A 124,430-nucleotide genomic window follows, 5' to 3' on the forward strand; every position below is an offset into this window, starting at 1 on the left:
GGAATTATTTACTCAAAATATTCATTGGAATTACTCAATTGCTCATTGGCTTTTCTATTAATATATTACATTGGATATTTGTGAACTTATTCAAAGGCATACTGCATTGCATCCTTGTGTTATATCAGGACATTAAAGGCTTGGAATTTAAACATAACATTGTACATCTAGGATTATATGGAATTTAATTCACAATATTGGAAGTGTCTTTGGAATTTTCGTTTTGTGTCTAGGGAAATAAATATGTTACATATTTTCAGATCTAGAGTCGTAACTGAAAATGGGAGCTCATCCGGGATATGAATTTCTTTAGAACATATCAGATATATTAAAAATTGCTTTTAAAATTTAAATTTACTTTGTTTCGCTATTTTCACTGTCCCTGGTAACAAATTTAACACATTTTAGAAATCTTTAATGAAACCAGCAAGCATTCAAAATGCCATATAATGAGGTCAACTTTGTTTCAAATTTTACCTAGGAAGGGCTAGAGCCTAAGTAAGAGTTGCATTAGTTTGACAGTATTATCTTTCTGAAGTGAAAGAATATATAAGATGGGAAGAGATAAAGGATATTTTGATTCAATATGTGTTGGAAGGGAATTTTTGGATAATAGTATTTTTGGATTGATCGGTAAGTCTATATCTGGCTTTGATAGACAATTAAAGAAGTTACAGCTAAGACACCACATGGAATTAGAATTAAGACAGCTTTAATTTCAAAAGGAAACGATATAAGTCCAAATTCAAAGGGAGAAGAGAAAGAAATGCAAATTTAGAGAGAGGGAAAGGAGGGGTAAATCCAGAGAGAGAGAGAGAGAGATGGTGCAGCACTCCTTCACCTATATTTAAACACAAGCTCGAGTTTTGATGTTAACATCAAAATTTGGTTATTGCCCCCTTTTCAGGAAAAATAAGTAGATAAATGCTTTCCTCAGTTTGAAAAGAAATGCTGAAAGCTTGAAATGGCCAATAGAGCATCTGACTATGTTAATACAAAGTGTACTTATTGGCAAAGCTTGTGAAGTATACGCTTCATTGTCTTTACAACATAATCCTGATTATGACGTTGTTAAAGAATATATTTTGAAGGGTATGAGTTGGTACCTGAGGCATATGGACATAGATTTAGGACTTATTTAGAATAAACTGGACAAGTCCATGTCGAATTAACAAGGAATAAAGAACAATTATTTGATAGGTGGTGCTCAGCTAAGAAGGTTGATCAAGATTACGATAACTCCAAACAGCTTGTACTAATTGAAGAGTTAAAATCCAAGAAGTACATCCATATTGATGTCAATACCTATCTTGATAAGCAAACAGAGAACGCTTTGGAAAATGCTTCTCTTACAGCTGATGATTATTCCTTGATTCACAAAGTTTCTTTTATCGATAAGTCTTCATCTCTGCTACGGATTAAAAAGTAAGCAACCAAATAAAGGCAGAGCTATTCCAAATGGTCTTATTTCAAAGAAGGCAATATAATTGGTGATTTTGCCAGGCCTCTCCTTATAACAAATATTACGGGACACAGGAGCTTCTCGGAATATTTTGTTGTCAGGTACGTTGCCTTTGTCTGAGAAGTCTTCTAATGAAAGTGTTCTTATTCAGGGAGTATAGTGCGACTTTGTCAATGTTCCTCTTCACTGTTTCAATTTGGCATCATACTTTGTTTCCGGACCTGTGACTGTCGGAAAAGTGTTTTCTTTACCTACACAAGTTATTCATTTATTACGAGGCAATGGCCTAGCCTGAGATAAGGTTGTGGTTAATCCACTAGTAACTGACAAGACTTGTTTGGATCAAAAGGTTGATCTTGTTGAAAATTAAATATTTGATTTATATCCTGCTTATGCGGTTACCAGAACTAACGCAAAAGAGCTCTTGAGAATGGTATTGATCGGGAAATTGTTCCTTTAGCTGACACATGTATTTGATGAGGTCATCTTAGCTCCAAGTACAACCACTCGTTGTCAAAGAGAAATGAGATCACGAGAGCTCCTGATTGTTTCAGAGGGCTATTAGTGAAACTGTAACCAAACAAGTCTCAGTCTGTTACTTCTTTAAAAATGGGCCCTTATGAGAAGTGGAGACTACCTTAGGTACCCGCTGGTGACGAATGGTAAGTGAGGTATCAAGTTCCCGTTCCGATGTCATATCGACAGGAAATTCTTATTTTAACCCATAACACTCCATTGGCTTATCATTACGAGGGTTTAGCAAAATAATGATAGACTGTATCGGTCCATTACCTAAGACCAAGTCAGTCAACCATTACTTTTTGACCATAATATGTGTACACAAGATTCCCAAAGGTAATTCCTTTCAGAAATATTAAAACTAAAACCATTGTAAAAGCTTTGGTTAAGTTGTTGTGTTTTTTTGAGGTGTTGGTGGTGCTTTTTTAAAACGTGTTGGCCTTTCCAAATCTGTCCAATCTGAAAAATGGTCAAAGATGGTTGCCATCTTGTCAAGTCTGTTTTCACTAATTCTGAAAAGATGGTCATATTGACACGGGGCTTTCACTTTTTGACTGCTTATGATGTTTAGTTGGTTCTAAATGAAAACAATGCCGATCTGAATCCAATATGGCCACAACGGTTGCCATCTTTAAAATCTTGTTATCGCTAATCTTCTAGAACAGATGGTAGTATTGGCATCACTTACTACTAAAGTAGTTAATATGAAATATCGTTAGCCTAAATGAAAACTGTGCCTGTGAGACATACAATATGTCTGCCACGGTGTCATCTTGAAAATCTTGTTATCGGTACTTCTGAATGGATGTTCATAGCTACATGTTTTTTTCTCTAAAATACTTGCAAGGATATCTAGTATGTCTTAAGTAAAAATGGTGCAAATCTGACATCCGATATGGTGACCCATGGCATTCGTCTTTAAAAACGCCTTATCGCTGCTCCTCTTGAGCGGATGGTCGTATCATCATGAGATTTTCACTAAAATACGTCTTGTGACGCATAGTTAATCCTAAATTAAAATTGTGCCCGTCGGATATGCCCTCAGACAATCGAATATGGTGGCCATCTTGGAATTCTTTTTATTACTATTCATCACGAATGGGTGGTCGTATTGACATGGAGTTTTCGCTAGAAGGCTTCATATCATGTCTAGCTAATAAAAATGTAGCAGTATCTGTCTGACATCTAATATGCATGGCCATCTTGAAAATCTTCTTGTTGCTGCTACTTATTATCAATGATCGTAAATAGATTGGGTTTTCACTAAAAGGCTTCTAATGATATCTAGTTTGGTCTAACTGATAAATCAGAAATCCAGTATTGCTGCAGTATCGTGCATCTTCAAAATCTCGTTATCACTACTCCTGCAAGGATGGCGGTATGTACAATTTTATATACTAAAAGAGTTTATGTCTAAGTGGTGAAAATGGTCAGGACCAGACCCCCAACATGGCCGCCAAAATCTTGTTTCGCTATTCTCCTAAACAGACGACCATAGCTGAATGGAGTTTCACCAAAATACTAGTTTTTATCAATATGGTTAAGATTGTGCCCATATCAAAATTTATTTTTGTATATACTTCTACTAAACTGATTGTCGTAGCAACATGGGGTTTTCACAAAAAGACATCATATGATGTGTCATTGCTCCTGAATGAAAAAGATGTTGATCTGATGTCATATGGCCCCTATTGTTACCATCTTGAAAATCTTGTTATAGCTACTTCTGACTGATGTCATATGGCCCCTATTGTTACCATCTTGTTATAGCTACTTCTGACTGATGTCAAATGGTCCCTATTGTTACCATCTTGAAAATCTTGTTATAGCTACTTCTGACTGATGTCATATGGCCCCTATTGGTACCATCTTGAAAATCTTGTTACAGCTACTTCTGACTAATGTCATATGGCCCCTATTGTAACCATCTTGAAAATCTTGTTATAGCTACTTCTGACTGATGTCATATGGCCCCTATTGTTGCCATCAAGAAAATCTTGTTACAGCTACTTCTGACTGATGTCATATGGCCCCTATTGTAACCATCTTGAAAATCTTGTTATAGCTACTTCTGACTGATGTCATATGGCCCCTATTGTTACCATCATGAAAATCTTGTTATAGCTACTTCTGACTGATGTCATATGGCCCCTATTGTAACCATCTTGAAAATCTTGTTATAGCTACTTCTGACTGATGTTATATGGCCCCTATTGTTACCATCTTGAAAATCTTGTTATAGCTACTTCTGACTGATGTCAAATGGCTACTATTGTAACCATCTTGAAAATCTTGTTATAGCTACTTCTGACTGATGTCATATGGCTCCTATTGTTACCATCTTGTTATAGCTACTTCTGACTGATGTCATATGGCCCCTATTGTAACCATCTTGAAAATCTTGTTATAGCTACTTCTGACTGATGTCATATGGCCCCTATTGTTACCATCTTGAAAATCTTGTTATATCTACTTCTGACTGATAGCAGTAGACAAATGGGATTTTCTCTAACATATTTCTTAAGATTTATACGTGACCCTAAATAATAATGGCGTCGAATTAGCAACAGGAGCATGGTAGCCGTGGTAAAAATCTTGTTACCAGTTCTTGTCTTTAAGGGCTGTTCTTATTGAAATGTGGTTATAACTCAACACTTTTCACTATATGTGCATGGTAGTGATGAAGACGATGTCAATGTGATGGTTTAAACTTAGCAAATCTTGCTGCTCCAAGGCCAATGTCATTAACGACATAATTCTTTATGTTAAAAATACTGTATTGCAATTTATAGCTGTTTTTGTGTTATAATTATATTGATACAACCTCCAAAAATGACGACAACCCTGATGACCATCCTGAAAATAGTCATTATGTGACTTCTTCTCAGGATGCACGGTCGTATCAATATGGAGTTTTCACTAAAACTTATAGTAATATATAGCCAGTACTATTAATTTTTCTTGCATGCCACGGGAATTTCGTTAAAACTAATCTTGCAATATTTAATTGATTCTGAAAAAGAATGGCCAGTCTCTGACCACTAATATATCTTCACTTTATTGGAGTAGTTTTGAAAATCAGACCTAATTGATCTTGTGGCAAGCTGAAGGTCATTGCCTGCACTTTGTATTTCGTTGAGTTTATGAATACAATCGCGTGTACATGTACAAATTTAAGGGGCATAACTGAATCATTTTTCATGAAATCTTTATTAAATGTTAACTATATACTTAATATTCATACTAGATCGTATTGGTACAATAGTCAAAGATCTAACAAATTTGATTTTGTACAAAGTGGTATTGCAGATGAGTAGGGGTAGTTACATCTGCTCTGGCGACTGGTTAATTCGTGTGAAAATATGCCTGTTCCAGTCAATAGGCATTGAGGAATGAGATCGTGGTTGCCAAGGAAACCATGGAAGACGTAAGAGAGTGAAGCACGGTTGTAATCGTTTGATTCCCCTTTAATTGCAAGAAACTAACGACCATTGAGCTGATGGTTCTTTTTCTAAATGTCTGAATGCTGTTAAGATATAATCTACGAGACTGCACATTTCCGCAATGGAGAGGGCGGAAGAGATCAAAACCGATGTCTGCATGCCACGTGTAACTAAAAATATAATATTAAGGGATCTGCGCTCCCTCCCACGCCACTTTTAAGATTCAGTTTCTGTTCTTAATTTATAATATGGATGAATGTATGTTAATAATTGTCTGTATATATTCACGAGTCTATCATTTTGTAGTGATGACTTTTAAGCGTATAATCAACAAAAATAAATGCTATTCGCATTTCAAAGAAATCATTGATGGCAATACGGCTTGTATGAATAAGAATTTAAAAAAAGAAGAACAGGAGTATACACAAATACGTTTATCATTATTACCTCCTGGCCTTTTTATTCCCTCTCCTGTCATACCACCTCACCCCTTCCCACACTACCCGCAATGATCTCCTCACTCACTAGATCAGGGGTGGGCAAACTCCGTGTATGCTTTCCTGGCATGGAATCTGATCCTTCTTGCAGGATACATTGAATGGCAATATAGGCTGCAGAAGAATTTCAGTTTGCCTTGAACATCAAAACAGGAGTAGTTTCTAAGTCCTCTACTGCAGAAGAGTATCCGTTTTCCACGAACATCAAAACAGAAGTAGTTTCTAAGTCATTTGCTACCATACATGACCATTAGGACTGTACTTTTCTATAAAATGTACCATATTAGGTGATGTGGAATGAAGATAAACGTCAGAGCCACTTATTGCATTGCAAGGGTTGGATCTAGTCTCCAAAAAATATGTTGGTACGTTTATAAACACGATGGGTTCTGAAAGGTATCTTTGTGAAGAAGCAGATGGTGAGATAGAATTTATAGTATATGTTTGGCGAGAAACCAGTTTAGGTGATGTGCTAAAAGAGATTGATTGGCTCTCTTCTTCAAGTTGTAGGTTAAGGACAGAGACAGGGATATGAAATTGGTCAGAAACTGATGAAGAAGAAGCTGTGCACGAAGGCAAATTCAGGGTGTTTTCCCGCTCGTACACTGTGGATGGGTGATACGCACTCTCTGGTATGGCAGACATATCCTATGGGCATATTCCAGTAGCCTGAAACCCTTTTCTGAAGACCGCTCCGGTGGCCTAGTGGTTAGAGCGTCCACCTCGGATGCGGGAGGTCGTGGGTTCGATCCCCGGCCGAGTCATACCAAAGACTTACAAAAATGGTACTAACAGCTGCCTCGTTTGGCGCTCAGCATTAAGAGGTTGGTGTTAGGACTGGTCAACCTGGTGTCAGGATAATGTGACTGGGTGGGACATGATGCTACGTGTCTGCGGCATGATGCCACAGTGCTAGACATCACTATAAACTGTCACACTGCAGACATCGTAGCGATATGACTGAAAAATTGTTAAAGCTACGTTAAAAATCCAAAGCACACACACACACACACACACACACACACACACACCCTTTTCTGATACTTTGCTTGGTAAATGCTGCTGACCAAGCATACTTAAATAGCCGCAGCCATGAACACTTTTTTATTGTCAGGCCTGGATTTTCAGCTAAAATCTCGGTGCAGGTGTGATTGTATGCTTCGCTGAAAGGACACAACACTATCCGATCAAGAGACTGCAAAAAAAAAAAATAATTGTGTATGTGGCGGTAGAGGCAGAATGTGAATGTTTCACTTTTTGGCCTCATCTAGAATGGTTATCAAGAATCAGCAACTGAGGATTATCTGGGCCACAGTGTTTTAGAAATAATCCCTGGAACCACTCAACCACCAGCACATCACACATCCATGATTTCTTTTGACAGGTCCAAATTGTACCCGGTGGAGCTTCAAGACAGTTGAAGGCAGGGATGGACCTTGGTGTTTTTCCTTTTACAATGCACATTGGTGGTATAGAACATCCTGCAGCATTAATACACGCAAGAATTGTGACGTTTTCTCTCCTGTCTGATGTCCTGCCTAAGATATTTCTTGCTCCCCTCATAGCACACACTGAGACTGGTCTGTGTTCCGTTTATTTACCAGTTTCATCACAGTTCCAAATGGCATGCGGTTTGTCGTGCAAGTTGAGTGCAGAAATTATTTTGCCCAAATCATCGAAAAATTTCTGCACCACCGTTTTTATAATCAATCTTACGCGAGAGATTTTAAGTTTTTACAGTTTTCATACTACCAGCTCAGGGATGTCTTGATTTAACACCCCTCCACCAATCGTCGCCAGGGATACCATGTTTGAAAGGGGTCTTGAAATGTGATGACTTACACAGACAAGCTGTTTTCAGAAGAAATTGGCCCTTGCTAGTGCCGAATCTTTTCGTGGAGGCCTCAACGACCCGGTCAACAACAGATCTTTCCATTGACCGTATGACGTCCTGGCTTTGAAGCAGGGGCATAACGCCCTTAAAAATGGTCAATAATTGTCGTCTTAGGAACGCCAAATTGTTGACTTACAGTCCGGTAACTCATTGCGCCTCTTTTAACCGAATCTACTGCTTTCTCAAGGGACTTTTCTTCGTACTGCATATGCCTTGGTTTTGATTTTTCATGGCATTCTGGAAAAAATGTAGCAATAAATGCTAACCATATGATTTGAGAGAGAAAAAAACTTAAGAAAGCACAAGAATTTTATTTAAAGATCATCAAAATTAAACTATTTCAAAAAAGAATCCAGAGAGCAATTCTTTAATTGTATCTATATCTTTTCCGCACATTTGAAACCTATATAACATCTTTGACGAGGACCAGTCCCTTTTTTCAGGATTCTAAGCACCTTTTGCTGTTAAATATATATTTTCTTGTGCTAGATTTTGTGAGCAAAGTTTTGCAATTTTTGCAGCATATTCCCTCTGCAAGTAGGCGGCACGTCTTCTACATTCTTTATCTTGGACGACACACACATAATTTTAATCATAAGGATTGACTTCTTCGCTTTTCCAACAATAGAGATTCCCAATCTCAAGTTGTCGTGGACCCCAATGGTGCATTCCAACTACTTATATGGACAGTACATACACAAATTTCATCTGTAAAATACAATTGTTTTACTGTTACAGATTTAAAAGCACTTCTTAATGGTTTTCATATTTTTTTTCCCACATAGATAAATAGCTGATTAAAAGCGATGTTGTTATCTACATACTTGTGGAGAGCTGGCTTTAAGTCTTCTTTTTTTATATGCATACCTTTATTTTTCTATTTATTTATTTTTATCTACATATTTATTCCTTTTATTTTCTTCCCCCAAAATCCCGTAGACCCCGATCATAAGTCTATAATGTCTTTTAGCATGTGATCTAGGTCGGAATTGTTTTCTCGTGTAAAAACAAAAAAAATCTAGAGTAAATCCGACCACCATATAGAACACTATATTATTCTGTCATAAAAATGTCGTAGTTTGTACTTTTTTTTAAAGAGAGAGAAAGCATTAGGTTGAAGCTTGATAACATAATAGTTATATTATTAAAAGCTATACAAACCTTGGATAACTGATGCCCGACTTGGTTTCTGAAAAACAAGTTTCGTAAATGCCACTTCTCAACTCGAGCGGAAGAGAGACCTACGAGGCGACTACTTTCATTTGCTCACGCGATGCCCACGCCGCCTGGGAACATCATTACAGGGTTGAATACGCATGTGCACAAAGAAAAGGAGAATACAGCAAGTGATTTGCCAATCTTTATTGTAAACAGCAGGAAGTACATATATGGTCGGAATTACCCTATTTGTCGGAATATGACCATAATATAATATTTTTTCATAATAGTATATTAGCAGCAGAGGGGGCGAATCCGACATTTTGTCCAATCGTCATTTGGCTTAATTAATACTTTCTGCACTCAGCGGATCCGGTGTCGTCAGCGCCTGGTAAAAAAAAAACGACGTCGTCGTCGGGGGATCGTCCAATCGTCATTTGGTTTAATTAACACCTTCTGCGCGTCGATCCCCAGCGTCGTCAGCGTCCGGTAAATACATCGACGACCGCGTCGATGTCATCGCTCCCTCTGCTGCTATGATCTTACAAACAGAGTGATCACTAACTCCTCCTCCTGTAGATCAATTAGGTTATTTGACTGATCGGTAAGTCTAAAATTAATTCTCGTTAAAAACCGATCATGGCATCGCATATAGACCGGATTAATCGGACTCTCAACGATTAAAAATCCCGGAGGGGCTGTTGGTGAAAATGAATAAAGGATATACCCCTGTTGAGCCTGATTTGATTGCTTGGTATTCACCTGGTAACTCCCTTCGATAGCATCGCACACTAGATTGATTGCTATCACCGATGCGATATTTACGTTGTATGGAGCAATATGCCTACCATCATCTCCGTTATCGTGTCTGAGGATATAAGTTGATGGACTAAGAAAGTCTCTTAATGATTTTCTTAGTTCTGGCGCGTTGTATCCTGGAAGCCTGAAATCGGGTAAATTGGCTTCTGCGATATTATACTCGGTTAGGAATTCTTGTTTATCACCAGCTCCGCTAACGGATATTATCTCCACGATTCGTTTGTTGATATATTCCATGTCTGATATAAGTTGATTTAACACCTCAACGTGTTTTTGTGCTTTTGTTTTCTGTAGTTGTTCTAGTTGCAATCGGTAATTACGATTAATCTCGGCAAACGCATCAGTGATATCATTTAAATTAAATATGGACTCGATGAGCGATTCAGGAGTTTCCCTATGCGTAAAATACCATTCAATGGTATTTCTGTCCTGAAATAAAAACCTGCCGTATTTGTAGCGCTTTTTTCATAATGGACAAACTATCTCGATAACTGGGATTAATCTCATGATACGATTGTTCATTCGTGTACAAGTCTGCGGCGATTCCATGAGGTGGATTCTCAGGCCATCCTAGTATGGTTCTTATTGAACTGTTATAGATATCAACCATATACCCCGGTGTGCTTATTTAAATCGTCGACGATAACGTAGGTTCATGAACCGTAATAGCGATTTTTGATTCCTTTCCTGTGATCGATTTTATCCTGCGTTGAAATTCTTTATTGATTTGTTCTATTTGGTATGACCCAGTTGGTATTGTAACCTCCTCCCAGTTTGGGGTCCCATTGGGTTTATTTGTCCGTGCAAAAACCAGCGAGTTATTAGGTTGTTGTCCGTTAAATGCGTCCGCTCGGATATTAGGCCAACTGTGATATATTCGCAATTTTGCCAGCGCTATTTCCTTCACTGGAACCGGCGATGGGAAGTTCACACTGAATTCGGGTTTCGTTGACGTTATCGATATCATATTTGTTTGTACCGGAGTGGTATTCTCCGCGATCCGCTGAAGTAATTGAAACCCTTCGGGGTTCAGCGACATTATTATTATTCGTTGTCTTTAGTGTCTAATTTCAACAACCAGAGTCCATTAAAGTGGTTCCGGCTTCCAGTTGAAAATCCTCGATTTTTGACATCGCGGAGCTATACAACTGGACCATCGTGGAGAATTCAACATCGGATATGAACAAATTATCAATCGACAACGAGATCAACCCGGATAATTTCGAGTACGCGTCGGATACTATTTGATGTTTTACTGTATACTCGTTAAGTTTTTTCTGAAAACACGATGATATCTTCCTAGTGATTGCGTTGGCAACTCCAGCAACTGTTGTCATTGCGGAGATAGCGATTGGAACAGCGATCGGGGCTATCGTGGTCACCGTGGATAAAATAACACCTGTACCGGCTACTATACCCGACACCGAGTACACGACCGCGTCGATGGCGGTTATTTTTCGGCGGTATTTTTTTATTTTTGCACGGTATTGTTCGGAAAGCGTTTTCAAATTCGCGGAGAATTCTTTTTGCGGTATCGAATCGATATTGATGTGACGTCGGTGATACCTCTGATTCAATTACCCCGGTGGTCATTTTTATTTTAAAAGAGCTAGTGTTTTTAATTACTTAGATTCGCTACAAATTCCACATACCATGTAATGTTTGCCCCGGCTAGATTTCTATCAACGGCATAAATTGTAAACAGTTCAGTTGCGTTCCTGTCTATAATTGTTGATATTGTATTGTTAAACCCGGATGAACTCGACGATAATATATTAAACTGCATCATTGAAACCAGTGTCAATCGATAAATACCCTTAACAGTTGCGGTGATATTTACTGTATTCTGTGTAGGAGTCCAATCGAATGATCCATGCCGAATCGTGTATACTGTGTTGATGGTGTTCTCATGAGGGATTTTTATTTTTATCATTTCCGGTATTCTGTCTTTGATATTTGCAACATCAACTATGATTGTTTCTATTTCCCGTGTATGCACGTATAAACCCCTTTTGATCGAGCTTTCAATATCAGTTTTGATTGTTTCTATTTCCCGTGTATTCTCGGTCATACTTTTTTTGTTCGCCGCAACATCAAGTTTGATTGTTCCTATTTCATATGTATGCACGTCTATACCTTTTTTGTTCGCTGCAACATCAGTTTTGATTATTCCTATTCCCCGCCAATACGCGTCTACATTTTTTTTGTTCGCTTCAACATCAGTTTTGATTGTTCCTATTTCCTGTGTATGCGCGTCTACACCCTTTTTGTTCGCTTCAATATCAGTTTTGATTGTTCCTATTTCCTGTGTATGCGCGTCCATATTATTTATGATCGTTGTAACATCAGTTTTGATTGTTTCTATTTTCCGTCCATGCGAGTCTACATTATTTATGATCGTTGCAACATTAGCGCCGATTATTTCTATTTCCCGTTCATGCGCGTCTACACTCCTTTTGTTCGTTGCAACATCAGTTTTGATTGTTTCTATTTTCTGTCCATACGCAGTGATATCATTTATAGTTGTTGTAATCTCATCCAGCTTGGTATTTTTTTTACCAAAGAATTTATCAAAGTTGTCATCGATCCTGTTAACATTTTTTCGTAACGTGTAAAATTGGCCCGACAGCGTTGTAAACTCCGAAATAGTAGTTTTTATCCCCGCAAGATTCGGTTCGGTTACCGTCGGGGTTCCAAAAAAACTAGCAGTAGTGAGTTGTATATCGGTGACAGATTTTTTCACCTCGGTGACAGATTTTTTCACCTGCGTGTCGAGTTCGATCATCAATCCATTCAACCTTGTAAAACCGTCTTGGACTAATGTTACCCTATCCGTCACCGTCGATAGATGTTCACCCGGTTTGAGTCGTCCGTCGCCGGTACACAACGCGATAGCGCCCTCGGCGGCACCACGCTGTCGTATTAAAACGTCATTCAGCGACACATTACCGGATTTCAATTTACCCTGGCGGTCTTGAAATACAACTATTTCGCCCGGGTCAACACTTGTTAGATTCAACGTATCAGCGATTTCATCCTCGATTAGTTTTTTTATGTCGGCGGCGGCCGTTTCCGTGGATTCTTTCAGCGCCGAAATAGGTCGTCCCCAAATATCAATCATCGTTATTGTAAAAAAAAAACGGTGTTTTTAATTAACCCGCCGGGCCTCTACGACCCCACTAGTGTATTCGTTTACAACCACATGAGGTGGTTTTCGCGATGATGAAATCGCCGCAAGTACGTTCAATACCTCACGGCCACATATCGGTGGGTCACTTAACTGCTGTGTTGGCAGAGTGGAACAAAAAACCCGGGCTGAACACGCCCGGGCTGAACACGCCCGGATATACCGCATGAACTCGTTCGGCGGGGCTAACCCGTATGAATCAAAATAGACGATCGCACGCGGATCAATCGCGTATGCGACCCAATGAGTTCCCGCTCCGGAGGACCCATCGAGGTTAATTATGCCGGTTTCAATATTCCTTGGTGCCGCCGGTAATTGATCCCTCATAAAAACACCTCTGAAGTTTTTTATCGCTAACGCGTTTGCGGCGTCTATTAAATCAAAATTAGACATGGGAGTCATTAAACGGTTCCCGGTAGTCTTAGACCCTTTCCCGAGTACCATGAATACGGGGTCCCCGGTAGTCTTAGACCCTTTCCGGCTACGGGTTGTTTTTTTTTGTAGCCTTTCCCGGTTGCCTTCTTCAATGCCATTCCCGCCGCGGTACCAACGGCTCCTAACGCCGCCGCCTTAGCCACTGCTGGTGCGGCCGCGGCAATCAACGCTGGAATCGCAGCTAACAGCGGAAATATCCCACCGGTCTTTTCCATGTTTTTAATTGCCGCGGCCGAAAAATCTATTTGAACGCCCTTTTTATTCTTCATCGCATCATTGAAATGTTTTATTTGACGCGCCGTCAACGATATCTGATGATTACCACCTGCCATCTGTGACGGCTTCAGCGTTATTGTGGTCCCGCATTGTTTAGCCGACTTTGATCGTAATTTCTTGACTTGACCATCAGTTAGTGTAACGCCGACAACACTATACGACATTTTATTGTAAACGCGTTTGTGCTTTCAATTACATGTTTTCCACTGGCGCATCAACGATTCTCATTCGTCCACCAACGCCTTCTAGCAGCATTGATTTATCGCTGAGAATGACAGCAACCGCTCTATAATTAACACCACCCGGGGCTATACGAGCTCTAAAGTGTATATCAACGACGGATTGTCTCGTTAAATCAAGATGTTCCAACGAAAAGTAATAAATCGGATACAGGTTTTTAAAATCAAGTTGTGATATTTGCAAACCAGTGTCGACGTTTTGATCACGACCCATATATGACAGCAATCGATGGTACACACGTGCGATATGGTTGTCGCCGTAATTAAGCTGTATATCCTCGGATGGTTCCTGTTGTCCGTTTATTCTCAGCGAAACATCCCTGACTCCTAATTGATCAAATATCATATGGCTGCGTTCTTGATTACCCAATCGTTCCCTATTCTGTAGCGCTATAAAAATATGACGCGGGGCTGAAACACCCTGTTTTGATGCCAAGTGCCATGTAAACGTATCGGCGACGTTATCCTCTTTAGCATCAGTTGTTACCGCTAGCCAACTCAACAACGATTTTCCTCCCTGTTCCATAAATGATAACAATCGTGCTTCCGTGGTAACTGATGGAGTCAGCACCGGCATCCACAATGCTATTTTAGTTAAAACAACCTTACCGGCAGCGACGCCAGCAGCCCGCCATATTGCATTGTTATCATCGCCCCTTCGCGTTAGCGCGATTGTATGCTTAGCCCCATAGATAACCTTCCTGACATTTCTGCAGAATCCAAATATGTGATGGAGTGGAATCGCGCATGAAAACTGTCGGCGTGGTCTTTGCAACATTCCTACTCGTGCTGCGAATCCCATATTGTAATCATTGTTGATACTCTTTATAATATTGAAATTAGCGCCTGGTCTTGCTCTGCGGTCTGGATTAGCTGCTTCAGCCTGTGGGTCAACTGCGGTATCTCTTTCCGCCAGCACGTTGATGTACTGAAGATGATCAGCGTTATTAGTGGCGTCCTTCGCAAACATCATAGATGGGCCCGCCGATCTTGTATAATCATCCGAGTATCTCGCTAACCCAATTATCGTCGTTGCAACATCAACCTCGCGTTCTATTGATTCAATTTCTCGCCCGTCAATAAGATATCTGGCGCTCTCAAATAACGCCATGATACCGTTGTTAACGAAGCCAACTCGAACACGATCGTCATCTGCGTATGGTGCATTATCGGCAGCATTTGTCACGAGTTCTCCCTCAATTTCGATAAACGCTTCACACGGCAAAAAATATTTACTGGTATCTTGGACTTGAAGTTCAATTCGCGATCGTAGGTCAGGTTGCGCTGCATAATAAGAATAAAATTGATAATCAAGGACAGAATCATCCCTGCGCACTGGGGCATCCATATCAAACGCGGGATCAGCGGTTCGCGCAAACATTTTATTATTATTCATGTCGGTGTTTTCAATTGAAATCCATCAACGTCGTTTTCGTCGTAGACCACTTCCCGCTATCGCGTTCATGAGCGCGTTGGTTGCCGCATCGTCGGGTGGCGAAGTCGCCATTGGCGGAGTCGTCGCCGCCAACGACTCTAGTTTTTCTTCCACGGCGTTATTTATTACTTTACTGACATTTGCAGGCATCACTGTCGTTGATGGCATCTGTTTTCGTTTTCTCACCAACGACATTAGTTTGTCCCGCGCGGCTGAAAGCGCCTTTCCGGCAACATCTCCAATAGCGTTGATTCCCTTATCACGAATAACATCAATAGCCTTCATTCCTAATTGTTTGGCTAACGGCGCTACTTTTGGAGCCATTCTTGTAAATAACCCCGCAATGGTGCTACCGAGACCATCTCCATAGTACGCGCGGTAAACAGGCAATCGCGAGTTTACCACGTAGACGAGTACTGGTTTATCATGGTTGTAGTGTATGATCATCCTTATTATAAAAACACCAGTTTTCCAATTAATCATCCACTAACTCGTCTATGAGCGTTCGATATGCATTAATGTCCATGATACCGCCTGCAAATAAACGCTTGCAAATATCAGCGGCCTCATTGATTATTTCCGGAGAGTTATTTCCGGCTCGTTTTCCTCCGATTAGTATTTCTAGCCGTGATATATCACTGAGAACACTACCAGGACAGGTAACGCCGTAGGATTCTTTACCAACAGAGTATCCTTTTCCTTTTTTTGGTGTTCTAATCTTAACTTCCTTGTGGAATGTGTCGTAATCGGAATCACCACGATGTGGTAATGCATCTCTGTGTTTACTTGCTAAATACACTATTCTTGCCCAATCCTTTAACGTCTTTATATTTTTCTCGTAACCGCTATTGATATGCTCCTTATCTCGTATGCTCTTAGCAAAATTGTTGGCAGTAAAATTAATTAATTCTTCCCTGCTGCTGAAGCCTCTAATTTGATCTATTGTGCTCTTCTTGAGTACAATACGGGGTATATTCCCCTCTTTCTCTTTTTCTTCCAGTATTTCTTCCGGTATTTCTTCCGGTATTTCTTCTTCTGGTTCTCCTGCGGTGGCGCCTAGTTCTTCTTCGTCGGCCATTGTAACATAAGGTTCTTGTGGTTCGGTTATAGCGAGTGGTGGTGGCCTCCGTGTTGTAGCAGCCGCTATTTTTGCAGGGAGTGTTTCTAAAGACCTTTTTGTTTGTTTTGTCTCTGCCGCTATCTTTTCAAGCGCACCAAGAACGGGTACAGTTGCCGCCGTAACATCCTTAGTCGCTTTAGTTACCGGGGCAAATAACTGTTCGCTTCCAACAGCAAAATCAGTTTGCATTTGTTGCCGCGTTTGAAGTTGTTCTCGGACCCTGTCTCGTAACGGTATGAACTTTTTAAGCGCTGCTGGCCGCTCTCTGGCTAGCCGAGTAGTAGGTGATTCGCCTACCATTATTGCAATTGCTCCGCAATTTCTAATTTCCCGCCCAGTGTGTCATCGGAGGCTCCGTCTATAATCCTTCTAATGTTTTTGATCTTACTAGAAATCTCCCGGCGTCGTTCATAAACACGTCCAAGTTTTTTTCGTATTATTTCAACGGCAGTAAATAGTCCAATGAATGCATTTGCGTCATTGTGGTACAAGTTTTCATTAATCGTATGTTGTAATCGTTTTATAAAAAAGTACTCGCGGGCCAGGGTAAAACGCCCCCGTTTCGATTGTTCGTTAATAATCTCATAATCGGATAATATTTTTTCGCTGTCGAGACCATCAGATAATTCAATTCCTTGATTTTTTAATTTTGAAATCTCGGCTAATATATTATTGATGTCTTCGATATTCATTATTCTTATAGAACATCTTGTTTTTAAATTAAAAAAAATTATTTTACAAAATGAACCCCGCGCAGTGTGTTATTTTACAGACAATTCGTCAGCGCCATAGGCGCCGGTGACCTTGTCACTCGCTGATATTTATATACGAAAATCGAATCCTGTGACCCGTCTTCTTTGAGATCGCTGTTTTAGTTATATTTTCTGCAACAAATCGTACTGCGGGCATACAAATATCAAAATATCTACTGGCTTCATTCATCGACTGAAAAGTTTTTTCTTCGTGCGTTGTTGTATCAAATGATTTTACACTCTTTGCTTTCTTTGAGTATTTACCAGTTCCGCCTTTTTTGGTATTCTGACTTTGCGATATAGCTTGCAGATTACACAGTCTGTTATTTTGAGGACATCCATCAATGTGATCAATCACAAGCCCATTCTCGATTAATCCGTTGAATACTTCAAATACCACCCTATGAACATAATACTTCGTCTTTCCCGCAGTAAACATCAAATACCCCTGATTATTTACGGTACCAACCGGCTTCTTCAGTCTACAATTTCTAACAACGCCGTCGCGAGATGCCTCGTAATTGACGAGCAAGGGATGCGGCTGAAATTCTTGGTCCATTTATATAATAATACTATTTGTCTAATTTATTATTTGGTTTAATTATAAATCTTTCAACATAGTCCTGAGGGGTTTTGATGACGGAGTCAGCGGTGGGGTCAATGACGGCGTTTTTAATTCGCTTGTCGTAATAACGTTTTAACTCTCTGTATCGCTTTCCGCCACAATTAATACACAACTGCGATTTTCCTCTTACACCAACGTGGCAAACCAAGCACGGGAGGGGGCCAAGAGAACCGTTACGAACGCTTTGTAAATGATACCCGCAGAATTCACCTCTACATGATTTATTGCACGGGGTTGTCGACCCAATCATCAACCATTTGCAGTGATTCATTATACTATATTCTTTTATTTAAATACTTGTTTTAATTATATGGATGAGTTTGAGAGATTAGCAGCAATTAAGCCCTGGAAAAATATTAAATTCAATCTCGATAGAGTCCTCAAGGACGTACCAAAATCGTTAATAAACGATAAAACCCTGTTGAGTAAAATACGCGATTGTATCAATGAATTCAAGCGTGATGGTGCATCTCATAGTTGGTCAACATTTCGAATTGATGGCGTTGTTGATGCTACCATGAACGACAACCGCGCAGCAACGATAATATCACAACTTGGCTCCAGCAAGTATTTCTTTAGAGTAAAATTCATTGTCCGGGTGGAATCAGGTGATTGGATCATACGTGATAAATTTGAACCAGTTCTCAGCGACAAGAAAACAGTCATTGTCAGCCGCGACTCCAAGCCGGGGTTGTTAACCGGAATTGACAGACCATACTATGAACGAGCGTATCCTGAAACAGCAGTTGTTTATGGAATATACCCGCTAAATAAGAAACCTGATATCCGAAAACTGAAACCGATGAAACAGTCAACTGGGATAAATTGTGTAGCAGAACGAGTAATAGAGCATTTTACAAATGCGTGTCGAGGAAACAAATTGACTGATTTACGACGTAGCAAAATCAACCAGTGGGAACTAACCGTAAAAGAGCGTGGAGCAACCATCAGCGACATAGCGAGATTAGAAACATCGCTGAGATTTCCAATAACCGTTACAACGATAACCGGTGAAGTATTATACGAATCGAAGTATAAATCAAATGGGGCCCCAATCAAAATTATTGATCATAACGAACACGCATGGACGCCCGCGATCACAGTGTTTCCACGGGATAGAACAGTAAAGTATATACCTGAAAAATTTATACAAGATGGTTTTCTCGCGGAGAGGAAACTATTTGATGCTATTGCCTACTTGTGTAAAAACGACCCTGTATCAGTGTGGTTACTTCGCAGCGCTGAAAACGATGCGGATACCTTTGATCAGTTTGTAAGACCAAACGGTGAATTATATCGCACTGAAGCGTTTCACAACAAGATGAAAAAAACCGCCATGGAATTTGAGGAGCATGATGAACAACTGCTAACAAATTGTTTCACGATTCCATCGGTTGCGGCTCATGTTGCAGCAAGGAAAAATGCGTGGAGACCAACGCGCAGGGAATTTCTACCGGATGTACAATCCAGTTGTTTGGAATACTATCACGATGGACTATGGAACACTGAATACAACCGCGACGCTATGATCTCGGTTGATATGGTTGCCTGTTATCCAGCGAGTTTTCTCGGGTATGGATCCGCCGCTAAGTATTTCAAACGATTTGGACACCCCAGACATGAAATGACTCGTGTTGCTATTAATGGACCACTGCCTGATTTTGATTTAACCGGATTCGCTCGCATAGTATCATTTGAATTCGCGGCGGGACTTCATCGCTGTTGCTATATTTGGATTGGTAGACACATGTCTGAAAAGAAGTGGCTGCCAATAGCGCTGCTACGGTATATGATTGATTGTAGCATGCTAGTTTCGTTGATTGTCAGTGACGCGATTATATCATACCGGGCGCAGACTGAAGTCTGGTTACCAGAACCGGAGCGTCTAGATAGCATAATTGACGAGTCCAGAAAACACATCGATGCCGACGAGGAATATATCATCGAATGGTCCAGGAGGATATTCAACCAACGAAACCGCGAGGCAAAAGATCTCGGTAGAAGAATAATCGGTAAATTCACACAAGGTGGAAAAAACTGCGACTACAAACGATATTGCTCACGGCTGATTATAGATGACGCAGAATATGATTTCATAATCAAGGACGCAGTGGCGAAAAATAGATACGTGAACTGCGAAACAGCTTTCTTGTCCAATGGAACAAGGTTGGGTACAGTTGTTACCTACAGCGATGGAGACAGCCCGGCATACCCGCATTTGAGGGCGTCTATGCTGGGTTACGCCGCTATCAATTTATTCTCGATGATAAATAGATTTCCCGACACCGCGGTTAGAGTAGCCGTTGATTCATTTTATATAGACGTAAAGTATAAGGGAAACGTAGCCGAGTTTACTAGTCCGGACGAGAGTTGGGGTACATGGAGAATTAAAAATGAAATACGACGCGATTATTCCTCGTCAGCAGATGTCACCGTTGAAAACAATTACTTACGCGGTGATAAATTATCAGAATGGTCTAATGCACCACCGTGTTCTGATCCAATTTGTAGACACAAAACAGTTTATTTAAGCGGCTGTGGCGGGTCAGGAAAGACGACTCGGGCAATTGAATTATTTCGAACGCGGGCAAGTATAATCGTGCTTACACCGACCCATAGACTAGCGCGAGAGATAAAACAACGAAATGTTGACGCCGTTACTTATCACAGCTTTTTTCGATACAGCGGCGGTGAGTGGACTCCTGATCGAATGGGCGAAAAATTTATTCCTGAGGTTATCATCTGGGATGAAATATGTACTGCTTCGTTAGATGTTTTACAAATGTTTCTTGATTGGTTGCTGCTCGCGAATACAGCGGTAATCATGTGTGGGGATCATGGCCAACCACCACCATTTGTCGGCGAGGGTCCACATGATTGGTTGAGCGGGTTTGTGGACTATTATGAAGAAACCGATACTGATTACCGGGCACTTGATGAACAACTGCGCGAGGTTAAAAAATTAATCAGATTACAGCCGGATAGAATTCAATGTGAAATAATCCGCGAGGTGATTCCGGAAACGCCGTTAAATGAATTCTGGGAAACATGGAGACCAAACGATTTAATTGTAGGGAGTAGAAAGATAGTCAGGGACACACTTCAGCGGAAGTTGTTTACGTTGCATAAGGAAAAGTTTCCAACGCGTCCAGTGCCGTTATGTTATAGACCCGCGGATACACGGCGGCAGAACATTGAAGTTGAAATCCCGGGCCCGACGGCGTCAGGGACAAAAAAACAAATTCTCGTGCTGAATGATATCGTGCTCGTTGATATCAGCGTCGTCGAGGACGCGCTACGTGCTGATAAATCCCCGTGGACGCTAGGATACGCAACAACAATACATTCCTCGCAGGGACTAACCATCACGGACACAATTGTTTGGATGGTTGATAATCGCATCGAATGGTCAAATCTAGTCTATCTTGCAGTGTCCAGAGTACGGAGGATAAATCAGCTTCGAAGAATTGTTATTGACGGAGTCAGTGACGAAGCCAGTGACGGAGTCATCGATGCAAGCGTCATTGATAGAAAACTCTCGGGTTACCGCCAACAGGATAAAAAAAACAGCGGCGTTTTGATATTGATGCCGAGTTAATAATTGCGTTACGACAACAACAGAATAATCACTGCGCGAGTTGCAATTGTGTAATGCGCTGGCGTTATTCGGATAAAGACGCTCGCCAATTTACCGTGGACAGAATCGATAACAGTCTCGGTCATGTCAAAAACAATGTGAGGTTGACCTGTCTTGAGTGTAATAGACGCAACGGCGCTAGTTAAGACCACGCGGGGGTAATTGAGTATCGTCAGGTATCACTTGTAGTTGCTCGCGTGTAAATCCGCGCTGAGGAGCAGTTGAATCCAGTCTATAGATCGGTGGTCTACCAGTTGATCGTGTTATCGTTGATATGTTATGTGTGGTAACACTCCAAATAGGATCAGTAGCTCTTTTTTTACCGCCTTCAAGCTCTCCTGGTTCATATAGATATCTAACAGTGACATCGCCGAGAATCGGCTTGGAAACGCTATTTATTTTTGATCTTTTGGGTATATACTCGTATTTAATCGCGTCGCTGGGCTTCATGTTGATTGCTCGGGTAATCTCGTTATTTAACGCGGCAATTACGCCTGGCAACCTTTTGACCCATTCACGAGATCGTTTTTCTTGGATGAATTCCTTCGCGTATTGATATCCAAATAACCGTTCAGCAACAGTCCGATTGAATCGTTCAACAATTGCCTGATCACGATGTAGCGCAGTATGACCTCGTCGTACCGCGACGCTATGATGTTTCAGCGTTGATAAAACAGCGCCGCGAAATTCACTACCAGGATCAACTTGTAATAGATTTGGCCAGCGCAGAGGACCTCTTCGATAAATCCGCTCAAACGCAGCGGCTACTTCAGTTGCTGACTTTGTTTTTAACGGCTCCGCTTGTTTATATCGACTCGCAACATCAACTACGGTTAGCGCGTATTTGTAACCGTTGTCATGCGGCAAAAATAGTATATCAGCCTGATGAACTTCATTAGGTACGCTGACATCAAAGCGCGAGAAGTTGATTTGTTTAGGCGGTGGTAGATAGATTTGCCATATAGCCTGTTTGGATAACCAATTAGCCGCAGTGGCCTTTGTTACCTTTGCAGCGCTTGCAAGCTTACCAATTGCGGCCTTCCCCTTCCAGTATCCTCTCGGAGAATAATAGATGGATTCCATATTGTTATTAATTACCAGCACCCATCATTAATTTACCTTTCATAGCCGATTTTACCAACCATGAGGCCAATTTTTCTTTGACGGATTTATCAGGAATAGCATTTAACGCGTGAATTAATTTTACGTCCGCGATATGGCGCTGTTGCAGATCGCTACTTTTGTAAGCAACATCATGAGCATGACACGCCTTATCGATAGCGTTTATTGGATACTCACCGGGTTTGGGCTGATTTTGATCATCGAGTCTGATATCTAATCGTGTTCCGGGGCCACAGTAGCTATATCCTGGGAGGTGCTTTTCTCCTGGATACTTTGCCCACGGGGTTCCGGGGAGTTTTGATAACCTGGCTGCAATATCACCTCCTCGCTTTTTTTTAAAACATCCCCGGGTTTAATAGAAATAAATCTAAATTTCTTCGTACCGCATTGTACACACTTACCAGTAAGGGCCGATCTGTTATTTCTTGTTGTAGCGGTTGTCATATCATTTGTGCCAGTACGTACTCTACACTTCACACAATATAGATCCATAATTTATGTATAGAGATATGAATATAATTGATTTTTCGGCGACTAAAACAAGAGAACCAGTTAAGCATGTTGCAGCGTTACCAAACTCGATCCGGATGATTATCATCGGACCATCTGGATCGGGCAAGACGCAATTGTTACTCAATTTAATAATGAGATGGATGAAGTGGGATAAGTTGTATTTGGTTGCTCCTAGCGTAGATGATCAACGATGCTACGAGGTGTTGAAAGATTTCAACGAGAATGCATCAGCGATCGCTAAAAAAAATGTTATTGAGTTTATTACAGATATCAATGATGCACCAGGTATTGATGATATTGATGGCGACGTTAACAATCTAGTCGTGTACGATGATGTTATGTTAGACAATCAAAAAAACCCAGCTAGGATATTTTCCAGAGGCAGGCATAAAAACACTGACGTGATATATGTCACTCAACGATACACTCAGATTCCAAAAGTAATCAGAGACAACTGCAATATTCTTGCTGTATTCAACGGCGTTGATACACACACGCTACGAAATATTTGGCAGACATGGTGCGGCGGTGACATGGACTTTAATGTTTTTCGAAACTTTTTTAGTCATGCTCAGTCGACCCCACATGGATTCGTAACGATAAATTTACATGATTCTCGGACACGATATCGTATCGGACTTGACCAAATATTCGGTTAGTTGTAGATAATTTTCATTGTAAATAACCACTTAGCAGCAGAGGGGGCGATGACATCGACGCGGTCGTCGATGTGTTTACCGGACGCTGACGACGCTGGGGATCGGCGCGCAGAAGGTGTTAATTAAACCAAATGACGATTGGACGATCCCCCGACGACGACGTCGTTTTTTTTTTACCAGGCGCTGACGACACCGGATCCGCTGAGTGCAGAAAGTATTAATTAAGCCAAATGACGATTGGACAAAATGTCGGATTCGCCCCCTCTGCTGCTATATTTCATTTGAAAGATGCGAAGCTTCTTGTAATTGTCTTATAACTGACTTTCAAGGATGAGAAAAACAAGTTCTAATAACACATTTACAAAGATGATCATCAGTTTGACTATCGACGCGAGCTTGATGTTGTGAAGAAAATAATAATAATAATCTAAGGGATAAAATCATACAGAGTGACAAAAGCACCTTAGATTACCACCATGACCCGTTCTGACATAGGACCCTCTCTGTAGAGAAGGTATGTAACTTCCAAATACTTCGCTCCACCCATGACCCTCGATTTCCTTCTGCTATTTCCGTCTTTAAAGGCACACGTCCATAAAATACGGCTTGTTTCACTCCTGAGATATTTTTCTATCCATCAAGCCATCATTGACTTTTCTGTGTTACATGTGTTTGACTATCTGATCTACAATTAATGCATAACTGGTCAAAATTGGTGATATAAATTATATTTAACACAAACCGATCATCCTTGTCAAACATGAAACCACCGACAATCTGCTTGATCAAAGCAGATTTAAGCAGCATTGATGAGAAGGAATCTAAAGCTTGAGTCTACCTCTTCTTTATCACAAACTAAATACTACATCATACAACAACATTTATCACACTTAGGACAAAATTGTTTGATACCTATACTACAAGACAGATGTTTGATACTTATACTACAAGACAGTTATCTGATACTTATACCACAAGACAGTTGTTTGATCCCTATACCACAAGACAGTTGTTTGATCCCTATACCACAAGACTTTGATACTTATACCACAAGACAGTTATCTGATACTTATACCACAAGACAGTTGTTTGATCCCTATACCACAAGACAGTTGTTTGATCCCTATACCACAAGACTTTGATACCTATACCACAAGACAGTTGTTTGATACTTATACTACAAGACAGTTATTTGATACCTGTACCACAAGACAGTTGTTTGATCCCTATACCACAAGACTTTGATACTTATACCACAAGACAGTTATTTGATACTTATACCACAAGACAGTTGTTTGATGCTTATACTACAAGACAGTTGTTTGATACTTATACCACAAGACAGTTGTTTGAGACTTATACCACAAGACAGTTGTTTGATCCCTATACCACAAGACAGTTGTTTGATACCTATACCACAAGACAGTTGTTTGATACTTATACTACAAGACAGTTATTTGATACCTATACCACAAGACAGTTGTTTGATCCCTATACCACAAGACTTTGATACTTATACCACAAGACAGTTATTTGATACTTATACCACAAGACAGTTGTTTGATGCTTATACTACAAGACAGATGTTTGATACTTATACCACAAGACAGTTATTTGATACCTATACTACAAGACAGATGTTTGATACTTATACCACAAGACAGTTGTTTGATCTCCATACCACAAGACAGTTATTTGATACTTATACCACAAGACAGTTATTTGATACTTATACCACAAGACAGTTGTTTGAGACTTATACCACAAGACAGTTGTTTGATCCCTATACCACAAGACAGTTGTTTGATACTTATACCACAAGACAGTTGTTTGATACTTATACTACAAGACAGATGTTTGATACTTACACCACAAGACAGTTATTTGATACTTATACCACAAGACAGTTGTTTGATCCCTATACCACAAGACTTTGATACTTATACCACAAGACAGTTATTTGATACTTATACCACAAGACAGTTGTTTGATCCCTTCACCACAAAACAGTTGTTTGATACTTATACTACAAGACAGATGTTTCATACTTATACCACAAGACAGCTATTTGATACTTATACCACAAGACAGTTGTTTGATTCCTATACCACAAGACACTTGTTTGATACTTACACCACAAGACAGTTGTTTGATCCCTATACCACAAGACAGTTGTTTGATCCCTATACCACAAGACAGTTGTTTGATACTTATACCACAAGATAGTTATTTGATCCCTATACCACAAGACAGTTGTTTGATACTTATACTACAAGACAGTTATTTGATACCTATACCACAAGACAGTTGTTTGATGCTTATACTACAAGACAGATGTTTGATACTTATACCACAAGACAGTTATTTGATACCTATACTACAAGACAGATGTTTGATACTTATACCACAAGACAGTTGTTTGATCTCCATACCACAAGACAGTTATTTGATACTTATACCACAAGACAGTTATTTGATACTTATACCACAAGACAGTTGTTTGAGACTTATACCACAAGACAGTTGTTTGATCCCTATACCACAAGACAGTTGTTTGATCCCTATACCACAAGACTTTGATACTTATAGCACAAGACAGTTGTTTGATACTTACACCACAAGACAGTTGTTTGATACTTATACCACAAGATAGTTGTTTGATCCCTATACCACAAGACAGTTGTTTGATACTTATACCACAAAACAGTTGTTTGATACTTATACTACAAGACAGATGTTTCATACTTATACCACAAGACAGCTATTTGATACTTATACCACAAGACAGTTGTTTGATTCCTATACCACAAGACACTTGTTTGATACTTACACCACAAGACAGTTGTTTGATCCCTATACCACAAGACAGTTGTTTGATCCCTATACCACAAGACAGTTGTTTGATACTTATACCACAAGATAGTTATTTGATCCCTATACCACAAGACAGTTGTTTGATACTTATACCACAAGACAGTTGTTTGATACTTATACCACATGACAGTTATTTGATACTTATACCACAAGAGTTATTTGATACTTATACCACAAGACAGTTTGATAGTTATACCACAAGACAGTTGTTTGATACTTATACCACAAGACAGTTGTTTGATACTGATACCACAAGAGTTATTTGATACTTATACCACAAGACAGTTGTTTGATACTTATACCACAAGACAGTCGTTTGATCCCTATACCACAAGACCTTGATACTTATATCACAAGACAGTTATATGATACTTATACCACAAGACAGTTGTTTGATCTCTATACCACAAGACCTTGATACTTATACCACAAGACAGTTGTTTGATCCCTAAACCACAAGACAGTTGTTTGATACTTATACCACAAGACAGTTGTTTGATACTTATATTACAAGACCTAAAACAACGTTTTTCTAAAATTCTATAATCATTAGCATCATCAAAAGTTTTTTTTAGCTGAATCATTCATTGGTTTGGAAACTGAAAAGGCATGCCATTAATAGTGTCTGTTTTTGTGTTCCGTTCATATTTTGTTGTGCTGATTTGATGTTGTTATTCATTTCAGCAACTTCCTTAGAATTAATGTTATTGACCAAAATTAATCTTTGCTCTTTCTATTTTGGCTTACTCGGTTGATATTTTATCTTTCTGTGGATACAGTTTCAGATTGTCAGTACACGAGTCAAGTTATGCAATACTAAAATTATCAACGTAAAGTAAAGCAGGAAATGTGAAGGAAGAAACAGCTGACACACTACATAACTTCTGAACAAGTTGTTCCCTAAACAAAGCTTGTTAATGGTAATGATAAAGGAATGTTAATGGCAATGATTAAGGAAAGACAACCTTTCATCCAAAGGTCACTGGTTTGATACCTAGATCAGCTGTGCTGGCTGCCTTGGTATATCATTGGAAAAAGTTACTTAACTCCTATTTCTGCAGCATGACATTGTAAATATTTTTAAAAGTACCATTCAAATCAACAATCACTTTGATAACTGCAAAATCAATGGTCATGACCTGACAATATGAACCACTGAACCATCCAAAGGGAGGCAAAGCAGTTGTGTACATAACTTCCTTTTCTCACTAAAGTGGACGAACTAAAGCAATTCACATCCCTGCTATAAACGTCACAAATTCTTGTAGTCTCAGCTTTATTCAACGGCAGATTTCACCTTGGTAAATTCGTTTTGGATGTAGTAGGTTCAGTCTTCCTACCTATAATTATAGTACAAATAAAGGTATTCAGCAATTCAAGTCTGGAACTAGTCTATCTAATTTGACATCATTACACTTTTAGGGCAATGATTGTAATATTTAGAGTTTTAGTGTCATGATTGCTTCAAGTAATGTGGAAGGAAAAAATGGATCATCATTAGAGGAAAGATAATATAAAGCAATACATTCTCTTATCAGTCTTTGTTTTGAACAATATCCATATTAGGATTCCAGGAAAAAAGCCAAATAGGGCAGAAGACCCCTTACTGGGGTAGGACAAACTCCCACTAGGACAAAAGCTACCTTGGGATAGGAAAAAAGCCCTTTGATCTTTGATATTTGCAGTTTTTCATCTTTATAAAACTGTTTATGTATTTGACTTAGATTTTATTTATTTATTTTTTTATCATAACTATATTTACTATGTTATACAATGGTCTCCCTTTATAAATTTTCATAGTGTATAATGTAATGTGTATCTTGTATAATGACTACAAAACATTTCCATACAATACAATCATATTTTAATAAATTTCAAACGAAATAATCAAATTTATTAAACACATTTATGTATCTCACAGTAGGCTACAAATCATTACTAAACAGAATAATCCAGACTCCAATCTGATAGCAGAATAATCCAGACTCCAATCTGATAGCAGACTAATCCAGACTCTAATCTGATAGCAGACCAATCCACACTCTCATTTGATAGTGGACTAATCCACACTCTCATCTGATAGTGGACTAATCCACACTCCAATCTGACGGCTGCCTTTTCTGATAACTTCTTGGTGTATAGGTATCCCTGACAGAATAGCTTAACTCCACCCTTGTTATTAGTAATGAACTCCATGATTGCAAAATCTGGAATGGTTTTGAGCAGATTCCACATCATTTTATTTGGAAAAATAAGTTCTCATTGTTGTGATTGTTGCATTCTTTGATATAAAAACAGCTGGTTTCAACAAATGTAAATGACAGGTGTAATTGGAACATTTATTTACAGCCGATTGTGCAGTTCTGGTTCTTTACACCTTTTTCTCAAATAAAGACAATTGTCCACTAAAGCTTGGATAACTGCAGTTGTAATAAACAGATAACTGTTTAAACATGTCTTGGGGTGGAATTATATTATTGAAAATATCAGGCATGTAATAAAAGATTCTGTTGAAACAATTATATTACTTTTAATATATAAATATTTTCTTATTTTAAATGAAACACTCACAGTGATTGTGTGTTAAAATTGCTGTGATTCATAGTAAATAACAAAACAATGAAAACCATAATACAATTATTTTTCTTTCAAGAAATGTAAACTCAGGGGTGGGGGGTGGGGTGCTTTTGTCCTTCCCCTGAGTGGTTATTTTGTCCTACTCCTTGTCAGGAGGCTTTTGTCCTAGGGGATTTTTGAATTGGGTCAAATTCGTAAACAATTTTCTAACCTGATTTATCACCAATGTCAGACAGTGCTGGATTAAGGCCTTGCAGGACCCTAAGCACTGAAAATATTATGATGCCCCCCCCATGTGAAACTAAAAAAAACGCCATTAGAAGCTAAAAAGGTTGGAAAATGCTAGTGCTGCCATCATTCCAAATCAAAATACTCATAAATGCAGATCGAAATGGTCATATATAATTCATTCAATTTTATCACCAACAATTAATTTGAATTTTGTTTGGTGTCCTGTTGCGTTGTTGCCCCAAGCACGTGCTTAGTGGGTAATCTAGTACTGATGGCATTACATGTCAATGATGAACAGACCTTCATTATTTTATGAAACAGAAAGGAAAATAAAACAACAGAAATGCATCCTGAATTCTTTATTTGTTAAGAAGACTGAAACATGACCATACAAATGTTCTTTATTGGCAAGCTAGGTTATAATACAACCTAGTTTACCTACCTAGACACTGACCTTGCTTGGTGCATCAATACAAATTCAAGACAATCAAGATATATATTAATTTTCTGCACAATATTTGGGGAAATCGATAATTTTAATTAGCACACAAATTATCTTAAGAGAGAAGGATCTCATTATTTTTAGTGTCTAGATAATTTAGTCAGTGATGGTATGTATATTTTGTACCACTCTCAAAAGCATTGTCCACACAGAAAAATACTTGAACAAGTGCTCAGAATGCAAAAATTTTAAAGTTAAAAATTAAAAAATAACGTTTTATAAACAACTATCACCATATGGAGCACTTGAGTCTCAATTTATGATAAAATATTACAATGAAATAATAAGCACAATAGAACACATTATCATTCAAATAAACAACTACTTTCAAGGTTTCTTCTTGAGGCTGTTACTCTATACAAATTCAAGACGTTTTATCTGAGGGCCCCAAGTGGCCGAGTGGTCTAAAGCGCTCTCCGTCACGGTTCACTGCCATCTCACCTCTGTCTGCGTGGGTTCGAGTCTTGGGCTCGGCCAATGTGGATATGTAAGAAAGCTTGCCGGTAGCTTCTCATGGGTCGGTGGTTCTTTCTGGGGTTTTCCCGGGTTCTTCCTCCACCATTAATACTGGCCGCCATGTATAGCCTATCTTGTGCTGAAAAATGGCGTTAAACCCTATATCAACAAAAACGTTTTATCTAGTGACGATTAGAGGTGCATGATATTACTGGTATACCAGTTTATCATGGTATTTTCTTTTGGTGGTACCTACCATGGTACTTTTTCACTGTACCAGTACATCAGTAGTTTCCATCAGTATGGAATGTATGGAAATTCCTGAGGAATCTTTGTATGACTTAAATGATATTAATCAACAATCATGTTCTCATTATTCATAATAAAATAGGTCAACAAATTAACGTTCTTTGTATAAAAAAAAAAGGTTGTATCTGTCACAAATTAATGGTGAATATTGCAAATATAATGGCATATATATCCATTTAATCTTACATGGCTGATCTAGTTCTTGATATATGTGTTCAGTCTGTGATTCTGTATTGCACAACTAAAATTTCACACCTAGCATGGAACTACGTTTACAAGTTCAAATACTACAGCCCAGGAATTTGATCTAGTTTAGGTCCACAAGAATATTTTGTACAAAATGCTTGACATTGATTTCTTATATGAAGCTGATGCTTCAATTTTACACCAAGCATGACAGAGAGGGAGAGACCAAGTACTTTGTCGTTGAAATCTTGAAAAGAATGTTTAAAAATTCAGACAAAGTAAGAAAGACTTATGGAGTCAGGTCAAGATTCAAGGCAAGGTTAGAAATGCCTTCACATTCAGAGAAAACTTTGCCCCTGTTTAATTAGACACTTGGTGCCTAACTGGTGACTTTAATGAAACTGGATGGTTTGTACCATGAACCAGATACCCAGTACCTCTACTGACTGATAATTAATGGACACTGCATTTGAACTTCAAATGGGTTTGCTAACTGCCACAAAGTGCTGAATTATGTGCACAATGACTTAACCATATTTGCCGGTCTATAAGACGATTCTTTTTGACTACAAAATTTTAGCTTCGTCTTATACTCCGAATCAACTTATATATGGATTTTTTCATCCGAACTGCTTTATCATAAGTCACATAAATTTTTGTTTGGAAAACAAATCTCAAAAAGTATGATAAATAATGTGAAAAATAATATTTCAATTTGATATATGTGCATTAGAATTTACAAGTTAAAAGATGAATAACCATTACAAAGACAGATAATCCATCACAATTTTCTTACTGCACCTCATGATCAAATAAAAATTAGACCCCATTATGAGAGAGAGAGAGAGAGAGAGAGAGAGAGAGACTGTACAGTAATCTGTATTGTTCACTTGATATCTTCTTTCTTACTCATCTACAAAAGTGCAGTACCATATTCCATTATCAATTAATACCACTAGGTAAGCAATTCCTTTTAGCTTTAGTTATCATTTTCATTGTCCAAGAATGATGTGGCCTGTAGTGGTATTTACATGCTAATTAAATATGCTAAGGCTGTATTCAGTCATTCCAAGATAATACCTGTTTGAGGTCAAGACTCAGCAGACCTCATCAGATTAGTGAGGCTCTCAATTGGGAAATGAGACTACCCATGGCTATTATGAATATGGTACTATATAATGAAAGGAAATGCCTGGTGGTTATTCGTATAAATTTCTCGAACTGTAACATCTTCTGAACTTGCCAATGGGACTGACAACAAAATCAAACACTGACAAATAAGAGAGCATGACACTATGATTTCAAGAGCTCATATAGGGCTATTTGTTCAGCAGAGTGATGTAAGCTTATTAATGACTGCATCATCCATGACTTGTAGGAAAAACATGATGCAATTCACATCATGTATGATGAAAAACCAGCTTCAGATTGCATCATTCATTGTTTTGCCTAAGAAGCAAGTACTGTCCAAACCCAGTCACAGATTTAGTCATAGATCCAGTCAAAGATGTATTTTAGTCATTTCTGGTTTAAATTGAGATCCCTTCCCTTTATAACTCATTTATCCTATGCCATTCCCAAGTCAAGGGTCATATATACTGACCCAGTATTATATCTTTAAAACTAGAGCCAATCAACAATTTTAAGCACCATATTTTCGTTCTCAGTGACCCAGGATGTGTCAAGTTTGACAAAATTATTTCGGAAGCATTTTGGCTGTACACCAGTGTAATATAATGCATAGTTTGTACTGAAATGGACAGTGAGCAGTCTGTCTACTTGATTACATTAAGAGTGACCAGTCTGTCTGCTTGATTACAGTAAGAATGAGCAGTCTGTCTGCTTGATTACATTAAGAGTGAGCAAGCAGTCTGTCTGCTTGATTACATTATGAGTGAGTAGTCTGTCTGCTTGATTACATTAAGAGTGAGTAGTCTGTCTGCTTGATTACATTAAGATTGAGCAGAATGTCTGCTTGTTTACATTAAGAGTGAGCAGAATGTCTGCTTGTTTACATTAAGAGTGAGCAGTCTGTCTGCTTGTTTACATTAAGAGCTTAAATTTAGTTTGAAATGTGAATATGTTGACAATGCTAAGGACTCCTTGGCAACAATCAAGTTAGAACTTATAAACTGATGAATGGAATGACTAACTTATGTCAATTTTTTGAATATTCTGGATTTTTTCATTTAAAAATCAAGAGAGTGTTCAAACACTACAGTAATTGTTGTCTTCAGTATCAACACTTTTGATTTTTATCAACAGGCTTTTAAATGTCAGCACTGTTTTTTCAATAGTATCAGCTATAGTGTAAGTTTACTCATCCCTGTTTAGTTTCAGCGCAAAGGCTGCAAATAATACAACAATTAACATAACAATTAATAACACATATCAAATTCATCAGCTATAAGGTACTGGCCATTTACCTGGTTGGGGGGGGGGGAGGAGGGAGCTATTAATTACTTTTCATGTGACATATTTTTTTCTTTAGTCTCATGTTAATTAATATTTTTTCAAATAATATCATGAATATAATCTGGTTTTATTTTGCAATAAATCAAAAATATGAATTAAACAATTCACATACGGAAATTCAACAAAAAAGTGTTAGGCCACTGTCCCAGAATATTGAATTGTTGACCCCTAAAATAATTGCAGTATACCATGGTATTATCATGGTACATTTAGAAATACCATGGTATACAATTTTTCATGGCACCCAGCTCTAGTGACAATCATGTTTTTCAAGATAACTGTCCTACAGATAAGTCACATTTAATACCAACATACCAACCATTTAAATGTATGGCACACTTGGTTTACAACTCTTATAAGTCACATTTAATACCAACATACCAACCATTTAACTGTATGGCACACTTGGTTTACAACTCTTATAAGTCATATTTAATACCAACATACCAACCATTTAAATGTATGGCACACTTGGTTTACAACTCTTATAAGTCACATTTAATACCAACATACCAACCATTTAACTGTATGGCACACTTGGTTTACAACTCTTATAAGTCAAATTTAATACCAACATACAAACCATTTCACTGTATGGCACACTTGGTTTACAAATCCTATCAGTTAGAATGGATCCTTCTAAAACTGGTTAGCTCTGAAATGTAATTTCAACAGAATTTATTATTGTTTTTATTCCATCTGACTTAAGGTTTTTAAAGAAAATATAGTGTATGCATTGTTTTGGAGCCTTACAAGGTCCAAGAGACAAATAATTTCAAAAAAGAAACCCAAACCCTGCTTATTTTTATGGACCTTTTCACTGATCAAATCCTTTCCTGTATTTAAGGGTATATTGTCTGGTTTCCTTGTACATTATTCAAATCCCTTCCTGTATTAGGAACATATTGTCTAGTTTCCTTGTACACAGTTCAAATCCCTTCCTGTATTATGGGTATGTTGTCTAGTTTCCTTGTACACAATTAAAATCCATTCCTGTATTATGGGTATGTTGTCTAGTTTCCTTGTACACAATAACAATGGAATGATGCAGTTACACCAGAATCATGTCTCATGCAGTCACTTAATTGGCAGCCTAATTTAGAATATCACATACTGATTAATTTTCCACTACTATCATCCTGTTTGAACATCAAGAATTCATGTATCTGGGATCCCACCAGTGCAGGATTTTCAAGTTTACCACAGGATCAAGAATAACTTCTATTGATTGAGACTGATCTTTTGAGACCAATTTCACTACTGAGTCAAACACCATCTTCAGTCGATGATGTCTCATATCCCTGCTTACACTAAGGAATATCTTATTTAACACAAGTCCCATCACTATAGGAATAGACTGATACTCTTTGGAAGTTACTTGTAGAATGCAGCAATTATTCTCTGGATTATAAAACAAGTCCTTGTGCCAGCTGTCAAAACCACTGGAGCAAATGCCCCGAGGAATGTTACTAGATGAGACAGTCGTCCTTGATCTTTTAGTAAATCTGAAGTTCCAGGAATGTTTATCATGCCAAATACGAAGGCAGGTCTGTCCTATGAGCTGATCTGGTTCACTCTGAAATGGAATGACTGACTTCAAATGGTCAGCAAATGGTTGGTACATGTAGAAGAGGGACCGAATGACACGTGCTTGTAGTCCATGCACACAGTCTAGATTGTCTGGCTGTAGAGAAACTGGTAGATCTGACTGCTTATTATACCATCTGAAAAACAAGATGTTCAGAATAAAAAAGTTCAGACTTTTATCTATAAAGTTAACATGAAACATAATATATTGAAATGTCTTTGATGCTTGTACTGTCCAATTTTCAATACATTCAGGTGCTAAAATGTTATCTTTTCGTATATAGGACCTGGACATATTCAAATAAATAAAACTTGAACTTAAATGAGCCCAAGTACCAGTCAAAATATTGAAACTTTCTTAGTGGCAATACAGTACACACATCATGGATTACAGATTACCTATACAATCTGGTGGATTTTCCCATGTCTAGTGGAAATCCACTCAATTTAGCGTAAGTCCATTATGGATTTTACTGCAGTCTTAGTGAATTTTATGGCAACCCTCCATGATTCTATTGTATTTGATTTGTTGAGTTGACACACTAAAGAAATAGATGGGAGAAAAGAAGATGCACAAGCCTGACCATGACCTTTAACTGTACAAATTATACAGTGATAACATTTCTTGTGGTATTTATCAATAGCCTAGCTATAAAGATGAACATGTGTAATGCAGAAAATAAACAACAAGGTTTTAAATTTTCTTGGATATCTTACTAACTCTGTCTATGACAGTGTATATAAAAATCTGCCTATCTATGATGTACACCTCTGTTTATTTATTACATGTGTATGTACCCATCAGCATATGTGGAAGTGGAAATTTGCATACTGTACTGCAACAAGCATTCATTTCGATGTTTTAACCCAATAAATGATATTTCATAAAAATGCTTCTTGTTCCAGTTATTAATTTGTCATAGTTTTCCTTTGTTAATTAATTTATTTATTGTTTGTTGACTTTTCTTAACAAATATATGTTATGTATACTGTATTATGTATATGTATTTTGTACTTGACCTTCGAACTTGTCCAAAATCAAGTTCTTGGTGTACCTGACCAGTAACATTTAGTTTGGAAACAACATAATACATAGCTAAATATTTATCTATGATTGTGGATTAAATATTCAGATGAATATCAATGGTAAACATGCTTATAGTCTTGATTGTGACCTTAGAAACTTCTAGAATGGAAAATTCCATCAAGTTGACAGAGTATTTCTAGGAAATGGTAACCGTGACCTTGGTCAAGTAGAGGGGAATATTATACATGTATTGTTTACTTGAAAAATTGCTCGTTCTTGCCTTAACATCTAAAATAGAATCAGTCTTATTTTGTGTTCAGTTTTTAGTTTGGGTGGATTTATTTATTCATATTAATGACAAAGTGCTCAATAACATTCTTGGACTGGAACATTGATTTGGAATAATAGTTCAGACAAGGACATTTTTGGATTGTATTATTGTGTTACATCAAAAGACTGTTAGTACATCAAAACTCCAGGCCATCGGCACATTGGCATATTCATGACATCAGGCACATCAACACATTCAATATCAGAACTTATTTGGAATACCACTGGAATTCAACTTTAACCTCATACTTCTCACAGAACTTTAAGGACTGTTTGGGATTTAATTCACAATACTGTAAGTTCATTTTAAACTGTCACTTTTGTATTCTAGGGAAATAAATTATTTGTTGAACTGTTTAACACTTGTTGGTTTTTGCTCTTTTCTGCTACTTTGTTTAAGACCACAGAGTCATAACATAATGTCCCTCCTATTTCCAAATATTCTTTAAAGAAATTAATGAAAAATTTATACAAATAGCTTCATTTGTTGAGTTAGAAATGACTGATTATTTGAATGTTAATTTTTAAATGCACTGAATTCAACTACATGGTTTTCACATATGCTGTGAACATGTTTCTTTCTTTGTAACATTTCTTGTGAATCTATTTTCAAGCACCAGCGAATGAATGAAATTTTTACTTTGATGTCAGCTGCAACACTTGATAACAATGGCCAGTCAGGAAGGTGATGAGCTTTGATGGATTGATGTTTCAAAAGAAACATAACTTTTGATTAAAAATGTTTTTGTTGTTTGTGGAAAACACAATTTTGGGCATGTATTATGCATGAGAAACACAGTGACATTAAGATAATAGTTTTGCATAAAATTGGTTTCATGTGGTATATAAAATTGAACCATATACAATTTGTATTCTAAAAAATTAATCTTTCAATGCAGTGCATAGAAGTCTGCTGAAGCAGCATAAAACAATATTACAATTAAAGCTTTTTTAAATTAAAAAAATGCATCTTCCTTTGTAATAAAATGTGTTTTTTTACATGCAGAGAGGAGAGAGATTATTCACCGTAAGTTTTGATTGATGTTACCCACAGCTTTGACCATTAACTCAGAAACAGGCATTGATAATTAGAGTATGCAATTTGTAAATGTGTTGCAATTGTCTTCATTTTGGCATTTATTTACTGACAAAATTTAGAAATAAAATCTTGTGTCAGATTTTTATTTAGAATAGGTAAATGGTGGCTTAGCAATTAATTTTGTATTCAGTGAGAATTTATATAACTACCTGCACCATTCACCTGTTATTAGTATACTTTTCTTATTTTCTTTTGCTGAATCCGGTCATAATTAATGTGTTTGAACTTAAAGCTTCAGAAATTTAATAGACTGAAAGCTGAATGAGTTAGCATCACTGCAATAATCAAAGTGAACACAATGACAATATTCATAACGACCTAAGAATTAATGAACAGCTCAAAATAAACAGGATATAATTATGACTTACAACCTCTGAAGCCAAAACATCTTCCACCTCCAGTTCTGAGTAGTTAAAGAATGGCATGGATACCCATTTAAAGCCATGAAATATATGAAGCCACAAATTAACAGCAATGCAATTAGAAATTGATTTTATAGCCTTAGTAAACATGTGGCTCAGCAATCAATGCAATTAGAGACTGATTTTATAGCCGCTCAGCAATCAATGCAATTAGAGACTGATTTTATAGCCGCTCAGCAATCAACGCAATTTGAGATTGATTTTGTAGCCTTAGCAAACATCTGGCAATATACAGCACACTACTGACAGATATGATGTGTTGAGCTTATGCATAATACAACTGACATTAAACAGGCAGAAAGAAAAATGTACAAACAAAAAGAAATTGTACTTAAATAAAACTGATACCTGATTCACAAATAGGTTTGTGTAATAGCAGGCATTTCAGTTGAATTGTCAAAGATGATGGATCTCCGAAGCAACTGCTATTAACATATGAAGAAGGTAAAACTTCCCCCATCCACACATTCTAACTGGCCCTTCCAATTTTGTCAATGCTCTGAACATTCCTATCTTCTGGCAGCTAACTTTTGATTATATTTCACTGTGTGTAAACATGTTCAGCAAACAATTTAAAGGGGGAATGAAAAAATACAGCATTTCTTACATTTAAAAAAATAATAATGAAATGAATCCACTCATACTGACTATGATTTCTTTTCCTCTTTTCCTTTTGTTTGTCTGAAATCTCTCTCTCTCTCTCTCTCTCTCTCTCTCTATATATATATATATATATATATATATATATATATATATATATATATATCTGAGTTCAAAGAGTCATTGCTTGGAAAGTTATCTTTCATCTCTTGCAATACATGTAAATGAATGCATTTTAGTGTGGAAGTCTTTGAATACTAAGTGTCCAACTGAAAAAGTGCATTCTGTGCTGTGAACTGGAGTTGAGTCAACAGGTAAGTTCCATGTGATGTAGTGGACATCTACTATTACATAATTAAATTGCTGTGACTTATAATAAAAACATAATCGGACAATTATGACAATTCATGATGACCATTAAGTCCAGTCCATGTCAGGAAGAATGAGAAAGGAACAAGGTCCATTATGTGAACATGGATTTTCATGAATGAATGATGTGTGATTAAGTCTGATTTAGCTTAATTTTCATCTAGCTGACCATAATATTTGATTTCTCATAACTTTACAATACTATGATACTTTAATAATGTAATACCTAGCTGTAGACATCAAATGATTTAAACTAATTACTCTGAAAATGATACACTCTCAAACCAGTTATGATGACTCAAGGGCATTGGACTTGAAGAATTTTTAACTTATACACCATCAATCAAGAGACCTCTCTTTTTTTCAATATTCAACAGAGGGGTTCAAATTATTATGATGACTATAAAACTGATGCTGGACAAGTAATATTTTCAACAAACTTATGCTGCAGAAGAAGTGGACAAAAGAAAATTTAAAAAAAGAACAAACAACTTTTAATATACAGATGACATTAGAAAAAAGCCTAGAAAACACAAAAACTGGTTCTTTACTTATAAATATATAAGACAATACAGTGCAGAAAAAAGCTTTAAAAAACTTATGAACAAATTATCCTACCGCAGATAGAGATGCTTCCAAAACTGAACACAGCGTACAATAGAGTTAGCTCCCTTGCATAAACAAGCAAAGCTCTGAATGTCTTCAGGATAGATGTATCTTGCTAAATGAAACCAGATATCAACTGGGTACACAACTCCTGCAGAGGCTTGTCTCTCTACTTTGGGCTTTTTCTCCTTTTTGGTATGACCTGAAAAATGAAAAAGGAAAAAGGTAAATATAATTATTCCAAAAACCGTTTATTAAATTCACTGCAGAAAATATTCATAATCAAACATAGGTCAATCAAGTCAATTACCAGGGCTTTAAAATTTTCAATTGGCTACTTTTCCTGGAGGGTGACTTGGAATTTTTGCTTGTCAAGCATAAATATTATTCTTCTTACTCTCTTCATAATGCTGAACCAACTTAAAATGTCACATGTCTAATCGGACAATTATCTTGAAAAGAGAGAGTCACCACTCATAATTTACAAGCAGAATGTTTAGCCCTGCTAAAGTTAATTTAATCTTTTATCTTGCCAACATCCTTTCTGGTATGAACTGAAAAATTATAGTGGAAAAATGACAATATAATTGTAAGTAAATAACAGAAAACAGTTTATTTGATTTGCTCTAGCAAGCATATAAATGTCACTAAATATATCAACAGTGTTATGTATATGTATATTGTGTGTTTAATTTTTGTACATGATTGTAGAATGTAAGAGTTATTTACAAAAAAATATTTACTTGGATTTAAGTTTAGGATCTTGTTTTTTTTTCCTTGGAAATTCTATTGTCTACCTGATTTTGTCTTGTTTGTAAGTTCTAAAAAAAGTTCTTTACTCAAATTTGCAAACAAGGTATAGCCTTATTTACAAAATTTAGAATGTTCTAGAAGCAAATTTTTGACCCACATCTTGGTTATCTTATTGTGTCTTTGGTTTCTAGGTATGGTTCTAATAAACAAAATTATTCATTCTTATTTTAAAATCAGTCTTTGTGTTATAATTTTTAGTTATGTTCAGATATAATTTGTTGTTGTGGGGTTTAATGCCATATTTCAGCACACTATAGGCTGTGCATGGCGGCCAGTATTAATGGTGGAGTTAGAACCCTGGAAAACCCCTGCAAGAACCACCGACCCATGAAAAGCTACTGGCGAGCTTTCTCATATACCCACATTAGCTGATTCCTAGACTCGAACGCACGCAGACTGAGGTGAGATGGCAGTGATCAGTAACAGAGAGCGCTTTAGACCACTTGGCCACTCTGGGCCCCCAGGTATAATTTGAAAGGAATCATTAATTTAAATTACTTAAATCATTCATTGGATAATTAAAGTGCTCATTGAATGGATTAGCAATATTTTAGGATTATTGTGAATTCAAAAACATTCTAGGTTACATCATTGTGGCACATTAGGATATTCAATACTAAAGGAATTCATTCCAAACACTGTATATTTTTAGAATAGAATTATCTGGGATTTAATTCACAATACTTTAAGTTCTTTTTAAATTTTGTTTTGTGTGTGTGTGTGTGTGTGTTTTGGATTTTTAACATAGCTTTTATGATGTCTGCAATGTGCGAGTTTATAGTGATGTCTAGCAATAGGGCATCATGTCACAGACATGTATCATCATGTCCCACCTAGTCACATTATCCTGCCACCATGCTGACCAGTTCTAAAACTAACTTCTTAATGCTGAGTGCCAAATGAGCCAGCTGCAAGTACCATTTTTAAAAGTCTTTGGTATGACTTGGCTGGGCTTTGAACCTGTGACCTCCTGCATCTGAGGTGGATGCGCTAACCATTAGGCCACTGAAGCAGTCTAAATTTTTGCTTTGTAACTTAGAGAATTAAATTATCTGTTGATTTTACTCAACTTGCTGTTTTGCTACTTTCTGTTACTTAGTTTAAGACCATAAAGTCCTAACAGAACTGGGGGCTCTACCAGTCCTAACACTAATGTCCTAACACTGAGTGCCAAGCAAGGAGCTGCTAGTACCATTTTTGTAAGTCTTTGGTATGACTTGGCTGGGGTTTGATCCTGTGACCTCACACATCCAAGATGGACAATCTAACCACACGACCACCAGAGTGGTCTTAAATAATATTCTTGGTCTAAAACATTAATACTGAAGTACTGAATTCAGACAAGGACATTTTGCATGGCATTATTGTGATACATCAAAAGACTGTTAACACATATCACACTCAAGGCCACTGGCATATCAACACATTCGAGACTTTGGGCATATCAACAAATTCAATAACAGAATTTATCTGGAATATCACTAGAATTCAATTGGAACTTTATACATTTGGACTTGTGATAAAACTTTTATGACCGTTTGGAATCTCATTCACAATACTGTAAGCTCTTTTTAAATTTTCACATGTATGGCGTTTCCATTAATTGTGATTTCCATGACAGGCAGATGGGTGATAAATAAAAATTATCTATTGAAAGTCAAAAAGTGAAATTAAATTTTAAGAAAGGCAGGATGAAAGATTCAGAGCTGAAACAGAATGAGCAAAATAATATAAAATTTAGATATAATTAAATGAAACTCAAAGAAGCATTTACAGTTAACATTTAATTTATATGTGCTGTTAAAAAATTAGCTTTCTATAACACTACATAGATTTTCAAAAATCAAGCCCATTTTTCCAAAAACTGATTTTGTTATTAAGTTAGATACAAAATGTGTGATTGGATTTTTCAGTCATATCGCTACAATGTCTTCAGTGTGGCAGTTTATAATGATGTCTAGCACTGGGGCAAAATGTCACAGACATGCAGCATCATGTCCCACACAGTCACATTATCCTGACACCAGGTTGACCAAGGCAGACATTCTAACCATTTAGGTGGTCAGATACAAAATGGGATTAAAGATATTAGTTCAACTGCTGGAATCTTACATCATGCAATAATTAGCAACAATGTTTTTTGTTTACATGTACTGTGTTTATTTTTAATCTATTCATACTTTCTTTATTATGTGCAAATCTGAGTTTATTATGATGGCTTAGATAATATTATTTCACATTAAAAGGATTTGTTACTTTCATCAATTTCTGAAACCTAATTTTTATGTTACTTAAAGCATTAATTAGCAATATTTTCTGCTATTCATACCAATGTTTTCACATTCATTATACAGTCAACCCTCAATTTAACCCTTCTAGGAAGTCATACAAGTGAATAGTGTTATATGTGAGATCGCTGTGAACCATAGCTGCCAACCTTCCAGGCTCACAATTTGTGAAAATAGGGATAAAAAGTCATGAATTTGGACATGAATTAGTGAAAAATACCATGACAATAACTCCATCCACTCTGACCATCAATACTACACTATATCAAGATCGCAATATAAAACTAAAACACTACATATATGTAGAAATATTTATTTATCAAGACATGATACTGTGGCAGACTTGAACTTCCTCAACTGCTTGATTGTAAATTTGTTTTCTAAACAGTTCAGATTTCTTGCCTGCTGGATGATCTTGGTGACTAAAGTTGCTGACAAATTTTCTGCAGCTAAGGAGGCCCTAAAGTCTGTCATATTTTTCCTCACTAGAGAAAATACTCTTTTGCTGTCACTGTTGCTGTGAGGAATGCACAGGAGCTGCAGCACTTTTGGTTCTTCCACAGGAAAATCTGGAAGCAATTTTCAAGTTCGGGAACATTTGTCAGAACAAATGTTTAGCATGGTCTCCAGCTGATAAAGGTAGATTGTGTTCGACAAGGAAACTCACAAAAAATGCTTCAGCGTTAGTAGCCTGCAGGTCTTCCACCGATGGCTTAAAATATTCCAGAGCTGAAATCTGTGAATTCCTTATTTTCCCAACTTCTACGTGTTTTTTGCAACCAATGTGCTTTCTCACATCATCTCTGCGACCATGCCCAATACTACAATTTGTGGCACACTGAGTGCAAAAAGCATGATGAATATCAATGTTTAATGGCAGAATGCACTGACAATTTTTGATATATATTCCAAATTAAACTTCACTTTTTGAGCAATACATTTCTTTTTCCTTGGTGGTGTAGACATTTTCAAGATCTTACATGCGATGCTGAACAGTAACTCAAATCAGTGTTGGTGACGCATGCACGGAGCAAAATTCCGGTTAGGCCCCAGTTTCTCTCAAAAGCATTTGTAAAACTACTCTTATACATATAGAATAAAATAGGCTAAAATGCTTGCTACCAGGCCAACTGTACTAATCGGCTGTAATTCTATTAATATCGCGACCAGCAGTACCAGACCGTTTCGGCAACTGCGAATATCACGACTAGCGCTTGACGGGAAATCGGTTATTTTATTAAAGATTTAAAATAATTGAGAATTGGAGAATTTGAGAATTTTTGGCGTGTGGCATGAATCCTTGAATCGCTGAAAAATTCGTGAAATTCACGCCCAAATTAGTGAGGTTTGGCAGCTTTGAGTGAACCCTCCATATCACTGTACAAGTAAGCCATAAAAGTGTACCATGTAATAATGAGATCACCAAAAAACAAATGCTAACAATGACTGAGGTAAGCATTTACAAAATTGATCACAAAATCCAAGATGCTTACATTTGTGAGAATTTCCATCATCATTTGGTTCATTATCACTAAGGTCCGCCTCATCAGGAACAATGTCAAAGTCTTCCAGATCCTTTTCATACCACTGAAGTTCATCCATGTTCTTCTTCAGTACATGAGTTTTAACTGAAATATTGAAGTATTAAATAATCTGAAGTGAAGCTGTACCATACGCCCACTTTTCTCAAATATTAAGTTGCTCCCTTCCCCAACCCTTCTGATTTATCACATGGTGATGTGTAAAAATTCTGCAAGCACTGCATGTGTACATATAAAAAAAACGTTCAATTATATTCTGGGTGTAAGATCTCTACCTCAAAACTGTGTATTGGAGGAGCTGTTTGACCTTGAGCATCCATTAATGTGTATATACACATGTGGATAGCTGGTTACACTATATCCATTGTTAAGTATATCTATTGTGTATTAATTTCTTTTTAAGATTGTGGACTATAAGGATCATTTTGTAAACAAATATTAAATAGCTCATTTTTGTCTTTGATTGTAATATTTTAAGAAAATTATCACTGTAGGTAAACAAGTTTCTTTGGGTCTGAATTTCAGACATTGGTTTCCCATAGGAAACAAATTTTTATTAAATAATGTGACCTTATTTTAAAACTTAGAATGTTCTGGAAATGAACATTTGACCCTCATCTTGGTCCTCTTTTTGTGCCTTAGGTTTTTATATAAGGGCTGTTTACATAAAAAATTATTTATTTCTAACTTAACATCTGAAGTGGAGTCAGTCTTTTAGTTGTGTTCTGTTAAAATTTAAGGATTTATTTGTTAAATTATTCATTGGAATCACAGTGCTCATTGATACCTTTGGACTAAATCACTATTTTGGGATTATTGTGAATTCATTCAAGGACATCTGGATTACATTATGTGATACATCAAGACTGTTAGCACATCAAACTATTCCAAGCTATTGATACATCAACACATTCATTACTGGAATTCATTCAGAACACCTCTGGAATTCATTTGGAGTACTCAATACTTTTGGACTTGTGATATAACTTTTAAGACTTTTTTGGATTTAATTAACAATACTATAAGTTCTTTTTAAATTTTTACTTTATGCTCTAATGAAATAAATTATTTGTTGAATTTTTTTCTAAACTTGTTAGTTTCACTCTTTTCTGTTACTTAGTTATGACCATAAGCGTTAAACACCATATTCTCTTATAACAGCAAAGCGAACCCCCAAAATCATGTTTATACTTCTTGTGAATTGTTGCTTTGAGGAAACATGCTAATTCCAAAGACACTGTTTGAGCATAGGTTGCTGTGCAGTAATGTCTTCCAATTCTTTGCAAACTTCATGATCATTTTCAAAGTTACACTACTTTGAAAGCTGAACATAAATAAATACAACTTTAATATTAAAATTCTAACACAAAGAGGCTAAAAGTCTGAGTCATTCTTAAACTTTTAAATCAAAATGGTATTATGTACCATTAGTTTCTCATACAAGAAAATATTCAATATGTATGTATATATATACACACACACACACACACACACATATATATATATATATATATATATATATATATATATATATATATAGAGAGAGAGAGAGAGAGAGAGAGAGAGAGAGAGAGAGTGAGAGAGAGAGTTAGAGTTAATATTGACCATTCCCAGCAAAAGATTTATAAAAGGGATAAAAAAATCAAATACAAACCTTCTTTCTTAAAAGTAATTGTTGAACCTTTCTTTACTCGAGCTGTTAAAGGTTTGTTACTGGGTAAGGCATCTGCATAATCATGGACAGTTACATCTGAAGTAAATTTGACAAAAAAACAATACAGCAAAATTTATTCTTGTCTTAACACTCACTTAGTGGGGTTTTTAAAAACAAAAATTTTGTACTCAAATATATTTATGCGGCTGAATTGTTTGGCAGTGCCTATGAACTTGCTAGCTGCTCCACCATAACAGTGAGTCCACATTAAAGTGTTTCAGTAGAAATTTAACAAGAAGGCAGAATCATCTCCACCTCAGCCCTTGTAATATGAATCTTAATGTTCCAGAGATCTGTATTAATTTATAATATAATTTTATTTCAGCCATTTTGGTTTATGACATTTATATTTTAATTCTTTAACATCAGAGGGTAGCTTGAGTAATAGTAAAAGTACATGTACAATATATGTAGAATTTCATTCATAAGACAAGGCATTTTAATCAGGTCAAGGTAACAACTAATTTGGTCAAGTACGCCATGCATTCATTTGAATGGAGGTTACATAAACATCACATGAAACTAGAAGTGCATTTATCCTGTAGAGATATCAGGATTCTTCTGTTCATATGTAGCTTTATTGAGTCATAAGAGAAACTCGTGACTTACTTATACGTTCATTGGACTTACAGACTGGAAAATATTATTCTAAAACAGAGTACTTTGAGGACTTGACCATTTAAATAATTCATTATTTAAATAATTATGTGAAACTTTCAAGGACTTTAGTGATATTCTAATTTCACAGGATAACCTGAAAATAAAATCTTTTTGGACTTAGAACTGTGATTCTTCGGTGGTGCTTAGCACATTATCACAACCTTCAATCGGAATACTTTGGGATAGTTTCTGGACTGACATGAAATTGTAGTATAATTTAGGATAATACCCTAGGAATTCATAAAATGTAAGTTATTGTTAATTCTTTCACTTAGTTTGATTTTATATTTTAATGAAATAGTTATATATTTTTAACACTTAGGAAAAAGGATTTGTTGATGATTCTGCAACCATCACTTCAGCAACTGCATTTCTGCAAATAAAACTTGTTGCTATAAATAGAAGACTGCTAAGTGCAAAATGAAATTATTGCTAATTAACACATAAGGTAAACATAAAACAAGCTTAGGCAATTGAACACAGTAAAAAATCCATAAACTGTGCAATGATTATTATCAAAGTCATCATAATGAAACTCATATTTGTACATAGAAATGAAGGTACAAGTATACAGAAAACATTGTCGCTAATTATTGCATGAAGTAAGATTCCAGCAGTTGAGCAAACTAAACTAATCCTTTTAATGTGCAATAATTATTATCAATATGATCATGATAACAACTGTCATCTTTGTACATAACACTGGGAGATACAAGTTAGATAGTGCAAAAGTGTACAGTGCAAATGACCAAAATACTGCTACCAAATCTATCTTACTGCCCTTCTTATTACCTGTCTTCTTATTTAACTTCACTTTTTGATTTGTAATAGATTTTTTTAATTTATCGCCCATCTGCTCATCAAAAAAAAGACAATTAGCCAAAATGCTAATGCCAAAATGCATGTCACGGAAATGTCTGATGTGGAAATGCCAGTCACGGAAATGCCAGTCACAGAAAAGCAGACATACTTTGATAGAGATCAAACAGTTTGTTGCAGAAATAAAGTTCTAAGTGTTGGGTAGATTATAGATAAATAAAGAAATGGGTGAAAATGTAAAAAAAATTAAAATGATGAAATATGAATAGCAAAAGGCACATCTACACCACTAGTTTAACAGCTATGCCTGTTTTTCTGCGACTGTATTTCCACATCAGGAATTTCCATTACCTGCATTTATTCAATTGCGAAAATATTGTTTTATTTTAACTTAATGCATTAATTAGCAATATTTTCATTTCACATTTGTGGGTAGCACTCTTCTATTTATACCAATATTTTCATTCAATTAATCATTGATTTGGTGGTCCCTGAAAAACACTGGTGCCAAATTTCATTTCCAGAAAGGCAGTTGCTAAAGTGATGAGTGCAGAAATGCCTGTTGTGGAAAAACTAGTAAACCATTAAAATATGTACCAAATTTCGCAGAAATATCTTAAAATGGTTTTGGATTTTTGCTCCACAAATGAAAGTGTGAATGATGGATGAAAGAACTGACAAATGGACAAAACCTTTAAAATACTGAAACAAAAGAAATGAATAGCAAAAGATGAACCTATATGACCAGTCCAACATTATGTTCTGTATTTTGAAGAAATACCTTAAATGATTTTGGAGTTTCATCCAGTGTGTGCATTGCTTTCACTCTCAATCTCTTTCTCCCTCTTCTGCTTTCACTCATGAACACAAACACAGAATTACTTCAAAAGAATGGCACAAACGGTAGACTATTTATACAAAACAGTCTGAATTTGAATGTGTATAAATGAAGATTAATTATACAAAAACAATATACAGAAATAAAACAGTACATCAAATCAATGAGTGTGATGCAAAACTATGCTGCATACTACACAAGTGCACACAGAAATTATAGACCTTTCTATATTTGTTTCCATGAGTTCTAACTGTTTTATCTTCTTCATAATTGAATATTAGGTATGTTCCAAAATACTGCTCCAAAGATGATGTCTAGTAAAATGATAAAAAAACCTGGGTCATGATAATGAAAAATTGTATAGTTCAAATGTAAGAAAACTGAGTTTAAAAAAATTAGATGTATTATCTCTTCTATTTTTTCCATCACATCTTCTTATATCCCCAAAAATGAATTCAAATACAATACTCAGTAAGAATGATTTTGTGGGAACTTAAATTTATGACAAACATAAAATTATCATTATTTTTTGTAATTCATTACTCAAATATATGCATTATCATAGCCATAATTTTATCAAACATTGTCTGCAATCTTGTGTAGGGGTTATTACATGTTCTAATTATGTGTTCATTGACAAGACTCATATCCAGTGCTCAAAAATCTGATAACCCAATGCCCAGGGCTGCTCTAATTGCAGATCAGCCCTGTCCTGTAGTCTAAAATAGTTACCCGTCAGGATAGTAAAAAATAGTCAGAATTGTCAAAGAAAACTTCATGCTGATGAAATACATTTTCAAGATGTTGATATACCTGTCATAACACAGACAGTGCTATTTGATTAAAATCAGATCGCCACTGTCCTGAATGAAGTTTAGATCTGATTTTAAAATCAAATTGTAATATGGCATGTCATACTAAAAGCACAATTTGTACTCCCAAACCCCCTGATATGGTTGTGTTTCAAGAAAACAATTTTCAGTAATCTCCAAAAATAGAAGAAGAAAAAAACACCACTGTAAGTATATGCCTGTAACATGTAGCATATATAAACAGAAAACAGTCATGATTGGAGATGATGTAAAGTTATCCTTTGGGCAGTTTAAACGGCAGTAATTAAAAGGTAAAGAGGTATAACCCACCATTTCACATATTACTTAACTGGCTGACAATAGCTAGTGAGATGTGTTTGAAGACTGCATGAGCGAGCCCATTGTGCTAATGAAGTTTTTGGATTTATATTTCTGCCTTTCTAAATGATTTATGTATTTTGCTGAAAGGGAAAATTCAGTGAATGTGAGGGGTGAAAGTTTTTGCATCATTCAGCACTGTTCATGATAAAGATGCCATCGGGTACCCGGGTATATGCCCATTAATAATAACTGGGGTAATAAAATGAACAACCGGGTATCTGTTTTAAAAAAAAAGTATTCCATGTTCAGACTGAGACAGAATAACGATTACAGTTCGAGGCTTGTGTCATGTGCACATTTATTCATCATCACAGGGGCTGGTATGTCTGCTTACAATTTACTTGTCATACACGTACTATATAATACAAGGGAGGACCTCTCCTTTCTCATGCGACCTATTTAAGAATCAATACTGATATTTAAAGCTTAACCATCCTAACTTTGTGCATGTCCATGGTTCATAAACAATTTTTCTTGTGACTTAAAACACGCCCTGATGATATTAAATAGGTCAGTACCTTTTGTTGATAGCAACAGTAAGTACTGATTAAGAAATGTTTGATGAAATAAACTTTAAGTATATACTAAAATTCAAATATAAGAAAGTATAATATAAATTTCCAGTTTAACTAATGCCATTTTTGTCTCAAGTTTGTGGCCTTGGAGCGAGTATTAGCTGTTCAAGTCAGGGCTGCAGTTCACAAGTTTGTTTACTGGACTCTGACATGTTTTTGACAGGGCAAAAGCAACACAAAAACTTGGTTACTGTAACATGCACTTCTTATACTATGTTAGTTAAGAATGAACGAAATGGACAACTATACAGAATAAAATTTGTCATATGGTGATTTTTGCATTGATTTTACTTGAAAAAGTTCCAAGAAAACAGACAGGATTGTTGAAAGTGAAACCACTTGTCCTAGATTCATTCTATCTTGATATTACATACATTGCAGACCAGTCTAATAAATGGTTCCAAATATCATTTAAAAAATGGGCTATATCAATGTGACTTTTGGATATTATATGACTAAAAAATGTTGGAGGAGACGGATTTTGTTAGACTTAAAGACATGTTGCACCAGACCATCATTAAGGGATGCACCATGGTAGGTCCAGGATACTACAACAGTTATCTTTTGTGGACTTTACGACTATTCATGGAAGTTACTGCAGACATGAAGACTAGTTAAAGCAAGTGTTATGCAAAAGTAATTTATCCATTGCTTTTGTGTCTTTACTCATGTATTAACTATTAACCCACATTGATTTAGCCGATTTTTGAAAACAATTTAACTGTAGATCCAAGTAAGTAGCAAAAATAAATGTACGTTAAATAAAATATGTAAGTTTTTCAAACAGCTTTCTGTAATTATGGCATGTAATATATAGATTACACTTTTTTCGAATTATATTAATAATGCATCACGCTAATACCTCTCTTGGGGGTTGGCATGTGTGAACCTATGACAATGAACCTATGACAAAGCAGTTATGGTTCACATTTAATACAAGTTCTCTTTGATCAGGTACCAGGGTAACTGATCATTAGGACTGTCAGTTACCCAGTAGAAACTTCCGAATATTTTGACATATCTAGTTCAGGAACGGTGTGTCCGGTCACCAATGTCGACTTTATTTTGTAAATTGTTACAAAACTTCAAGTCAGCTGGCAAAATTGGCGGATACTGGTTCCTGAGCACAGGAACTTGAATCCGGGGTAAATAAATGTGTACATCCACCAATCGACTGGTTAATTGGTGGGTGTACACATTAATTTACCCCGGAATCAAGTGCCCGTGTTACTGAGATCGGGAACGTACAGAAAATAATATTTTTTGAGAAGCGCTGTCCGAACAAAAGTTAGTCCTACAGGTAAGACCTTGACGCTGATATCTATGTTTTGGCGTCAGGCACTTAAACAAAACCAACATGTGCTATGTCTTACGTTGTAGGACTAAACAAAGTCTGATCTAGTTTACCTCCAAAGTCAAAAGCTTGCTGTTTCACTCTCCGATGATCTCTGGGCATTCTATTGACCATAAACTAATTTAAGAGATATTATTACGGTCGACTTAATGAATAAATGACGACTTATAAGCTCCTATGCTTTTTTGATTATAATTTTCATGATTTCTCAGTCTTCTGCCGAAAATTGGTTGTACAAGACTGAAGTCCTCCTTACAGAAATGTTTCAAATCAAAATGAAACTATCACAAGCATTTTATAATCTAGATCACTTGTGTAAACGTAGACTAATAAAAGTTGTAAAAAAAGAAGACCCGCCCCCACAATACACTCGATTCCGGCAACATACTAACGCGGCTTAAAACCCGGAAACAGAATTCAAAAATCAAAAAGAGGGAAAAAATACTGGCTTTAATTGTACCATGACAAAATCATTCCACAGATCTATTCCGCACAAAAGTATGTTATATTTGAAGTCTCTAAGCAATAATTGGGAGAAATATTTGGATTATCCTTACCTTCTTTTTTACATTAACGATTGTTCCTTTTTTGTGTTTTGAATGTTATCGACGTTGTTGTTTGTCCTTCAAGTTCGAAGATGGCCATGACGTCACCAACTGCTTGGATTTCTTTGTGTACGTGATTGTCTGATTAGGCCAATTTGTGCTCTAAACTGTATATGGCACACTGCACAGAAGATGAAACTTGGGGTTGCTTGATTTTTGATAGATGACGCTGCAGTTCTGAGATTTACGATGCTCACGCTTTTGTACTGTCTCTGCTATTCTACTCAGTTCAAAATACTGTAGCTCCAGCATGAAGAGAGTGTGCCCGGTTATTACACGCGGAGCGATTCTGTGAAAGATCTTTCCAAGTCTTAGGGTCAACGTTGAAATGTTTTAAGCACAAATTGATGGAATCTTTAAAACGTTTCTTCTGATCACTCTGAGATCGTCTTCCATCCCTCACCACTTCCGTAGTCGCTCTTCTGAAATCCTGGTAACGTGGCCTGCCCATCTCATCTGCGACTTCATCAGCAGGATGTGCATGTTTGGATTGCATGCTTTTGTGAGAAACTCTGAGTCTGGGACACTGTCCTGCCATCTTACCCTCATCAATTTCATCAGGCAGCCAATGTGAAAATGGTTCATCTTCTTGACATGGCATATTACACCGTCCAGGTTTCCCATTCATACAGGAGCGTCGGTAAAACAGTGCATGCCTGTATTCCTTTAGTATAGTTCCACATTGACTGGAAGAGTTTAGTCAGTTTCTATATAACGCGTGAGCCTCTGGCTTTGTAGACTTCTGCTTGTATAACATCCGTTCCAGGTGCTTTGCCATTTGACAGCAGGTTTATTGCTTTCTCTTTCAGTCAGCTCTGGCAGATCAGCAGATGATGTGTTGATTTCCACTTGGGGCAATCGGTCATTTTACTCCTCGCTGATGGATGATTGTAAAAATGTTCTGCCCATCTTTATAGCATATATTTTTTTGTCATTAAGCAGTGTGGTGTTCGCATCACTCAGTATTGGAAATATTCGTGATGACTATGGCCTGTAGATTGTCATCAAAGCATCACAGAAGTTCTTTATATCATTCCTGTCTGCATAGGACTGAATCTCGTCTGCCTTACTACTCTCAGTCTTGAGTATTACAGCTGACTTTGCATTAGACAGTCATTTGATATTATTCAAGGCTGCCTTCTTACATAATAAGGTGCCTTCTTAGATGATGTAGCTGATTTTTCATTCACAATTCTCTGTATGGCAGCATCGTTCTCATCGAACCAATCTGATGTTTACGTGTGTTGGGACAAAGGGTTTTAGATGCAGCCGAGTACACAGTCTCTGAAAAATGTCAAATTTTCCCCTACATTCTCGGAATTCTCATCAATTATTTCGAGTTGGCTGCACAATTTTCTTTCTCGATATTTGCATGTTTCACATTCCCCTGTTCAATCTGAAGACATCGCGTTTTTATGGCAAATTTCTTGTTGCTTTGTAGTCGTCTGCTAGTCTGAATCTGTCCAGCATTCTGACCTTCTCATGGCCTTCGTTATTCGGACATCCTGCCTGTCTCTTCTCCTGACGCTGACGTAGTAAATAAAATTCCAGGGCTTGGAGCGTGGGTGCATCAACGAAACCTTGTTGTGGTTTAGCAGGCGAAGATTATATTGGTGCTAGATCTTCTCAAAATAGAAAGAATTTTTCCCATTAATACCGGACCATGTATGCTGGCCTGTGCTAGCTTTAGCACTGATGAGCTTGTCTGCTTTAGGTACATTTGCGATAAGAGATTCCAGGTTTTCATAAAATTTGTTCTTGATCTCATATCATGGTGGGTACGTAAGAACCGATGATAGTTGCATGTCTTTTTCCAGACAGTGGAGTCTCATGCATTAATCTTTCATTCACGCTATTTGGGAAATTTGCTAGCTTGACGACTAGCTGTGATTTGATGGCAGATCCAACAGTAGGTTATTTACTTCGGCTGCCCAGAAGAAGGTGTAGCCGGCTTATTCTTCGCTTAATTGCCAATCCTCAGCTAGGCGAGTTTCAGCCAGGGTTGCTATCTGAATATAGAATCTGCCCAGTTCTCTCCCAACTAGAACTGTTCATTTCTCTAGTTTATCTGCTGATTTACTATCCATTAGTTTGCATATGTTCCAGACACGGATGGAGAGTCGCGTTACAGCTGTCTTGTTAGGTTTTCGATAAGACGGCATTCTTGTCAGCCGTGGTATGCTGATCAGGCTTGAAGTAAAGCAAGTAATGCTTAAGGCACCTTTTCTAGCCCCTTTCTTCTCTTGCTACAAAGGTGAGCAGTGTTCCCTATCTATGACTGCTCAGTCGTCCAGGTGGCTTCCGAGTTCCACTGGTGCTTCGGTCCATTGACAAGCAACCTTGTGCCCCGAGCCTCCTGTGTTTTGGTCAGCAGCTACAGCTCCCAGTGTATCCACACCCGCCGCTTTGCCGCTCGCCTATCGCCACAGGACGTGAAGGTATCCGGTTGGAGGATGATGCCATGATTTACCTGGAGACGAGTCCGAATGTAGCGGATGGCCATCAGGTACTACTGCACCCTGAGCTGATTCCCTACGCTGTTCACGCAGCTCTTGCCATCTACCTTCACAGCCATGAAGTTAAGCATATCTGCTAGGCCACCTGAACCTTATAAAGGGAGTCAGGTGTAGCTGTCCAGTAAAGTCATTTTGCTCTTTTAACCAGAACACACAGGTAGATATTATGTTTTTTTAATTGTTTTTTTTTTTTTTAAAGATGACCCCTACATTAAATTGACTTGCATTAACCTGAAAATATGCGGACTCGTTATTACCGAAATAAGGACATCCGATTTCAACTTAATTGCATCGTTTGTATGTATCATAATGAATTAAAGTTTGTACGATATGTAAAAGAAAAGTATTAAGCAACGTTTTCAGTCATTTTGTTTCAGACGCCCGTTGTCTGCAAACTTCATCGTTAAGATGATACTACAATGTCTGCTTGGAGCATAGCCAATTATATTCCTCAACTGAATCATTCGAACATAATAAATATCCCGAATCTCCACTTATGTAACCACACACTCTAAGCACTAGATTCCCTCTGTTGCTAATAGTGTTTGGTCCTACATGTGAAAGATACGCGTAGATCTTAACATCATTCGCATAAACATTTTAATTTATTTGATATTCAAGTTTTCAGCAGCACCTCTCTGGTTATATTGGGAAGGGAGACAGTTGTGCGGCTTCTCCGAACAACTGTTAGCTGGGGTGGGTGGGGGACGTTGTTAGCCGGTGAAAAACGTCTGATTATTAGGCTGAAAACAAATTCGTCTGACAGTCCTATATTTATGCACGGGCTGCTCTCTTGTTGATGCCTTAATGTCTTTCGTCACGCAGATTGTGGCATTCTTATTTGTAGTTGGGATTGGAATTGATGTATCAAATCAGGTATTTGTTCCAATAAATGTTGACCGTGTCATTAGTAGTTTTCAACTTTCTAACGCGTATGTGCAGGTAATATAAGGTTAGTGCGATGGCAACAACAAAAACATATGCCAATTTGGAAAAATATTTTTAGTCCGACTGTTTCTGAAGAAAAAAAACCCACATAGTATTATAAAGGTGCGCTGGCATTAGGCCTCCAGTAAAATTTGGAATGAACTTAAAAACGATACATTATAACAGCACCCCTCCCAAAAAAAAAAAAACTACAAACGAAACCCCCATAAAGTAAAATAAAATTATTTAAAAAAAAATCAAAAATTCCCTGAACAAATGACTGAAGTATATGCGATTTAAAGCTGGGGCTAAAAATTACAACCGAAATTGATCTTATATAAACTATGCACCCTATTCAATAACATCATCTTCGGCAGACATTCCTTATACGTCTTCACGTTATCACTAGGAGGAAGTTTTCTGTTGGGACAGAACGCATCCTCGTCCAATCGGTGTCAAAACGAAAGTAAGGGTATCTGTTTTCTTCTTGGAACGTGCGATATGTGGTTAGCAAACTTCCTTATATACTCGCTTATCAGTCTGTTCCAACTGCAAACAACATTATATGGTCTGCTGTCGCATGATACACCGACAGATCACGATCAGTGTTGTTTGTTCAACTGATTAGTCATAAACTTCAAATAACCAAATCAACCGTTGCATCTATGCAGTTTGCAATTGGATCGTATTTATATGCAAGTACATACGGTAACAGATAAACGCCACGTGTAAGGTAAACTTTAACCGATAAGTTTTCTTTCTTCAGTTACTATTAAAGAGAGATTTACGGCCCAGTGTTTGTGAAAAGTTGAAAATCGTGCTTCTCGGGTAAGTAAAACGATATGTTTTCTGGTGAAATGAACATACCATTGAGAAGACCGGAAAAGGGATGCGTGCGTGCACGAATTGGTACTTGGTAGTTCAATTTCAAACACACACGTAAATCACTATGGCTGTTATTCAAAGCGACATCAGAGAATGCTGTATACAGTAAAGATGAGGTAAATATTGCATGATGACCTATTGTATATAACAACAACTACTAATACTACCACAGGAATCTGACGTTTTATTAATAAAGTAACACGAAATCACCTTATTGATACTCCATCAGGCGGAAGTAGTCGATTCTGTCACGGGTTGAATAACACTGCAAAAATAATTTTACAAAATAAAATGTTTAACTTTACTTTTATTTCAGATTGTATCATATGATAATTTTATATAAATTTCCTGAAGAGAAATTTCTAGTTAAAGTTAGGATAGTGGAAATGATGGTTGATGATGTCATCACGCTTCCAATATTAGAGGCGAGACGGATGCTCGATTCGGAAGTATTTTAAGATGACACAGACTCTGCTCCGTGATCGGTAGGAGTATTAGACCCTAAAGCTTATTTACTGCAGGGTAGAATATGGTGAAATATGCTTCTTCCGCCTGATGGTCTCAGTTAGAAAGACTCTGTGACCGTAATGGAGAAAATAAAGGATAATTCGCCGGATTAGATTCATACGATGGTCGTCCGAGAGTGATGCGTTGGTACGCTGCTGTATTTTGAATGGATATGTGTAGCTTTTCAGTCTTTTGGTGATTCTGAAGCAATAAAAGACGCGTGACAAAAGTCGAATCGAGCGGAGGCTGGGGTCACGCTTGCACTCCTTATGTTAGTTTATAGTACCGATAAGGTGATTTCGTATTGTCAGAGATTTCATCGTACTTTATTGATAAAACACCAGACTCCTGTGATACTACTCAGTAGCATAGCAACCGCCCAAGCAATCACCGCAACTTTGAGGGTGTGTGGGTGGGGAGGCGGCCCTAAAATCAGTGGCGTCACTCGGGTTGGTGTCACCCAGTGCGGTAGCTCATGGTGTCACCCCCATGGTCCTCCTTCCGTAACAGACCATACAAAATCCTTAGTAGTGTCATTTTGGTGTCACCCCCTCTGATGGTATCACCCGGTGCAGTCCGCACCCCCCGCATCCCCCTAGCGACGCCACTGCTGTGCCTGCTAGTCATGTATTTAACTATGATCGGTTATCCGTTTATGAAATCCGACTAGACCGAGCAGTGTGTGCTCCGTAAAATTTGCAATTTTTCATTTTGGTGTCACCCCTCTGAGATGGTGTCACCCGGTGCGGTCCGCACCCCCCGCACCCCCCTAACGACGCCACTGCCTAAAATGAAATACTGCGCGGAAGGGGGCGAAATTTCATACAAATGCACTGGTACTACTCGGGGCTCAAAAAATATTTTCCAAGCTCTCGTCCATATGACGAGCGAGCTGCGACAGTTACTCATCCCTGACCCCCTTCATGCGCAACAGAGTACACTTCTTCATTTGACATACATACACTTTTACTAAAGTGCCACTGGTTGCGTGATAACAATATCTGTTAAAAATAATAAACATATTATGTTTTAACACATGGGTCCTTAGACAAATACGTGTAATAAGAAACAAGTTTTGTAACAAGAGAAATCGCAGTTGCGCGCAAAACATTGTTCTTAACGTAATTTAGATTTACAGACACTCATCTTCGCTAGCCAAGGTTCCGATGTGATAACCCTGTCTACACCTTGGCGTATCGAGCAGATATTTCTGTGGTTCGGGTCTGTGAATTTCATTGGATGCGGCGGCAAGCCACCACATTCAGTCAAATTAAGTTGTTTAAATCTGAACACTGTTCCTTCATGATCGAAACTAGGGGAGAACACAGCTTGAAAGGACTGATAAATAAGCAATTTCCAGTGCCGGTCCGTGTTTGCACAAATACATTTCACTCAAATACACATGTAATGGCTTCCCTCTGATACATAGTCACGCTTTCGATGTTAAACTTCAATATAAACATGTTAGGTCAATTGCCGCTACCATTTTCGGCCGATGTACAATGCGCCACGCTATTGCGTAGTTGGCATTACGTACTAAGGGAGGCAACTAATAAACTCCAACCAGTATATATCTGTTCGACCCGACAGGGTGTAAATAGGGTTGTCAGATCGGAACCTTGGCTAGCGAAGATGACTGAGACCAATCAGCAACTCGGCGTCAAGCATTTCTGTAACTCGGCGTCAAGCGTTTCGGTAACTATGCATTTTATTAATGCATTTCGATGCGAAAGCAAAGATGCCATCAGCTATTTCTATGTCTGTATTTACTTTTCACAAGAGAAATGTTGGTAACTTGCATTTAAAAAAAGAAATTCCATCATCTCAGTTGTCACCAACATTTATATTCAGTAACCCATTTTAGTAAAACCTGCATTCTCGAGAGTTAGTCGAAGGTAATATAAGCGAGAAGATTGCTGATTGGCCAATAGAATTCGAATGTTTCTGGGTATACCCCAATTAAATGCTGTCAATCAGCAATAAATAACAAATCACACAACAATTACATTCCTGACATACACAACCGCACCCATCGCCTTGCCTGTAAGCACTAAATCAAATGCCATCATGACCTTGTCACATCACCAACAAGGGATGATACAGTGTCGGTTGTGTAGGCATCCGTGCGTAGCAGACACACCCACATAATTATCATCTGTACAAACATTTATTCTGGATTCATATGACAGAAATCAAAGTATACATGAATACTTTATACAGTAATACAAATACACACCAGTCAGAATATAAAGTGTTATTCATGGATTCTACAATGGAGTGCTTGATAATACTAACAGTATGATACAAACTGTTTTATCATACAGGTATACTGGTGTAGTGCGCGTAGTTGTTAGCGGAAATATCTACACGGATCAAGCATACGCAGAACAACAAGAAGAACAATTTCTAAGACAACAACAGAAAGAAAAATCTCTAAGACGTGCAGCACATCTACCCAAAGTGAAGAGTTAAGCGCGCATCTACCAGCAAAACCCCAAATAGTCTAACAACACCGAAAAAGGGCGACGGTCTTACTAAACCTGGAAAAAACCACAATCCCAAACAGTAGTATAATTTGAATTTATCTACCACATTTAGAAGCTGATTGAGAACGACTGCATATATATATATATATATATATATATATATATATATATATATATATATATATATATATAAGCTGATTGAGAACGACTACATATATATATATATATATATATATATATATATATATATATATATATATATATATATACATATATATATATATATATATATATATATATATATATATATATATATATATATATATATATATATATATATATATATATATATATATTAGGAATGATCTAAAAAACGACAACGACCACCAAGACATATACCGACTCCATTTCTGCTATCTTCTGTAGCATCACCAGACGATGGAAAACAAAAATACAAAGAAAGAACTTCTGCACCCTCATCGGATGAAGAAGAACGGACTAGGTGCTACAGAAACAGCAAATGCGACAAAGACGTAAAGCACGTCCAACTACTCTTGCACCCACACCTGAACTAACTTTTCTCAAAGAGGTAGAAAAAATGACATGGGACTGGCATCAACCAAAACAAGGAGAGGGCCTTGGTGGACTGTGTGACCACGACGACCTGAAGGATCGATTGGAAACTCTTATGGGAACAGTTCGTGCGGGAAACAACGCACCCGAAGTCATTAATGAAACCACATCGATTTATCAGCGACTGTTCACCGATACATCATGGACAGAAAAACGTATTATGCATTGATGCATGAACTTGTTGAAGATATCAGTGATGTATACGACAAACTTCATTCGTACAATGCTTATCAGTGTGTTAGACGAATGGGTTCTGAAGAGACACTTCGTGGGGAAACACTTCATGTTTTATGTGAAATCTCTGTTGCCATGCAACAGGTTGTTGTAAATACAACACAGAGCTGTAATTCGATGATCACAATGTCATCAACAAAACAAGAATTCAGTGTTGCCTTTTCTGCACCTGTTATCGCTGTGGAATCACACACACACTTGATATCGCAAATGCGTCGCTGAGAGTAAATTACAGTTGGCGTAACGTCCGGTCACAACCGTTTGGTGGTCTGCCCGAAAATAACACATCTGTATTTTTGCAAGATTGTAGAACATCTTAGGATATGGTAAAACTTCCTATAAGTGTGTACAATATTACCTCAATCAATGATGAGGTCCGACGAAGGCTTTCGGCGTTAACCGGTAAAGACTCTAAATTTCCTTTACGGGAACATAAGCCCACGCTCAGCAATATAATCTCCGTAATATTTGGTTAGAATTGGATAGTAGTCTTTGAGAACATTTCGTGGATGTCCCAAAGATCTTCCCGAAAATGAACAGTTTTTGCGTTCAGAATCAAGGGGGACAGCATATCATATCGCGCTAACATATAATTACCTCAACGATGCAGATCAGTTTAACCTATGACGCTGTCGCTATCAGTGGTAGCTGTGGAAGCAGGTCTGAAACAAAAAGCGTGTCAGTTCAAGGTTATAAACAGTTTGGTTTTTACAACCGTGGAACCAGCTGAGTCTGTATCAGTTAAAACCGCATCACTTATGTATCTTCCATGTCATAATAATTGGTTGATACATATTCGTTTACCCTTTAGATCAAGACGGGCACGTTGAAGATCTTCGAGGTGGAACAGTGACGATGCAGTTGTTCATTAGAGATCAACCAGACCTGATATTTAAATATAATACTGACAGCTGTACGTGGACGTGTATAACCCTTGCGCGTTATTAACGCGAGAAACCCCGTCTACGCAACATATTATGGAACTGGCCTCGGTGACGTTGTTGATTGTTTGTTCGCGGGCGCACCAAAGGTGCTTATGGTACTGTCATCGCGCGCTGAACCAATCGCTACACAAGTTCTAATGCGAGCCGCTGATAGCTTCGAAAGTGTTGGCGCGGACCGGTCAAAGAATCTAGGATTGCAAGCGGCTCAATCGCTGTGAGATTGATTACGGCGATTAGTGACTCGATCACCGTCAAAAGCGGTTACACTACCATCGACAGAAACAATGACGGCTGCGGTGGTACAATAATTATTGAAGCCACTCAACAATGCCTGTCCGATTCAGTAATGGTAAATCTAGCAATGGGAAGTGGATTGCGTTCGAGGACGTGAGTGAGCGACAGTTGCGTTTTTTTTTTTTATTGTGCCAGTTACTGCTCTGTGTCACTGTAGGACTCTAGCTGCTTGCATGAGCCACTTCATTTTCATTGATTATTAATGATAATAGTTTACGAGTTACACATAGTATGTGGCTTGCTTGCTTTAAAAAAAAAAGCCATGGGAGATTGAGACTGTGCCCAGGAAAAGTAATAAAAATCCAAAAAATCCATTATAATACTACTAAGGAATTTCATTTTAGTCTGCTTAAAATTGTAATTTAGAGTCATACTGCGAATGACTATTGCACTTTCGAACAGCGCTCTCAGTTGGTCTGGATTGGAGGGATTTTATTTTCGGACGATCCAACTAAATTCTGCTTATCTACTTTTGATGGATTGAAGTTATTAGCTGGGTCGATTCCGTACGATGTATGTGTCGCTAGAGGGGCTGGTCTAAACAGCAAGCTGCAAAACGTTTTCATGCTAATACTCTGATGTTATTGCTTGCTAAATGTAATTGTTTACCAGTACTCTGATGCAACTGTTTGCTAATAGTCTGATGTAATTGTTTACTAATACTCTGATGTAACTGTTGCTAATACTCTGATGGAACTGTTTGCTAATACTATGATGTAACTGTTTGCTAATACTCTGATATAACTGTTTACCAATAATCTGGTGTAACTGTTGCTAATGTTCTGATGTAAATGTTTACCAATAGTTTGATGTAGTGTTTACCAATACTCTGAAGTAACTGCTTGCTAATACTCTAATTAACAGTTTGCTAATACTCTGATATGACTGCTTACTAATGCCCTGATCAACTACTTACTAATACTCTGATTAACTGTTTTTACTAATACCTAATATAACTGTTTGCTTTAGTATTCGAGAGGACAAATTCGAAACTTTCTACAAAACGGAAGTTTTTTTGGTTTTGTAATAAAGAAATAGGGAACTCTCTACGGGAAGGTACATAAGGAAGAACGTTCCACTGGCAGAAACTGCAAAATAAATGCCGAATAAACATTTGTCAGCTTCGAAATTTGGGGGGATATTATTACGTTCCTTATACTTCTGATTTTCTGTAATTAAAAGACACGAACTTTGCACCTCACTAGCCAAAGCGGACGACACTATAATCCATCAGACGCCGTGACTTACGAAGCAGACGTTATTTTATGCTGCGCATGTGCGAAAACAATATTTTGATTTATCTTTAAATATGATCCGTCTTTGACCTGTGTTGGTTCATGACGTCAGACACAAATTATAATGATTGAATTTGTGATGGCAGAAATTTTTTGTAACATATTTGTTTTGGTTTTATTTTATTTTATTTTATTTATTTATTTTTTTCAATTTTGTTATTATTATTATTATTATTACAATGCCTTTTACATCTCTAGAATACACGAATATGTCAGAACTTCAATCAGAAAATTTTTATAATAAGCAGGGAGGTTGTAAAATTTAAGGTCAAATCATATGGGACAGTGTTCTTTTGCATACCAGGGCCCATCAACGTGGAATGAATTGCCCACTGAACTTAGACACAAAGACAGAGTGATCCCATTCTAGAGTGCTCTCAAAACTCACTTATTTCGACTGCAAGAACAAACTTAAAGACCTAATAATGTTTCCTACCTTACATATTCTCAGCATGTATTTTATGTTTTCTAATTTCACGGTGTTTGGTTTCTGTAATTATATCATTATATAAGTTTTTTTTTTTTTATCTTATAGGTGTTTTCTAATGTTGTAAAGCGCTTAGAGCTTCTAAAGATTGGGCGCTATACAAAGTCCTCATTATTATTATTATTATTATTAATTTCCTTTGTTTGACATTACGTACCAGTTAATATATAGTTTTTTCCTGTGAGGAAAATATACATGTTCTTTGGTATGAATGACATAATATGTGTCAGTGTTTTAGTGAAAATCAGTCGAATAAAATCTAACAAACTATGATTCCTGCTAGATACCTTTATTCCTTGTTTCTTTCATCCCCAGTCACAAATCAACTGACATATATTTATATTCTTTAGAGTCGTGTAGCTATGACGTTTCCTTTCAAAATTTGTTCATTTATTTCTTATAGAAGCTTGAAAAATATTTGACACAATGAGTGATTACGTTTTGGTGGCAGCTATCGATTTGGGCACAACCTACTCCGGTTGGGCCTGTTCTTTCAGACATGAATATAAAACGGACCCCAAAAGGATCTTCACTATGCAGTGGAACACAGGAAACCACGTGTCTCTTAAGGTAGAAATCTACTCACTTTTAAAAATCGTGATGCTCTTATTTTTATTTGTATCGTACACACAGTTATGTTACTCTATACGCAGGGGATCATTTCCAATAAATTGTAACAGGGGATCATTTCCAATAAATTGTAATCGTGGTCTATGTAAACAAACACTAACTTAATATTTATTTTACGCATGAATTACTGCATGAAGCAATACAAGTGGGAGAGGCAAATTAAATTTTTCGGTTCATGCAGGTGTGAACTAAAGAAATTCAAAAGGGCCTGGCCAGTAAGAGTGCTGGAAATGATAACGAATGAAATTTTGTAACAAAATCTATTAAATACTGAACAGAACACGCAGACACACACAGATCTTCCTAAAACTTTAGCGCTTGACGTTTCCATATTGAAATTTAAATACAATGAGGCCAATGTTTGACAGATTTCTGTAATTGTTTATTGTTACTATTGCTTAACAGTTAAATACTGGTACTACATGAATGTGAATAAATCGATTGTTTGTTTAATTAAAGGCCCCAACCACACTTTTGATTCGGCCAGATGGAGAAACTCTGGAAGCCTTTGGCTACCAAGCAGAATCAAGATACGCTGAACTGGCGGACGAGGGGAAGCATGAGGACTATTTCTACTTCAAACGATTCAAACTGATCCTTCATAACAATATGGTAGCGTCCAATTTTTCTGTATTTTTGGTTACTGTTACCTGGTGTCTAGTTGATCCGTGTGTGTGTGTGTGTGTGATTTAGAGTTTTAACGTAGCTTTAATAATTTTTCAGACATATCGCTACGATGTCTGCAGTGTGACACTTTATAGTGATGTCTAGCACTGGGGCATCATGCCGCAGACATGTGGCATGATGTCCCACCAGTCACATTATCCTGACACCAGGCCGACCAGTCCTAACACTAACCTCTTAATGCTGCGCGCCTAGCGAGGCAGCTGTTAGTACCATTTTTGTAAGTCTTTGGCATGACTCGGCAGGGGATCCAACCCGCGACCTTCCGCATCCTAGGCGGACGCTCTAATCACTAGGCCACCGGAGCGGTCTAGTTGATCCGTTATGGAACGAAAAGTTCAAAGGAAAAATACCAAAGGAGACGTTTGCGATGAGGCAAGATAATTTTTATACTTCCTTATCATTCCATACCGGGACAGAGACGATGATTTTGTTAAACTGCGGGGCTTTGAGCATACTCGGAACTGCCTTAGTCTTTTTCGTCGCATTCTATAATAGAACAATTGATGTACATGCTGTCAATTTTAAACTGCCACAATACCTTAGTTTTGGTACGTCATAAACTCACTGACATCACAATATTTCGATGACTATCATCACTAACAATATGGTAATCAGTAATCTGAGGTCATATAAACTGAATAATTTCTTCACTTCTTTTTTGAATATTTCAGGTTTACGTTAAACGTTAAAATTAGAGGTGTTTCATTGATGGTGAAATGTATCAAATTGTTACTTTCAACGCATGTCTTTCGTTATAAGGACGAAAGAATTCCTCTTCATTAGATTGGTATTATGTACATACGGGTTATTTTCTGGCTTCTTTTATTTCCTGAAGTAAAAGAATACTGGTGTACTGGGTTGTGCACTATGTCATGGCAAGCACGTACGCTTTAAATAGAATTGTGTGACCGACAATATTGGACTGTCTGTCGTATCTTCATGCAAAGCAAAGTAGTGTTATGATAAAAAAAAAAAAAACAACCCAGTGCACCCGTCTTTCACAAAGCAAATGAAGGAACAAAAGAAAAGCAGTGTACACGACAAAAATATTTTTAATCGATGATTTTATGCCCTTTGCTGCTTCTTCCATATGCATAGTGGGGAAGGGGGTATGGGTTTCCGAAACATAGGAAGCAGTAGTTTTAAAGGAAAATGCATGCTCTAAAAGGAAACTAACTATAATTGGTTTCAAATAGGTTGACCTTATCTGCTACATGCACGTCCTTCTTCTGCCAGACATGGATTTTATAGTGTCTGCGTAAATACACCGGACACTAAATTATAGGGTCGGTTCAAAATAGATTTTGCAAATTTTCATCATTAATGATGGGAACTAAAATTACGTGTGAGACTCCAACGAACACTGTTTAATAAATTTTCATAAATTTTACTTTGAACTTTGTTTTCTTGGGTCTGATTCGGAAAGTATAAATATTGAAAAAAGGACAAGTTTAGCGTATGTAAGGGTTTTTCCGTTTAACAAAAAGAGAATAACTAAGAGCAATATGGTTACGTCACGTCTTAGTGTGTAGTTTGAGCCGCGAATAGCAGGTAGACCGTGAGATGCGTTTATTTTAATTTTTATGGTAATAGAGGACTAAGTAATATTGTCGCTGACAGGATGAAATACCTTTAATGTATAGTGATGTATTCTCCAAGGTCTGAAACGCCATATTCGGTGCCATTTTCTAGCAGTTCCACCCTTTTTATACCGGATCATTCCATCCAACTATTTCCAAGATGGAATCTTGTAGAGAAACCACGATGTGTTCCGACTGCTATGAATTCATCACAGTGGGTTATTTGCCCTTGCAGCTTGGATAACTCCAATTCCACCACAAGTTGAAATCTGTCAGACACTTTTGGAACTTTTTTTTCTATTTATCATTGCTATCGAAAGAGTTTGACAAAACTAATGGATAAAATAAAATGTCTGGTTTATTCCTTCTAAACTGATCGATGTTCTCATAAAATATTAAATACTATAATAACAGAAATTACTCTGCCATGTATATCCTGTGATGAAAAATGACGTTAAACCCACAGGAACAACCATTAATGGAATACTTGCACGTTGAACTTTTGTTAAGCTTACGTTCCCAAAAGGTCAAGTGACCTTATTGTAAGGCCCTGCATATGCCGCCTCCCATCTAGCCGTTTACATGTGATTGTTACCAATATGGGGGCTATGATGTGTCTCGTCTGAGTTTGATTCAATGCGTAATATAGGTTTATATTATCAAGGTCTCGGGCAATTTTGAATATTAGCGAGATCTGTTCATTTCAGTGTCATCTTGCAGCTGACTAGCTGCATTTATTACCAGCCAGCAGACAAGATTTCTAATCCAACTGGAAATATTCGTCAGTATCATCACGATCTTGGACGATTATGAGCGATATCCACACATATTAATAACGCGATCTTGCATATGATTGGCTAGACTTGTCAACATTTCGGCAACTGTATTTCTGAATTTGATAAAATTTGACAAAGAGCATGGTCTATGCATATCAATAAAGTAATCCTAGATCTGACCGGCTAAATTGTGTTACCGTTCTGGAGACCAAATTCCAATAGGAGTTTGTTTCAAGGTGGTAAATAAACCTATTATTCTAGCCTGATACAGGTTCTAAGCTAGTGAGATCTGGGTATATACGTATGAGATCTGTCATATACATATGAGATCTGGGCATATACGTATGAAATTTTGCATTTGATTGCCTGAGCATGTTACTTCTCAAAATTTAGAGACTATGGTTTGTACCCAGTGTCTGTAATACGTATTATATTGTCCAGTATCATTAAGCTTATGGACGAATTCGATTTTGAGCAGAGTACATGCATGCGCTGTCTTTAACTTGCGATTTTTTTTCAGCCTGTAGTAAAATAGGTAATATCATCATGACAAAGTTAATGTATGGGAAATAGGCTTCACATATTGTGTTACTACATTACTACATAATATTGCTTTCGGAACTGGTCAACTTTAAAATCTAAAGAGGTGAGAGACATCAGGCTCACGTGGGGGTCTTGTTACTATTATTTCTGAAATCCTTGTATGAAAAAATTTGAGTCATTCAATTTCAATAGCTTCAAAGTATTGAATTTATTGCCTTTAGGGACAACACATTATGGATTGGTTGTGGGGTCAATGAAGTTATTATGACATTTTGGAATGGTCACTGTTTCCATCTGAGGTGTTTTTCAAACATGCGACTAAAATGGCAGGGGTTGTTATGATTGCAGAGCCACCATAGTAACACAAATTGTCTGAGCAAAACAAAAACTAACTCAATGTTTTTTCTTTTTAAAATTTGTATCGGCTATAACTTTTCAAGGAGTAAGGTTACAATTGTGAAAACTTCTAGATGATGTTATGTTCGTATTTCCACAGAACTGAGAAATTTCAATGATATTTAATGAGTTTATGAACGAGTTTTTATTTGGGAGTTTTGAGGTATATTTAAATTTTTGCCCTCGGCTTCAGGAAAAAGTTTTCACCTTACACACTTTAACCATGAGAACATGAGAAATTTATCAGAGGTGCAGTCGGACGAAAATCAGCTCTCCACTGTCTTGCGTGTAGATCTGACAGCGACAGCGTAGGGGTCATGCTCTGGTGACCTTTGAGTTAGCCAATGGAAATGCAGCTTTCAGGTCCTATGGCACATACTGATGCTCTTCAACTATACTGCTTGGTCTCCCAAGCGCAAAGATATAAGACTTCATCTGATTGGCTGATAAAGCTAATAACATAGGTCATCAGAACATGACCCCTAAGCGGTCGCTGTGAGATATTAGGACAGTGGAGATATGATTTTAATTAGATTGTCAGAAGTGTGGGATAATAAGTTAAATGCTATTTTTGTTTAGTAACTCGGCTTGGAATGATACCAAGTCGCAAAGGGACTTGCCAGGCTGCGCCTTATTAAATTTTCTGCTGAGTATCATTCCACACTGAGTCATTTACAAACAGTGCAACAAATTTACCTCACCGACGACTTTAACAACCAGTTGTCCAAATATATCCTCACCGACGACTTTAACAACCAGTTGTCCAAATATATCCTCACCGACGACTTCAACAACCAGTTGTCAAAATATATTTATATCATTTTCATGTGAACGCAAGACTATAGAACATCGATCGTCTTATGACAAAATAACGTTATTTGTGTTTTTCCTGCCTACCCAATTTGATATCGAACTAGATTTTCACGTGACACATTTCAAGCAAAGAAACCACAAGAAACCTGCGATAGGCTGGGTAAATTAGAATGTGTTTTAATCCCAAATTGTTTAAGTATGCAATAAAAGACGTTTTTCCTCAATAAACTTAGTGGGTAGAAATGGACACTTATTTACAATGGTAGTGTATATGCATATGTGTAGTTGCTTTAAAAAAATAAATTGCAATCTTGCACATTGAATGCAGCTTTCTGCAGCTGAGGCTGATGAATAAAAATACTTCAATATGTATATAAGGACAGATTTGATCCCATATATAACTGGTACGTGAGTTCGTGGAAATATTAAAATTTTATTTCAGATTACGTTTAATAAAAATGAAAACAAAACACAAGCAAAACTAAAAGTAAATATAAAAAGCCAAACTAAAGTTTATTGACAGTTTTAAGTGTAGGAAGTTGTGGGTGCTGTCTAGCTGACACGGAAGCAGGTGTCGAATGATGAACATAAGCTACAAATGTGTGTGTGTGTGTGTGTGTGTGTGTGTGATGTATATTTTTAACGTAGTTTTCACACTTTTCCAGTCATATCACTACGATTTCTGCAGTGTGGCAGTTTAAAGTGATGTCTAGCACTGGAGCATCATGCCGCAGACATGTAGCATGATGTCCCACCCAGTCACATTATCCTGACACCAGGCCGACAAGTCTTAACACTAACCTCTTAATGCTGAGCGCCTAGCGAGGCAGCTAAGCTTCAAATGAATTCGGCAGATGGATGAAACATCTGAAGACAACAGCTCCGTCGTATTATCATGAAAAATATTTAGTGGAACATTTTGATTTGAGTCATTTAACAATCACACCAACTCGCACGATGTGTTGCAATATGCATACACATCTCAAGGAACAGTTGGCATTCTCCTTCGTCTTTTGGAAACTTTATTGCTTAATGACATTTAAAAAAATCCCATGTTAAATCCAGCAATGCATTATGTGTATAGCAAGTGCTTTTGAGACACAGAAGTTTATCTGATATTTAAGTCACTTATGAAATGTGTTTATTTCGCTCCAAAATATCAACTTTTACAACAATAACAACAAAAAGACACCCCCCCCAAAAAAAAAACAACCAAGAAAACAAACAAACAAAACCAAAGCAGTGCACGTTTCTTTATAGTGTGTTCGCTTACAAAACTCCAATCTTTTCCAATATTAGGAGCTAACGAAGGACACAGAAATTAGTGACGGCAAGGGAAGGAAACTTCTAGCCATGAAAGTGTTCTCTCTGAGTATTCGATATCTAAAAGACAACCTTGTGGCCACCGTAAACAGCCGGATGGATGGGACTCTGGCACCCTCCCATATTCGCTGGGTACTCACCATACCTGCTATTTGGAATGATAAAGCCAAGCAGTTTATGAGGAAGGCTGCGGAACAGGTGATAGCTTTGTCTCCCGTTTTAAAATGCCTTTTCTTATACCGAATATTTCACCACAACTTCATGTTATCCTTCTTAAGCTCCATCAGCTCTATCTTAAATTGGACGGGGAAAGGACCTTTCCTCCACCATACTCGTATTCATCATCGCCGCCATTTTGCAGCTGCGGTAACTCATTTGGACGATCGTAGGACCTATAATCCAGGGGTCGAGGGTTTGATACTCACCTAGGTCAGCCAAGTTTCTTTGTAATCTATCCTTTTCTACAATAACTAACACTACTACAAATGTCGATGATGATGTTTCTGCTGGTTTTATTTATATCATCAATTCTATTTCTTTATTTTTGTTTGCATTTTCATGGCGTGGTAAAGATTATTCATTTTGTCATGTATAATGGAACCTGAGATTTTAGTTATATACTATATATCACTACATATTTATTATACTTAAAAGTTCAATTTTGGAATCCGCTAAACTATTTCACACACACATACATCAACCACACACGCATATTGACTGAGGATTGAAAAGTTTTGGATCCTACTTTGCAACAATAATGTAGTTGATTCTTCAGGAATTTCTTCGAATGGCAACTGGCAGTTTTCAAACATTTTATTATAGGCTGGGATAGATGGAAACCTACTAAGACTTGCCTTGGAGCCAGAAGTAGCGTCCATGTTCTGCCAGCTACAAGAAACTGCTGGTGTTGGAGAAGGAAAGAAGTCAGCTGCAATGCTTTTCAAACCAGGGGATAAATATATGGTCTTAGACGCTGGAGGTACAAACACACACACGCACACACACACACACACACACACACACGCACGCACGTACGCACGAGGCTTCAGTTTTAAACAGATTGTGATAAAGTTGGTACATACGTTTATATCATTTATATCTTGGATGCCCTCGATTATGAGCGACATCTGCACATACCAATAGGGTTTTATTGAATGTGTTTGACCGAGATTGTGAAAATTGTACACTAACGTTTTCAAGAGATTGTGCTCCAACTTTGTGCAAAGGCCTATATGACTATGATCTTGTATGCATTCAGTTATGAGTGACATGTTCCAGTACTAATGAGGTGTCCTCACATGTGATTGCCGAGCTCGTGAACCAACAGATCCTTCATCTTTTTAACAGACTATGTTCAAACTTTGTGTATGAACTTATTTCACTGAGGTCTTGGATGAGTTCATTTATAAGTGGTTCATATTAATGAGGAATGTTTGCGTGTAATTGGCCCAGCTTGCGAAGACTCAAGGATTTATTTTTCAGGGAGACATTAGCCAGGTTATAATCATGATTTTAAATGTAGAACTTTCCAATGGATGAACACGTGACCTTAAATTAGCCGCAGTTGAAAAACAGTTTTCAATTTGGATGTTACTTAATCGTTTTGATATACAGCATGCCTTTTTTCCCTCTTTCTAGCTTTCTGTTAATTTGCAAACACTTCAAAGGTTTCTGATAAACATTTCACAGTGCAGCAGTCTGTCTCTTCATCATCATTAACTTTTTTTTTACTAGATTGAATAATAATAATAATAATAATAATAATAATAATAATAATTGTTAAGACTTTATTTAACGAGGTTAACTCAGATAAATCATTGAACTAATTTACATTGCAGCCCTTTAGGATGTCTGTACAAGTATGCAGAGTGCGATCCCTCTCACACATACACACGTACATGCACACAAACATTCACTAATTTAAATTAAATTAAATTGGTGCAAAACACGTTCCAACATTTACATACAAAAATATCAGGGGGAGGTGGATATGCCCCATGCTGTTATTAGTTAAAACTAAGATTTCATCCGTGTAATACATCTATTATACAAAACTGAAAAAAAAAATAGAAGATTCTGTTAATGATTTGGGGATATGATTCCACACAATGGCCCCGAAATATTGAAAACTGTCTTGAAATACTTCGGGGGGTTGTGGGGGGGGGGGGCTGGATTTTGAATGTCCATGGATGTCATTGAAAGGATGAGTGTTGTTGTATTCTCTGCAATGAAAAATATCACTGAAATAAACTGGAGCAGATTTAAAAGACACTGTCTACATCATTTTGTGTTTCTTAAGGTAAAGTCGTTTTTGAAAACGTATGATGTTTAAAGTGTCAATTGCCTCTTCAGTGTTTCCAGTTGACCCATCTACTGCTATTTTACTGACTTGTTATTGCAACCAAACGTGATAAAACATCAGGCGTGTTTCCTGATGATACATAACAGTAGTCACTAAATGTTAGTGCTTGTAAAAACTGACACAATATTCGTTTGGAATAGACACTTTAGTTCATTAATTGCTGAAGATAGGTGGTTTGTTTTCTTGTTATGAAATTTATATCATCTGAACAAAATAATTACTGTCAACAATAATACCAAAATTTGGTCATCGGAAACCCCTTTATGTTTTTTTTATTGCTTTAGAAAAAGTTCAAATAAGTTTTAACTTTGTTCTTTTTTTGGTTGAAGTGTTATTAAAGAATCTCTTGCTGCATATGTATTTTCTACAATATTCATTTTCGGTAAACCACATTCAAATAAATCACATTCGAAGGCTATTTACTGCTGTCCGAAGATTTTCTAGTTCAGTTTTGCGGAGAGAGAGAGAGAGAGAGAGAGAGAGAGAGAATAATAGTGGTAGTAGTATCAACAGCGTAAAGATCAGTTGATAATACAGTACTTCTAAGCATGTAAGAAACGTTATTTATAAAGCAGTATTTCAAAAGTGACCCGAATATTGATTCTTGTCGCAAACCAGGGCTTATTATGCTACTTTCACATACGTGTCACTGACATTAACTTTCTAAAATCTGTCATTTAAAAATGAAGCTACCCATTTTTTGAGCTATCTATATATTTATAGATTTTATTGGATAATTTCATGATCTTCAAGATCAAACGCTTTTAAAAATATCAATCATAGAACTCCCAAATAGCGTTTCTTCATAAAAATGTCGCAGCTATATATGAAACATTGTAGTTCCGTTTCATAGGAATGATTTTGCTTAAATCCAGATCGGTTACCATGGAGAAGTTTGTGGTCATTGAGATAAGTACAAAATGACTCAGTAATATTCTTTTTAATATACATTTTTTTTCAAAGAGTTGGAAGAAAAGAAATTGACTGAAAACTGTTTACGTCAGCTTTTGTTCTGTCTTAAGGAGCGAAGTTACCTTTGTAGTTCCATATGTGGAGAGATTTACCAGTCTTCAGACGGTGATTATACGAATGCGATAGCAGGTGCAGATGCCTTTAAAAACAATAGGCATATTATATCAGATCGCGTAAATCTAGAAATATAAGTGCTTTACAAACGATTTAGATGTTGAACTTATTTCCAGCTGCTTGTCAATCAGAATCTTACTTTTATTAAACTTTTTAAAGACCTGTAATAATTGATTTGTCGACCTGCTTTTGATTAATTCATTTTGGCTTGTTCACATGTAAAATAATCGTTTGATCTAGTATTGTGACTATATACTTTGGACATATTTTGGGGGATTTTAGTATAGATATAATAATTAAGGGTTTTAAATTAGCCATTGTTCTATCGGTTCATTAAATAACTAGGTTTTTCATTAAGGTTCAGCAAAATCAGTATAGTTTATAAAGTAAATCTTTGTTTATATCACCTAGAATGTAATAATCTTTGTCATCATTTATGACTTTTGACTTCTAATTCAGAATACGTAAAATCGTTTTATTACCGCCTCTCTTGAATGTATGGTCGCATAGCCATGTTTTGTTCACCGAAATACTTCTCAGTGTATATAATTGGCCGTAAATAATATTGATGCAATGTAACTTCCCAAAATGTGAAATATCTCTCGATACTTCTCATGACCGGAAGGATATACAGGTTATATTTTTTAAAATAATTAAACTCTTGTTTTTTGCAGTATAAATCTGGTCTCATATTAAAATGATGCTGATCTAACATCCAAAACGGCTAATTTGAAAGCTCTACTGAAAATCTTTATATGGCTACTTCTTGTCAATGTATTGCCATTTTGACTTGGGTGGGTGGGGGTGGTTTAACAAAAACACCGTAGAAATATAGAACTGGTTCTAAAAAATGATCACAGTAGTCATTTCACCTCCAACATGGAACCACATCTTTGATAGCCAAGGTTCGGATGTGTTAACCCTATCTACACCTTGGCAGATCGTTCAGATATTTCGGTGCTTCGGGTCTGTGAATTTCATTTGACGCAACGGAAAATCACTGCATCCAATCAAAATCAAGTTGTTCAGATTTGAACATTGTTCCTACAAGATCGAGACAAGCGGGGAACACAAATGGAATGGACTGATAACTAAGTAGTTTTCCTCTACCTGTCCGTATTTGTACAAATACAGCCTTTCCCTCAAATACACATGTACTGGCTTCTCTCTGGTATATAGTCATACTTTCTATATTAAACTTACAAAGTATATTTTTCAAGACAACAGCTCCTACAATTTCAGCCGACGCACAACGCACCGCTGTTACACGATATTGGTTAGCGGGCATTACATGCTAAGAGAGACAATTCATGAAATCCAATAGATGTCACTAGGTCAAAGCTCTGAAATAACTGTACGGTCCGCCAAGGTGTAGATAGGGTTAGCACATCGGAACCCTGCGTCGAGCGGAGGTCTATGTGTTTATTTAAAAGGAAGGTTTTTGTCATGCTCCTTCCGCGCACAAACCTGCCAATGTCCTATCAGTTAGTACCACGTCCACTGGAACAGCGGTAACTTGAACGGACAGCTGTATCCAGATCTTGTGCGTTGCCACTCATGCCATAAAACTTGCGACTTTAGGTACGTATTGTCTGCAGCCAGGCGTTCATTGAACCATATCCAGATTATCACAGGAGCCATGGCAGAAGCTATAAATGGCCATGAAATTAAAGAGCTACTACATGGGTTAAGCTCCATCAGTCACTGATGGACACACCTCGACTTTTTCATATGGAATTTTAATGTACGGAATGTCTACACACATTGCGCCAAAGATATTGGAAACTTCCTTGAAGCATTGCTTGGCGGCCATGATTTTGGGTATAGGATGATTAATAAACACTTGCTAAGAATGAAGCCTGCCAACCTTGGCCGCCTAGACTTTGAAGGCATGGCAAAGTTAGTTCCCATCGCATGGCTGAGCTTTTGGAGAGAGAACACCATTCCTGATAATATCATCACTATTGTCAAATAACATTTGCTGCTCTTATGGTCGTTGAGGTAGCTTTTAACGCCCTGACATTCTGTACCTCAAACTTAATATGGGGCCGACGAGGAATGCATTCGCCACGACAGGGCTAATGAAGCATTCCCAGCTTCGCAGTCTAAGTGCAATGAACTTCTCAATTAGTTAAATTAAAGAGACCAAGATGAACAGCTGCGTGGAAAGGCTTATGAAGAATTTGAACTTTGAAGAATCTGCGCTCAGGTACTAACTGGTGACTAACGGAGAAACAGACGCAGCTCAACGACCAATGACAATTTTCTGACGTCTACACGCCATCGCACGAATAGCAAAAAGACAATAGGATATTTTTCTTCAGAGGACTCACCGCCTTGGTCTGAGTAGCCCATAAGTATTTATAATCTGGCTAGTATAAGCATTTTTACGGTGACAAATTGGACCTACTAAAAGTCAGTGTTCACCTCGGAAACGGCACTCATTAACATCGGGCGTGAAAATGCAGTTTATGCTAAGCTTGTGGCAATATACTACAGCATGCGGAATTACAGGACTGTTGTGGCACTGTGAAAAGCTGACAGAAGCTGCCAAAGTCTCACAAGATATTTGAAGGGAATGTCTGAAAAAGTAGGCTATGTCAAAGAGTTAACTTACCGCGTCGCGTGAATTTCCCATTCCACGGATTGATGTTGCAGTTGCACCAGGCAAACTTCTTGTTTCTGCCGCACAACGAGGTTTTGCCAGTTGCGATGGAACTAAATGATACGGTAACATTGCGTATAGGAAAATGACCAATTGATACCATTCGTATTACGTATGTGCAGGCTATGCCTGCGCAGTGATGCAAATTTTTGGCCTTGAAGAGGAGCGCTTTCCATCAGACGCTATGCTTTGGTATGTAAATGTGCCGGAAGAGACGGAGGACGCACAAAGCCGTGCTACGGACCCATTATGGTCCCCATTGATCTACAGGTAAGAGCGCGCGACTGTTAAGACCGGATCTCATGTACGATATCATTTGCTTAGCTTAGGTTTTGCATGACCTAAGCGCGCGAAGAGCTGCAGGTTGTCCCACCTGAAACACAATTACCACCCTACCGGATTCCCAATCAACATGCACGTCTCTGAAGTTGAATTCACTATCCTGTTGCTGATAGACCGGGCTGCACAGCCCCTGTTTTGACATTTGCGCTCCAAACAGCTCAGTCTCAGGTTGCCTTTCGAGTGTCACTGGGCATTGTCCAGGCGGGCTACACTAAACTACCGTGTTTTTGTATCGTAGGCCCAAAACATTTTAATGTTGTAAGCGGAAAACGGTTAGTTTGCTATTGCATGAGGTGAAGCACGTCATTGACCTTGAGTAAAGCTAAAATTTGACCTCGGAGTCTATCCTACTGCAGATATGACACAAACTAATTTTGGATAGCTTTGCTCAGTTGGTGCTTGCTTAATTTTGGACCCCACAGTCGGTGATTCAGCGATATGCTTGAGTTTAGATGGGTACTGTAAGTGGTAAAGCCAGATACACGAGACCACTGGTTTCGGTTGTCAACAATCTATACTTTATTCGAGCTCTCGATGGTTAGTCCCAGAAAGCTGTGACCATTCATGTCGTGGCCAGGCATCAGTCGAGTTTTTAAAACATGATTGGAAGCTGTTCCTGAAGATGTCGTTTCGCACAGTCTTTCGCCTCTCATCTATCCCAGGAATGGCCACATGCAGGTTCTGACACTTTCCATCTTGTATTTTGCATTGGAAAGACGCTGGGTTATCTGGAAAGTTATTGCGCTTAAACAGAAGATCTTTGGCTCCATCACACACAGCTGTGCGATAAATCACGAGAATATTGTTGGGACTCCATCGCTCCCCAAAGAACTCCAGCTACGACGGGGGGAAGAACATTTCGCATTTTCTGACACAAAACACACTTTTTGGAGAGTAATCTTCTTTGGTACAGTAGTTTTCCTCCACCTTTTCGTAATAAACTGCCGTTCCATCCAGCTAGTTATGATGCGGCTCACGCTAATAGGCGGAGATTGGTCCTGACTGGCAACTCCAGCCATCAAGAAAGATATCGAGAATGCGGCGAAGGACCGTGTATATCTCGTCCCAGATGATGACGTTTGGAATTTATTTCTGCTCCATGGAATCTGGAGTCCATTCTTTTGGCCACGAAAAGGGATTTACGCGTGTGTTCTTTCAGAACATCCACCGTTGTTCATGTAGGAAATACGGTGCACTGCTTATAAATTGCTGACTATCGGTCGAATTTGGCACTTCTAGTTTGCACTTGGCCGAACACTCAGACGTGGGCATGTAGGCGGCGCCATCGTTAGGAGTCCAGAACTTTGCAACGTTATGAACGACACTTGCCCCATTTTCAAGCGCTTTTGGGCAGTTGGCGTCGTGGCTTTCGCACTCGAGGACGGCTCATTTGACGCAGAACGCTGTGTTTATCAGTATCTGCTTGGATGCCGTCCAACTTTGCCTGATTCACGGGCTTGTTGTAGATGAAATCGGTTGCAGCTCATAAAGCAATGTTCTTAGAGCAAGGAAGAATCTGTTGCAAGGACCGTGCACATCGCATCTGTAATCTGCTGAATGACCTTCCAGACATCATTATCGTAGAATTATATCATGCGCACTTCCGCTAAGTGGAAATCTTGTGGTCAGGTGTGCTTATTATGGACAATTAGTTCCACTACCGGCCACAATGACGTGGATTACTTTCAGGTATTAAATATATCGTCACCGGCGACGCTTGTAGGGATGATGTTTTTCCTAGGTTGATCACATCGTCCATAATTGCATTTGTTTTGTTTATCCACCTTTCATGCAACGAAACTCTGTCATGCCATTTTCTTTCGTGACATTTTCAGAATGTTTCATCATCGACTTTGAAACACTTCTGAAGCCTCTATGCCTGATACGGATAGATAATTAGGGTTGAGACTTTTTACTTTTTGAAGGAAGAATACATATACTGCCATCCGGAAGACGTTTCCGTAGTAAGGCTGGTAAATACCACAGAGACACACAGGCCTTGTTTTACGTGCAATTGTAACCATTCCCCATTCTTAGTCACTTCTGCCCTCACTCGGTCAAACTTGTCCACCACAGTCCACATATCCATATCCCTGTTTTGGGTGAGAAACATGGCGCAAGAATAGAGGTTGCGCGCTCGTTAACTCGGTTATCCATGATCAAGCGCCCGCCTCATACACTGCACCAACGCAGTTTGTTGATATTTCAAATTTCAAGTGGATCATCATCCACTTTAATACAAAACGTGCTAATCAGTTGCTCAACACCATCGACCTCAAACTCTTTATTGGCGTCACGAAAGCTACGATAATATCTCACGGATATAGGTGTAGGATGCGGTACTGCCTTGTCAAGATCAAGTAACTAGTTGGGCGGCTCAGGCTCAACAGAGTAAGTTCCTTTTTATCTTGTATGTCGCTAGCGCTCGCGCCAGCGTTTTGCTTCTGCTTTGAGCTCCTTGTTTCAATTTCTTTTAGTCTCAGCATAAGCCGTCCGCATTCTGTCGACTTGTTCTTTCAGTAGATGCACCACTAAGGATGTCGGATCGCATGAGTGCATATACTCCCTGCGTTATGCACTCGCATTATTGGCATATCTAATCATTGTGTATGCTTTGCTGTCATATTTTTCTCAGTACAAATAATTACCCACGTAAAAGCGACGCACAACTAAATATAAGCCAGGCGCTGAAATTCTGCTTAAATAACAGTTTGTTGCTGCCTTCTGTTTTCCTGTAAATCATATATTGTGTAGTTCAACCCGGAGCGAAAACAGCAGACCTGTTTAGCCGTTACTCATATTCCGCACCGGATACAAGTATAGGTGCCTCCTCCTCTGCAAATCCTATTAGCGTGAACTTTACAAATTTGATTATGTAGCTTTTAATGCACTTTTGAATCATTTACCAGTAGTACCCAACCTCATGTGTTGATACAGTGGACATTATATTATATCTTAACGCAATAATTTTTTTAATAAAATGTTTTGTGTCAAAGATATCTCTTTAATGGCTCGCATTTGTAATCCCACTTTTGGGGGGCACTCTAGTGGATTGCCGGGCGGAGCACACTAACGTTCCGGCTGCCCTCGTTTGTTACCGGGCTGCCAATACCATTTTTTAAAAACCTTTTGTTAACGAAACGTTTGCATTTTCTGTCTCTTTCTCTCTCTCTCCCACACACACACACACACACACACAAACATGGGCATGGTCGCACTATTTTTGTCGGCCACCATCGTGGCCTAAAGTATTGCTTTGATTGTTTGTTTGTCAAAACTCGAACGCATAGATAAATAACCGGAATACGCCGCATTATATACTCACACGGTTTTAAAGTGCTTTGCAAGTGACCTTTATTGCGTCCAACGTAAGTATGATACTTTACATTAACATTTTTACATTAACACCGGCGCCACCTTTACTAGCAAAATGCATTAGTTTCCACTTCTACTTTTGTTTTTCCCTCACATTTTACCATTTTAATTATTTGTATTTTATCTCAATACTCAGTTGTATTACCTTGCATGCATTTATTTAAATTTTTGTCGAGGCATAAGCAGATCGGTTTCAAAACGAAGACGACTTCCCGTAACACGAGGGAGATTTACTTTAAGCTGTACTCATTTATTCAACGAACAGATGTATCACGAAAGCTAAAAGACATTTTCGAAATTAATGTATCAAAAAGTACAAAACGATGCATTTTTGTGCTTTAATTGCACTGAACAAGCCAGTTATTTTTATTTACCGGTTATAATGAGGTGTGATTATAACGCCTTTTTTTACTAGCTGCATTTGTTATTTAAACGACCACCATTGTTTACGTGACTGAAGACATTTGATATATTACATTATCATCTATTACATCTTGGACACTGTGAAAGAGTCCCTATGCGTTATTGACTGACGTTATCTCAGCATCCGCAGCATACTTTGATGGCATAATCGCTACTCTTTGTTATCTACCCGGCTCTCAATAAATACCCGTATGTTGTAGTAAAGACATACTTTCATCCATTGTGTGTATGATACGTTGATCATCTTTGTTCATATTATTAGTATCACGTGGAAGGTATTCTACACATTCAAAATTCCTAATTGATTCATCTCTTTGATCATTTTCAAAAATATTCAAATATGGCGATACAATTTTTGTCATGGCTATATTGTATGTATATTTAAAAATTGTAATTTGTAATTGACCTTTGTCCATACAGAGGGTAGGTATTGTGGCCTACGTGATTGTTACGACATTTTTGTCCTAAGTAACACAAAAGAGTGAAAGCCAACGAGTTCCGTAAAATTCAAGAAATTATATATTTCCTCTGTATACAAAGTGGATACTTACATGGGCTTACATTGCTGTGAATTAAATTCCAAATAGCCAAACGGATTATATTACAGATTCAAAGGTATAGAGTATTCCGAATGAACGGGTAGGCCATGTTTTGCCAATGGGAATACCATTGTCCTGAATTCAACACCAAAATAAACATGTTTAGCTACAAAAAAATAATCTTAGCATATATTACACTGTCATAGACAAAGACCAGACATGTAATATGTGGTTTACAAAAGAAAAGACATTAGTCAGGTAGGACCATACTCGTACCCTTAATTATGACAAAGGTAAATCACACCATAGCAATTAAATATGCATAACATGACTAATGGCATTCTCTTGGTAAAAATAGTTATATCAGTGCCTTCGTAAATTGCCACAACAGATCCATGCTGTGTTTAGGGTGGTGGGCGCATAACGTATGATAATATTCGCTGTACTCTTTCTGCGAATGCTTTTACTATTTGCATTCGATTTTCTGCTTATTTTTACTTAATCTGTACTGTTTTACATAAATTTGTTGCTACACTTTTGCATTTTATATGTTGTTCTACTTGTTTGGTAATAGCCTTATAAAATTGTCGCTTTCCTAAATTGTCTCCTATTATTTGTTTCTTTAACAATTAACGGTCTGCTAACCAGTAATCGACAAAACTACTTCCTTATACTGTTGTTATATATATACAAATCGATCTGAAATAAAATAGGTTTTACTTCTGTACAGTTTGAGAACATATAGCAGTATTGATTCAGAATTGGTTTTACTTCTGCCAGACAAAAATATTTGTTATTTTGTTTTTAATTATAAGAAATCATCTAATGATAATTTATGTTGTCCAAACCAGGTATAACATTAATTAATATTGATTATATGCGCTTACAATATTATGATGGAAATCAAGAAAAAAAATTACAAGAAAAAGTTACTTTCATAATAAATGTTACATTAGACAATTATTACATAACTATCAAACAGGTAATAAATATGAAATTGATAATAAAACTATTGCGTAATTATTAAACATGTTTTACAAATGGTTAAGCTTATCAGAATCAAAGAAAACACAAGTCAGATTATGTACGGTCAGAATTATTAGATATTTTACAGGTTCTTATTCAAGCAAAAACTGTAAGAACAAAACAGATAGTACAAGATCATGACTCAGTATGAGAAAAATACGACCTAAATTTCATATTAATCAATCAGATATGTAAAACAAACAATTTGTTGTTTCTCATGGTATTCAGTGTGGTTATGTAATGTAATATAAACCTATTCAATTTCGATAACACCATCGTTTTCTAATCTTACAATTTCATGATTAATTAGCAAAATATTAGCATTGCCTTCTTTTGTTGCAGTTAATTTTATGGAGTGATTATTATCTGAACCATCATGCAACATTTGATTAAATCAATGTTTTTCTTGTTCTTTTGTTAATTTTTCTTTGGGTATCTCGTATTATGTATTTGTTTAATTACATACTGAGCTATGCAATTTTTAGAACTCTAACAGATAGCAGAATTGATTCAGAATTGAATACTACTAAAAATGTAACTAGAAATGAAGTTATTAATATTTTAAAGAATAAGCTTCATGCGTAAGTTCACTCTGGGATTGGGATGTTTGTCAGATCATCGGAAATGTATCAAAATGTAAATATGATTGTAAAATTAGTACAGCCTGTTAGTGCAACTAGTGTGGTAACATCGTGATGACAGTATCCTCATAACAAATTTACTTGTTAACCATTTTCCGATGAGTTGATAAACAATTACAGAAATTAGATATCTGTTTGAGAAGGACTGCTGTTGTGATGACTTAAAACTTGGATATTTCCATGCACAAGGACGCAGTTAGATATATTGGTTGCTCTAATGTTGGATCGTCAGAACAAGTAATGATAAAGCTGTTATTATGATGAAAAACGCCCAGTCACTATCCTAACATCTGATGGCTTCATAATCACAACTAAAATTGATCGCATAGCTCATCTTGAGCAAGTGATGGTGTAAGAAAATGCATGTTTTTATGTAAGAAAATGCATGTTTTTGTTTTGTTTCGCCAGTATCAACATGTAGACAAAATGATTTATTTGACTCAGCAGTTGATCAAAATGCAACCGGAAATGATATGTAGACCAATGAAATGTTCATAATTATCAATATAACAAAAACAACATATTAACACATGGCGGGCAACTGGAACATATTAGGGAATGTACATATTGGTGACAACGATATAAATGATTTTAAAAATTGTACCAGTAAACATTTTTTGGATATTATTGACACCAAAAATCGGAATTAAAATAATGGCACGTTTTTAATGACGGCTGAAGATGCAACGAAAGGTACATACGATATTGATGGAAATAAAATCATAAGTTATAAAGCTATTGATAATGTTGACTTGATAAAGAATATGTTAATAATAAAAATGCTGATATTATTGATGAAATAATAAATGAAGAAAGTTAGAGTTTGCACTGGCTATATATATATATATATATATATATATATATATATATATATATATATATATATATATATATATATATATATATATATATATATATTGATTGATAGCAACAAATATGAAACTCGGTTAGGTACTGATGGTTTTGCAGTGTCAATATGTAGAGGGCGTCTAAATAGTATTCAGTCTATACCAGTAGGAATAGTGATGCAACTGTAAACACACTATTCATGTGCGTATCGGGAAAAGTGTTTTCTGAATCGAATCTATATTTCTACTGGTAGAAAGCAGTGTTTGTAGTGGGAGAAAGTAGATGCTGATTTTTGAAAAAAATTCCCCGCATTAAAACTATCTCTGGATCATAATCACATTGAATCACAAAATCACATTGATTTAATTTAGCATAAAAGGAGAGATTGTGTTGAAATTCAACAATCTTTTTTAATATTAAATTTTAAAGAAACGTAAAACAAAATTATTGTATGGCGCATCATTATTGTATGCCCCGAAGGCTTATCCATATTAAGATGAACAGCTGGTTGACGGAAAACCAGATATTGAACATAAAATTTAATTTTGTTTATCAACACCATAACTTATTTATTAAAAAATAAGTCTTACAATATAATTGTTTTGGGGAAACCGTGGGTGCTGTGATACAACAACGTATTAGCTTGAGTGCACAAAAACGCAATATTGAATTGCAGATGTCAACACTACCTACAGTAGAAAATTTGGAATCAGATAATTCCAACATCATATTATTACCTGAGACATACACACATACAGTGCGTATAAAGATATCAAGAAATTAAAACTCTAATCTTTTGTAATTTGTAAATGTATAACATTGATGTCGGGAATATGCCTGAATTCACATCTATAATAATTACAACATGAGGGTGAGGGTACAGCAGCAGCAGAGGGGCTGTACAGACCGAAACTTTTTGCACAATAAACCCCTCCAGGAAACTATTCCTCGATAGAGGGCTTATTTCGACGAAATAAACCCTTCTATTCAGAATACAGGACAAAAAAAAATGTCCCCCGAAAACTCGAAGAGTTTCCAGGGACAAACTCGTTGAGTTTGCACTGACAACTTGGGTTACTTCAATAAATCTGAAACAGTTTCCGTGGCGGGGTCGTTATTGAAAAATCCATGGGTCGGGTCCATCCCCTCTGCTGCTCTGGGAAATGAGTTTCCAAGGAAAAACATTTTTATGTTGCAAATAGTGTATCAAGTCCAATACGGTATCTTGTTCTGGGATCGTGTAAATTTATTGTCACAAATCCGTGAGGTTTTCTTTGAGCATGACTGAAGAAATTTTTAAATTTATTTAAATCCATATCGCCACCACACCAGGTTTGATGAATATTTCTCAGTGTATGTGTATCAACTCCATTGAATATCGCAAGAAGATTACAATTATCCCTGATTACTTTAGGAATTTGTGTATAACGCTGAGTAACATAAATCACATCAGTGTTTTTGTGACGTCCCCGGGAAAATATTCTTGCGGGATTTTTTTGCTTGTCCAACATAACATCATCATACACTACTAGGTTGTTAATTGATTCATCAAGATCCTCGACGCTGGGGGCTTCTTCGATATCAGTGATAAATTCAACAACATCCTCACCGTCTTTACTCAGCGCGCTTGCACTCTCATTAAAATCTTTTATAACGTTATAGCATCGTTGATCATCTACAGATGGAGCTATCAAATACAGTTTATCCCATTTCATCCACTTCATTATCAAGTTCAGCAACAGCTGTGTTTTACCTGAACCGGATGGCCCAATTATAATCGCGCGGATAGAGTTTGGTAGCACTGAATTATGCTTAACTGGCTCTTTCTTTTTTGTCGCAGAAAAATCTGTAATTTCCATTTGTATATAAAGAATAATAATTATGGATCTATATTGTGTGAAGTGTAAGGCACGAACCCCTACGAATGATCTAACAACCATTACAACAAAAAATAACAGACAAGCACTTTCTGGTAAGTGTACGCGATGTGGCACAAAAAAATTTAGATTTAAAAAAAAAAGCGAGAATTTAGCGGAGGTGACATTGCAGCCAAACTTGGAAAGCTCCCCGGAACTCCCTGGGCAAAGTATCCCGGAGAAAAACATCTCCCAGGATACAATTACTGCGGTCCAGGGACCCGACTAGATATCAGACTTGATGAACAATCTAAACCAAAACCGGGAGAGTATCCGATAAACGCTATCGACGCAGCGTGTCACATACATGATGTTGCTTATCGAAGTAAAGATCTACAAGACAGGCATATCGCGGATGTGAAATTAATTCATGCACTAAGCGCCATAAAAAATAAATCATTTAAGGAGTCACTCGCTAATTGGTTAGTAAGATCAGCGATGAAATCTAAATTAGTATTAGGCGCTGGATAATTAAATAAAAATGCAAGCGATTTATTATTCCCCAATCGGATACTGGAGAGGTAACTCAGCAATTAATAAACTCGCCAACGCGGCATCAGTAACACGCGAGGTTGCCAAAAATTGGCTATCAAAACAAGCAATATGGCAAATCTACTTACCACCACCTCGACAAATCAACTTTGCACATTTTGATGTTAGTGTGCCCAATGAAGTTCATCAGGCTGACATACTATTCCTGCCTCATGATACTGTCCGTAGAAAAATATACAAATACGCGCTAACAGTAGTTGATGTTGCCAGTAGATACAAAGAAGCAGAACCGTTAGCGACTAAAACAGCGTCCGAAGTCGCCTCTGCGTTTAAACGAATTTATCAACGAGGACCTCTAAACTGGCCACGATTATTACAAGTTGATCCTGGCAAGGAATTTCAGGGCGCGGTGTCATCACTGACAAAGCAGCATAACGTTACCATACGACGAGGACATACTGAAATTCATCGGGATCAGGCAATTGTTGAGCGATTTAATAGAACACTCGCTGAGAGATTATTCGGATACCAGTACGCGAGGGAATTCATTTACGATACGAGATCTCGTGAATGGGTTGCAAGACTGCCAAACGTGATAGCCGCACTGAATAATGAAATTACCAGAACAACAAACATGAGACCTGTAAATGCAATCACAAAAAAATATATACCCCGCGTCAGTGAACGCGGACAACAGCAACAAAATGTTTCAACGCAGCCAGGGACGCTAGCGTCCCCACTGCTGGGTAATGTCACCGTTAGGTATTTATACGAACCAGGCGAACTAGAAGGAGGAAAAAAAAGAGCAACCGATCCCACATGGAGTGTTACTACACATAAGATATCCAGCATAACCAGATCAACTGGGAGAAACGCAATCTACAGATTAGATTCGACTGCTCCTCAACGCGGATTTAAACGCAAGCAACTTCAGGTGATTCCCGAGGATACACAATTACCACCCCGATCACTAAAGTGATCCGCACTGAAGTGATTCAATCATTTAAATAACTGCAGCAACACCTCTGCGTCGGTTACACTCAAGACAGGTCAACATCACATTTTCACGTGTATGACCGCGACTGCTATCTATTCTATCTACGGTGAATTGCCTTGGGTCGTTTTTCGAATACTGCCACAGCAATAAACAATTACAACTCGCACAGTGATTATTCTGCTGTTGTTGTAATTGTATTACAAATTCAACATCCAAACTTTGTTTGGGATCAAACTCTCTACCATTTTTTTGGTCGCTCTGTTTGTAACCGGCTAATTTCTTTCTTATTGTGTCATCAGCGATTGAGCTGTCGTTGACAACATCATCTAATACAATTCTTCGTAACTGACCTATCCTTCTTACTCTTGACACGGCTAAATAAACTAAATTTGACCACTCGATGCGATCATCAACAATCCAAACTGTTGTATCTGAAATAGTTAGTCCCTGCGAACTGTGGATGGTCATAGCGTATCCTAGCGTCCACGGGGATTTGCTCATTTTCAGTGCCTGTTCAACAGCATCAACATCAACTGTGACAATATCATTTAATACTAAATTCTGTTTCTCCGGACCCGACGCAGTCAGGCGCCCTGGAATATCAACATCAATATTCTGCAATCGCGTATCAGCTGGTCTATAACACAACGGCACTGGCAACATGGGAAATTTCTTCTGATGTAACTGAAATAACCGCTGCTGAAGTGTGTCCCTGACTATCTTTCTACTTGCCACAATTAAATCACCTGGTTTCCACGTTTCCCAAAAGTCGCTCAGCGAAGTCTCTGGAATTATTTCACGCATTATCTCACACTGGACTTTATTGGTTTGTAGCCTGATCAGTGCCTTAAACTCTTTCAGCGTTTCATCGAGTGCTCTAACATCGTTAGTTATTTCCTCATAATAATCTACAAAAGTTTTCAGCCACTCGTGTGGAGATTCACCTGTAAATGGGGGTGGTTGACCATGATCGCCGCACATCACCACTGCGGTATTTTTCTTTAGCAGCCAATCCAGAAACTGTTTTAATGTATCCAACGGCACAGTGTCTATCTCATCCCAGATGATTTTCTCGGGAATATATTTCGTTCCCATTCGTTCAGGTGTCCACGTGCCGCCGCTGTATTTGAAAAAACTGTGATACGTGCACGCGTTAACATCCCGTTGTCTCATCTCCCTGGCAAGTCTGTGTGTGGGTGTTAGCACAATCATGTCAGAGTTTCTAAATAATTCAATCGCTCGAGTTGTTTTACCAGAACCACCAGGACCGTTCAGATAAACTGTTTTGTGTCTTGTAACAGGATCGTGCACCGGCGGCAACAACGAAGTTGCCCCCGACGAAACCATCGAAGATATTTCTGCGCTGCGATACTCGTCCTCGATTTCAACATCAGCCGATTTACAATATCCGTGTAACATTTCATTCTTTATTCTCCACGAGCCCCACGATGGATCATCCGATATAACATTATCCAACAGCGCTGAGTGTTTTTTATCAATATAAAATGAATCCGTTGCAACTCTCACTGCGGCAACAGGGAATCTATTGATCATCGACAACAAATTTATGGATACATAAGCCAGCATCGAAGATCTCAAATGTATGTACTGAGATGATTCTCCGTCAATATAACTAAAAACAGTCCCTAGTTTTTCCCCGTTTGACAGAAACACATCTTTGCGGCTACAGAACATGTTGTTCGTGGCTGCATCAGCGACAATAAGATCCAATTCAGTCTTGTCCATGATTAATCGACTGTGATGTTGTTTATGATCATACGCTCCACCTTGAGTGAATTTCCCTATTATTCTTCGTCCTAGATCTTTTGCTGTGCTTTCATCATTTCTGAGTTTGCTTTTAAGTACTTCAGGAGCTTTCTTGATGATAGCGTCGATAGAAGTTTCTGGATATTCTCGTGACCAATCTTCGATGACTTCTTCTAACGTAACCGGCGTTGGAGTTGGCAACCAAACTTCGGTTTGACGACAATAACATATAATCGCTTCGCTGACCGTCAGCGACAACAGTATTCGACTGTCAAGCATGTATCGCAATAACACTATCGGTGCCCATCGCTTCTCAACGAAATGTCTGCCAAACCAAACATAACACACAGGATGTAAATCCTTAGCGAATTTAAACGACGACACACAAGCAAATCCGGTCAAGTCAAAATCGGGTAAAACACCGTTGACAGCTACTCTTGTCATGGTATTGCCAGCGTGGCCAAACCGTTTAAAATATTCGCTGCATTCTCCACGCCCAAGGAAACTTCCTGGATAACACGCCGTCATGTCCACGGATATCATACCGCGGTGATCATACTGAGTATTCCACAAACCGCCGTGTCCGTATTCGACACAGCTCTGCTGGATATCAGCAAGAAAACTTTTCGGAGTTGGTCTCCATGAATTTCGTTCCCGGGCTACATGCGCGACAACACCCGGGACAGTAAAACAGTGTGTCAGTAACGTATCAGTGTTGCCAGCATGATATTTTTCTGCGAGTTTTTTCATTTCCTGCTGTAACGCCATTGTTCTGTATATTTCCCCGTTGGGTCTCACAAACTGATCATATTCTCCATCTTCGCTACTTCTGAATAACCACACAGACACTGGATCGGTTTTACTTATCTGATAAATAAAATCAAACATGCTCCCAGAATTGCTTTGCAATTCCGGATAATACTTCACAACACGGTCTTGCGGAAATATCCTAACCGAGTCAGTCCAGGCGTGACTGTTATGATCGATAATAGTTATTGGTGTTCCACGGGAATTGTATTTACACTCATACAATACCTCACCGGTTAACGATGAAACCGTTATAGGAAATTTTAGTAATCGCTCTAGCTCAGCAACATCATTTATTGACGCTCCTTTATCCGCTACTCGTGTCGCCCACGCTGTTATTTTAGTTTGTCTTAGCGGTGTTAGGCCGTTTCCTCGCATTGCATTTTTAAAATGTTCCATTACTCGCTCAGCTACACAATTCAACACCGACACCTTCATCGGTTTGAGTTTATCAACGCGTGGTTTCTTCATCGGATAAATTCCATAAACAACTGCGGTCACAGGATACGCTCTGGCATAATATGGTATATCAATCCCAACAAGTACTCCCGGTTTTGAGTCTTTACTTAACAGAACGGTTTTTCCACGAACGCCTCTGGCATCAAGAACAGGGTCTAGTTTGTCTCTGATAATCCACGTTCCCTCGCCGACTCCAACAATAAATTTTATCTGTACGAAATATCTTCTATCGTCGAGATACCCAATTATGTTACGCGCGATTGTATCGTTCATGGTAGCATCAATGATACGGTCACGAGAAATGCTTTGCATTTCCCGAGAAACGCTCGCGTTTCCGAGGATAATTTTATACGAAGACCACGTGTGTGCGGCACCATCACGACGAAACTCTTCTTTGGCATTCTTGATAACACCAATTACCTCTGCTAACTCTCTTCGTCGTGGATCAGCGGTTAACCGGTCAAGATCGAATCTAGAACCTGATATGGGTTTTATTCTGGATAGTCTTTCAAAACCCATTATTATAATTAAGACAAATATTTAAATAGACAAATATATTATATGATGAACCAATGCAAGTGGATCAAACTAAATTCATCAGCGCCGTGTAGCAAACCCTGCAGAGGCGAATACTGTGGACAACATGCTCAACAGGTCCGCGGTGGGAGTCTAGGACCGATACCGTGTATCAGATGCGGCATTGGAGTACGAGGAAAAACGCAATTATGTTCAGCGTGTGGTGGAAAACGCTATCGAGAACTAAAACGGTATTATGATAAAAAAAATCCAGACTGTGATAACGCTCTCAAATGCGAGCGTGATTACATAAATAAGTTTTCAGACAAATTATGAATTAGACAATGATTTGCTTATAGTATAATGAATCAAGAATTCGTCCCACATCCATCTATTCCAAATTATGAGGCAAACCGAGATGGCATAGTGAGAAACTACAGGCTGAGGAAACAAGTTGGTACAGTTGATAATGCTGGTTATTTAAGATTTACTGTTAGGAAAGGGAGGTATTTATGTCATCGTTTCGTCTATGAGGTTTTTAACGGAGAGATCCCTAAAGGCCCTGTCATTGATCATATTAACGGGAACAGACTTGATAACAGTATTGAAAACCTTCAAGCGATCACTCAGAGCAAGAATACCATACGAGGAAGAGTTAAATGTAAAACAGCTATAAGAAGAGCAGTGAAATCTGTGAATGTTGAGACTCGTGAAGAAATAATATTTCAATCAATGAGCGCAGCCGGTAGGTATTTCGGTATTTGTCCACCTTCTGTACAGCATGTCGCAGATGGGATCTACAAAACAGCATTTTCAAAGAAGCTCAAACAGAAGATTTCATTCTGTTATATAACTCTTATCGTTGACACAAACGACGATAACTCCTCCGAGAGTGTGTAACGCTTTGCAGAGTTGTCGTTGCTGGTCAGAGGATTTGCTCCCCCTAAGAAAGCCACCTTGATAAAATATTTTATCGAGTTCATAACATGTAATCATTTATTTACCGTAGAATATATATTTTTTTACAAACAATATCCTCGTTTTACTGAATATATCCGACTGTTTTGCTCTTCTGTGCTTGTTATATGACCGCGCTTAAGAAAACATACAATTAAAATATTTTAAACAAGTCCCGCCCACTGCTAGAGCGAATTTCCAACTCGCAAGTAACAGTTGGGTTATATACGAAATCGCTCCCTAAGACCTTTGGGTCGATCGAAAGTCAGCACGCGCAAGCAAAACCATAAATTTAATCCGCCAATGGCGGGTGTCTTTTGTGCACCATCCAATGGTCGATTCAATGGATGGTTTTGCTCTGCTGCTGACCGTAGAAAATGACCCACCTGTGTATGTTTGTGTCGTCATAGGATAAGGTCTTAGGATAAGTTAGGATAAGATTACATGTTCATTGTGCCTTTACTTGCTGTCATACTCGAATCAGAGGTTAAAGGTTGTCTGTTCTGTACCGTCTCTTAGGATAAGATTACATGTTCATTGTACCTTTGCTTGCTGTGATACTCGAATCAGAGGTAAAGGTTGTCTGTTCTGTACCGTCTCTTAGGATAAGATTACATGTTCATTGTACCTTTGCTTGCTGTGATACTCGAATCAGAGGTAAAGGTTGTTTGTGTTGTCAAATAAATGTTTGCCGGGCCTGCTAGAGAACTCGATCCTAGAAGCCAGGGCTGTCTCGTCTTGTAAATAAATGTGCCTCTGAGTCACTTGGCAGTCAGAGGGGTCCGTCCTTAGGATAAGTTACGTGTTATATGTTTGTCCTTGTCAATTCACTAAACACGTCCTCTTGAGCCTATAGAACGTTATTTGACGATCTAGAGGCTCTTGCAGGGGATAAAGTGTTTCGTGTTACATGTTGTATTGTCATGTCGGAAGCAGTCCTCGTGGGGTTCTAGAACGTTATTTGACGATCTAGGCCCTTGCAGGGGATAAATGTTTCCGACTGTCTCGTTTTGTTTTGGAAAGCTAGCGTTTCTCATGCAAAGTGTTTCTATTAAAAATATAAAAATATATAATAATATGAATCACGAAAATATAAATACCATACTTGTTGAAATTAAAGAATTACAACAGCGAGGTTTTAATATTTTACTAGACACTGAAACAATTATGTCAGATTTTGAATCCTTGAATGAGCTATCACGCTTGGGGAAGAACAATCTCCCTGCTCGTTATAGGTTCATTAAGGGTTTGCAAGATCGTGTTTACAGATCACTTGCCGGGATAACTGAAAATCAGGTATCTGAATTTATTCCACTGTGCCGTGCAGTTGAGAAGATTCGTCTTGGATTGTCACAAGAGTATGAGACTCGAAAATTAATTAGCACCAGGGTGAGACGGTTAAAAGGTTATATAAAGAATCTAGACACGGAAATGCCTTGCATTTCTGACAAAAATACTAGTGTTTCTGACTACGAGGCCGACAAGGAAGTATAAACCGCATAGCGTGTGACTCACAGCACAAAGTGAAAGTAGAACCTGAGAACGCTAGCGCCCCCCCCCCCCGCTTGGAGTGTAAAGCACATTTCCACGGGTAAAAAAAAAAGTGTATTATTTTTTTTGCCCTTGGAAACTCAAAGAGTTTCTCAAGTGAAGGGCGCTTTCAGATTTTCAGGATTTGCTTAAGCGTTTCAACATCAATACAGGAATGAGAATAGTTCATAATCTGTTCTCGTTGACACCAAACTATGATCATATGATTTTGCTGTAGCTCTGTTAATTGTGACGGAGTTAACAAGAAGTCTTCGTCACCATACACGTCAATAACTATTTTAACGGGGAAATACTGTTCTGGGAATGTCTGTATTTGAAATGCGGTTTTTATTGCCTCGTAAAGAATTTGCTTATCATGAATATGAACTCGTGCATGAATGTACTCGGGTTGATACATTATACACAACCGTTTTTTTTTAAATGCGTGCTAGCACTTTCAACGATAACTTATGCTGGTTTTGATAGGGTATTTGCACGATAAAATGACGAAAATGGATCAGTGCAGAAAAAAAACTATTATAAATATTATGGATCCCTTGACTTAGGACTTCACCAGTAAGTTTATACTAACAGTCTCGTCACGCAGGTCCAACAAATTCCCCATCTGGTCGGTGAGTTTGAAATTTATCGTTGACAACCACGGGTTATGACACCGTAGATAGACCGGATTGATTGGTTCTTGCACAATCAGAAAACCAGGGGGGTCTCTTGGTGTGAACGTATACAGGATAAACCCCTGTTGTGCCGTCGTAGTATCTGATGCGCTGTAACTGCCATCGATGACGTCACATACAAGATTGACCGCAATAACATCTGTGATATTTACGATCCCGGGTGAGATGTGTCTGCCATCGGATGCTGTACTGTTGTCGTGCTTGAGAATAACAGGTTGTGGTTTTATTCGTTCGTACGCGGCAAGAATATCTTCGAAAGATTGATCGATGAGATCAGAGACTGATTTTCTCAGCTCGGGCACGTTATATCCAGGAAATTTAAAATCTGAAATATCATTCACTTGAATACCATATTTAATTGCAAAATCTGCTCTGGCTATCTGTCTATAATTATCATCGATATAGTCTTTAAGATCCAGTAAAGCCTGAATTATTCTTAGATTTATAGTTTCCATGGCCGATGCGAGTTTGTTTAGTTTTTCTATGGTTGTGATAATGTTATCACGCGGACTTGTTAAATCAGAAATATAATCTTGGAAATATACTCGCAGGAGTTGTAGCTGTTGTTTATGTACTAGATTGATCGGAATAAATAATTCAGATTCTATATCATCTAGACGGTAAACACGGAGCTCCTGCCCCCCCTTAACACGTGGAGCTTCTATACTCCAAGTATCGGGCATTAAAGTACTTTTTCTTGCTAGTAATTGATCTGCAAGGAGTAAATAATAATTGTACTCGAGGTCGTGTAGTGCTTCTTTATAGGTCATAAAATCCGATTTTTCAGGTTTTGGTGGACGAGGTTTAACCTCGGGGGCCTTTGGCCATCCTAATAATGTTCGGATTGAGCTGTTATAAATATCCACGGCGTATCCTGGCGTTGAGATTTCAATGACCGCAGACAGCGTTGGTTCATGAGCTGTTATAGATATTTTGGCTTCCTTGCCGGTGATTCGTTTTATTTGGCGTTGTATCTCATTATTGATTTCTTCGATCTGATAACTCCCAGTGGGAAGTGTAATTGTATTCCAGTCAAGTTCACCCTGTTCGCCGGAGTCGGCTTTGCTTTTCCCGAACACGAATGAATTATTTGGCTGCAGACCACCAAATGATGCCGACCTAACATTGGGCCAGCTGTGATACACACTGAGCTTTGCTAACGCGATTTCACTCACTGGAATTGGAGTTCGAAAATTAATACCGAATTCTGGTGTCGTCGAGGACACTGAGATCATTGTGGTCCTTACCGGTGTTGTGTTTGTGACTATTTGTTGAAGCAGTTCTATTGACATTATTTATTTGTTTAGTTTTCAAATAGTCATTGTACGCATCTGACATTAGTTTGAATTCAGAATCTGATATCGTAGCGTCGCTACTTTGCACGTCTAACGATGATGATATCAGCGATGATAATTTCTGATATGCGGTCGTGGCTGTATTTAATTTTGTCGTGTAATCGTGTAATTTTGTGTTAGCACATGATGATATTTTTTTTGCTATGATGCCGAAAACTCCAGCTGTTGTTGTGGCCGCGGAAACACAGATCGTGGCGGCGACTGCTGCAGTTACCGGAGTGACCGCTGATAGTATTGCTCCGGCAGATGCAACAACGGCAGATACTGAATAAACCATAATATCCAGCACTGTTATGCGGCGCTTGTATTTTTTTACTTTTTGACTAGTTACTTCGATGACAGTTTTTAACTCAGATTGCCACTCACGGACTTGATTGTATCGATATTGTTGAGCATCTGGCGTCGTTGACATTATTCAATTACGCGGTAACCAATTGAGGCGTTGCAGCGACGAATTCCAAACAAAACCAGTAAGATGTTGCTGTTAAACTATCGTCCTCGGCTTCAAGCATAAATGTTTCCTCGGTTCCGCTGTTTAGTATTACAGTGCAAACCCCGGAATACTTATCGGTGGAATGTCTCCAAGGATATGTTGTGAAGATTTCAAATTTAGCGGCTGAAAACACAGACAACCTGTAAACACCGGTGGCTGTTGCTGTATATTTGATAGTGTTATTTTGTCGTGACCATGTTGCGAATCCCGATGATACCGTGAATACGATGTTGGTGATATGCCCCGGAGTAACTCCAGTGGGAACTTTAATCAAACTGGTTTTGTTAACGATATCAGGAATACCCGATACGATATCCTGCTGTGTTTGTTTGATCGTGTTAATGTCGGTCTTTACATCAGCGAGTTTTACATCGACGACTGGAGGAGTCCCAAAGAACTTATCCACGACCTCATCAGTTTTTACGAAGTTTCTTCGAAATCTTGTAAACGCGCCCACGTGAACATCATGCTCTGCACGCAGCGTATTTAGTTTACCGTTGACGATGTCCACGTATTGTTTGTTTGACGCATCCTGGTCGGATTCGGGATTCGCTAACGCGGTTATTTTGTTGCCGCTCATGCTGAGTTCGCCTGTCATCGTGTCACCGGCTTTTTTCACACATTTATCAACACCTTTATCAATACTGTCTTTGATGCTTGCGATTGATATATTCGAGTCCTTGATCCGGCCGCCATCACTAAATGCAACGAAGTTATCCTTGGTAGCTCCAAGAACTCTGCGAATTATATCATTCCACTTAATGTTGCTCGTTCTTAGTTTTCCTTGCCTGTCTTGGAAAATAGCAACTTCATCTGGGTCAACTCCAGCTATATTCAAAAGATTATCGACTTCATCTTTGGTCGCATATTTTGAGAGATCAGCATCTGTGCTTGGTTTACCTCCTCGTGTGAAAGGTCTTCCGTAAATATCCACCATTATTCTTATTGCTGTTTTTCAAATGCTAGCATTTCTCGATGCGGTATATTCATACACTACTTTATGAGGAGGAGTTGCTGGATTTCTTGAGATTGCATCAAGAACATTTAAAACCTCCCTCCCACAAATGGGCGGATCAATTAATGTTTGTGTTGGTAACGTCGACTGCCACACTGGAACATTAGAAAATCTGCTGACATACTTGAGAAACTCAACTGGCGGTGCTAAACCGTACGAATCAAAATAGATAATTCCACGTGGATCGATCGCGTAAGCAACCCAGTGAGTTCCCGGACCATCTTTGTTGTCGAGATTGATAATGCCAGTTTCTGGATTATTCGGTCGTTGCGGTAATTGATCTCGCATAAATACGCCTCTGAAATGTTTTACACGCAATTTTTTAACAGCATCGAGTAAATCAAAATTGCTCAACGGCGTTAGAATTTTTTTGGATACCATGATGGTGGAGTTCCTGGTAGTCTTAGACCGCGTCCCTTTTTTTTCTTGTATCCTTTTCCCGTTGCCTTTTTTAGTGCCATTCCAGCTGCAGTTCCAACTGCACCGAGTGCTGCGGCTTTTGCTACGGCTGGTGCTGCCGCGGCAATCAACGCCGGTATTGCTGCGAGAAGAGGAAATATTCCACCGGTTTTAGTCATGTCCTTGATAGCTGCAGCAGAGAAATCAAGTCGGACACCGGTTTTTGCTGTTAGTGCCTTATTAAAATGTTTAAGCTGAGTATTAGTCAACGACAATTTGTTTGGACCACCAGTAATCTGATCTCGTTTTAGTGTTATTGATGTCCCGCACGTGCTTGCGTTCTTTGATTGCAATTTCTTCGTTTGACCGGAAGTCAAGGTGACATTAACATGACTGTATGACATTATATCCTAAGTTTGATTTTAATTGCGTTACATATTCTCGATTGGAGCGTCGATGACCCTCATTCGTCCGCCAACACCTTCAAGCAGCATTGCTTTATCGGAGAGTATGACAGCAATCGCTCTGTAACCACCAGCAGGAACACCTACACGAGCTCGGAAATGTAGGTCGACAACAGATTGTTTAACCAGATCAAGATGTTCCAGCGAAAAGTAATAAATCGGATATAAACTCATAAAGTCTCGCTGTGATATTTGCAGGCCAGTGTCTACATTAAGGTCGCGCCCCATAAATGACATCAGACGATGATACGCGCGTGCGACACGATGATGTTCGAAATCTATTAATATATCCTCAGATGGCTCCTGATGCCCATTTATTCTCAACGAAACTTCAGAAACTCCAAGTGTATCAAATACCATTGGATTTCTTTCCTGGCTATCTGTTCTAGCACGGTATTGAAATGCAATGAAAATATGTCGTGGTGCTGATACTCCTTGTTGCGATGATATATGCCATGTAAACAACCCACCATTATCACCCTGAATAACGTCTGTGGTTGTTGTTTTCCAGGATAGCAGTGATTTACCGCCCGTGTCCATGAAAGACAACAGTCGTTGTTCTTCGGTGATTGACGGAGACAACACTGGCATCCACAACCACAGTTTAGTTAGTATTACCTGACCAGGGGCAACAGCAGCATCTCGCCAGATAGCGTCATTATCATCAGGTTTTCGCACAAGTACAACTGTGTGTTTGGCACCGAATATGACCTTGTGGACATCTCTGCAGAATCCAAAGATGTGAGACAATGGAATCACACCTGAGAACTCTTCATCTCCACTTAACATCGATCTACGTGTTGCAAAACCCAAATTAAAATTTTCGTTCATCGATGCAACTGCGTCACCGGCATTATTCATTGTTACATTCCTGTTCTCGGGGCTGTCGGTTATATCCTTTGCAAACATCATTGATGGTCCGGCTGATCTGGTGTAATCATCCGAGTATCTCGCCAACCCGAGAATTGTTGTGGCAACGTCGACGTTATCATGAATTGTTTCAATTTCTTTTCCATCTATCATGTAAATAGCGGATTTAAATAACGCCATGATGCCGTTGTTAACAAATCCAACTCGGTCGCCGATTCCGTAGTTAGTGTTATCATTCTTTAAAAGCCTACCTTCAACTTCGATGAAGGCCTCAGCGGGCAAGAAGTATCTACTTGTATCCTGGATCTGTAGTTCAATTCTTCCGCGTTGGTTAGGATCACGTGCTTCATAAGAATAATATTGAAAATCACGTACAGAATCATCTTTAAGTACTGGTTTGGACATATCAAACGCGTCATTGGATTTTCGTGCAAACATTATTATTATTTGTGATGATCTAATTAAAATGTTATCGTCACCGGAAACCACTACCAGCTATCAAATTAGCAGTTACACTATCTTGCAACGCTTTGGAGGTAATTCCTGCTGTTGCGATCTCAGCTAATTTCTGATTTACGGCCTTATTTACTACGCTACTAACATTTGCCGGCATAGCTTCAGTGGATGGTAGTTTTACTGGCACCAACCTCTCGACTGGGTTTTTTTTTCGTATCAGCTGTGCTAGTCGATCCTTGATTGATTGAAATGCTTTCCCGGCAAGACTACCAACAGTGCCAATGGCTTTATCCTTGACAACATCAGCGGCTTTCATCGCGAATTGTTTTGCTAACGGTCCAGCTTTCGGAGCGATTCTTGTGACTAAATCCCTAACAACATCACCGACTCCATCTCCGTAAACAACCTCGTATACTGGTAATCGTGAGTTTACTACTCTGACACTTCTTGGTCTGCGAAAAGAATCGTGTAGTATCATTTTATTTAATTATTGTTTATCTAACTGAATTTGCTAGCAAATTTAATTATTAGTCGCTGTGGTAACCGTCTGCGAGTTCATCAATGAGCCCCCGGTAGATGCTGATATCCATGATGCCACGCTGAAATAGTCTCTGACAGATATCTGCGGCTTCATTTATAATTTCCGGAGAATTGTTTCCGGCACGTCTTCCTCCGATGAGAACTTCCAACCGTGATACATCATCGATGATATTATTAGGGCAGGCAATAAAACCGGATCCTAAACCCTCCCCTGTTGATGGTACAATTCTTGGGGATAAAATGTCTTGAGGCAAACTTTCAGAAGATGTTGTTAAGCTAATTATCGGCGACCTAGTTTGTTTGAATTTTTGGCCCCGCGGACTTCCTTCAGATGCAGCCTCGTATTCACTTAACGGAGTTAGGTCAGGATCTATTGCTCTTCGCCGTGAAGGATATTGTTGTCGTTCTGTGTGTTGTAACGGTGATTTTTCTTCTTGAGGTTGCGATGGTGGAATTTCAAGTTTACGTATAGCATCTACAAGTCTATCGTATTTTGTATCGTCCCTGCTGATTTGTTTTTTATTTTCACGTATACGATACGAATATTTGATAAAATTATCATCTGTCATAGAACCGTGTTCTGGGTTTAAAGACACATCTCTTCTAATCAATCCTAACAGTATTGTCTCAGGTAATTTCTCTTCTGGTACATTTTTAAGAAGTTCAATATAATCCGGCGTAAATCTTTTGGCGGGGTCAGTAATTCTCCCTGTTACTCGCTTACCAGCAGGTACTGACACAACAACTTCATCGGGTGGAGGCGGGGGTTTAAGTCCAGCTGAAATATCCTGTAAAATTTTCCTTTGCTCTATTAAAGCCTCTTTGGTAACAGCTGCGGATTTTTCAGTAGCTTTGGTCACGGGTTTAAATAATTCCTCCGTAGTCTCCGCAAAGCCTTCCCGTGCTTGCTGTCTTAGTTGTAATTTTTGTCTGACACTATCACGGACAGGAAGAAATTTCTGAATTGCTTCGAGACGTTCTCGAGCTAATCTAGTCGTATGTGCTTCTCCAATATTTGCCATTATTTATTTGTCAATGATTTAATTCCGCTAACATAAAAATGTTTTTCCTTGGAAACTCATTTCCCAGAGCATCAGAGGGGATGGACCCGACCCATGGATTTTTCAATAACGACCCCGCCACGGAAACTGTTTCAAATTTATTGAAGTAACCCAAGTTGTCAGTGCAAACTCAACGAGTTTGTCCCTGGAAACTCTTCGAGTTTTCGGGGGACATTTTTTTTTGTCCTGTATTCTGAATAGAAGGGTTTATTTCGTCGAAATAAGCCCTCTATCGAGGAATAGTTTCCTGGAGGGGTTTATTGTGCAAAAAGTTTCGGTCTGTACAGCCCCTCTGCTGCTACAGCATCAACAACATTGGTACCGGTAATTTCATTTTTTGTGGTAATACTGAATATTATTCCCGTGATAACAGCATCATTAAACAATGTAATTCAAACTGGAGATTAAAAAATCAAAATAATTTCTATATAGATGAAAAGCAGTCCATAAAATATGTGTTTGAAGAAATAAAAACAATTCCTGAGGAGTGTGATATACGTAAAACCAAAAATAAAAAAGCGTACATGCTCGATTACAATCAGGAATATCAAATTTTGTTTTTTATATTATGTATTATAATGGAAAAAATTAAATTGATGTAGGTAAAAAAGATAAAGATACTAAACACTTCTTGCGGACTGGCTGCCATTACATCTTGGCTGGCGCAAGTGGAAATTTGTCAGACAAAGTCATTACTAAATTTATTAATAAAATCTTTGAATTACCAAAATTTCCTATTTATGCACTCATTGGTGACCACCCAAATAATATGATTTTGAGATCATTATTTATTAGAAACAGACACTGATAGCCAAATTTTGGATCTCATTTCTTCTGAAAATGTTCTAACAGATTAGGAGCTAGATTATGATATCTACAAAATCATTTTATTTGATTAAATTGATAACAATAATTTGAATACAATTACGAATAGTTTTCACTATCGCGAAATAAAAGCTGTTATTTTATGTATCTAACACAGTTATATTATGAAGTGCCGAAATATATTCGACGAAATACAAAATGCTCCATTTAATTTAGCGGGTTGGATAATAAAGATATCAAGCACAATAACCAATGATCACTGTTCAGTTGATATTAGCTAACATTTTCGTGATCTTTATATGGAGTGCTTTAAGAATGTTTAGTTAACATGGTTTTCGATAGAACACGTGAGCAAACACCTCAGCGATATAGACGCGACTTTGATGATTTATTAATGCTATGGAACATTTTCAATAGGGTTTCTGCTAGCCATTGTCTGCTGTTCATTGAACGGTCATCGTCTGCAAAATGCAATTTGATTGATTCGGACAGCATTCATTCTGTTGTTTTACGGTCAAATAAATGGATTGCTGCCTGCATTGATTATAATGATTTGTTTGAATTCAACCACCTTTGGAGTTCCTAGGGATGAAATGCTGGGAGGAATTCTAGAGATAATTCAGACTGTACAATAACAGTCACTTCTCAGAAGATCAAGTGTATTAGTAACTGTTTGTGTGTATGTAATCAGTTTCGAATCCTTATCGGCAGTACAATCAAATATCATTAACAGAATGAAAAATAACAGGTGATTTTAATTAAATGAAAAGGTCTTCAATCTGGCTGTTGGCTAGCCCAAGCTGTAGATTGTAGATATTAAGTATGGTTAGGTTTTCCAACGGTTACCTATGATGGCAAAAAAATCATCTCAATATACTTTGGTATTATTGGTAGCAAAATCTGTTTGTATCATCGGCCTGTCTCTGTAGTGAACCATCTGAAGTCTGATGTTATCCACGCCTTGGAGAAAGCTTACTTGTTTACAGTGAAGTTTCAAATACACATAAACTTATTTGCCTGAGTGGGGCTCAGTTTGATTATATATATTTGAATCCACTGTTTTTTGGGGGGTGGTGGTTAGAATGGAATGATACAGGCAGCGCTACGTTTCTCTGTTGTTTACATTCCTTAAAGAGGGAATATAGTCCGTAGATCTGTGCAAATGGTGTCCGCCTAATTTGTTTGTATCCTGTGATTTCATCAAAAATCTTGTAACGACATGCACGATGTTTTTAAATTTTGGCAAACAGAACATTTTAAAAATAATTCATGTTTTTATTACTTAGCAGATTGACTACATTTTGCAAAATTTATGTTTAAATATTATGCTACTGGTAGGCCAGTTCACATGAGCCGGGAGGTGCATATGCAGGTAATTATTGCTACTATTTTTAGATCCCGAATACTCATTCGTAAAATACATATTTTATGCCATATAAGCATACTCGCCGCCAGCCTGTAAACATAAAACTACATTCAACGCGCACTCCCTGAAAACAGGTTTATCAGTGAGCCTTCGAAACACATAAATACCATCAATAGCGTATCATAAAACATTACTAGAAATGCCATGTATTAAAAATAGTACAACTTCAAATACGTAGTTTGCTAGCCTCTAAAAACGACAATCACCATGAAATAGCCCCTAAACGCGAAAATAATACTGTCTTAAAATCGCCATTTTATATCAGCGAATTTGTTTATTTATAACATATTCTAACAGTTTATCAACTATTAGAGCCGTTATCTTAGATTTGCTTTGGAAAAGTTTAATTTTAACAGTCAACTCCTACTTTGACAGGTGGAACCGTAGATATCACTGTCCACGAGATCGAGGCAGGAGGAAGACTGCGAGAAGTACACCGAGCTACAGGTGGTGATTGGGGTGGTACTAAAGTAGATGACGCTTTCGCTGAAATTATGGTGGAACTTATTGGGGTTAAGGTTCTGAAGAAATTCAAGAAAAATAATGTCGAGGACAGCCTGGATTTCTTACGCGATTTTGAACTGAAGAAAAGAGACTTTTTCGTGGACAAAGACACAAGAACCTCTTTAAGGCTCCCAGCAAGTCTTGGCGATTGCTTGCAGGAAACAGAAGGTATAAGTCTGCAAGAGAAAATCGCAAAGAGTAAGTTTAAAGATGACATTCAGATTGCAACAGACAAGATGAAAATCAGCGCATCACTAATGAGGGACATCTTCAAAAAGCCGGTTTCAAGAATCGTGCAGCATGTATTAGAGATGTTTGAAAAAGAAGATCTTGGTGGAACAGGCACAATACTGATGGTCGGCGGATTCTCCGAGTCTGATGTCCTTCAAAAAGCAATTCGAGAAAATTTTCCAAACAAAAGAGTTATTACACCGTTTGAGGCAGGTTTGGTTGTATTGAAAGGGGCGGTTGTGTTTGGTCACGATCCAGATATCATGCGTGGAAGAGTCTGCAAATATACATATGGTGTGGAAATGTTGGGGACGTTTAATCCTATCATGCATCCAATCGACAAGATGGTTGTTGTGAAGGGGGTGGCTTTCTGCGATCACTTGTTTGACAAACATGTCGAGATAGGCCAGATGGTACTTTGTGGAGAGCCACAGGCATCCAGAACATATCATCCTATGTACAATAACCAACAGATTCTGCCTGTTGTTGTGTATGCTTCACCGAAGAAGTCTCCATTGTTCGTGACAGATGAATCGTGTAAGAAGCTTGGTGAAATCATGATCCATTCTCCGAATATCCATGTACCACTACATCAGAGAGGAGTAGAAGTCGCATTGACATTCAGTGGCACAGAAATAGAGGTGCAAGCAAAGGAGCAGACGACAGGAAAAATAACACGAACCACCATAGAGTTTCTTGGCTAAAGATTCACATGAAACAATTAATCATGCTGATAGCTTGATTGAAGGATTCCAGCGTATCGAGTTTTAATGCCAATTTATCGACGACAAATCTAACTCATCAGAAATTGTAAAGACGGTACAGTTTTGTATATGCAGCTCTTGTGGATATATTGTGATTGATCATTCCATTCATCCAGCAATAGGGGATGAACTTTGTGCATATTTATGTATTATCATTAAAAAGCGTTTAAGTGACTTGCAGATCACATTGCTAGCACAGCTTAATTGTTAAGTTGATGGATAAGTAGTTTTAGGTTTGCGTCATAATTTTCATTCCGTTCTACTTCCTGACTTGCAAGCCATTTGAAATTAAGCGATGAAACTTGATATATATATATATATATATATATATATATATATATATATATATATATATATATATATATATATATATATATATATATATATATATATACATACATCTTCCATTGAACATACTGAGATTGTTTTGAAATTAATGGATACCATTTTGAATGTCCTATTTCCTGGTTAAGGTTATGAGCCAATAATTGTGGGCTTTAATAACAGGTTCATTTCCGATCTTTAACTTGTGAGCTGCTTAAGATCAATAGATGATTTTTTTTATATTTCGTTTAGTGTCACTAGAAGGTTAATGCCTTCCACATTTGGGTTCCTGTATTAAAGGTTAAGGTCATGCGTATATATTTCTTGCTTGTTTTTTTTGTTGTCTTTTATCATAAAACTGTTCAAAGTTTAGGGATTAACCATCGTGCCTTTGCCTCAGGCAATGTTTTATCTTCAGTGTCAAAGTCACTGCTGAATTTTTCCCCGTTTCGGAACGTTTACTTTAAAGGACTTGGAGTCCGAGATACGGAATTTGGATACTTTCCATGTCTGTCTGGTAACTCATCAGTTCTGTAACAAAAATCTCTGCCATTTTTATCATTGTATAGTTTCTTCACCTCAACACGAAAATGAATTCACTGACGTTGCTTGTTGTTAAGTTTGAAACAGTTTATAAATGGAATGATTATTTGTGTTTTTCTAATTCAATTTAATAATATATTGAACGCGAATTTTATAAATACTAGAAATAGCTTTTCTTTAAACTGTCAAAATTTAAAATTTAGAGTTAATTTATCACTTTCCGTTGGAAAACCCTTATAATCACTTCAAATTAGTTCCATGCCTATCTAAGTCACCCTTCCTATCTATAATATAAAAAACGTGACCGAAAATGTCCTCTAATAAAAATCCATAACAAAAATGTAGCTATTTACAGCTGATTTTTCTTGGATGATAAGTTATAATAATTTAATAATAATTTATCCAGGACATATGTTCCATCATAATTTTCAGGCTGACAACTCGACATCATATTGCAATGAAGATGGAATTACTGAGATAATTATATTTTGTCCAGATAACGTAATAATACTAAAATGAATGACGAAAGAACTCGCTTAATATTTCAACTTTTTAAATACGAACGTCATCTTAGATCATAAACTGGATTACATTTAGATCTGCTAATATGCACATTAACATCGCAGTTCAGTGAATGAAGTGCATGAAACGGGTACACAGTACTATTCGCTATCTGTCCTTCGGTCTATAATTATGTGTCCTTTTAATCATCTGAGTGAAGAATCATGAAACTGGTGATTTTCTTGAATGGCAGAACATCTACGAAGGGGGAGTATAGTTTTGGCCCTTAGGGTCTCCGTGATGATGATTACAGTTGCATTTTTAAAACAAAATGGATAAAAATTACATCATATATTTCATTTTTTCCAAACTTACTTGATATAATTATAGGTTACTGCGAAAGTATGGGGAAAATGAAAGAGTTTTTTTTCAGATAGATATACTGCACGATAAAACGGGTTCATATTTTCCCATGCAAATGCAGTAACCTTTTCTTTATATGCTCATTTTCTTTTTCTACCTAAGGCTTAATTATATAAACAGAAATAAACTACAAGAAACAAAGTATCTGAATTCATGCTGTATTTTAAATTCACAAGCGCATATTAATCTATACACAACAACAACATTAATGCGCACATAACTCCGCCCAGCTAAATTTGAATTTAGTCGCGGATTCGACATCACTTTCGAAAGAAAATGTCGTTTTGGTCTACTTAAAATTGAAATTTAAAGTCATATTGTGAATGAATGCGCATTGCAACAACTTTACCATTTGGTCTGGAATAAACTGATTTTGGTATTTTTGTCGATTCTAGTAAATTTCGTGATTACAGAGTGAATTTATCTGTTCAATTCTACATGAAGTAACGTCTGATTTTGTGCAGGGAGGCGGGAGCGTCTTGACTCATCTGCATGTGTGTTTCTGTTCTGTCATTGAATGTTTAGAATCGTAATGTTAGAAAAATATGAAGTCTTTTATTTGTAAGTATCAAAAAGACGCAATGGAATTTAATGTTCATTTCATTTTGAGCGCAGTAAGGAGGATGCTATTGCACTTAGAATGTATTACAGTTCAATTTCGAAATGTGTAATCAGGCTTAAAAACCCATGACATAGCTCATGTAATTTGGATTCGTTGAACTAAGAAAGTACATTTTGAGGAAATTCAGGATGTAAAACTAAGTATATTTTTTGCCATTCTTATTATCAGCCAAAGAAGACATGTTTATGCCTTTTGAATTGCATGATATTTGTATAGACCCCAGCAATTTTAAGATTTGTCTGGCGTCTATCGCTAGCCTGAATCCAAAACATTGTATCAAGAAAGTTAACGCGGAATATTGCAAAGCAGCTGTTATGTAGCAGTTCATGAAACATTCCTTTAGTTCATTCATAAACAAATTGAATCAACCATTAATTTATATTGTGTGCTTGACTTTTTAGATCGATCTGAGTTCAAGACCACGGTTTTCCCTGCAAATTATATTATGTCTTAGGTCAAGTGAAATAATATATATATATATATATATATATATATATATATATATATATATATATATATATATATATATATATATATATATATATATATATATATATAGTCAAATTTGTCACAAGATTTATCCTATGGCTTTCAAAGCCAAAAGGCCCATATCACATGTTAGCCTGAACAAAATGACCTCATCTGAAAGTGCAGACCCACTATCTTGAAGCTGTATAATGTCTTGACCAAATTGACCTTAAAGTTCAAACCCACTACTATAAAGAGAATGAGTAATTCACTTCATGACCCATACATAATTACGAAAATGAACACATAATCTGTGTGTGTGTGTGTGTGTGTGTGTATATATATATATATATATATATATATATATATATATATATATATATATATATATATATATATATATATATATATATATATATATATATATATATGCATAACATCATTTCCTACAGAACAGAGATTGACTTAAATTATATCATGAACACTCCTGGGAGGAAGAAACAGAATATACATTGTCATATAAACATGTTTAAATGTCATGCTAACAGAGATACCTAGTTAATCTTTCAGTCAATTTACTTGTATCGGTAACATAAAGTGAGGAATTAAAAAATAGAATGCAATCGAACAATAGTGACTTTGGAATAATCAATCTTCGGAAGCCAGAAATATTGAACAATCTGGACCAGAAACTTTCAGATCTGCAGCCACAAGAAAAGAGTGAACTAAACACAACTATTAAGTGAATGTGAGCACTTGTTTCCAGATGTTCCTACACGAACAATTCCTTTTTTTTACCATGACGGCGAATTATAGATTCTACACCTGTGAAACAGCATCTTTACAGGATAAATCCTCTCAAAGAGGAATGTTTAAAAAAATAAATGCAATATTTGCTGGAGAATGATTTGATAGAATCACGTAAAATCACGTAAAAGTAACTAGCGTTCACCATGTATTATTTTGCCTAAACCAGTTAACCCTTTCCACATGTTACTGAGTATAGAACATTTATTACTGTCGTCAAAATTGATTCATTTCCTATACCAAGAATCGATGACTGCATTGAAAAAATTGGAAATGCAAAATATGTCACCAAGGTTGACCTTTTAAAAGGATTATGGCAAATTCCACTCATGGAACGAACAAAAGAAATTTTGGCATTTACAACTCCAGGTGAACTTAATCAATATAAAGTGATGCCGTTTGATGTGAAAAATTCTTCGTCATCATTTCGGCGTTTAATGAACGTGTTAAGATCTGGTCTAGATAACTGTGGTGCGTACATTGATGATTGCATCTACGATGAAACCGGGAAAAATCACTTGAAAACCATTCGGAAATACTTTGGTCAACTCTGTGATGTAAGTTTGACGATTAATTAATTATAGTTGATTCTGTATATTTGACTCTGATGTAAAAACAAGTATTTGTTGTATAAATATGTTGTTTTTGTTTATGAGGGGAGGTGTTATATATATTTATTTGGTATTATGCGGTTGATTTTTGTCCATGATTGCGGATAGAGTTTTAGTGCATACCTGATTTATGTATTGTCTGTAAGTTATGAACTGTAGTTTACTTTTTAAAAAAAATTATTGATATGCATGTTACCTTTACAGTGAAAATTGTTTGCAATAAAAGAATATTCTTGTCAACCTATAATATTTAGAGTTGATGAGACTTCCAAAAGAAGAGACTTCAGTGCTATTCTAAATTATTATCAAGTCTAAATTTACCTTGGGCATCATATCGAAATCTGGTTATTAAGGTCCGGAATGGAATTCATCATAATATTAGTATATGCACATATTTTAGAAGAGACCCTTTTTAAACTTGTCATATAAGCTCGAATAACACATACGTTACACTTAGCATGCAGCTATTTATTCATTTATTAACATTGAACTAGTAGTTATGATAATGACTCCAGTGATGTCTAATTTTACCTGTAGGCTTCGGTTACCACTGATTAGAGTTTTACTTATTTTGTTTTATTTTTGTTCATTGAATAGGAAATGAGAAAAGTTAAAGTATCAGTCTTTTTTAATTTTGAAATTATGATTTTTGCAGGGAAATTTTCTTCTGTCAAATATGTTTTCTCTTCTATCGATCAAGATTTGTATTACTGAGGTTAGGTGATTTTTCTTCTATATATTGTAAATATTTACCTTATTATTCCCCGTATTATACATGCTTGTCATTCCTGCAGTACATGCTGGACTTGCCTTTTATGGTCAGAGGTCAGTCATAACTTGAGTTTTGTGAGGCTCACACTAGCAAACTGTAGGATGTAAATCAGGCACGTGCAACCTACAGGCATGATCTGGTATTTTCCGGTTACATTTTCATCATACGGGTATATTTAAAGGTCGCTATCAGGCCCGCGCTTTGGAGCACGATGCACATGTATGTTATGTATAAGTATATTTAAGATGGTGTTTCTAAAAATGAAGTAGTCGAAAACAAATTCAAAGTAAAATTTATGAAAATTTATAAAACAGTGCTCCGTAAGTGCTGCCCCTATTTTTAGCTGCTTACATTATTAATGAAAATTTGCACAAGTTCATTTAGAGTGGACCTTTTTACTGACCGTAGTATTTGCGTGGACACTATAATATCCATGTATGACTGAAGATGGCTGTCCAAACAGAAAATAATATAAATTTAGTTGCAGTAAATTATTGTTAATCTGCTATTAGAACAAGCTTGTAGTTTTAAAACTGCTGCTTCCTACGTTTACGCCAACCCCGATCTCCACTAGGCGTGCAATGGAAACGGAAAGGGGCATGATCTCGTCGATAAAAATAGAATGTTGTCGTGTACAGATTTTGATACTTCGTTTGAAACGGGTACACTACTTTTCAGTTATAACTTATTTAGCTTTATTTTGTTCATATACTCGGAAATGAGAAACATTAATGTGCCAGTCTTTTCTAATTTTGAAATTATGCTTTTTGTTTGGAATTTCTGCTACAGATTATAATTTTTAGTATTGATGTTCGATGATTTTACTTGGGTTTATTATGATATTTACCTTATGACTCTCGGTAGCATACATTACGATTGATAGATAGATTATTAAATTAATATAGACTTCTAGGGTTCCAATTTAGGTAAATCTAAATGCTTGTATATAGATGTTCCAGCGGTGAAAATATCCAAAGTCTAAAAGTAAAATTAATGATACGTCTTCATGTCTGATGAATATTCCAATATGTATGCAAGACGTCATGTAATTTAGCGAGTTTAACAACAGCCATAATTATATACACAGACAAAGGGTAAATGTATCTGGCAACCTTGATGTTCATTTTAAGCCTAATCTATTATCATTTTAAGTTTGATTTTTTTCTAAATGATTTAATTGTGTTTTAGTAAACCCCGCAGTAAAAGAAAATAGATTAACGAAAAATTGATTGGTGCGAAGAGAAACCAGAGGATTATTATTATTATTATTATTATTCCACACACAATTTTCTTCCACCTATTTTTTTTCGCGTTACTTTCAGAGCTAACACCACGAACGTTTTAAAAAATAATTTTGAGACATTGTATTTAGTCAAATACATTCAAGCAGACTTATTCAATTTTACAGTTTTATCACACACACACACACACACACACACACATTTTCACACAAACACACACATATATATATACACACACACAAACACATACAACCACACAGAGTTCTAATTCCAAAGGTTTGATAAGTTGAGACAAGAAATTTTCACATGAATCACAGTTAACCTGGTGTTGATGGTTTAACATGACAGTTAATCAGAACGACAACGACATTACTGTTAACAAAATATAAACATCATCATCAACAGAACTAAAAAGGCCAAAGCTCAGTTTTGTTTTTACTTAGTGAATTTATACGTTTGTGAGTTTTGTTGGTTCATATTTGGGGTTTAAATGTTTAAAAGGTGTCCTAATGTATTCAATTAATGGCCGATTACTGGAATTCTTCTATTTCATCAATATTTATTTGAAGGTAATTGCGAATTTAAAAATGGAGTATCCAGCTTGATGACTCATTATATATAAATCCTATTTTGCTCTTAGAATCCTCCAGGCGCATGCGTCTTGTGAATTAGATCAAAATGGAGGTAGTCATAATAGACGCTTGTAGTATACTCATTTCCGGCTTCAGCTTGGCTTTCTGAAATTCGGATATGTGTTCCCCTTCGTGTTTTATCTTTTTCACTGTATCATCAATGGCTAAGGCATCATTAACAGCCACGAAAGATTTAATGAAACTTGACATTTCGTCGGTCGGGTCTCAAAGCTCCGTACGAATGGTAACGAGTCATAATAAGAAACATACACACCACGCTCCAAGAAAGATCTAACATGACAGATTATTTATAACAGCAAGAAGAGTAATAATTAGCATTAGACCACATAAAATAATCGTGGCATGGAACTTTGTTTCAAGCAAACAAGTTTCGTTTCTAATAATCTAATACATCACCTGTGACAGCGTATCCGGGGTCGCGAAGTGCCAAACGCACAAGAGAAATTTAGTATATTTTGATCATATCCACTCCGGTCTTTCCATTCTGAGTATGTCCATGTTAGTACCTAACATAAGTAAGATGGTCTTGGTGCATCTCCAATTAATAATACCTTGAAGTAGCATAAGTGACAAAATTAACGGTGAATACATCATTTTAACAAATATATGTCTTATATAAATTCACTGCAAATCATTGTGAGCATGCAAGTGAACTCAGTTGTCATGCATATCTGTATTTTTTTTTTGACTCCTGGTAAATGATTTTGTCTAATATTTGTATTTTGTATTCATGACTCGAAATAGTAGTAATGATCTAGGTTTAGATTTGTTGAACGTACTATTGCAAATCACCTATATAGATGCGTACGTACGTCTTAACAGTTACTATTAATATAATTATTAGTAAATATGTTTACGAGATTCGACATTTAACCCATTGGACAGATCGGTCGGGTGGCACCTTAGAATAATTAAGTTAGTTCCTATTAGATGAGTTAGGTCACATGGATAGGTATTTTGAAATACTAGATAGAGTAGTAGGATCTGTCACGTGGGGTATAATGCGACATATAGTTGTAACAAAGTAAATATATTATTTTGTGCATATTGAAGAAGGTTATGCTAAATAGTCATTATCTTTCAAAATGCATGAAACATCATTTGGACAATATTTACTTCTAACAAGTTTAATTCATTTGGATACAAATAAAACTTGATTGAATTATTGGTAATGCAATGTGTTCTTTTCAGTCAATATAAAGGCAGCACTGAAGCCGAAACAGAGGATGATTTTTTTTTCTTCAAAGCCTCTTAGTTTTGTATTTGGGCTGACAAAACAAGATGTGAGACTAGGCAAGTTCAGAATTATCTAACACTTCCAGTCAATTCACTTAAGTGCAACTATTTTTAGAAAAATGCATCAGAACATATACTGAAGTTTTGATATATTGTCTTTAGGAGTGTTTGACATAGTAGTATCGTCTTATTCGTCTTATAGCTAATGCACTGGTTGGGAAATAAAAGAATTAACAAAAGAAGGACATATATTTGAAAACAAATTAATCAGTGTAGCAATACAATATAGGTAAAATAAATACATGATAATGGCAAAATTCATAGAAATTTCTAGTGTACCCAATATGCCAAATCTAAATGCCTGAGCACAAACGTCCCATCTTAACCAATCTACGAACCTTGAAAGTAAACTTAGATTTTGCAAATGCACTTCTTCGATTGCAATGAATATTATGTTACATATATCTGATTTAATTCATATGTATTTTAATTTAATTGTTTGTCAGTTTTAAAATTTTATTCTAAAATATGCTATTATAATGTAAATTTATTCACTGGAGATGATATTTTTCCAGAAAATCAGTAGACCTGAATCATTCTTTCGTAAACACCAGGTAATGATCTAAATCCCGACCTTGTTTCAGAATTTGTAGCAACCTTCGTAAACAAGTTCTACTTTATTTTAAAATGATTGGTTTTCGTGTCATAGCCATATTTGGTGTACGTGACATAAATAGGATCACGTGACCCACCCCCATTCGATTTCGTAATTCCGGTTTTTCCATTACTACGTATTTGTTAGTTTTAATAGAGATGCGTAGAGACAGATTTCTCAGTTTTGGGCTTTTTGTCAAATTATTTTGTTGTAGCCAGATTTTCAGTTATAATTTTCTTCAGATCAGTTGGATTTCAAAAGGATGAATTTTTTTCTGGAAATATTTTGAGGAGTGCCTACACAGAAATTTTGGAAAGACATTGCTTACAAATTTAATTTGGATTTGCAACACCGGAGTGCCATTATTTGTATTTCTACAAGGAACTGTAGATAAGCACAATACTGACACTTTTATCACACCTCCCCCCACTTCCCCCAATGCTCTCCCTCTCTCTCTCTCTCTCTCTCTCTCTCTCACACACACACACACACACACACACACACACAAATACACACACGTTGTGTATGTTGTATTTGTGTATATGTACATCATGCACAGGTACACTAAATATAGGAATCGGCCAATGTTGGTATGTGAGAAAGCTTGCCAGTAGCTTCTCGTGGGTCGGTGGTTCTTTCTGGGGTTTTCCCTGGTTCTTCCTCCACCATTAATACTGGCCGCCATGTATAGCCTATCGTGTGCTGAAAAATGGCGTTAAACCCAACAACAACAACAACAACAACACTAAATATAGTATGTTCTATTTCAAAAGGACAAATTCAGCTAAGACAATGAATTATATGAATCACAATGTAATATGAGATTTTGATAGCTTGTATCTATGATTAAAGGTCAAATATTACAAATATTCGATTTTCTCAGATTATAAGCAAATTAAACTTCGTTACTTCGATTAAAAATACTTTACTGAAGTCCATAATTCTGGCGCTAAAATTAAATGACAGTTCGAGAGTCCGAGATTACCTAGGGCATTACCTCCCTTGAGTTAGGCTCAATTAGCTGTCTGTCGTATGTAAAGTCGTGTTAACACTCTCCTAACCATCCGTTATTGAAGCAGCGTGTTGAAACAGGTATTTCAATCAAAAATAATGTGCGTGATCGAAATTTTCACCAAACTCTATAGTGGCAGGATGTCAGACGAGCGATTACCAAAGATCTTCGACGGCGAGCTGAAAGAGGGATAATGATCTGAGGGAGATAAAATGAAACTCTTCAAAGGCTCCGTAAGTCATCCATTGAACATTTCAGTATTGACCATGAGTCTTGGGATGAACCAGTACAGGATCGTACGACCTTGTTTAGTTTCAAAATATGAGCTGAGGAGAATTGCAGAGGCTGTGCAGAAGTGCGAGCATCTTAAACCTCAGAAATGCAGCATGTCCTCCGTTGGTCAAGCAAACCCAAGCGGTGTCTCTCGTCCAGGGTGCCACAGACAGTTCAAATCACAAAACTGGCCTGATTTGTCACTCACGTTATCACAGAAACCAAACCAATTATTGATGTCATGGTTATCTTCGAAATTAAAGGACAAACAACAAGTGACATCGCCAACCGCTTCAACATCGACAGTGACGATCAGCTTAAACATAGATGAATATCATTCAGTGAACAGTGACTGTGAAATTTTAAAAGACGTGACGGATTACGACATTTTAATGACCGTGCGAGGGAATTATGTTTGAGACAGTAAAAGTAAGACAGAAATGGATAAAATGTGTCAACCACCCCAATCAGGAGTAAAGTTAACTTTGGCAGTAAAAAGTACGGTGTCACATAGGGACGTGCGATTTGCTATTGTTAAGATTAATGGAATGCACGCGATGAAGGGACTTAATGAGGTCTGGGAATTTTCCGAAAATAGTGGCAATCCTGGTGAAGTAGAGTTTACGGATATACAATTTGTTTTTTATTGGTGTAACTAGAGAGAGTGGCCTCTTGGTGTTGTTGGGCTAAGCTGCAACCAACTGTTATTTACTGTCATATATGCCTGTTAGAGTTATGTTACCTTTCTATCGCATCTATCCATCAAAATCTGACTGTTGGTAACTTTAATGTTCTTAACATGTTCTCGTTGTCCAGATCTCTTAGTTCTGTTATAATCTTTGTAGCCCTTCAGCTTTTTTCATTCTCAATCATCTTTCTTTCAATATGGACACTGCTCTCTTGGCATAATCCAAAATATCGACGCACTAGTGCTTTGAACAGAATGCTATATATATGGAGATCTATGTATAGAAATGAGCATAACCTTAATCCTACAAATGTTTTTCCCTTTATCTATTTATCTATCTATCTGTCTATCTGTCTGTCTGTTATTATGTCTGTCTGTCTGTCTATCCAGCGATGCATCGAACCTTAGTCATCCATCACCTCGATGACTGAAAGTTTCCTACTTGTACGAAAATGGACGGATAATCAATGGAACATTGTGCTTCATTATTCAATGCATGGTGGATTATGCAAATGAGAACCACCAATGTCCGCTAATGTTCAGTGTGTATTGCTATAGTGACCAATCAAATTTACCCAGGCAAATTTCATCTTACTTGTTGTTAGACTTGTTTCGCAAAAGGCCAATACGGTTAGAGAAGTGGGTACAAGTGGCCTTGCATTTTATTTTAAAGCCATATAAAATAATCGAGTTGTTTTGAATTATGTATCTAAATGTATTTTCATGAGCAACTCTTCCTAGCACATACCGCTCCGGTGGCCTAGTGGTTAGAGCGTCCGCCTCGGATGCGGGAGGTCGTGGGTTCGATCCCCGGCCGAGTTATACCAAAGACTTACAAAAATGATACTAACAGCTCCCATGCTTGGCGCTCAGCATCAAGCGGTTAGTGTTAGGACTGGTCGGCCCGGTGTCAGGATAATGTGACTGGGTGGGATATCATGCTACATGTCTGCGGCATGATGCCCCAGTGCTAGACATCGCTATAAACTGTCACACTGCAGATATCGTAGCGATATGACTGAAAAATTGTTAAAGTTACGTTAAAAATCCAAATCACACACACAAACACACTTAGCGCGGTTTGTTTTGATGTAAGTAGACAACATAGAAGGCATATCATGAATAATAATAATACTAATAATATGATGCTGATGAATAAATAAATACATAAATCAACAAATAAAACAAACGTGTGGGTGATTTTGATTTTTAACGTAGCTTTAACAATTGTTCAGTCATATCGCTACGATGTCTGCAGTGTGGCAGTTTGTAGTGATGTCTAGCACTGATGCACCATGCCGTAGACATGTGACATCATGTCCAATCCAGTCACTTTATCCTGACACCAGGCCGACCAGTCCTAACACTAACCTCTTAATGCTGCAAGTACCATTTTTATAAGCCTTTGGTATGACTCACCTTGGGCTCGAAACCGCGACCTCCCGCATCCGATGCGGATGCTCTAACCACTTAGGCTACCGGAGCCTTTTAAAATCAGTATGTTAAGTCAAGCATTATAATTGACAAGCAAAAATAAAAAATAGTCGTCGTTACGTCGTAATTATTACTGAAGGTCTTTATTAAAGGTTTTCGATTCTCTTATTACTTGATCAGCAATGCTTAATATATACGTGAAATTCGTTGCATTTATGTTTGGGATTGACTGTTGCCAAATTTTCATTATCTGCATTGAATTGTCAGTAACGAAGATTGATTGATATTCAAAGACTACATATCGTATCACTTTCCTCGGAAATAACTCCGATTTGGGCTCTTAGGTGATAAAGGACTTCTTTCCCTTTTTACATTACCGTTTGTACATAAAGGCCATTCATATAGTTTTGACTGGTGAGAATCGATCTCGATAAAGGGTATCTGGTGTCAAGATTATTCGCAGTAACCTTTTTGTATAAAATTTTGGCTGTTAGGTAAAGTAATCCTGATTGACTAAGCTAATCGACGGCTTTTGTCGCCCAGACGAAATTCAAAGTTTCAAGTAAATCTCTCTCGTAAAATTAGGCAGTTTAAGTTTCTGAGGCAAGCCAGAAATTAGCAGAAAGCACGTTTCTCATAAAATTGTCCAAGGTACGAGTGTCGGAAAACTGAGGACACGAAAGGTGAGAAATTCAGTTGCATATTAAGAACAAATCTCAATAAAGCACAAAGTTAGTCTCACCTGCATACAGTATGCTCACTGATATAAGTTTTTAATTATTTGTTGAATTTATTCGTTTTGAATTCATACGTCACCTTTCCATGAGTGCAGAAAACAATCGTACATTAATTTGTCTTGAATATTATAGGAATCATTTATCATAAAGATTTCATGCATTTCTTCTGATACGAATGGTGAAAAGTAAATTCTCTATCTGAAATGATTTGCATCGTATATACTGATATTTGATTTTTCTATGTCAGGAAATGTATGGACAAGTGGTGAAGTCCATTATTTAATTTGTGTAATTAAGCTGTGACTTTTTTCAACCCGTAATTGATGGTGTTAGCATTAGGAACGTATGTTGACAGACATAGTTCAGCTGGTAATTCGTAGCCAAAGCGCGGTGTAATGGTTATCTAGGAGGCCTAATTATGTCAAGGTTCCAGTTAGGAATGCGAGCAGTGGTTAGAAATTATATAAATTGTCTGATAATAGGGAGAGTGCGATGGCTAGCTGACCATATATTAGTTCTGTTGAGTTACGATAGCCTATAGCTGACGTAAAAGAGTGCGAACATTGTTGACCCGAGGAGAACAAAAAACTAAGACGTATTTAGATTGGGTATTATATTTTTATGTGATGGCAAAATAGCTGCTCCATACCTGTATTGCACAGTGGCAAAGAGCACAGTCTGCAACCAAGACGATCGATGACCCGAAATGGAGAGAGAGAGAGAGAGAGAGAGAGAGAGAGAGAGAGAGAGAGAGAGAGAGAAAAGAAAGACGGCATATAGCCGACCTAATACAAGCAGTGATTTTGAAAATACCGGAAGCAACAAGGTGATACTGACATGCCGGAAGTTTGAGTTCCATCAGTCATTCATTTTATGATTAAATTTGTTCAATCTGTATAACAAAAACTGCTACTTGAATTTGGCATAAACTGTGTAACTGTATTTATAAAAGAAAGTGTATCTTTCAAAGATAATGTTTAATTTAATTTTCTTTTACGTAATTGGTTACATTGTTATATTTTACACATTAGGGATCGTGTTGTTTTATTGTATATCTCTGCTCAGATCTCTGTTATTCCATGCACCGCACCAGTGTCATAGTGGTTAGAGCGTCCACCTTGAATGCGGCAAGTCGTGGGTTTAAACCCTGGCCGAGTAATACCAAAGACTTATAAAAATGGTACTAACAGCTGCCTCTCATGGCGCTCAGCATTAAGCGGTTTCTGTTAGGACTGTCGGCCTGGTGTCAGGATACTGTGACTGGGTTGGACATCATGCTACACCACGCAAGCACATACACTGTTATTCCATCCATTAATTTCATATTTTATTTTATTGTTTACTCTATCTGGGCAATAACACCTTGTTCGATGATCTCCTGGTGTCAGGATACTGTGACTGAGTGGGACTATCATGCTACATGTCTGCGGCATGATGCTCCAGTGCTAGACATCACTATAAACTGCCACACTTCAGATATCGTAGCGATATGACTGAAACACTGTTAAATCTACGTTGAAAATCCAAATCACACACACACACACACACACACACATACACACACACACACACACCGTCTCTCTCTCTCTCTCTCTCTCACACACACACACACACACATACACATGTATGAAGCGCCAATTGAATTTCAGTGATTTTCCAAATAAATTCTAATATTGAATGTGTTGATGTGCTTGTAGTCCCGAATGTGCTAATGTGCCAATGGCCTGGGCTATGACGATGTGTTATCAGTCTTTTGCTCTATCACAATAATATAATCGAAAACGTATATGACTATTCATTATGATTAAAAAAAATAAGTTAGTCCGAGATGTGTTAATGAGCACAACAATAAGACCGATTGCGCATCGGATGTTAAGTCATGAATGAATAATTTTTAAAGTAAACAAAATTGATATAGAAAGCTAAGACACAATAAGCGAGCAAGGGATATAGTTCTGATCTGTAAAACATTCAAGGTTGTCAACAAGTTTAACAATTTCCAAGAGAAAACTAATATCCTACATTCAGAAAGAAGTAAACATGTTTATCTCCAGTAATAATGATCTGAATATATAATCTATAATCACAGAGAATTAATAGCTATCTATTATGTTGTTTACAAAATAAAAGACACTGGTCAGGTTGACCTTTGATATGAATTTGGACTAAATTAAATTATAAAAATATAGAAATACATAACATATAATCCTTAACAAAAGCCATCAAACAATACAAATACTATATATATATATATATATATATATATATATATATATATATATATATATATATATATATATATATATATATATATATATATATATATATATATATATATATATATATTGAGTGTGTGTGTGTTTGTGTGTGTGTGTGTAAAAGCCTTAACAAAAGCCATCAAACAATACCAATTTTATATATATATATATATATATATATATATATATATATATATATATATATATATATATATATATATATATATATATATATATATATATAATTTTTTTTGTATGTAGGGGTGTGTGTGTGTAAGAAAGATTTAACTGAGTCTTGTTTTAAAAAATGACACTCCGGGAGTAAAGCTTGTCATTGGACGTGATTTGGGGGAAATTTTTAAGTTACAGGTTCAATTCCTATAACGTTACTTTCGATTTCACATGCTTAAATTTGTATATATATATATATATATATATATATATATATATATATATATATATATATATATATATATATATATGGGTACATACAAGTTCTTTATATTTTTAGGTAGTCCTCAGAGACACGAAAAATGTAAAAGAGTCCGTGCACTATTCATATATATAAATGGAGTAAGGACAACATCATTCCATTGCAAATGTTGATTGACATAGTTAAACTGACAGCATTCGTATCAGAATATTGTAAATTTTGACACCGTTTGTATCAGTATATTATACATTTCGACAGCATTCGTGTATCAATATAGTGTACATTTTAAACAGCATTCGTGTATCAGTATATTGTGTATTTTAACAGCATTAATGTCAGTATATTGTATATTTTGACAGCATTCTTGTATCAATATATTGTACATTTTGACCGCATTCGTATCATTGTATTGTCCATTTTAACAGCGTTTGTATCAGTGTATTTTACATTTTGACAACATCCTATTAGGAACAAAATTTTCTTCTATCACTGTACATTTTCATATTATTTGTATCAATATATTGTATATTTTGACAGCATTTGTATCATTATAGTGTACATTTTGACAGCATTCGTATCAGTGTATTGTATGTATTGGCAAAGTGTATCAATGTATTGCACATTTTGACAGCATTCGTATCAGTATATTTTACAACTTGACAGCGTTTGTATCAGTTTATTGTACATTTTGACAATATTTGTATCAGTGTGTTGCATATTTTGACAAGATTTGTATCAGTGTGTTGCACATTTTGACAGCATTCGTATCAGTATAATGTACATTTTGACAATATTTGTATCAATGTGTTGCACATTTTTTACAGCATTCGTATCAGTATATTGTAAATTTTAATATGATAGGTAATAGAAGATAATCGATTTGTTGTAGCATAAATTACATTATGTTGTCCCCAGTTCAATCGTCATATATTTTAATCTTATATTAAATTTTCCAAATTATATGGGAATTTAACAATTATTACGGTTGTTAAAACAAAATGCTGTCAACGTTGATATTGTAATGTTTGTAAATTTATGACACCCTGTTGCAGTGGTAACGGTAATGGTTATATATTACAGATACAGGTACAAATGTACATTTTTAAACTTTTGGTTTTTAAACATAGTTTTGTGATATTGTGTATCAGTGCGTGTTAAATTATAATTGCAGAAAGGGTTGATTTTAGTTGAGGTAGTTCCAAGGCAGAGGAATTTAAGCTATCGAAATTTATTGTTACACCGTGACTACATGAACGTTTCAACAACGCGGCCAAAGGTTTACATGTAAATATATTCACCGATAGCTGTGCAGAAGACGGTGATATATTACATGGTTCTCCTATACATTTATGAGTATAGAACTTGAAATGATCATTCGTTTACATAATTGCATCAGTCTTGCTCATTTTTTCTGTTCTTTTTTCTTATAAAAAATATGTTGCTTGACAAAGTTGTTCAATAAATAATAAGCGTTTTGCGCATACATTCCTCTGGCATGTCATTGTGGCGTAAATGACATTTATTTATCCGAGCAAAACCTTATTTAAATTAAGGACATGCATCTAATAGGGACACTGTATAGTTGACTTTGCTTATTAATAAGCATATGATTATTTTGTACGAGAGACAGTGAAAACAAAGGATGTATCCATAACCTAGTCCGTAAAAAAATGACAATCAAACGATAATGATCTTTTTGGATTCCGCGTGTTTTCTTGACACAATGGCTTTTAATTGTATACAATTTCATTTCCTTACCACTTCTGTTTCCCATGCTATTCATAGTATAGTTTTCTTTAAAGAATTGACAGAAAGTAGCAAATACCATTGATTGTTCTTTGACCGTTTCCCCATGTCCTCACTGCCAATAAATCAACTAGTTGATGAAAGTTACTTTGAGTATCTATGTAATTTTCAAACTTGAAAAGTAATTATAGTTCATTCTCTTGCGCCTTTTGTTTTCTTAACGAGTTCATGTTATACAGCTATTATTTCGCATTTTTCTTTGGATACGTATTATTATTGTTATTTCTGAGTTTGTTTCAAAGTCAGATACTTTGAGTAATAATTTACGGTGATTATCTATGTAATTTTTAAACTTGAAAAGTAATTATAGTTCATTTTCTTGCGCCTTTGTTTTCTTAATGAGTTCATATTATATAGCTATTATTTCGCTTTTATCTTTAGACACGTATTATTTCTTTTTTTTCTGAGTTTGTTTTAAAGTCAAATAGAACGAAAACAATTGGGATTTCAAAGATCTTAGTAGGTTGTTTGTCTATAATAGTCCACCATTGTCATTATTGCATAACCCTGAAGCGTACTCTGTAATTTTTTTACAAAAATTTTCAGTCAGTGAGACAATGCGATAGGGAAAATCCAAGTAACCAGAGGTCTGTCTCTTTGTAAAGGTGAAAGCGTATGGAAGACCGTCGTAAGGTGCCAGCGAAACTAACGACCGCCAGGGTCCAAAGTCGCTGGTGGGTAAGGCATTTTGCTATGTATGTATGTATGTATGCTTATATGTACGTTCGTATATATGTATGTATGCTCTTGGTTGTTTATTTACCACACAATTCGCGGGGGTCCTGGGTGGGTGAATGGTCTAAGGCACTCGCCTTTACAGGTAACTGACATCTAAACTCTGTTCTCGTGGGTTCGACTCTCAGGGTTTTATTAGGATATTCCTCCACCAAATATATCTGCCGCGATTTATAACATATGTTCTGAAAAAATGGCCTTAACCGTCCCCAGCCCCACTTCGCCCCCTCCCCCAAACTTAACACACAATTAATTACGCTAGTAGAATGTTTCCTATTATGCATGTCTCTGTAACATTCCCATTATCATTTTAAGAATTTAATCACGTTTGAAACATATATTTGCCATCATTGTACTGATTGTAACTACAGTTGTCTTTTTGTTTGCATTTGACTGTCTGACATGATTTTTGTCATGATTTCAAACAATTGGACTTCTATTATCTTATAATACACAGGAATTGCATACGTATTCTCATTATCGATTGGTGAGACCGTTGAAATTTTCCTTGCACGACCTTTAGGAACATTTTTCATTTTTGTTTCGGATATCTGCATCATCTATTGAATTATTTATAATATGGTTTTTATTTAGGTCATTTGTATTTATGACGGTTATATTTGTAATTCTTTAATTCAGTGGCTGGATTGCACACTATTAAAGTACATGTACACTACCTTGTAAGCATCACATTCATAAACCAAGGAGATCGTTAAGGTTAAGTCAGCAACTACTTAGGTCAAATACGCCAGGCACTAATTTGAATGGAGGTCACATAAACATGACGTGAAATTAGGAATGCATTTAATGTATAGAGATATCATGCACGCCCTAATTGTTGATTGATTCCATAGTTTGGAAAGATCATAAAATGACTGTTTTTTCAAGACAATATGATTTAAGTGTTCGAGAATCTTTTTGTGAATCAGATTATGTTGATTTGATAAGGATATATAGACTGTATGATGAAAATACACGCACCACTTATTATATGCTTCAGTCTGTGCCAGTATTGTAAGAGTCGTTGAGAAGAAATAGTGATTTATTTGTAATATTTGTTCGTTGGATTTAGTACAGTAGAAGATCTTTGCTTCTAACAGTCAGTACATATTGATTATGTAATCATTCGGAATACTTTTAGCAGTTTCCGGATTAGTGAGAAATTGATAGTACAATTTAGGATGATGATATTCTAAGAGTTTAAGCGCTGTAAATTATTCTTATTTCTTTCACATTTTTTTATTTTGTATTTTGTTTCAATAAATTTATATTTTTGAAATTTGTATTCTTTTTGTGTATACCTTGTCTTGTTGCGTATGTTTAAGCCTCTAGACGTAGCGTGATTAATTGGAACTCGAGTTGGAATTGGAATCTCGTTTCAAAATGTCATGATTTGAATTTATTTGAACATGAGTTTTAATAATACACAGATTTTGATATTTCATATGATTATTTTTTTTGTTTTGAAGTTTAAAATATTAGTATCTCTCTGGTATTTTCATTTCATAGCTTTCACCATGACATCCAAAGTAGAGAACAACATTGCCAATTCTATCATGGAGAAATTAGAATCCTTAAAAATGGACCAGGTACTTCAGCTTGCTAATCATTATGATCTTGTTGAGGCAAATGCTTCCGTGATGAAATATAAGATCAAGAATATCTTATTAAACCATTTGATGAAGCAGAATGTTTTTGATGAAAGTGTTCTGGGTTTAATTAAAGAAGTATCCACTAGGATCAGTTAAGATAACAGAATCTACTCAAAGTTCAAACAATGAAATTCAAACTTAAAAAACCCCAAACAATAAAATCCCCATCTTCTTAAATATCAAAATATTAAGACTTCGAAAGCATTTAAGTAAATTAGACTCCTGAGAATGTTCAAATGTAATACAAATCTCAGACGATCCCCCATTAATCTTGTTTTGTCAGGGGCTTCAATTCAACTGTCAAAAATTATTCCGTATGAAGTTCATAACGTGCTTATGTGCTAATGTGCTAGCACAACTGAAGAATCGTAGTTCTAAATCCAATGTATTCCCGTGAAAATAGATAATCACTGAAGTCATTGAAAGATTTACAAATATGATATAATTATTTAAACATTTAAGTTCATGACTAATTTTACATAATCCTCAAATTGCTCTCGGTATGGCATAAAAATAAATGATTTTCACTCCGTTAGTCATTGAACATATTATAAATAAATCACGATTTCACGTCACGACTCATACAACGCTATATGTTACTGAAGAGCACTAATATGGCGCCCTCGTTGTCTTATATAGTATAGATGTGCGCATCAAATCAACACAATCTGAATTACCATAAATGTTCTTTACTAGATAAGATAAGATTTATTGATAGTTTGCAGTTTATGGCTGCATCATTTGACGAGCTTGTAAAAGACTGCGGTAAGTTTGATAATCTAACTGAGCATTTTGGTGACAAGTCAAGCGTATTAACACGAAAAGGAAGTTTTCCTTGCGAGTATCTTGATAATTGGAACACGTTTTATGAAACAAGTTTACCTGACAAGGATAAGTTTTA

The 124,430-nt window shown here is 37.1% G+C and overlaps 2 protein-coding genes across 9 annotated transcripts; one reads left to right on the plus strand and one right to left on the minus strand.

Annotated features, from left to right (window-relative positions):
* Positions 1-29,818: 29,818 nt before the first annotated feature.
* LOC149785223 (putative transmembrane protein 183BP) lies at positions 29,819-51,543 on the minus strand. The gene is made up of 5 exons (XM_089979046.1): positions 51,291-51,543; positions 45,739-45,834; positions 44,037-44,171; positions 39,455-39,644; positions 29,819-35,126 (listed from the first exon to the last, which is right to left on the minus strand). Exons 1-5 carry the CDS (start codon positions 51,349-51,351, stop codon positions 34,553-34,555), a joined length of 1,056 nt encoding a protein of 351 aa, XP_089835172.1. The 5' UTR covers positions 51,352-51,543; the 3' UTR covers positions 29,819-34,552.
* Positions 51,544-55,819: 4,276 nt separating this feature from the next.
* On the plus strand, positions 55,820-104,285 carry LOC149785224 (heat shock 70 kDa protein 12A-like). Of its 8 annotated transcripts, none has more exons than XM_089979047.1 (6): positions 55,823-56,113; positions 63,454-63,620; positions 64,140-64,292; positions 69,775-69,996; positions 70,621-70,777; positions 102,522-104,285. In XM_089979047.1, the coding sequence occupies exons 2-6, from the start codon at positions 63,477-63,479 to the stop codon at positions 103,583-103,585; spliced, it is 1,740 nt and encodes a 579-aa protein (XP_089835173.1). In that variant the 5' UTR covers positions 55,823-56,113; positions 63,454-63,476; the 3' UTR covers positions 103,586-104,285. The 8 variants fall into 8 exon arrangements, with proteins under 8 accessions (XP_089835181.1, XP_089835173.1, XP_089835177.1 ...); XM_089979051.1 differs by having other exon boundaries at positions 55,823-56,018; XM_089979050.1 differs by lacking the exon at positions 55,823-56,113 and adding an exon at positions 56,133-56,286.
* Positions 104,286-124,430: the final 20,145 nt, after the last annotated feature.

This window comes from Sinohyriopsis cumingii, chromosome 13 (assembly GCF_028554795.1).
Source record: "Sinohyriopsis cumingii isolate HCF-2022 chromosome 13, ASM2855479v2, whole genome shotgun sequence".
Classification (NCBI taxonomy): domain Eukaryota; kingdom Metazoa; phylum Mollusca; class Bivalvia; order Unionida; family Unionidae; genus Sinohyriopsis; species Sinohyriopsis cumingii.

Excerpts from the sequence above, each read along its gene's own strand:
- LOC149785223 (XM_089979046.1), bottom strand. The coding sequence starts at position 51,351 with ATGGTCAATAGAATGCCCAGAGATCATCGGAGAGTGAAACAGCAAGCT. Across the intron at positions 45,835-51,290 it reads GCAAGCTTTTGACTTTGGAG|ATGTAACTGTCCATGATTAT; the intron begins GTAAACTAGATC and ends AATTTACTTCAG. Across the intron at positions 44,172-45,738 it reads AATTACTTTTAAGAAAGAAG|TTAAAACTCATGTACTGAAG; the intron begins GTTTGTATTTGA and ends TCAATATTTCAG.
- LOC149785224 (XM_089979047.1), top strand. The coding sequence starts at position 63,477 with ATGAGTGATTACGTTTTGGTGGCAGCTATCGATTTGGGCACAACCTAC. Across the intron at positions 63,621-64,139 it reads GAAACCACGTGTCTCTTAAG|GCCCCAACCACACTTTTGAT; the intron begins GTAGAAATCTAC and ends GTTTAATTAAAG. Across the intron at positions 69,997-70,620 it reads TGAGGAAGGCTGCGGAACAG|GCTGGGATAGATGGAAACCT; the intron begins GTGATAGCTTTG and ends ATTTTATTATAG.